The sequence below is a fragment of the Esox lucius genome, chromosome 25, assembly GCF_011004845.1.
Source record: "Esox lucius isolate fEsoLuc1 chromosome 25, fEsoLuc1.pri, whole genome shotgun sequence".
NCBI classification, from domain to species: domain Eukaryota; kingdom Metazoa; phylum Chordata; class Actinopteri; order Esociformes; family Esocidae; genus Esox; species Esox lucius.
This window is the reverse complement of record NC_047593.1, coordinates 22,237,289-22,359,001: the sequence shown is the minus strand read 5'-3', so window position 1 is coordinate 22,359,001 and position 121,713 is coordinate 22,237,289. Positions and strand designations below refer to the sequence as shown.

At 44.1% G+C, this 121,713-nt stretch overlaps 6 protein-coding genes and 1 long non-coding RNA gene across 15 annotated transcripts in view; 2 read left to right on the top strand and 5 right to left on the bottom strand.

Moving 5' to 3' along the window:
• Positions 1 to 210: 210 nt before the first annotated feature.
• Positions 211 to 9,249, bottom strand: tmem192 (transmembrane protein 192). Of its 3 annotated transcripts, none has more exons than XM_010868611.5 (7): positions 9,183 to 9,249; positions 9,057 to 9,107; positions 8,409 to 8,558; positions 7,235 to 7,493; positions 6,502 to 6,630; positions 1,350 to 1,443; positions 211 to 1,000 (listed from the first exon to the last, which is right to left on the bottom strand). In XM_010868611.5, exons 2-7 carry the CDS (start codon positions 9,084 to 9,086, stop codon positions 886 to 888), a joined length of 777 nt encoding a protein of 258 aa, XP_010866913.1. In that variant the 5' UTR covers positions 9,087 to 9,107; positions 9,183 to 9,249; the 3' UTR covers positions 211 to 885. The 3 variants fall into 3 exon arrangements, with proteins under 3 accessions (XP_010866913.1, XP_010866912.1, XP_034146927.1); XM_010868610.5 differs by having other exon boundaries at positions 9,189 to 9,248; XM_034291036.1 differs by lacking the exons at positions 211 to 1,000; positions 1,350 to 1,443; positions 7,235 to 7,493; ... (1 more) ...; positions 9,057 to 9,107; positions 9,183 to 9,249 and adding an exon at positions 2,788 to 5,618 and having other exon boundaries at positions 6,502 to 6,584.
• Positions 9,250 to 14,516: 5,267 nt separating this feature from the next.
• LOC105010416 lies at positions 14,517 to 53,191 on the bottom strand. The gene is made up of 30 exons (XR_004575502.1): positions 52,718 to 53,191; positions 48,497 to 48,567; positions 48,319 to 48,388; positions 40,903 to 41,003; positions 40,553 to 40,583; positions 39,596 to 39,706; positions 36,446 to 36,546; positions 35,750 to 35,841; positions 35,243 to 35,435; positions 34,187 to 34,438; positions 31,966 to 32,295; positions 30,733 to 30,996; positions 30,071 to 30,325; positions 27,393 to 27,899; positions 26,420 to 26,574; positions 26,233 to 26,377; positions 25,554 to 25,592; positions 23,941 to 24,073; positions 23,161 to 23,315; positions 21,837 to 23,068; positions 20,291 to 20,390; positions 20,176 to 20,201; positions 19,683 to 19,796; positions 19,507 to 19,599; positions 18,809 to 19,268; positions 18,004 to 18,091; positions 17,682 to 17,762; positions 16,816 to 16,924; positions 15,418 to 15,520; positions 14,517 to 15,271 (listed from the first exon to the last, which is right to left on the bottom strand). It is a non-coding gene; the product is annotated as an uncharacterized LOC105010416 (long non-coding RNA).
• Positions 53,192 to 57,474: 4,283 nt separating this feature from the next.
• uchl1 (ubiquitin carboxyl-terminal esterase L1 (ubiquitin thiolesterase)) lies at positions 57,475 to 63,083 on the bottom strand. Its single transcript, XM_010866876.3, has 9 exons — positions 62,939 to 63,083; positions 62,799 to 62,810; positions 61,866 to 61,994; positions 61,403 to 61,544; positions 61,206 to 61,291; positions 59,266 to 59,313; positions 59,083 to 59,152; positions 58,417 to 58,475; positions 57,475 to 57,967 (listed from the first exon to the last, which is right to left on the bottom strand). Exons 1-9 carry the CDS (start codon positions 62,969 to 62,971, stop codon positions 57,884 to 57,886), a joined length of 663 nt encoding a protein of 220 aa, XP_010865178.1. The 5' UTR covers positions 62,972 to 63,083; the 3' UTR covers positions 57,475 to 57,883.
• Positions 63,084 to 65,927: 2,844 nt separating this feature from the next.
• anxa5b (annexin A5b) lies at positions 65,928 to 75,527 on the top strand. Its single transcript, XM_029118244.2, has 13 exons — positions 65,928 to 66,053; positions 66,317 to 66,367; positions 69,489 to 69,573; positions 69,659 to 69,753; positions 69,873 to 69,986; positions 70,318 to 70,408; positions 70,987 to 71,066; positions 71,225 to 71,275; positions 71,730 to 71,823; positions 71,903 to 71,998; positions 72,109 to 72,167; positions 73,256 to 73,378; positions 74,954 to 75,527. Exons 2-13 carry the CDS (start codon positions 66,365 to 66,367, stop codon positions 75,014 to 75,016), a joined length of 954 nt encoding a protein of 317 aa, XP_028974077.1. The 5' UTR covers positions 65,928 to 66,053; positions 66,317 to 66,364; the 3' UTR covers positions 75,017 to 75,527.
• A 1,208-nt stretch (positions 75,528 to 76,735) lies between these two features.
• fgfbp2b (fibroblast growth factor binding protein 2b) lies at positions 76,736 to 79,968 on the bottom strand. Its single transcript, XM_010866879.2, has 3 exons — positions 79,587 to 79,968; positions 77,354 to 77,661; positions 76,736 to 77,093 (listed from the first exon to the last, which is right to left on the bottom strand). Exons 1-2 carry the CDS (start codon positions 79,934 to 79,936, stop codon positions 77,355 to 77,357), a joined length of 657 nt encoding a protein of 218 aa, XP_010865181.1. The 5' UTR covers positions 79,937 to 79,968; the 3' UTR covers positions 76,736 to 77,093; position 77,354.
• A 6,490-nt stretch (positions 79,969 to 86,458) lies between these two features.
• On the top strand, positions 86,459 to 95,502 carry LOC109615150 (stonustoxin subunit beta-like). Its single transcript, XM_034291109.1, has 3 exons — positions 86,459 to 86,653; positions 89,542 to 89,716; positions 94,961 to 95,502. Exons 1-3 carry the CDS (start codon positions 86,459 to 86,461, stop codon positions 95,500 to 95,502), a joined length of 912 nt encoding a protein of 303 aa, XP_034147000.1.
• Positions 95,503 to 106,838: 11,336 nt separating this feature from the next.
• Positions 106,839 to 121,713, bottom strand: part of prom1b (prominin 1 b) — a 35,804-nt gene continuing 20,929 nt past the window's right edge. For 4 of the 7 annotated variants that reach the window (XM_029118211.2, XM_029118212.2, XM_029118214.2 and 1 more), the window contains 9 exons: positions 119,646 to 119,717; positions 118,240 to 118,332; positions 113,741 to 113,758; positions 112,603 to 112,656; positions 110,969 to 111,049; positions 110,225 to 110,293; positions 109,258 to 109,347; positions 108,675 to 108,790; positions 106,839 to 107,976 (listed from right to left, as the gene is read on the bottom strand). In XM_029118211.2, coding sequence (XP_028974044.2) covers positions 107,958 to 107,976; positions 108,675 to 108,790; positions 109,258 to 109,347; positions 110,225 to 110,293; positions 110,969 to 111,049; positions 112,603 to 112,656; positions 113,741 to 113,758; positions 118,240 to 118,332; positions 119,646 to 119,717 — 612 coding nt within the window. In that variant the 3' untranslated portion in view covers positions 106,839 to 107,957. The remainder of the gene's footprint in view (positions 107,977 to 108,674; positions 108,791 to 109,257; positions 109,348 to 110,224; positions 110,294 to 110,968; positions 111,050 to 112,602; positions 112,657 to 113,740; positions 113,759 to 118,239; positions 118,333 to 119,645; positions 119,718 to 121,713) is intronic. The other 3 variants (XM_029118213.2, XM_029118215.2, XM_029118217.2) reach the window with 1 other exon arrangement.

Genomic DNA, 121,713 nt, shown 5'->3' with positions numbered 1-121,713 from the left:
CACTTTATTCACATTAGAAACACAATCTCACTGGACCCATCTAAAATCCATATGTACACACACACACACTTTTTTTTGGCATAACAGACAGGTCCTAGTAGCATTGTTTCCTCCCCACACTTCCCCCACTCCCTGTCCTGCACCCCCCCACCCCCACCCCAACCAACCCCCTCTCGCCCACCCCCACCAACCCCATACACCACTCCCCCCACCCCAAGTTAAATACATCAACAGGCTAATACTAGCTTTTAACACACAAACACACACCCACCCTACACAAACACGCACCCACCCTACACACACTCTGAGTCTGTACTATCACCTAGCCTGCTTTAAGACACAAGCACACACACACAGACACACACACACACCCGACCTAGAGGTCACTTGGGATCATCACACAGAAATAAAACTCCTCCCCTCTGCTCTGTGAACCATGTCATCTCCCCCCCCCCCCCCCCCCCCCCTCATCGGTCTAACTTCAATGTGCAGGCATCTCTACCTGAAATTCTTGTGTCTCTCTCCGCATCTGTCTCTCTCTGCGTCTCTCTGTGGTCAGTTGATAATTGTGCTATTTACATTTTGTTTTCAAAACTGGTGGGAACCAAAAACTCCCTGACAAAATAATAAAACAATGAAAACATGATCACATGGGGACATTTTGCTGGTCGCTCAGGGCTATGTTGTAACCCTAACCCTTCACCAGGAAGTGGAAGTATCTCAGGGCAGTGCAGTGATGTTGTTTGGAGTCTCCACCAGGAAGCAGATGAATATCTCAGGGCTGTGTAGTCATGTTGTTTGGAGTCTCCACCAGGAAGCAGAAGAATATCTCAGGGCTGTGTAGTCATGTTGTTTGGAGTCTCCACCAGGAAGCAGATAAATATTTCAGGGCTGTGCAGTCATATTCAGAAGCCTCTTGCTCAGTAAAGTGTTGTGTTGTTTTAGGTAGTCAATGAGGTCTGCTTGTTTCTCCACAACTTCCTCCAGACTGGACCCCTCCCTACAAAGGAAAAGGACAACAAGACAATCTTGTGTGTGTACCTGAAGCCAGTCTCTATAGTGCTGTAGGTGTGTGTGTGTGTGTGTGTGTACCTGAAGCCAGTCTCTGTAATGCTGTAGGTGTGTGTGTGTGTGTGTGTGTGTACCTGAAGCCAGTCTCTGTAGTGCTGTAGGTGTGTGTGTGTGTGTGTACCTGAAGCCAGTCTCTATAGTGCTGTAGGTGTGTGTGTGTGTGTGTACCTGAAGCCAGTCTCTATAGTGCGGTAGGTGTGTGTGTGTGTGTGTGTGTGTATACCTGAAGCCAGTCTCTATAGTGCGGTGTGTGTGTGTGTGTGTGTGTGTGTGTATACCTGAAGCCAGTCTCTATAGTGCTGTAGGTGTGAGATTGTTCCTCCTGGCTGATGTCTGGTGCTGCTCTTTCTCTGTTGAACTTCACCACCTTAACTGAAAACAAACACATTTCTATTGAGGTCACTGGAAACAGTCTCTGAAAGTGCTGATCTGATTTCCTGTGTAGAAATGAGTTCTACTGCATCAATTTCAATGCAAAGGCATAACTGGAAAACATGTTTACATTGTTACATGTTTACATTGCAAAAACATGGAAAATGTACAAAATATACATTAAATAAAATGACTGTCTCTCTGTCTCACTCCACAACATGACCAGAGTGACCGTGTGGTCAAAACATTAGGTTGTTTTGTGGGCTTTTCAACTGGCCTATATGTATGTATTTGTCTCAAGACCTGATTTATGTCTCCCTGATCCTTACTCTTCTACTACAGAAGACCAGAAAACATGTCTTATATTGACCCACTAAAATAAACGCTATGCAAAAAACCATAAACAATAATGTTTTTAAAGGAATGCAAGAGATGAATCAGACAGAAACATAAACAATACGTTTTAAAACAAAAACGATCATTGGTCTGTTATGGTATTTCACTGACATGTTATGTTATGATATGTCACATACATGTTATGTTATGATATGTCACATACATGTTATGTTATGATATGTCACTGACATGTTAAGGTATGGTATTTCACTGACATGTTATGTTATGTCACTGACATGTTATGAAATGGTATATGATATGCTATATATTGCCTTTAACTCGTCCAATCACAATCCAGGATTCAAACTGGCCAGTTTATAGTGGGTGTGTCTGACGGTTATTAGGAACGGCTGTATCCTGCCCTTCTACTGTCACACCCTTTACAGCTTCACACAACACACACACACACCTTCATACAACACACACATCTTTACACAACGCACACACCTTCACACAACGCACACACCTTCACACAACACACACACCTTCACACAACACACACACCTTCACACAACGCACACACCTTCACACAACGCACACACCTTCACACAACGCACACACCTTTACACAACGCACTCACCTTCACACAACGCACACACCTTTACACAACGCACACACCTTTACACAACGCACACACCTTCACACAACGCACACACACACCTTCACACAACGCACACACACACCTTCACACAACGCACACACACACCTTCACACAACGCACACACACCCCTTCAAACAAGGCACACACACCCCTTCAAACAACGCACACACACACCTTCACACAATGCACACACACACACTTTCACACAACGCACACACCTTCATACAACACACACACACAACTTCATACAACACACACACACACCTTCATACAACACACCTTCACCCTTAACACACACACCTTTACACAATGCACCTACCTTTACACAATGCAGACCTTCACACAACACACACACAGACCTTCACACAACGCACATACCTTTACACAACGCACACACACACCGTCACACAGGGGAAGGGATGGGGTTTGTGTGTGTGTGATTTACACTAGTTGAATGAGCAGTAGGGTTGGAGAGAGAGATTATATGAGTAAACTCCAGATACCAGTGTGTGTGTGTGTGTGTGTGTGTGTTGATAAGATCGTTTCTGCCATTAGGTAGAGGAAATTGACAGTAAGGTTCTAAAGACAGTGGTATCTTTACCCTAAACACACACACAACTAGGGGTCGTTATCCAGGAATGTGAAGTATTTCTCAAGCATTGCTGTGTGTGTGTGTGTGTGTGTGCGTGTATATGTGTGTATGTGTATATGTGTGTGTGTGTGTATATGTGTGTGTGTGTGTATATGTGTGTGTGTGTGCGCATACACTTATAGTTGTGGAATGTCTGTCTTTAATTAAAAAATACAATCCACAGTGACAGTAGTTTACCGCTCCTCTGTGTTCTGATAACCAGTGGTGTAAAGAAAACAGCCCAGCTACTTCAAGTGGCCCTGGGACCACCCCGAATACCACTGCACCATCCAGAGTACCCTGGGAACTGTTCCTTCATCACTTCATCACTGTCTGGGAACTGTTCCTGACCAGCTTCATCACTGTCTGGGAACTGTTCCTGACCAGCTTCATCACTGTCTGGGAACTGTTCCTGACCAGCTTCATCACTGTCTGGGAACTGTTCCTGACCAGCTTCATCACTGTCTGGGAACTGTTCCTGACCAGCTTCATCACTGTCTGGGAACTGTTCCTGACCAGCTTCATCACTGTCTGGGAACTGTTCCTGACCAGCTTCATCACTGTCTGGGAACTGTTCCTGACCAGCTTCATCACTGTCTGGGAACTGTTCCTGACCAGCTTCATCACTGTCTGGGAACTGTTCCTGACCAGCTTCATCACTGTCTGGGAACTGTTCCTGACCAGCTTCATCACTGTCTGGGAACTGTTCCTGACCAGCTTCATCACTGTCTGGGAACTGTTCCTGACCAGCTTCATCACTGTCTGGGAACTGTTCCTGACCAGCTTCATCACTGTCTGGGAACTGTTCCTGACCAGCTTCATCACTGTCTGGGAACTGTTCCTGACCAGCTTCATCACTGTCTGGGAACTGTTCCTGACCAGATTCACCACTGTCTGGGAACTGTTCCTGACCAGCTTCATCACTGTCTGGGAACTGTTCCTGACCAGATTCATCACTGTCTGGGAACTGTTCCTGACCAGATTCATCACCCCCTGGGAACTTTTTGGCACAGATATAATTAATTCCCAAATCTTCCATAACAAAGCCCACATATATGGTCTGAAGAGTAATACATCTTGAGAGCCAGCTGGTTTTGGCGTTCTGTTCACAAAACCTAAGAGACCCCACAGAGTCTTAGAAACGCAACACAGTCAGACCAAACCAAATATCAAGAAATAGCAATGCTAAAACATGCAGGTCAATGGACATTATGTTAGCCATGCTAATGCTAAAGGTGGTTTTACCTTGCAGGTCAATAGGCAAAATGCTAGCCATACCTATGGTAAAAATGGTGCAACAGTGCAGGTCAAATGGGAATACTGATTTTAAAGGTGGTGCAGGTGACCCATTAATGCCAGGCAGTTATCATCAGCTAGCATCAAGTCATCAGCTGGCATCAAGTCATCAGCTAGCATCAAGTCATCAGCTAGCATCAAGTCATCAGCTAGCATCAAGTCATCAGCTAGCATCAAGTCATCAGCTAGCATCAAGTCATCAGCTAGCATCAAGGAGTCAGTAGGTTTGATGCTAGGCATGCTAACGCTATCTGTCTTTAATAAGTCTATGATAAACCAAAGGTGTTAATGTCCCGCTAATAGCTGTCACACACACATTCAAAGCATTCAAAGTCCACATCTTTTCTAACACTGACTCCAGCCACACCTTTTCTAACACTGACTCTAGCCACATATTCTCTAACACTGACTCTAGCCACATCTTCTCTAACACTGACTCTAGCCACATCTTCTCTAACACTGACTCTAGCCACATCTTCTCTAACACTGACTCTAGCCACATCTTCTCTAACAGTGACTCTAGCCACATCTTCTCTAACACTGACTCTAGCCACATCTTCCAAATCTTTAGAGAGTAAAACAGACACACAGCCAACCTCAGCAGCAGATCCAATGCAAAGTGCTGCGATCCATGACATTGTGTGTGTGTGTGTGTGTGTGTGGCAGAGCCCTTTGATCTCTTAGAACTGGATTCACTTTATAATGAGAGAGAAACAAACACACACACACACAAGTATGTAATGCACTTCAAAGACTGCTAAACAGGCCTTCCTCATAGCTACAGGCATTGATCCACACACAAACAACACTAGTCACTAGAGAGTGTGTGTGTGTTTTGAGCTGTGAGGCGTCGCTCTCATTTGGTCACAGAACTAATCTGACATTTAATGCACTGCATGTGTGGCATGTAGCCTGTGTGTGTTGTGTGTGTGTTTTGTGTGTTGTTTGTGTGTGTGGTTTGTGTGTATGGTGTGTAGCCTGTGTGTGTGTATATGGTGGGGGGTGTGTAGCCTGTGTTTGTGTGTTGTGTAGCCTGTGGCCAGGATAAGGCCCATTTAATGTATCTCTTATCTCATCTACAGTAGCTGACACCCATCTCCTCCTCCTCTCTTCCTCCATCTCCTCCTGTCCATCCCTCTCCAACTATGTCCTCCTCCTTCCTCTCTTCCTCCATCTCCTCCTGTCCATCCCTCTCCAACTATGTCCTCCTTCTTCCTCTTCTATTAAATGTTTAGACATCCAGAAAATACACTAGACCCAGAAAACAAAAACATTGACATTATACCACGGTATTGGTTATAGCATCAGGTTTAGAGCTAGAGCATCTGGGTTAGGGCTAGAGCATCTGGGTTAGGGCTAGAGCATCTGGGTTAGGGCTAGAGCATCAGGGTTAGGGCATCTGGGTTAGGGATAGAGCATCAGGGTTAGGGCTAGAGCATCAGGGTTAGGGCTAGAGCATCAGGGTTAGGGCTAGAGCATCAGGGTTAGGGCTAGAGCATTAGGAGGTTCAGTCCAAAACACCAAGAGCAGGTGGGGGGCACTGCTTGCATATTGGCGGGCCTGAGAATGTAGTTTTAAAAGAAAAAGCTGCTTTAATTAGCTAATGTATGTCAACTGACTAGACATCCAAATACCTAAACTGTCTTCAGTGGGAATAAAGACTGTCCAGAAGATTGTCTTCAATGAGAATAAAGACTGTCCAGAAGATTGTCTTCAATGAGAATAAAGACTGTCCAGCGACATTGTAAACAAATGTGTCCATGCCAACAAAGTCATATCAATTGAAAACTGAATGAAATTGAATTTGAGAGATTGATTGGTTGAGGGTCACAAAAGGGGGGAGGAAGGCAGGGTACGAGGGGGAGGGAGGGGGAGGAATGGGGAGGGAGGGGGGTATGCGGTGGAGGGAGGGGGAGGGAGTGTTGAATAGTGATTGTCAATCTGCAGCATGTTTGAATAGAACAGGAGAAAGACCATTGTGATGCGAGTGGGGGTGGAGACAGGGTGTGTGGAGTTGTAAAGTGTGGTGTGGTAATGTGGTGGGGTGTTGTGGTGTGGTGTTGTGGTGTGGTGGGGTGTTGTGGTAATGTGGTGTAGTGTTGTGGTGGGGTAATGTGGTGGGGTGTTGTGGTACCTGTGTAGATGAGTAGACAAGGCATAGAGACGAGAAGCTCTAGTCCCAGAACGCCGAGCAGCAGGTAAACAGGAAGATTCTCTGCCTCCGACAGATCAGCTGATATCACAATCAACATTGCTGCATTCCCTACACAAACACAGACACATGCACTGACAGTATAGATATAGATAGTATAGATATACTCTGTGTGTGTGTACTGTGTGTGTATAGATATACTGTGTGTGTATAGATATACTGTGTGTGTATAGATATACTCTGTGTGTGTATAGATATACTGTGTGTGTGTATAGATATACTGTGTGTGTATAGATGTACTGTGTGTGTGTACTATGTGTGTGTACTGTGTGTGTGTATATATACTGTGTGTGTATAGATATACTGTGTGTGTATAGATATACTGTGTGTGTATAGATATACTGTGAGTGTATAGATATACTGTGTGTGTGTATAGATATACTGTGTGTGTGTATAGATATACTGTGTGTGTGTACTGTGTGTGTATAGATATACTGTGTGTGTGTATAGATATACTGTGTGTGTATAGATATACTGTGTGTGTATAGATATACTGTGTGTGTATAGATATACTGTGTGTGTGTACTGTGTGTGTATAGATATACTGTGTGTGTGTATATATACTGTGTGTGTATAGATATACTGTGTGTGTATAGATATACTGTGTGTGTATAGATATACTGTGTGTGTATAGATGTACTCTGTGTGTGCATACCTGTGGAATGGATGGTCAATGGGAGGTGTTTCAGTGTCCGTGTGTCTCTGTAGAATTGTAGATATCCTCGACTGCGCAGGCGGCTGTGGTGATGCTGGACACACACGGTGAACAGCAGGACACACACCCACACACACACCTTTGACATCACCACCACACTCAGGCCCCTCATACCACCCAACACACTCACACACTCCTGGTGCCCCACCTTCAACTCACACACCACAGCCACAAACACACTGAGCGACACGAACACCACCTGGAGACAGGAAGATAGAACAGACTGAACTATGATCTCACTTCGGTTTGCTCGGTCTGCCACTTCATTTTGAATGTGATCATTGATTTGGGCAGTCAGGCAGTTCCGCATGCCAAAGGAGGCTGTTGTCACACACCCTAGTGGGGAGAACGGGTGAGTCAGAGATACTCATACACTGTCACACACACCACTTGACTCATACACTGTCACACACACCACTTGACTCATACACTGTCACACACACCACTTGACTCATACACTGTCACACACACCACTTGACTCATACACTGATACACACGCCACTTGACTCATACACTGATACACACGCCACTTGACTCATACACTGATACACACACCACTTGACTCATACACTGTCACACACACCACTTGACTCATACACTGTCACACACACCACTTGACTCATACACTGATACACACGCCACTTGACTCATACACTGATACACACGCCACTTGACTCATACACTGATACACACGCCACTTGACTCATACACTGATACACACGCCACTTGACTCATAAGCTGATACACACGCCACTTGACTCATACGCTGATACACACGCAAATATAAGATATTATTTGTTTTTGAAGGTCGCACAGCAAACAAATAAAAATATTACTTGAAAAGCCATGAGAAAGATCACATTCTGGAGAGCCGTATGACCTGTCTCTACCTGGAGAGCCGTATGACCTGTCTCTACCTGGAGAGCCGTATGACCTGTCTCTACCTGGAGAGCCATATGACCTGTCTCTACCTGGAGAGCCGTATGACCTAACAGCAGCAGCATCAGGGCATAGCAGTGTGTGTGTGTGTATGTGTGTGTGTGTGTGTACCTCTAACAGCAGCAGCATCAGGGCATAGCAGTGTGTGTGTGTGTGTGTATGTGTGTGTGTGTACCTCTAACAGCAGCAGCATCAGGGCATAGCAGTGTGTGTGTGTTGTTGTAACCTCTCTTCGGATGACAGACTGCAGGAGACCAGGGGGGATCAGTGGTCCGTCCACTAAAGGTTCCTCCTCAACACTCTGAGACACATCTAATGAACTGACCTGACAAAAACAGACAAACCAGTTTTAAATAGTGTAGTAGCGGATAAATTGACAGCTTTTACAACAGAAACTTAGCATGTATTTACGTACATTATATTTATCAAAAATGACATGTCCTCAGTGAGAATTCAGTCAGTTCATTGTGTGTATCTTTCTCAATTTTTAATAGTGGGTTAGGGTTAGTGTGTAAACACTAGTAAACACTAGACCTAAGATAATAACGCCACCTGTTGGCGACAAGGTGCCACTACATGATTGGGCACCAACAAGAACTAGCCGACCTACAGTAACTACGTAATAGCTTACTAACCCCATCTACCCTCGGCCATACCCTACTGGATCACATACTGCGTGACAGTTCAACATATTCGAATGGTTTACGGCTGATGTCCGCTAAAAACAAATGAAATATGCACAGAACTAGTTAGCTGGATAATTGGCTATCGAGCTTGTGGCTGACAACAATACGGAAGAATGCAGTTTGCCAAATTCACTTACTGCATTTTGCGACATCCCTTTCGACTCCATGGACTCTGTTAGCTGCACCGGCTATTTAGAGGTGTGAAATGTTTATAAGACAAATAAAAATGTACATTTACATGAATGAATTAAAATTAAATTTACATTTACATGAAGAGTTCTATTTCAACGACTTTTCCTTGTCTTTTTACAAGCGACAGCTGCGTTTCACTGTTATTGGTCCGTCTGAGATGCACTGCTTACAAATGGTTCCAACATGTTGTTTTATTTTTATTCAATTTTAGATACGTGTTTTTATAAAAACACCACATCAACTTCTACTGTAAACTCATTTGTTTTGTAGACATACATTTTTAACAAATTAATTTACTGTCACTACAATCGCAAAATGTTGCTAAATGCTACCTTATGCTTTTAGAATGTATACTATACACTCACCTAAAGGATTATTAGGAACACCACACTAATACTGTGTTTGACCCCCTTTCGCCTTCAGAACTGCCTTAATTCTACATGGCATTGATTCAACAAGGTGCTGAAAGCATTGTTTAGAAATGATGGCCCATATTGATAGGATAGCATCTTGCAGTTGATGGAGATTTGTGGGATTCACATCCAGGGCACGAAGCTCCCGTTCCACCACATCCCAAAGATGCTCTATTGGGTTGAGATCTGTTGACTGTGGGGGCCATTTCAGTACAGTGAACTCATTGTCATGTTCAAGAAACCAATTTGAAATGATTCGAGCTTTGTGACATGGTGCATTATCCTGCTGGAAGTAGCCATCAGAGGATGGGTACATGGTGGTCATAAAGGGATGGACATGGTCAGAAACAATGCTCAGGTAGGCTGTGGCATTTAAACCATGCCCAATTGGCTCTAAGGGGCCTAAAGTGTGCCAAGAAAAAATCCCCCACACCATTACACCACCACCACCAGCCTGCACAGTGGTAACAAGGCATGATGGATCCATGTTCTCATTCTGTTTACGCCAAATTCTGACTCTACCATCTGAATGTCCCAACAGAAATCGAGATTCATCAGACCAGGCAACATTCTTCCAGTCTTCAACTGTCCAATTTTGGTTGAGCTCGTGCAAATTGTGGCCTCTTTTCCTATTTGTAGTGGAGATCAGTGGTTTCCCTGGTGGGGTCTTCTGCTGTTGTAGCCCATCCGCCTCAAGGTTGTGTGTGTTGTGGCTTCACAAATGCTTTGCTGCATACCTCGATTGTAACGAGTGGTTATTTCAGTCAAAGTTGCTCTTCTATCAGCTTGAATCAGTCGGCCCATTCTCCTCTGACCTCTAGCATCAACAAGGCATTTTCGCCCACAGGACTGCCGCATACCGGATGTTTTTCCCATTTCACACCATTCTTTGTAAACCCTAGAAATGGTTGTGCGTGAAAATTCCAGTAACTGAGCAGATTGTGAAATACTCAGTCCGGCCCGTCTGGCACCAACAACCATGCCACGCTCAAAATTGCTTAAATCACCTTTCTTTGCCATTCTGACATTCAGTTTGGAGTTCAGGAGATTGTCTTGACCAGGACTACACCCCTAAATGCATTGAATCAACTGCCATTTGACTCAGGTGTTGAACAGGTGTTCCTAATAATCCTTTAGGTGAGTGTATTTGTTCAGAGAAAATCCACTGAGATTTACAGCTAAGCCTCATTTCACCACAATAAAACAAACTGAAATATAAAAATACACACATTAACAAACAATCACATTTAACAATAACAAGTTAATTTGTCAGACAACCAATATTCTTTCAAGTCAATAAAACAAACTTAAGGTAATTCTGAATGGCATTCCATCTCCTTTTTCCTCCTCTTCTGGTTTTATATGCCAGTTTACCAAACTCAACAGGGCTGACATTTAAGGCTCGTTACTCTCCTATATGCTTATTCTATATACTTTTATGTCATCATAGTATTATTTAATGTTAATTACCTACACACATCTTATCAACATCTCTGGTCTAACTAACAATGACCTTTCTCAGAAGTCTGGGAGGAGGCAACATTTTCATTCATTATTCTCTGCTGTTCATTCTGGAATACTCCAAACAAATTCAGTCATTGGTGAAAATGCTACAATTCACTTGATGGACAAGGTAGATGGAAAAATATTTTAAAGATTAATAATACATCATTAACTGCAGATGTCTTCTAGTCATTAATGTGTGTTTGCAGAGTAAAAATCTTACGTATTTCAGATTGTTAGCAGACTAAATCACTTTCTGAAATATTATTTCCTATATATTATGAGGCAACAGACTGAGGTCACAGAATACCAGGAAATATTAGACTTTTATTATACAATGCAAGTTTTATTTATCAGCACACGCTGTTCTGAAATCCGTCAAGCTGAAACAGTTTAAATCAGTTTATATTTTACATTAGCAGCCACTATTAACTCAAGTGGACACTATCATTTCTCTCCTTCCATTCCTATTTTGCACTCTCTCTCCTCTCCTCTAAAAATCGATAAATCTAAATAGAAATTGACTAAGAAGCAGGGTATCAACAAGGAAGCAGCATATCTCATTCAATGGTTCTTTCCAGGTGCAGTGGATCAATCGTGTGTGAGAGAGAGGGCAGGTCAATGGACATACAGTGGGGAGAACAAGTATTTGATACACTGCCAATTTTGCAGGTTTTCCCACTTACAAAGCATGTAGAAGTCTGTAATTATTATCATAGGTACTCTTCAACTGTGAGTGACGGAATCTAAAACAAAAATCCAGAAAATCACATTGTATGATTTTTAAGTAATTCATTTGCATTTTATTGCATGACATAAGTATTTGATACATCAGAAAAGCAGAACTTAATATTTGGTACATAAACCGTTGTTTGCAATTACAGAGATCATATGTTTCCTGTAGTTCTTGGCCCACTCCTCCATACAGACCTTCTCCAGATCCTTCAGGTCTTGGGGCTGTCGCTGGGCAATATGGACTTTCAGCTCCCTCCAAAGATTTTCTATTGGGTTCAGGTCTGGAGACTGGCTAGATCCCTCCAGGACCTTGAGATGCTTCTTACGGAGCCACTCCTTAGTTGCCCTGGCTGTGTGTTTCGGGTCGTTGTCATGCTGAAAGACCCAGCCACGACCCATCTTCAATGCTCTTACTGAGGGAAGGAGGTTGTTGGCCAAGATCTCGCGATACATGGCCCCATCCATCCTCCCCTCAATACGGTGCAGTCATCCAGTCCCCTTTGCTGAAAAGTTTCCACCTCCATGCTTCACGTTGGGATGGTGTTCTTGGGGTTGCACTCATCTTTCTTCTTCCTCCAAACACGGCGAGTGGAGTTTAGACCAAAAAGCTCTATGTTTGTCTCATCAGATCATATGACCTTCTCCCATTCCTCCTCTGGATCATCCAGATGTTCATTGGCAAACTTCAGACGGGCCTTGACATGCGCTGGCTTGAGCAGGGGGACCTTGTGTGCGCTGCAGGATTTTAATCCATGGCTGCATAGTGTGTTACTAATGGTTTTCTTTGAGACTGTGGTCCCAGCTTTCTTCAGGTCATTGACCAGGTCCTGCCGTGTAGTTCTGGGCTGATCCCTCACCTTCCTCATGATCATTGATGCCCCACGAGGTGAGATCTTGCATGGAGCCCCAGACTGAGGGAGATTGATCATCATCTTGAATATCTTCCATTTTCTAAAAATTGTGCCAACAGTTGTTGCCTTCTCACCAAGCTGCTTGCCTATTGTCCTGTAGCCCATCCCAGTCTTGTGCAGGTCTACAATTTTATCCCTGATGTCCTTACACAGCTCTCTGGTCTTGGCCATTGTGGAGAGTTTGGAGTCAGTTTGATTGAGTGTGTGGAGAGGTGTCTTTTATACAGGTAACGAGTTCAAACAGGTGCAGTTAATACAGGTAATGAGTGGAGAACAGGAAGGATTCTTAAAGAAAACCTAACAGGTCTGTGAGAGACGGAATTTTTACTGGTTGGTAGGTGATCAAATACTTTTGTCATGCAATAAAATGCAAATTAATTATTTTAAAATGTGATTTTCTGGATTTCTGTTTTAGATTCCGTCCCTCACAGTTGAAGAGTACCTATGATAAAAATGACAGACTTCTACATGCCTTGTAAGTAGGAAAACCTGCAAAATCGGCAGTGTATCAAATACTTGTTCTCCCCACAGTATAGTGACATTTGCTGTAATTGTCCTTTAAGTTGAACTAAAACAACTCAAAAACATACACGCAATGTGATAAATGTTTTTCAATCTTTCTTTAAGGCACAGAGTTGGATGAAAATCTCTAAAACACAATATCAGAACATCCAACATGTTTTAATGTTTTAAATGTGTTAATCAGTAAAAATACCATTCACTAGAAACTAAAGCTATCACACGTAGTGTTAGGAAATAAATAAATGCTGCTCATAAATGAATGACAACCAGCAGTGAAGATTTAAAGGTTTCATCACCACAAAACAACATGGAGGAGAGCATAACTACAACTATTTGTGGTTGACAAGACTGTCGCTAGGCAGCAGTCATTTATACAATAATCATTCATGCATATGTCCAAACCAAGCAAAAAATATACAGAGTTTTAATGTATGGTTAAGGCCTTATGATGGTGAGTTACAAGCATAGGAATAAAGCATAGATAAGAATTATTGTTCTGTCTGATGTCCCAATAGGTCTGCCATCTTACCTGGGACCAGTTCTGTAAACCCACTTAAAACTAGCCATGGACGCGTTTTGTGCGGCAGTTTGCTCCTCAGAAATGACCAAAGATATGAGTGAGGTTGGGATCAATGAACAAGAAACTAGCAGGGTACAATTACTACGGTACAATAATGTACAACATTTTGTTGGTTACAGTAGCAAGCTCTGTTTAATGTACTGTAACTAAAACAGTAATTTGTACAATTAAATGAAATTATAATATCTGTATGAATATACAATACATACAGTATCTCACAAAAGGGAGTACACCCCTCACATTTTTATAAATATTTGATTATCTTTTCATGTGACAACACTGAAGAAATGACACTTTGCTACCATGTAAAGTAGTTTCAGGGTCTTGGTAATCTTCTTATAGCCTAGGCCATCTTTATGTAGAGCAACAATTCTTTTTTTCAGATCCTCAGAGAGTTCTTTGCCATGGGGTGACACATAGAACCTTCAGTGACCATTATGAGGGAGTGTGAGAGCGATGACACCCAATTTAACACACCTGCTCCCCATTCACACCTGAGACCTTGTAACACTTATGAGTCAGATGACACCAGGGAGGGAAAATGGCTAATTGGGCCCAATTTGGACGTTTTCACTTAGGGGTGTACTCACTTTTGTTGCCAGCGGTTTAGACATTAATGGCTGTGTGTTGTGTTATTTTGAGGGACAGCAAATGTACACTGTTATACAAGCTGTACACTCAATACTTTACATTGTAGCAAAGAGTAATTTCTTCAGTGTTGTCACATGAAAAGATATAATCAAATATTTACAAAAAAGTGTACTAAATCTTGTGAGATACTGTACATATATTATAATGTAAAATCGCAGTTTCTTAGTTATCATAGCAAATAAAGAAATTCACATTTGCACTATATTTAAAGTACTATTCTGTGTCTATATTCCTATGTAATTAGATACCAGATACACATTTAGTACTCTTAAATGAATTATTAGTTGAAAACTCTTTTAAATTGATTTGTTTAACAAATCATTGGAGCTGGTTTTGAACAGGTCTAAGGTAAGATGGCTGCTAAATCGGTCCATTCTGATCCATAGGGGCTCTATGACATCAACCTATCAAGTGTTCCATTATCCATTATTATGGTGAAGAGTAGCAGTTACGATGTAGTTGAGTAACACAGTAAAGTAGATAGATGCTGCTGGTGTTTGGATCTAGCATGTGGGCGCTGTCATAGATACATGGCTGTACGCCGTACATGGTTGTGCTTCAGGTACTCTGTCACTCTTAGATACTCTGTTTAGTTAGCTACAATGCAACAATTAAGCTTAGCTTCTGTTAGAAGTTAACCAACTCAAGCAGTTACAATCATTAGGAAAAGTTTGTGATTACAGTAAAAGTTTAATTTTTGCAGAGTTCCAGAATGAAGAATTTCAGATTCCAGATTTTTCTAATCACCATGGAGATGGTCCAGACTTGTACAATGAAGATGGTCGATGGTGTTGCTAAGGCAACTCAGGTTGTAGCCAATCATAGTGTAGTCGGCTAGCCAACTGCTGCAATCAGGAATTGACGTTAGAGGTGACATAATGATTCAAGAACAGTTTTTAAAACTGCATATTAATGGTGGATGTGGTTCCTAAAGTCCTAAAAGTCAGCTATCCTGCTATTTGGAAAATGCATGTTCATGTGTGTGTCTCACCGTGGGATGCCAGGTAACAATCACGACAGCTCAGAAGTCCATTACGAATCCTGACGTCTGTCCCTGAACTGCTGTCACCTAGCTGTCCTTTACAGACTCCACACTGGAAAACAGAGTGAGATAGAATGAGGGAGGAAAAGGAAGGAGGGGTGAAAGGAGAAAGTTAGGAGAGAATGTAATTAATTTATTGACAGAATTAATAGTTTAAAACATTTTTAAGTACATAGAATCCCAGAGCCTAAAAAAAGCATTAAAACCTTAAAACAACTGTAGAGCACATTCCCCTATACCTTAAAACAACTGTAGACCACATTCCCCTATACCTTAAAAACAACTGAAGACCACATTCCCCTATACCTTAAAAACAACTGAAGACCACATTCCCCTATACCTTAAAAACAACTGAAGACCACATTCCCCTAAACCTTAAAACAACTGTAGACCACATTCCCCTATACCTTAAAAACAACTGAAGACCACATTCCCCTATACCTTAAAAACAACTGAAGACCACATTCCCCTATACCTTAAAACAACTGTAGACCACATTCCCCTATACCTTAAAAACAACTGAAGACCACATTCCCCTATACCTTAAAAACAACTGAAGACCACATTCCCCTAAACCTTAAAACAACTGTAGACCACATTCCTCTATACCTTAAAAACAACTGAAGACCACATTCCCCTATACCTTAAAAACAACTGAAGACCACATTCCCCTATACCTTAAAAACAACTGAAGACCACATTCCCCTATACCTTAAAACAACTGTAGAGCATATTCCCCTATACCTTAAAACAACTGTAGAGCATATTCCCCTATACCTTAAAACAACTGTAGAGCATATTCCCCTATACCTTAAAACAACTGTAGAGCATATTCCCCTATACCTTAAAACAACTGTAGAGCATATTCCCCTATACCTTAAAACAACTGTAGAGCATATTCCCCTATACCTTAAAACAACTGTAGAGCATATTCCCCTATACCTTAAAACAACTGTAGAGAATCTTGTAGGTTACATGATGCACTCATTTCATTATTATAATATGAGATATTATGTATTATTCTGTAACTGAATGATGGAAGCTCTTAAGCCAGTGATATGTGATCAGTTATTATTCCAGATTTACAGTATTATTTTAATATTATATTACACAGATGGTGATGTGATCTCTGTGTGTGTGTGTGTGTGTGTGTGTGTGTGTATACCTCAAAGCAGGCTAGGTGATAGTACAGGCCCAGTGTGTGTTTGTGTGTGTGTACCTTAAAGCAGGCTAGGTGGTAGTACAGGCCCAGTGTGTGTTTGTGTGTGTGTGTGTGTGTGTGTGTGTGTATATCTTAAAGCAGGCTAGGTGATAGTACAGGCCCAGTGTGTGTGTGTGTGTGTGTACCTTAAAGCAGGCTAGGTGGTAGTACAGGCCCAGTGTGTCAATGCTCATCGCTGCTCCTTTCTCCAACAGCTGACCACAGCCAGAACACAGACGTTTTCCACTCACACACCTACACACACACACACACACACGCACGCACACACACACACACACAGGGTTGGGATGAGGGAGGGTTGGGATGAGGGAGAGGGTTGGGATGAGGGAGACGGTTTGGATGAAGGAGGGTTGGGATGAGGGAGAGGAGGTGTGTGTCAGTGTGGTGAAGAAGAGAGTTGGGATGAGGGAGGGTTGGGATGAGGGAGCGTTGGGATGAAGGAGGGTTGGCATGAGGAAGAGGGATGTGTCAGGGAGGTGAAGGAGAGGTTTGGGATGAGGGAGAGAAGGTGTGTGTCAGTGTGGTGAAGGAGAGAGTTGGGATGAGGGAGGGTTGGGATGAGGGAGCGTTGGGATGAAGGAGGGTTGTAATGAGTGAGGGTTGGGGTGAGGGAGGGTTGGGATGAGGGAAAGGAGGTGTGTGTCAGTGTGGTGAAAGGGAGGGTTGAGTTAAGGGAGGGTTGGGATGAAGGAGGGTTGGGATGAGGGAGGGTTGTGATGAGTGAGGGTTGGGATGAAGGAGAGTTGGGGTTAGGGAGGGTTGTGATGAGTGAGGGTTGGGGTGAGGGATGGTTGGGATAAGGGAGGGTTGGGATAAAGGAGGGTTGGGATGAGGGAGAGGAGGTATGTGTCAGTGTGGTGAAGGGGAGGGTTGGGATGAGGGAGGGTTGGGATGAGGGAGTGTTGTGATGAGGGATAGTTGGGATAAAGGAGGGTTGGGATGAGGGAGGGTTGGGATGAGGGAGAGGAGGTGTGTGTCAATGTGTCTTTACCTGCTGGGTAAGAATGGTTGAGGTGATGATGATGATATTGACGATGACAAAGGTGAATGTGGGCAGTCATATGATCCTGACCTGGGGACCAAAACACACACACACAGTAAGGACAACTGTAAAGAACACACAGAAACACATCCAGACAAACAAACACACTTACAGACATACAAATAAAACATGGCTTCTACACAACTAAAGGGGAACAACAGTGTGTTTTATGTATTTTTGGTTGCGTCGAGTGTGGATCTCGGATTTTCACTTCTTCACTACAGTGTAGTTGGGTGATTGTTGGGGTGAATCATTACAAACACACCCACACCTCTTTTCAGAGCTGGGCAGGTCTTGCTGGGAGGTGCGGTCCAGAGATGTCATCTGTCCCATAGAGGACTCACTTTCCCATGATGCATCTGTCACAACACAACACTAGTTACCATGGTTGCAATAATAACTTCAACTGCCCATCTTGTATGTGTGTATGTGATTACAATTTCCAGCTTATGGGTTTAGCAAAAAACAAACAATTGGGCCTTAGAATTGGGCATTGGAATAGGTTTAGGGTTAGGTGTTAAAGCTAGGTTAGGTTTAGGGTTAGGTGTTAAAGCTAGGTTAGGTTTAGGGTTAGGTGTTAAAGCTAGGTTAGGTTTAGGGTTAGGTGTTAAAGCTAGGTTAGGTTTAGGGTTAGGTGTTAAAGCTAGGTTAGGTTTAGGGTTAGGTGTTAAAGCTAGGTTAGGTTTAGGGTTAGGTGTTAAAGCTAGGTTAGGTTTAGGGTTAGGTGTTAAAGCTAGGTTAGGTTTAGGGTTAGGTGTTAAAGCTAGGTTAGGTTTAGGGTTAGGTGTTAAAGCTAGGTTAGGTTTAGGGTTAGGTGTTAAAGCTAGGTTAGGTTTAGGGTTAGGTGTTAAAGCTAGGTTAGGTTTAGGGTTAGGTGTTAAAGCTAGGTTAGGTTTAGGGTTAGGTGTTAAAGCTAGGTTAGGTTTAGGGTTAGGCATAGAGGTTAGGTTACTGAGGTAAGGGTTAGGGAATGGGGCTAAGGGATAGTGAACATGGAATTCTGGGTTCTAGATCCCCATAGGAGTGTATTTATATATATTGTATGTGAGTGTGTGTTTTATGTGTAAGTAACTCACCCGGTGTAAATGGTACCGGGGTCATGGCATGCTGATCCTGGCTATTTTCATAAGCACTTGCTTCTGACTTATAAATCTGAGGTGCTGGAGCGATTGGTTCAGTCTTATAGATCTGCAGTGCTGGAGCGATTGGTTCAGTCTTGTAGATCTGAGGTGCTGGAGCGATTGGTTCAGTCTTATAGATCTGCGGTGCTGGAGCGATTGGTTCAGTCTTATAGATCTGAGGTGCTGGAGCTATTGGTTCAGTCTTATAGATCTGCGGTGCTGGAGCGATTGGTTCAGTCTTATAGATCTGAGGTGCTGGAGCGATTGGTTCAGTCTTATAGATCTGCGGTGCTGGAGCGATTGGTTCAGTCTTATAGATCTGAGGTGCTGGAGCTATTGGTTCTATCTGAATAGAGATCTGTATGGGTGGGGCTTGAAAAAGATGTGTCGCTGTCTCCTCCAGGATCTTCCTCTCCTTGGAAAACAAAGTAAACATAACTTTACCTAATGCTTAAGCCTTATGTATCTGTGCAAAAACTAAAAACAATGTAATAGAGCAAACTCTGAAGGTTAATGTATTTGTGCTAAAACTAAAAACAATGAATTAGAGCAAACTCTGAAGGTTAATGTATCTGTGCTAAAACTAAAAACAATGTATTAGAGCTAGCCCTGAAGGTTTATGTATCAGTGGTAAAGACTAATGTGTATTTTACCTCTTCGTTGTGTCTCCTCTCCTCCTCCTCCACCTCTGTCTGCGCTCTCTCCCACTCCACCTTCAGCTTCTCCTGCTCCCTCAGGTACTCCTCCTGCCCACACACAGACACATGTATGTCTCACACATGAAATTAGATTTCAAACATACATGTAATCTCCACACACCCACCCAGACCTGTAGGAGTCGTTCCTGCTCCTGCTGCCACTTCTCCTGGCGGCTCCTCTCCTCCTCTGGATTCCAGACCCAGTGATTAACGCGCTTAGCCAGGTTTAACATGGGGCTTTCAATCTAATACACACCCACACACAGAAATGGAAAAAAGGTATTATGACAGGACAGGTGTTGTTCTGCTACTGTAGAATCAGGATCAGGGTTCTAGTATGATGATCAGGTTCTAGAAGTGATGGTTGGGTTCAATAATTAAGGTTTGGTTCTAGAATAAAAATCAGGCTCTAGAATAAAGGTCAGGTTCTAGAATAAACATCATATTCTAGCAATAAGATCAGGTACTAGATTAAATATTAGGATCTATTTAAAAGATATGGCTCTACAATAAAGGTCCAGTTCTAGAATAAACATAATATTCTAGGTTAGCGACAGTAAAGATTAGGTTCTAGAGTAAAGGTCAGGTTCTACAATGATAATAATAAACTATAATGGTACTTACAGTCACACTGCTCCCCTGATGTCCTTCTGTGAAAGGAAAAGAAATCACACACCCAAAAAAGTTAGCTACAGCAACAGTAAGCTAACTGGAACTCTGGGTAACTCTGGAGCTGTACCTGTCACAGATGATGAGTAGGTGTTCTGGTTGCTAAGCCATGTAGAATCAGACCCCAACTCTTCCCCTGATCTTCTTGACAACCCCACAGAGCTGTTTACCTGAAATAACATTAATAAGAACATCAGAACCAATCAGTCAGCCAGCAAACCAATCAGATACAATCAGTCAGCCATCAAACCAATCAGATGCAATCAGTCAGCCATCAAACCAATCAGATGCAATCAGTCAGCCAACAAATCAATCAGATGCAATCAGTCAGCCATCAAACCAATCAGAACCAATCAGTCAGCCAGCAAACCAATCAGAACCAATCAGTCAGCCAGCAAACCAATCAGATACAATCAGTCAGCCATCAAACCAATCAGATACAATCAGTCAGCCATCAAACCAATCAGATACAATCAGTCAGCCATCAAACCAATCAGATACAATCAGTCAGCCAGCAAACCAATCAGATGCAATCAGTCAGCCAGCAAATCAATGGAAATGGCTCCCCCCTGTGTGTTGCTAGGTGTGTCTGAGGGGCGTGGCTGCAGTTATGTCTAGGCAAGTTTAGTTGTGATGGTCGTGGTGACAACACACTTTCTCCCATTAGTCAGGGCACTGATGGTGGACACATCTTCATTCTTATTGGCTGGGCATTGTTTAGAGGGAAAAGAGGAGGGGGAGGGGAGGGAAAAGGAGGGGGCAGTCTCTACCTGTAGAATCATGAAAATAAAAACTATGTAAACAACTCACTGCTTTTTTTAATATATTCTTGACGCCATTTATCAACATATCATATGCCTAAGAACATATACATACTGCTGTACATTCAATCTCCTGCAGCCTTGTTAGCCAGCTTGCAGTCTGTTTGATATGTTATACATTAGCTCTGGCTTTTTAACAGAACATTGCCAACCAGTACATTTTGAAAATACATAAATGTGACGATACGGACAATATGTTGTCTCATAAATGTGACGATACGGACAATATGTTGTCTCTCATAAATGTGACGATACGGACAATATGTTGTCTCTCATAAATGTGACGATACGGACAATATGTTGTTTCTCATAAATGTGACGATACGGACAATATGTTGTCTCATAAATGTGACGATACGGACAATATGTTGTCTCTCATAAATGTGACGATACGGACAATATGTTGTTTCTCATAAATGTGACGATACGGACAATATGTTGTCTCTCATAAATGTGACGATACGGACAATATGTTGTTTCTCATAAATGTGACGATACGGACAATATGTTGTTTCTCATAAATGTGACGATACGGACAATATGTTGTTTCTCATAAATGTGACGATACGGACAATATGTTGTTTCTCATAAATGTGACGATACGGACAATATGTTGTCTCTCATAAATGTGACGATACGGACAATATGTTGTCTCATAAATGTGATGATACGGACAATATGTTGTCTCATAAATGTGACGATACGGACAATATGTTGTCTCATAAATGTGTTGATGCAAATATGCCACTATTAGACCACCAAACTCGCCAACCACTTGCTCATATATGTATATACCTTGACAGGCTGGTGTCCGGTTTGTGGGTCCTTGACAGGCTGGTGTCCAGTTTGTGGGTCCTTGACAGGCTGGTGTCCGGTCTGTGGGTCCTTGACAGGCTGGTGTCCGGTCTGTGGGTCCTTGACAGGCTGGTGTCCGGTCTGTGGGTCCTTGACAGGCTGATGTCCGGTCTGTGGGTCCTTGACAGGCTGGTGTCCGGTCTGTGGGTCCTTGACAGGCTGATGTCCGGTCTGTGGGTCCTTGACAGGCTGGTGTCCGGTCTGTGGGTCCTTGACAGGCTGGTGTCCAGTTTGTGGGTCCTTGACAGGCTGGTGTCCGGTTTGTGGGTCCTTGACAGGCTGGTGTCCGGTTTGTGGGTCCTTGACAGGCTGGAGTCCAGTTTGTGGGTCCTTGACAGGCTGGTGTCCGGTCTGTGGGTCCTTGACAGGCTGGTGTCCGGTCTGTGGGTCCTTGACAGGCTGGTGTCCGGTCTGTGGGTCCTTGACAGGCTGGTGTCCGGTATGTGGGTCCATAACGGGCTGGTGTCCAGTCTGTGGGTCCTTGTGGAACTGGTGTCCGGTCTGTGAGTCCATAATGGGCTGATGTCCAGTCTGTGGGTCCTTGACAGGCTGGTGTCCGGTCTGTGGGTTCTTGACAGGCTGGTGTCTGGTCTGTGGGTCCCTGAGAGGCTGTTGTCCGGTCTGTGGGTTCTTGACAGGCTGGTGTCTGATCTGTGGGTCTTTGAAAAGCTGGTGTCCGGTCTGTGGGATCTTGACAGGCTGAAGACTGAGCCGGCTGTAGGGCTTGGCTGTAAGGAGAGGGAGGGGGCGGGGGGGGGGGTGATATAGGAGGGGGGACTGTGTGTTGTGTCTGTGGTTCTGTGTGGTTCTGCGGTTTGTGTTGTGTCACTGGTTCTGTGTGGTTCTGCTGTGTTAGTGGTGTTGCTTTAGTGTATTGATTGTGGTCTTGCTGTGTGTCAGTCGGTCTGGACTCCTGGTCAGTCTTAGTTTTGCTGGATTCACCATCTGTTCTGGTTCCACCTGGTACCAGGTTCTGGTCGGTACCGGTGGTTTTAGACACAGGGTTCTGTTTAATATGGTTCTGGGTACTAGTAGTTCTAGGGAGCTGCAGACTTTCTAGCGTGGCATCGCTGATGGTGAAGCGGAGCGCATAACGGTGAAGAACCATTGCTGCTTCCTCTTTAGACCCTGCTCTCTTGTATGCAGCACATAGCTCCGCCTCCCTGCGCTCTCTGTGGAAAGAGAGGGGAGGAGTTAGAAGCTTGTGAGATAAGTACTGACAATTACTCAAATCTCCTCTTGCTCTCTATGCTCTCCTTCGTACTTCTCCTCTACAATCTCTCTGTAGGTTTTGATATTCTTTTTCTGGGCATGGCCTTCCTCCTCCTTCATCCTTCTCTCCATCATCTTCCTCTCCTCCTCCTTCCGGATGAGATCCTGAGACACACCACGGCGCCGACTCTTCCACCGAGCCAGATCCTAGACAGAAGAAAGGAGAGCACATCAGTCTGTCTGCACATCTGTCTGTCTGTCTGCACATCAGTCTGTCTGCACATCTGTCTGTCTGTCTGTACATCAGTCTGTCTGACTCTTCCACCGAGCCAGATCCTCGACAGAAGAAAGGATCAGTCTGTCTGCACATCTGTCTGTCTGTCTGTACATCAGTCTGTCTGCACATCTGTCTGTCTGTCTGTCTGTACATCAGTCTGTCTGTCTGTACACCAGTCTGTCTGTACATCAGTCTGTCTGTCTGTACATCAGTCTGTCTGCACATCTGTCTGTCTGTACATCTGTCTGTCTGACTCTTCCACAGAGCCAGATCCTAGACAGAAGAAAGGAGAGCACATCAGTCTGTCTGTCTGTTTGCCAGTACATCTGTCTGTCTGTCTGCACATCAGTCTGTCTGTACATCTGTCTGTCTGTCTGTACATCAGTCTGTCTGTCTGTACATCAGTCTGTCTGTACATCTGTCTGTCTGTCTGTTTGATTGTTTGTTTGCCTGTACATCGGTCTTTCTGTGTTTCTGTCTGTCTGCTTGATTGTCTGTCTGTTTGATTGTCTGTTTGTCTGTACGTCTGTCTGTACGTCTGTCTGTCTGTCTTACATTTCTCCACTCCTCTTCCTCCTCCTGACAATAAGTGTATTGATCCTGCATGCGCTTGTATCGTGATTGGCCCAGATGCTCCATTAGACCTGCCCCCTCCAGTTCATAGGGCATGTCAATCATGCTCATGCTCCTGCAAAGGAAGCACAAAACAGGAAGTCATGATGTCAACAAACATATCTAAGACTATCGGAGCATTTATCAGAAAATGGATGTTAATTCCCTTTCAGTCAGTATGATATATTGGGTATGTGCTCTCAAGGAGTCAAACACACCTTTCAAGGCCAATGAGGGTTTGAGCCGGACTGGAAGCTGCTTCATATTTAAGTACAGCAGCACTTTTGTCATTGTCTGTTTACTGCAACCTGGGTGCTGATCTACTTTCCAGGATTCACCCCTCGGTAGTCTCCCAGACTGTGGGAGCTGTTTGGTGCATTACTTTATGCATTGCAAGATAACATGCATTGTTTTCTCTAAATTGTCGATCATATCATTGACCCTTCCTATACACGTTTCCCCAGAGGGACCTGATCCTTTCCCTCCTGTACATATTTACCCAGAGGGACCTGAACCATTCCCTCCTGTACATATTTACCCAGAGGGACCTGATCCATTCCCTCCTGTACATATTTACCCAGAGGGACCTGATCCATTCCCTCCTGTACATGTTTACCCAGAGGGACCTGATCCATTCCCTCCTGTACATGTTTACCCAGAGGGATCTGATTCAGACCTTCCTGTACATGTTTCCCCAGAGGGACTTGATTCAGACCCTCATATACACGTTTCCCCAGAGGGACCTGATTCAGACCCTCTTGTACACGTTTCCCCAGAGGGACCTGGTTCAGACCCTCTTGTACACGTTTCCCCAGGGGGACCTGATTCAGACGCTCCTGTACACGTTTCCCCAGAGGGACCTGATTCAGACCCTCATGTACACGTTTCCCCAGAGGGACCTGATTCAGACCCTCCTATACATGTTTTTCCAGAGGGAAATGATTCAGACCCTCCTGTATATGTTTTTCCAGAGGGACCTGATTCAGACCCTCTTGTACATGTTTCCCCAGAGGGACCTGATTCAGACCTTCCTGTACATGTTTCCCCAGAGGGACCTGATTCAGACCCTCCTGTATATGTTTTTCCAGAGGGACCTGATTCAGACCCTCCTGTACATGTTTCCCCAGAGGGACCTGATTCAGACCCTCCTGTACATGTTTCCCCAGAGGGACCTGATTCAGACGCTCCTGTACATGTTTTTCCAGAGGGACCTGATTCAGACCCTCCTGTACATGTTTCCCCAGAGGGACCTGATTCAGACCCTCCTGTACATGTTTCCCCAGAGGGACCTGATTCAGACCCTCCTGTACATGTTTCCCCAGAGGGACCTGATTCAGATCCTGCAAGAGTGGTTCATGTTCTATAAAAGTAAACACTTTATTCCTTCTTCAGAAAATGTTGATTATTGTCATGACCTCATTAACATACACACTGAAAACATTCCAAAATCATTGTGTAGCAGTGTGTTATTGTGATTGTGTGTGTGTGTGTGGGGGGGGGGGGGGGGTTGTGTGTGACCTTGCTGGAGTATCCAGGTGTCAGTCTGAGAGACTTACTCTGACTCCTCCGACGTACTGCACACTCTCCTGCTCAACCTGCAAGGGAAGGGAGTAAGGTTAATATTCTGACAGACAGTGGAGACATATCCGCTGTGTGTGTATGGTGTGTAGGAGACTGCTTGTGGTGTGTGTGTGTGGTGTGTGCGAGGTGTGTGCCTGTGTGTGTGGTGTGGGTGTGAGGTGTGTGTGGTGTGTGTGTGTGTTTGGTGTGTAGAAGACTGTGTGGTGTGTGTGGTGTGGGTGTGAGGTGAGTGTGAGTGTGATGCGTGTAGAAGATTGTGTGTGATGTGGGTGTGAGGTGTGTGTGAGTGTGTGTATGGTGTGTAGGAGACTGTGTGTGTGTGGTGTGTGTGTTTGTGAGTGTGTATGGTGTGTAGGAGACTGTGTGTGTGGTGTGTGAGTGTTTGTGAGTGTGTGTATGGTGTGTAGGAGACTGTGTGTGTGGTGTGGGTGTGAGGTGAGTGTGTGTATGGTGTGTAGGAGACTGTGTGTGGGGTGTGTGAGTGTTTGTGAGTGTGTGTATGGTGTGTAGGAGACTGTATGCGTGTGTTGTGTGCGAGGTGTGTGCCTGGATGTGTGGTGTGTGTGAGTGTGTATGGTGTGTAGGAGATTGTGGTGTGAGTGTGTGTGTGTGGTTTGTGTGAGAGTGTGGTGTGTGTGTTATATAGTATCTCACATCATTGTAGGCAGATCATCGTCTTCCAGCCAGAACGTTCTTCTGTGAGACTCTCCACCCACCTTTCTGCTCTCCTCTTTATTCCCAAGCTCTCTTTCTATCCCTCCCTCTATTCCTTCCTCAATCCCTCCCTCCATCTCTTTCTCCTTTTCTCTTTCCTTCCCCCCCTCATCTCCTCTCCCCTCACTTATCTGGTCGAGAGGTGGGGGGGTGGTGGGAGGGTTGGAGGAAGGAGGAGGAGTGGGGGAGAGAGATAGGTTGTCCTCCCTCACTAAAAGACACTTCCTGGTTGTGGTTTTGGAGGGCATGGCTACAGGTCCTGCTGCTGGGGAAACGCAGCTGCTGAAAGACGGGCCAATGACATCATTAACAGGGGACGGAGTTTAACACAAATCAGACCAAACCAGAGATGGAAGACAAAGATTATCCAGTTAACCCCTCTGGTCGACATATCGTCCCCCCGAGCAACACCTCTCATCTGGATGGGTTAGGATGTTCTATTATGGACGAAACCATTAACATGGGAAACATATGCTCACTAGACGAGGACACGCCCACTTACAAATACTGGAAACAAAAACAAATTAAATAATGTGGTATTGAGCCTTATCCAATGTCTTTGACCAAGTCTAGTGATCACAGACACATTTGAGACTAAACCAAGCGATCACAAACACAGAAAAAACCAAACCAAATGGTCACAGAGACATAGTAGACCAAACCAAATGATCACAGAGACATAGTAGAGCAAACCAAATGATCACAGAGACATAGTAGACCAAACCAAATAATCATCAACACACAGTAGACCAAACTAAGCCATTAGAGACACATATTAGGCCAAACCAATTAACAAACCAAGTGAAACGAGAGCACCAGAAAAATACTGGTCAAACCACTCCAATAGACACGAACTGTGAGCTATCAATACACACACACACACAAACATACTGTATCAGCAAACAGACTGCCATTATCAGCAGACAGACAGGTAGTATCAGTAGACAGACAGGTTAGTATCAGTAGACAGACAGGTAATATCAACAGACAGAGAGGTAGTATCAACAGACAGGTAGTATCAGTAGACCGAGAGGTAGTGTCAGCAGACAGACAGGTAATATCAGCAGCGGGTCATCAGTTAGTTCAGTCATTAAATCTACCTGTCTGGCTGCTGTCTCTGTTTGCTGAGAGGTTTCGCTCCACCTCTCAAATGTTGGGCTGCACCAGGTACGGGCAGGAAGAGGTTAAACGAGTGGCTGTGTCCTCCCATGCTACGCTGGTATTCCCTGGTCCTGCGAGCCAACATATCGTCCTTCTCTAGGTCAGGTACAGTGCTCTCTTCTTCATCATCACCATCATCATCATAGCTATCATTTCGGGGGACGGGTGACCTGACAACCGTTGCCATGTCGGTGTGCTGTTGAGGCGTTTCTGCGAAACACCAGGGTTGTTGTCGCTTCCTGTCTGTGACTACTTCTTGTACGGGGCGTTTGGAACCCGGCAGAGGCAGGATGGGGTTCATGTTATCCCTCTGGAGGTCCAGAACCTTCCCATCATCCTCCTCTTCCTCTCTCTCTCCCCTCTCGCTCTCTAACAGAGGAGGGGTCACGGTGGGGGGGTCGTACTTCAGAGGCTGGTTCTGTGAGACATTGACTCCGCCCATGTGGCTGTGAGGTCATCAAAAGGGGGAGGAGGATTAGATGCTGTGACCATGGTAAACATAAGAACCTGAAATAACAAACACCACCTTTTCATACAGACACAAAAACATTTACACACGTGCGCAAACCCACAGACACACATACATACATAAACACACACACTCGTATTACGCATGACACACATACATAAACACACACACACACTCATATTACGCATGACACACATACATACATAAACACACACACTCGTATTACGCATGACACACATACATACCAACCCTTACTAACCCTAACCTTTACTAGCCCTAACCCTACAGCAGCTAACATAAAACAGGTATCTATTAGCCAACCTAGTGACTCATTATATATGATCAATTATATAGTTAATATATCAGTTAGATACATGATGTCATCACCCACAGACCTAGTGACTCATGGTCAATTATACAGTAACTATAGGCATTAAATACATGATGTCATTAACAGACCTAGTGACTCATGGTCAATTATACAGTAACTATAGGCATTAGATACATGATGTCATTAACAGACCTAGTGACTCATGGTCAATTATACAGTAACTATAGGCATTAGATACATGATGTCATTAACAGACCTAGTGACTCATGGTCAATTATACAGTAACTATAGGCATTAGATACATGATGTCATTAACAGACCTAGTGACTCATGGTCAATTATACAGTAACTATAGGCATTAGATACATGATGTCATTAACAGACCTAGTGACTCATGGTCAATTATACAGTAACTATAGGCATTAGATACATGATGTCATTAACAGACCTATTGATTCATGGTCAGTTTTATAGGCACAATAGCTATTTGATAGACCATCAACAAACAGGAGCTGAGCAGAAAACTAAATAATAAAGACTAAAAGGAACAGCCAGAGCAGAGTCCAGTCCAACACTATAATAGACCAACACTATAACAACCAGAGCAGAGTCCAGTCCAACACTATAATAGACCAACACTATAACAGCCAGAGCAGAGTCCACTCCAACACAATAACAGCCAGAGCAGAGTCCAGTCCAACACTATAACAGACCAACACTATAACAGACCAACACTATAACAACCAGAGCAGAGTCCAGTCCAACACAATAACAGCCAGAGCAGAGTCCAGTCCAACACTATAACAGACCAACACTATAACAGACCAACACTATAACAACCAGAGCAGAGTCCAGTCCAACACTATAATAGACCAACACTATAACAGCCAGAGCAGAGTCCAGTCCAACACAATAACAGCCAGAGCAGAGTCCAGTCCAACACAATAACAGCCAGAGCAGAGTCCAGTCCAACACTATAATAGACCAACACTATAACAGCCAGAGCAGAGTCCAGTCCAACACAATAACAGCCAGAGCAGAGTACAGTCCAACACAATAACAGCCAGAGCAGAGTCCAGTCCAACACTATTATAGACCAACACTATAACAGACCAACACTATAACAACCAGAGCAGAGTCCAGTCCAACACTATAATAGACCAACACTATAACAGCCAGAGCAGAGTCCAGTCCAACACAATAACAGCCAGAGCAGAGTCCAGTCCAACACAATAACAGCCAGAGCAGAGTCCAGTCCAACACTATAATAGACCAACACTATAACAGCCAGAGCAGAGTCCAGTCCAACACAATAACAGCCAGAGCAGAGTACAGTCCAACACAATAACAGCCAGAGCAGAGTCCAGTCCAACACTATTATAGACCAACACTATAACAGTCTAACACTATAACAGACCAACACTACAACAGACCAACACTATAACAGATCAACACTATAACAGCCAGAGCAGAGTCCTGTTTCATCCTGACCCTGTTTGGCCCAGTATGAGCCTGTCCCGTTTGGCCCTGTTTGGCCCCATATGAGCCTGTCCCATTTGGCCCAGTATGAGCCTGTCCCCATTCTGGTCTATGTCGACCACGCAAAATCAGGAAGGACTTCTTCTAAAACTCCCATAACTATATGTAAGAAGTGACACATTCTTACCGTTTATAACTTTCCAGGAGAGGTTATTACAAGCATAACTGAGCCTGGTCCATAACAGAATCATACCACACCAGTTCAGACCAGTTTAGACTCGTTCAGACCAGTTTACACCAGTTTGGACCTGTTCATATAGTCCTCATCCAGGTCGTACCTGTCCGTCTGCACAGGGAGCTGGGAGCGCAGCCCCATGATCGGCATGGTAATGGTTGTCTTGAACTGCAGTTTCCGTAACAACTCAGACTCCCCTTGCTTTGGAGACTTGATTGGCTGTTCATTCAGCTCTGTCACACCCCCAAAGGTCACAAACTTAGAATGACATCGGAATGACCCTGTCGCCGGGGTGAGGATGTCAGGGGTCCCAGGTTTCTTCAGGCATGCCCAAAACACAGGGGAGGGGCTAGACTCACTACACACACACCCACACAAACACACACCCACACAAACACACACCCAAACTATAGGACACTGTTGTCTGACCGCAAAATGTTTCCTAGTTATCCATGCTAATGAAAACTTTACAGATCCCATAGAATGACATCACAACTGGCACAAATAAATCTTATTGAGGCTCTCCCACACACACACACACACAAACCCACACACACCCCACCATACACACACACACACACACACACTACTGCCAAACACAAAATCCTGTGCCAATACTATGCTATGACTAAATAGTGAGTGTTTGTACTAGTGAATGTGTGTATCTGTGTGTATGATTGTGTATGAGTTGAATGTATGTATGTGTGCTTATTTCTTTTTTTGTACCTGTGTGTGGGTGCGTGTAGATGTGTGTGTGTTAGACACCTGGGTTCAGCCATCTTGAGTCTTTCCCATCTATCCAGATCTGAACGGGTGATTGAAGCAGGGACGAAGCTCATTGGTCCATCTCTATGTGATGGGAGTTGCCTACTTTGGGCCTTCCTCCTAGCGAGGTCATCTTTTGTCTTATTGGGCAATCGGACCTTAACTCCTCTCCCTGTGCCCTCTTCTTCCTCCTCCTCATCTTGCTGAGAGGAGGGGTTTAAGAAGGGGTTGTTCCTGCGAATGATGATGTCACACTCTGCCTCACTAACCAATCACAGAGTAACCCACAGCAGTCACACACACAGACACACACACACAGTCACACACACAGACACACACAGACACACACACAGACACACACAGACACACACACACAGTCACACACACAGACACACACAGACACACACACAGACACACACAGACACACACACAGACACACACAGTCACACACACAGACACACACAGACACACACACAGACACACAAGAGGCAGCAGACGGACAACAACCCACAGACAAACATTTGTTCCACAGAAAATAAATAAGAGAAACCCACATGACCATGACAACATCCAATTGGGAAAGAGAAAGAGAACAGGGATGAGTGTGATGTCATAAACAGGAAGTCAAAGCAAGAAAGGAGATAAAAGGAATTGCTCACATGCAGACACCTCCACCCCCAACATCCCTCTAACCTGGTCCTCTCCACCTCCACCCCCAACATCCCTTTAACCTGGTTCTCTCCACCTGAACCCCCAACATCCCTCTAACCTGGTCCTCTCCACCTCCACCCCCAACATCCCTTTAACCTGGTTCTCTCCACCTCCACCCCCAACATCCCTTTAACCTGGTCCTCTCCACCTGAACCCCCCCATCCCTCTAACCTGGTCCTCTCCACCTCCACCCCCAACATCCCTTTAACCTGGTTCTCTCCACCTCCACCCGCCCAACATCCTCCTAACCTGGTTCTCTCCACCTCCACCCGCCCAACATCCTCCTAACCTGGTCATCTCCACCTCCACCTGCCCAACATCCTCCTAACCTGGTCATCTCCACCTCCACCCGCCCAACATCCCTCTAACCTGGTCATCTCCACCTGAACCCCCAACATCCCTCTAACCTGGTCCTCTCCACCTGAACCCCCCATCCCTTTAACCTGGTTCTCTCCACCTCCACCCCCAACATCCCTCTAACCTTGTCCTTCTCTCCACCTCCACCCCCAACATCCCTCTAACCTTGTCCTTCTCTCCACCTCCATCCTCTCCATCAAGGCCCGATGTGAGGCCTGCCTGATGTTCTCCCACACCTGTCTGTCTCTCTGGCTGCAGGCTGGGGCAGGTATATACTGGTGTGTCCTGGGAGCAGCATGAGGTCGTGGGTTGCGTCGGGAGGCAAGGTCGTCTCTACGGATGTCAGGAACTGTCCTGACCCCTCCACTCTCTGCCTCCCCCTCTGAATCAGAGTCCCATGTAGCCTTCTGGTTGGTCAGGAAGTCATTGTGACAACGAAGGATGATGTCAGGGGACGGTGATCTCACTTCTTGTTGCTCAAAAGGGGGGGTTGGTCTGGAGATGGGGTTGGTAATGCATCATTAGGACCATGATGCCATGCTTTGAGATGTCCATGCTGCCAGTGTTCATCACACACACACACACACATATACATACTCATACACACACACATGTACAGATATACTGTAATACACAAACACACACACATATACACACACACACACAAAAATACTTTAATACACAAACACACACACACACACACATATATACTGTAATACACCAACACACATACACACACATACAGATATACTGTAATACACAAACACACACATACACACACACACACACATACAGATATACTGTAATACACAAACACACACACATACAGATATACTGTAATACACAAACACACACACACACATACAGATATACTGTAATACACCAACACACACACACACACATACTGTAGTACACAAACACACACACACACACACACATACAGATATAGTATAATACACACACACACACACATACAGATACACTATAATACACACACACACACACACACATACAGATATACTGTAATACACAAACACACATATACAGATATACTGTAATACACCACACACACACATATACAGATATACTATAATACACACACACACACACACACACACATACAGATATACTATAATACACACACACACATACACACATATACAGATATACTGTAATACACCACACACACATACAGATATACTATAATACACACACACACATACACACATACAGATATACTGTAATACACACACATACACACACACGTATAGATATACTGTAATACACCACACACACATACAGATATAGTATAATACACACACACACACACACACACATACAGATATACTATAATACACACACACACATACACACATACAGATATACTATAATACACACACACATATACAGATATACTATAATACACCACACACATATACAGATATACTGTAATACACCACACACATATACAGATATACTGTAATACACACACACACATATACAGATATACTGTAATACACCACACACATATACAGATATACTGTAATACACACACACATATACACAGATATACTATAATACACACACACACACATACAGATATACTGTAATACACACACACACACACATATACAGATATACTGTAATACACCACACACATATACACCTACACACACACACTTGACACACTGGTGTTTGAAGGATGACAGGCCTAAGATATTAGGTTAAAATAATCTCACTCATCCACTCACCAGCCTCATCCATTAATCTGTCATCCTCCAGCTTAACTATTCATCGGTCATCCCACAGAGTCATCCATTAATCAATAATTCTCCACCCTCATCCCTTCCTTGATCATCCAGCTTCATCCAGTACTCAGTCACACTCCTGCCATCATCTGCAGTGTTATCCATTAATCTATCATTCTCCAGCCTCATACATTCACCATCCTTCAGCTTCATCTAAAAATCTATTATCATCTAGCCTCATCCATTCTTCCATCATCCTGCAGCCTTGTCCCTGCCTCATCCATTCAGCCATCATCCTCCAGCCTCATCAATTAATTTATCATCATCCAGCCACGTCCATTAATATGTGATTATACAGCTTCATCCATTAATCATCTATCATGAGGTCACCTGTGATGGCCCAGCTAAAACAACATGCCATAAACAGACCTTTGCAATGTCACAGGTTAGACCACACATCTTATGCTGATTTCAACAGGTTAGACCACACATCTTAGGCTGATTTCAACAGGTTAGACCACACACCATAGGCTGATTTCAACAGGTTAGACCTAGCCATAGGCTGAATTCTGTAACGTGTCATGTTAGACTTTCAGTCAAACATAGTGATGTCATGCAACATGCCCTGCCCTGCTAACCTTCCGTAGCGAATCACAGCAGGCAGAACCTTAATTCCAGCCTTCTGAAGCCTCTTTAGCCGCTGCTGCTCTTCCTCTTCCTGTTTTAAAACCTCTTCCTGCCTAAGTCCTTCCTCTTCCTCCTTAAGCCCCCCCCCTTCTGGGGCCCATGTGACTGTCTTGGGGTTTCTGGAGCGTGGACCTAAGGGTTTCTTAAAGGTTCCTCCCCCCTCCTTACTCCCCTTTCTCTCCTCTTGGATAGGCAGAGGGACACTGGGGGGGAGGGAAATGAATAGATAACATAATCTATGGATGATGATGGGGTGTGTGTGTGTGTGTGTTTCACTATCCTGATGGGGCATTCTATACAGCAAAACATGAGAAAAGGAACATTAGACCTTCTGGAAACATTTCACCCGATGAGGGAGTTAGGCCATGTTCCAACTAGGGTTAGGTCAAATGGTTAGCATTAGGATTAGAGTTACAATTAGGGTTAGGTCAAACGGTTAGCATTAGAATTAGAGTTACAATTAGGGTTAGGTCAAACGGTTAGCATTAGGATTAGAGTTACAACTAGGGTTAGGGATTAAGGTTAGCATTAGGATTAGAGTTACAACTAGGGTTAGGGATTAAGGTTAGCATTAGGATTAGAGTTACAACTAGGGTTAGGGATTAAGGTTAGCATAAGGATTAGAGTTACAACTAGGGTTAGGGATTAAGGTTAGCATAAGGATTAGAGTTACAACTAGGGTTAGGGATTAAGGTTAGCATAAGGATTAGAGTTACAACTTGGGTTAGGGATTAAGGTTAGCATTAGGATTAGAGTTAAAACTAGGGTTAGGTCAAATGGTTAGCATTAGGATTAGAGTTACAACTAGGGTTAGGGATCAAGGTTAGCATTAGGATTAGAGTTACAACTAGGGTTAGGGATTAAGGTTAGCATTAGGATTAGGGACTGTGGGTTAGGTTAAGGGTTAGATTAGGGCAAGGGTTATGTTAAATAGGATTGTGAATTAGAATGTTTAGGGTCCCCACAAAGACAGTCAAGTGTGTGTGTGTGTGTGTGTGTGTGTGCACCTGCATTGCTCAACATCCTCTGGGCGTGGCCTGCGTCGGGAGGTGGGGACATAAGCAGTGGCATTGCTACGATTGGGTAAAAACTGATTAAAAGGAACAGAGCTTCGTGATTCGCCAACCGCCGTACGTCGAGCTAACATGTCATCCCGATGGACATCTGGCTTCCTGTTGGCCGCTTCACTCTCTGAGTCCCCTGAATAGACAGGAAGGATTACTAAAATACACAGAATAACGGACAGGGAGGAAACTTAGCATTACTAAGATACACAGAATAACTGACAGGGAGGAAACTTAGCATTACTAAGATACACAGAATAACTGACAGGGAGAAACTTAGCATTACTAAGATACACAGAATAACTGACAGGGAGGAAACTTAGCATTACTAAGATACACAGAATAACGGACAGGGAGAAACTTAGCATTACTAAGATACACAGAAAAACGGAAAGGGGGAAACTTAGCATTACTAAAATACAGAATAATATATAGTTCACAGAATAAAACCTGTCATGATAGAACCCTTCCCGTCACTGTTACCATGAGTGATGCCTTCCAGGGAGGGACTTGTTTGGGACTGGGAGCCATAAGAATCCAGGCTGTAAATCAAATCAAACTTTAATTCAAAAATATTCTCAGATGCATTTGAAATATGTATGTGTGCATGTGTTTGTGTGTGCATGTGTTTTTTTGTGTGCATGTGTTTGTATGTGTTTGTGCGTGTCTGTTTGTATGTGTCTGTTTGTGTGTGTTTGTATGTGTTTGTGTGTGTATATGTGTGTTTGTGTGTGTCTGTTTGTGTGTGTTTGTTTGTGTGTCTGTTTGTGTGGGTGTGTTTGTGTGTGTTTCTGTTTGTGTGTGTTTGTGTGTTAGTGTGTGTTTGTGTGTGTTTGTGTATGTATGTGTGTTTGTGTGTGTCTGTTTGTGTGTGTTTGTGTGTTAGTGTGTGTTTGTGTGTGTGTTTGTGTGTTAGTGTGTGTTTGTGTGTGTCGGTGTGTTTGTGTGTGTTTGTGTGTGTATGTGTGTTTGTGTGTGTCTGTGTGTGTATGTGTGTTTGTGTGTGTCTGTGTGTGTGTGTTTGTGTGTAAGTGTGTGTTTGTGTGTGTGTAAGTGTTTGTGTTTGTGTGTGTGTGTGTTTGTGTGTGTCTGTTTGTGTGTGTTTGTGTGTGTATGTGTGTTTGTGTGTGTCTGTGTGAGTGTTACCTGTCTAGAGAGTCATCCCGTGTGTGTTGAGGGGGAGAAAGAGACTCTGAGTCCCAACAGTCGTAACCACTGTCCCTTACACCTGACCCCAACTTGTCCTCCTAAACACACACACACACACACACACACACACATCGTTAGAAGGTTGATGTATATAAGAGACATATTTTACACTGGAACCCAACCTGTCCTCACTCTCCTAAATACACACACACACACACACACACACACACACACACACATCGTTAGAAGGTTGATGTATATAAGAGACATATTTTACACCGGAACCCAACCTGTCCTCACTCTCCTAAACACACACACACACACACACATCGTTAGAAGGTTGATGTATATAAGAGACATATTTTACACCTGACCCCAACCTGTCCTCACTCTCCTAAACACACACACACACACACACACACATCGTTAGAAGGTTGATGTATATAAGAGACATATTTTACACCTGACCCCAACCTGTCCTCACTCTCCTAAACACACACACACACACACACACATCGTTAGAAGGTTGATGTATATAAGAGACACATATTACAGTATAATATACAGATTAATTACACTGAACAAAATTATAAACGCAACACTTGTTTTTGCCCCCATTTATCATGAGCTGAACTGAGATCTAAGACTTTCTCTATGGACACAAAAGGCCTATTTCTCTCAAATATTGTTCACAAAACTGTCTAAATCTGAAAACCAGACAGTATCTGGTGTGACCACATTTTGCCTCACACAGTGCAACACATCTCCTTCGCATAGAGTTGATCAGGTTGATGATTGTGGCCTGTGGAATGTTGGTCCACTCCTCTTCAATGGCTGTGCGAAGTTGCTGGATATTGGAAGGACCTGGAAGACGCTGTCATATACGCCGATCCAGAGCATCCCAAACATGCTCAATGGGTGTCATGTCCGGTGAGTATGCTGGCCATGCAAGAACTGGGATGTTTTCAGCTTCTAGGAATTGTGTACAGATCCTTGCAACATGGGGCCATGCTTTTATCATGCTGCAACATGAGGTGATGGTTGTGGATGAATAACACAACAATGGGCCTCAGGATCTCGTCATGGTATCTTTGTGCATTCAAAATGCCATCAATAAAATGCACCTGTGTTTGTTGTCCATAACACACGCCTGCTCATACCATAACTCCACCACCACCATGATCCACAACGTTGACGTCAGCAAACCGCTCACCCACACGACGCCATACACGCTGTCTGCCATCTGCCCTGTACAGTGAAAACCGGGATTCATCTGTGAAGAGAACTCCTCTTCAAAGTGCCAGACGCCATCGAATGTCAGCATATGCCCACTCAAGTTGGGCCGACGACAAACTGCAGTCAGGTTGAGACCCCGATGAGGACGACGAGCATGCAGATAAGCTTCCCTGAGATGGTTTCTGACAGTTTGTGCAGAAATCCTTTGGTTATGCAAACCGATTGTTGCAGCTCCTGTCTGTATGGCTGGTCTCAGACGATCTTGGAGGTTAAGATGCAGGATGTGGAGGTCCTGGGCTGGTGTGGTTACACACTGTGGTTGTGAGGCTGGTTGGATGTACTGTGAAATTCTCTGAAACGCCTTTGGAGACGGCTTATGGTAGAGAAATGAACATTCAATTCACGGGCAACAGCTCTGGTGGACATTCCTGCAGTCAGTATGCCAGTTGCATGCTCCTTAAAAACTTGCGACATCTGTGGCATTGTGCTGTGTGATGGAACTGCAAATTTTAGAGTGGTCTTTTATTGTGGCCAGTCTAAGGCACACCTGTGCAATAATCATGCTGTCTAATCAGCATCTTGATATGCCACACCTGTAAGGTGGATGGATTATCTCGGCAAAGGAGAAGTGCTCACTAACACAGATTTAGACAGATTTGTGAAAAAGATTTGAGAAAAATAGGCTTTTGTGTAGATAGAGAAAGTCTTACATCTTTGAGTTCAGCTCATGATAAATGGGAGCAAAAACAAAAGTGTTGCGTTTATAATTTTGTTCAGATCAGATTTATTTAAGAACAGAACTGAACAGCTGAAGCGCCTTGTTAGCTCAGGGATTCAAGTCTGAAGGTTGAAGAGGGTTGAGGAGGGTTGAAGGGGGTTTAGGAGGGTTTAAGAGGGTTTAGGAGGGTTTAGGATGGTGTAGGAGGGTTGAAGAGGGTTTAGGAGGGTTTATGAGAGTTTAGGAGGGTTGAAGGGGGTTTAGGAGGGTTTAAGAGGGTTTTTGAGGGTTTAGTAGGGTTTAGGAGGGTTGAAGAGGGTTTAGCAAGCAAGCAAGTTTATTTATATAGCACAATTCATACATCCAAGCAATTCAATGTGCTTTACAAAGAAAAATATATGAAAGTACAATAACATAAAAACAAATAATCAAATGAAAACATCAAAGCAAATGAATACATCATAATAATAAAAAATACAATAATAAAACGTATAAAGATAAAAAATTGGATAAAAACATAGGAAGCTAAACAGTGTGGTTAAGTTTAAGTGCTCAGTCATAGGCACGTGAAAACAGCTCTTTACTAATACATGTTCTTTTATTTTTGTTGCCAAACACATCTCAGTTTTATCTTGGTTAATTGTAGACAATTTTGGTTCATACAGGTATTTATGTGCTCTACACAGTGACACAGTGAGTCTATTTAGCTGTTTTCATATGGTTTGAGAGCCATACATATTTGAGTATCATCGGCATAGCTATGGTAGTTAATGTTGTTGTTCTGTAGAATTTGGCCCAGAGGTAGCATTTAGAGATTGAACAGAAGCGGTCCGAGAACTGATCCCTGGGGAACTCTGCATGTCATAGCCACCCTACCAGATTCATGATTACCGATGGAGACAAAGTAACTCCGGCCATCTAGATAAGATCTGAACCAATCAAGGACTGTCCCGGAGAGTCCTACCCAAGTTTCCAGCCTATCTATAAGTGTTCTATAATCTACAGTGTCAAATGCTGCACTGAGATTAGGAGGGTTTAGGGTGGGTGAAGAGGGTCTAGTAGGGTTTAAGAGGGTTTAGGAGGTTTATCGAGGGTTTAGGAGGTTTGAAGAGGGTTTTGAGGGTTTAGGAGGGTGTATACAGTATGCAACTGTGTGTGTGTTTGTGTGTGTGTGTGTGTGTGTGTAGTTTTACCGTTCTCATGTGTGACAGCAGTTCCTCAAACTCTTTAAGGTTCAGGACAGGACCATTGTACGAGGGACACACACTAACTGCCTTCCCCAACCAAAACACTGTTACTAACACCTGGATAGAGAGACCAGAAAACTGTTATTCACCCCTGGAGAGACCAGAACACTGTTATTCACACCTGGAGACACCAAAACACTGTTACTAACACCTGGAGAGACCAGAACACTGTTATTAACACCTGGAGAGACCAGAACACTGTTATTAACACCTGGAGAGACAAGAACACTGTTACTAACACCTTGATAGAGAGACCAGAACACTGTTATTAACACCTGGAGAGACCAGAACACTGTTATTAACACTTGGAGAGAAAAGAACACTGTTATTTACATCAGGAGAGACCAGAACACTGTTGCCAACATCTGGACAGAGAGACCAGAACACGTTTATTCACCCCTGGAGAGACCAGAACACTGCTATTAACACCTGGAGACACCAAAACACTGTTACTAACACCTGGATAGAGACACCAAAACACTGTTACTAACACCTAGAGACAACAAAACACTGTTACTAACACCTGGAGATACCAAAACACTTTTACTAATATCTGGAAAGACCAAAATACTGTTACTAACACCTGGAGAGACCAGAACACTGTTACTAACACCTAGAGAGAACAGAAGACTGTCACTAACACCTGGAGAGACCAGAGCACTCTCACCAACACCTGGAGGGAGCCCATCAGTATTTATTACTATGGTAAAGAATATTACTGATGTATCGATGTTGCAACTATGGTAATGAATACTATTAATGTAAAATAGAGAGAGAAATGGTGGTAGATAGAGCAAAAGTCAGAAAGTGTAAAAACGAGAGGTTCTTGTAGAGAGCGAGGGAGAGTGGTAAAAGGTGAGGAAGAAACAGCGAGAAAGGGTGAAATGATAGAAAACTACTTACATTCTTCAGTTTCCTACTACAGCCTGAGTCCCTGAAGAGAAAAGAAGAGAGTTGTATCACAAATACAAACAATATCAAAAACACCCAGACACACACAAACAGCACTCTGTTTATATCACAAACACCCAGACACACACAAACAGCACCCTGTTTATATCATAAACACCAATATAAACACAAACAGCACTCTGTTTATATCACAAACACCCAGACACACACAAACAGCACTCTGTTTATATCATAAACACCAATATAAACACAAACAGCACCCTGTTTATATCACAAACACCAATATAAACACAAACAGCACACTGTTTATATCACAAACACTGTGTAAGTGAGAGTATTGCCTGGAGTCAGCTGAGGTGGCCTGCAGATCTCCTGGGTCGAAGAGCTGAGATCCTGTTAGACCCATCTCCTTGCAGCCTCTAAGGAACACTGACAGGTTGTCCTGGGGGAGGATGGGGGAATTATAAATATATAGTTCATTCTGACTTGACAGGCTTATATTATATAATATACAATACTTACCAGACCAGGTAATAATACGAACCGTATACAGTCCTTACCAGACTAATTTATAATATACACTATTGAGCAGACTGGTTGAAAGTAGAAAATATATAATCCTTACCAGACCAGTTGATAATACATAATATATCATCCTTGCCAAACCATTTCATAATACATAATATATAATCCTTACCAGACTAGTTGATAATACATAATATATCATCCTTGCCAAACCATTTCATAATACATAATATATAATCCTTACCAGACTAGTTGATAATACATAATATATAATACCACACAGACCAGTTCATAATACATAATATCTAATACACAGACCAGTTCTTAATGCATAATACAGTTGTGCTCATAAGTTAGCATACCCTGGCAGAAATTGTAAAATGTTGGCATTGATTTAGAAAATATGACTGATCATGCAAAAATACTGTCTTTTATTTTTTGGATAGTGATCATATGAAGCCATTTATTATCGCATGGTTGTTTGGCTCCTTTTTTAATCATAATGAATAACAGAAATCACCCAAATGGCCCTGATCAAAAGTTTACATACCCTTGAATGTTTGGCCTTGTTACAGACACACAGGGTGACACACACAGGTGAAATGGCAATTAAAGGTGAATGTCCCACACCTGTGCCTTTTTTAATTGCAATTAGTGTGTGTATAAACAGTCAATGACTTTGTTAGCTCTCCCTTGGATGCACTGAGCTGGTTAGATACTGAGCCATGTGGAGCAGAAAAGAACTGTCAAAAGACCTGCATAATCAATCAATCAAATGTATTTATAAACCCTTTTTACAACAGCAGTTGTCACAAAGTGCTTTACAGAGACACCCGGCCTTAAACCCCAAGGAGCAAACAACAGTGGTGTTGAATTTCATTGGCTAGGAAAAACTCCCTAAGAAGGCCGAATTTTAGGAAGACACCTAGAGAGGACCCAGGCTCAGAGGGGTGACCAGTCCTCTTCTGGCTGTGCCGGGTGAGATATTAAGAGACCAATTGGAATAATACATTTCTCTGGGCTAAATCCAGTCTATTTGATTTTAGACTAGGTCAGAAGTATGACCAGGTGGACAAGGACAGGGACAGCAACGCCCCCCCCAAACCAGGTACTCCGCAGGTGTGGACCAGGACCTCATCCATCCATCTTCTACCGCTTATCCGGGGCCGGGTCGCGGGGGCAGCAGTCTAAGCAGGGATGCCCAGACTTCCCTCTCCCCAGACACTTCCTCTAGCTCTTCCGGGGGGACACCGAGGCGTTCCCAGGCCAGCCGGGAGACATAGTCCCTCCAGCGTGTCCTAGGTCTTCCCCGGGGTCTCCTCCCGGTGGGATGGGACCGGAACACCTTCCCAGGAAGGCGTTCCGGAGGCATCCGAAAAAGATGCCCAAGCCACCTCAGCTGACCCCTCTCGATGTGGAGGAGCAACGGCTCTACTCTGAGCTCCTCCCGGGTGACCGAGCTTCTCACCCTATCTCTAAGGGATCGCCCAGCCACCCTGCGGAGAAAACTCATTTCGGCCGCCTGTATCCGGGATCTTGTCCTTTCGGTCATGACCCAAAGCTCATGACCATAGGTGAGAGTAGGAACGTAGATTGACTGGTAAATCGAGAGCTTCGCCTTGCGGCTCAGCTCTTTCTTCACCACGACAGACCGATACATCGACTGCATTACTGCAGAAGCTGCACCGATCCGTCTGTCAATCTCCCGTTCCATCCTTCCCTCACTCGTGAACAAGACCCCTAGATACTTAAACTCCTCCACTTGAGGCAGGCACTCTCCACCAACCTGAAGTGGGCAAGCCACCCTTTTCCGACTGAGGACCATGGCCTCGGATTTGGAGGTACTGATTTTCATCCCCACCGCTTCACACTCGGCTGCAAACCGTCCCAGTGCATGCTGAAGGTCCTGGTTAGAAGGGGCCAACACGACAACATCATCTGCAAAGAGCAGAGACGAAATCGTGTGGTCCCCAAACCTGACACCCTCCGGCCCCTGGCTGCGCCTAGAAATTCTGTCCATAAAAATTACAAACAGAACCGGTGACAAAGGGCAGCCCTGCCGGAGTCCAACATGCACTGGGAACAAGTCTGACTTACTGCCGGCAATGCGGACCAAGCTCCTGCTTCGGTTGTATAGGGACCTGACAGCCCTTAGCAAAGGACCCAGGACCCCATATTCCCCAAGCACCCTCCACAAGATGCCGCGAGGGACACAGTCGAATGCCTTCTCCAAATCCACAAAACACATGTGGATTGGTTGGGCAAACTCCCATGAACCCTCCAACACCCCGTAGAGGGTATAGAGCTGGTCCAGTGTTCCACGGCCCGGACGAAAACCACACTGTTCCTCCTGAATCCGAGGTTCTACTATCGGCCGTATTCTCCTCTCCAGAACCCTGGCATAGACTTTCCCGGGGAGGCTGAGAAGTGTGATCCCCCTATAGTTGGAACACACCCTCCGGTCCCCCTTCTTAAAAAGAGGGACCACCACCCCGGTCTGCCATCCCAGAGGCACTGTCCCCGACCGCCACGCGATGTTGCACAGGCGTGTCAACCAAGACAGCCCCACAACATCCAGAGACTTGAGGTACTCAGGGCGGATCTCATCCACCCCCGGTGCCTTGCCACCGAGGAGTTTCTTGACCACCTCTGTGACTTCAGCCCGGGTGATGGACGAGTCCACCACTGAGCCCTCATCCTCTGCTTCCTCAATGGAAGACATGTCAGCGGGATTGAGGAGATCCTCGAAGTACTCCTTCCACCGCCCGACGACATCCTCAGTTGAGGTCAACAGCTGCCCACCTCTACTGTAAACAGCGTTGGTAGGGCACTGTTTCCCTCTCCTGAGGCGCCGGATGGTTTGCCAGAATCTCTTCGAGGCCAGCCGATAGTCCTTCTCCATGGCCTCACCGAACTCCTCCCAGGCCCGAGTTTTTGCCTCCACAACCACCCGGGCTGCAGCCCGCTTGGCCTGTCGGTACCCGTCAGCTGCCTCAGGAGTCCCACAAGCCAACCAGGCCTGATAGGACTCCTTCTTCAGCTTGACGGCATCCCTTACTTCCGGTGTCCACCACCGGGTTCGGGGATTGCCGCCTCGACAGGCACCGGAGACCTTACGGCCACAGCTCCGAGCGGCCGCTTCGACAATGGCGGTGGAGAACATGGTCCACTCGGACTCAATATCTCCAACCTCCCTCGGGATCCAGTCGAAGCTCTGCCGGAGGTGGGAGTTAAAGATCTCTCTGACAGGAGACTCGGCCAGACGTTCCCAGCAGACCCTTACAGTACGCTTGGGCCTGCCGAGTCTGTCCAGCTTCCTCCCCCACCATCGGATCCAACTCACCACCAGGTGGTGATCAGTTGACAGCTCCGCCCCTCTCTTCACCCGAGTGTCCAAGACATACGGCCGCAGGTCAGATGAGACGACAACAAAGTCGATCATCGACCTGCGGCCTAGGGTGTCCTGGTGCCACGTGCACTGATGGACACCCTTATGCTTGAACATGGTGTTCGTTATGGACAAACTGTGACTAGCACAGAAGTCCAATAACTGAACACCACTCGGGTTCAGATCAGGGGGGCCGTTCCTCCCAATCACGCCCCTCCAGGTGTCACTGTCGTTGCCCACGTGGGCGTTGAAGTCCCCCAGTAGAACAATAGAGTCCCCAGTCGGAGCACTTTCCAGCACCCCTCCCAGAGACTCCAAGAAGGTCGGGTACTCTGCACTGCGGTTCGGCCCGTAGGCACAAACAACAGTGAGAGACCTATCCCCGACCCGTAGGCGCAGGGAAACGACCCTCTCGTTCACCGGGGTAAACTCCAACACATGGCGGCAGAGCTGGGGAGCTATGAGCAAACCCACACCAGCCCGCCGCCTCTCACCATGGGCAACTCCAGAGTGGTGAAGAGTCCATCCTCTCTCAAGGAGTGTGGTTCCAGAGCCCAAGCCGTGCGTAGAGGTGATCCCGACTACCTCTAATCGGAACCTCTCAACCTCACGCACTAACTCAGGCACTAACTCCAGGACCTCATGTCCTCCTAAAGTTTAAAACTGGAGGAGACTGAGTAAAGTTAGAAAGTGCATTCCTCATATCCCCCAGCACAATAGTATAGCAGCGTAACACCTTGGTACTGAGACGGGGGGGTCCGGCGACACTGAGACCCCGGACAGGGCCCAACAGGCAGGAAATCAATCCACCCACATTGCCAGGCACCACATTGCATAACAAGGTAATGGAACTTTATAAAGATGGAAAAGGATATAAAAAGATATCCAAAGCCTTGCAAAAGCCAATCAGTACTGTTCAATCACTTATTAAGAAGTGGAAAATTCTGGAATCTCTTGATTCTTTTGATTCAGGAAAGTAAGAAAGATTTCAGCCAAAACTGCCAGAAGAATTGTTCGGGTACAAAGAAAAACCCACAGTTAACCTCAGGAGAAACACAGGCTGCTCTGGAAAAAGACAGTGTGGTTGTTTCAAGGAGTACAATACGACGATACAATAGAAATTAGCTGCATGGCTGAGTTGCCAGAAATAAGTATTTACTGCGCCAATGCCACTGAAAAGCCCAGTTACAATATGCCCAACAACACCTTGACATGCCTCACAGCTTCTGGCACACTGTAATTTGGAGTGACAAGACCAAAATAGAGCTTTATGGTCACAACCATAAGCGCTACAGTATCTCTTGGACTTTCCAGCATGACAATGACCCTAGCACATGGCCAAGGAGAACCTCCAGTGGTTATAGCAGAAAAAAGTGAAGGTTCTGGAGTGGCCATCACAGTCTCCTGACCTTATGTCATTGAGCCACTCTGGGGGAGATCTCAAACGTGCGGTCCATTCAAGACAACCAAAGACTTTGCATGACCTGGAGGCATTTTGCCAAGAAGAATGGGCAGCTATACAACCTGCAAAAATTCAGGGCATCATAGACAACTATTACAAAATACTCCACGCTGTCATTGATACTAAAGGGGTAATACACTATTAAGAACTAAGGGTATGCAGACTTTTCAACAGGGGTCAGTTCATAAGAAATAAAAGAAGTGTGTTTTGCCTGCGCACTTATGTTTTCTTTAAAAATGGTACATACACTCACCTAAAGGATTATTAGGAACACCAAGCTAATACTGTGTTTGACCCCCTTTCGCCTTCAGAACTGCCTTAATTCTACGTGGCATTGATTCAAAGAGGTGCTGAAAGCATTCTTTAGAAATGTTGGCCCATATTGATAGGATAGCATCTTGCAGTTGATGGAGATTTGTGGGATGCACAAGCTCCCGTTCCACCACATCCCAAAGATGCTCTATTGGGTTGAGATCTGGTGACTGTGGGGGCCATTTCAGTACAGTGAACTCATTGTCATGTTCAAGAAACCAATTTGAAATGATTCGAGCTTTGTGACATGGTGCATTATCCTGCTGGAAGTAGCCATCAGAGGATGGGTACATGGTGGTCATAAAGGGATGGACATGGTCAGAAACAATGCTCAGGTAGGCCGTGGCATTTAAACGATGCCCAATTGGCACTAAGGGGCCTAAAGTGTGCCAAGAAAACAGCCCCCACACCATTACACCACCACCACCAGCCTGTACAGTGGTAACAAGGCATGATGGATCCATGTTCTCATTCTGTTTACGCCAAAGTCTGACTCTACCATCTGAATGTTTCAACAGAAGTCGAGACTCGTCAGACCAGGCAACATTCTTCCAGTCTTCAACTGTCCAATTTTGGTGAGCTCATGCAAATTGAAGCCTTTTTCCTATTTGTAGTGGAGATGAGTGGTACCCGTTTGGGTCTTCTGCTGTTGTAGCCCATCCACCTCAATGTTGTGCGTGCTGTGGCTTCACAAATGCTTTGCTGCATACCTCGGTTGTAACGAGTGGTTATTTCAGTCAAAGTTGCTCTTCTATCAGCTTGAGTCAGTCGGCCCATTCTCCTCTGACCTCTAGCATCAACAAGGCATTTTCGTCTACAGGACTGCCGCATACTGGATGTTTTTCCCTTTTCACACCATTCTTTGTAAACCCTAGAAATGGTTATGTGTGAAAATTCCAGTAACTGAGCAGATTGTGAAATACTCAGACCGGCCCGTCTGGCACCAACAACCATGCCACGCTCAAAATTGCTTAAATCACCTTTCTTTCCCATTCTGACATTCAGTTTGGAGTTCAGGAGATTGTCTTGACCAGGACCACACCCCTAAATGAATTGAAGCAACTGCCATGTGATTGGTTGATTAGATAATTGCATTAATGCCTCAGTCGGAAAAGGGTGGCTTGCCCACTTCAGGTTGGTGGAGAGTGCCTGCCTCAAGTGGAGGAGTTTAAGTATCTAGGGGTCTTGTTCACGAGTGAGGGAAGGATGGAACGGGAGATTGACAGACGGATCGGTGCAGCTTCTGCAGTAATGCAGTCGATGTATCGGTCTGTCGTGGTGAAGAAAGAGCTGAGCCGCAAGGCGAAGCTCTCGATTTACCAGTCAATCTACGTTCCTACTCTCACCTATGGTCATGAGCTTTGGGTCATGACCGAAAGGACAAGATCCCGGATACAGGCGGCCGAAATGAGCTTTCTCCGCAGGGTGGCCGGGCGATCCCTTAGAGATAGGGTGAGAAGCTCGGTCACCCGGGAGGAGCTCAGAGTAGAGCCGCTGCTCCTCCACATCGAGAGGGGTCAGCTGAGGTGGCTTGGGCATCTTTTTCGGATGCCTACGGAACGCCTTCCTGGGAGGAGACCCCGGGGAAGACCTAGGACACGCTGGAGGGACTATGTCTCCCGGCTGGCCTGGGAACGCCTCGTTGTCCCCCCGGAAGAGCTAGAGGAAGTGTCTGGGGAGAGGGAAGTCTGGGCATCCCTGCTTATAATATATAGAACTAACCAGTCCAGTATATAATATATAGAACTAACCAGTCCAGTATATAATATATAGAACTAACCAGTCCAGTTTATAATATATAGAACTAACCAGTCCAGTATATAATATATAGAACTAACCAGTCCAGTATATAATATATAGAACTAACCAGTCCAGTATATAATATATAGAACTAACCAGTCCAGTTTATAATATATAGAACTAACCAGTCCAGTTTATAATATATAGAACTAACCAGTCCAGTTTATAATATATAGAACTAACCAGTCCAGTTTATAATATATAGAACTAACCAGTCCAGTTTATAATATATAGAACTAACCAGTCCAGTTTATAATATATAGAACTAACCAGTCCAGCGATGGGTGTCGGCAGCCTGTTGATCTTCTTCACCAGACCAGGTCTGATGGAACACAGCAATCTGGAGGAAACAAATTCACCAATCAACTCCCAGTGTGTGTTGGTGTGTGTGGACAGGAAGTGACATGGGGAAGTGACGTTTTCTGAGAAAATGACATCACAGACTCACTCGCAGAGAAGGATTCCATTCTCAAGGCCACTCCTGAAGTCCTTCTCCCCGAAACTCTTACCTGTCACCTCCTGAGGAGAACACACATCACCATGGTTCTAACAAGGCTCTGTAGGTGGTTCCCATGGTCAGATCATTATACAGTGTTTCACAATGATTGTGGGGAGATCAGGTCCCTCACACACACACATAGACATGGATCACACACACACACACACACATAGACATGGATCACACACACACACACACACACATAGACATGGATCACACACACACACACACACATAGACCTGAATCACACACACACACATAGACATGGATCACACACACACACACACACACATAGACATGGATCACACACACACACACACACACAGACCTGAATCACACACACACACATAGACCTGAATCACACACACACACATAGACCTGAATCACACACACATAAACATGATTCACACACACACACACACACACACACACACATAGACCTGAATCACACACAGACACACATAGACCTGAATCACACACACACACACACACATAGACCTGAAACACACACACACACATAGACCTGAAACACACACACACACATAGACCTGAATCACACACACACACACAGACATGAATCTCACACACACACACACACACACACACACATAGACATGAATCTCACACACACACACACACACACACACATAGACCTGAATCACACACACAGACCTGAATCACACACACACACACACACACCTGAATCACATGCACACACACACACATAGACCTGAATCACACACACACATACACACATATATGTATACACACAGAGGCAACTGGTAGTGTGAGACTTAGACCTTCTAAAACATTTACATCCCAGACATAATTAATGAAGTGAAGGGTGAAGGGGGAGACACAAAGATAGAGAGATTGAGAGATGGAGAGACAAAGAGACAGAGAGAGAAGGAGAAAAGAGAGAGAAAGAGAGAGGAGAGACTGAGAGACAGAGAGAGAAGGAGAGAGAGAAGGAGAGAGGACAGGGATGGAGGAGAGAGAGAAGGAGAGAGGAGAAAGAAGGAGAGAGGAGAGAGGTTTTATATAGGGCTAAATGAAATATACCAATACAATGTTAATTACCATCAAAAGAAATGTCCATAATAATGTATCCAATAAACGTTTGTATATTTATTGTCTCTATAAATGGACTGTCTCTATCTATCCAGAATTAAACAAACACACAGACATATTCATATTACACAGCTGATATCTGAAGCTGGTCCAGTTAATCTCTGCAAGGACAGATGTGACATCTGGTGAGTAAAACACACACATGTTACATAACATCCCATTTATGATGTTTCACATCTAGTACTTTTCAACCCAGACTAAACCAAACTAACCTAGACCACAGACAACAACCCAGACTAAACCAGCCCAAACTAGACCACAGACCACAACCCAGACCAACCCAATCCACAACCCAGACTAAACCAGATCAACCTAGACCACAGACCACAACCCAAACCAACCCAATCCACAAACCAGACTAAATCAGATCAACCTAGACCACAGACCACAACCCTGACCAACCCAGACAACAACCCAGACCACAGATCACAACCCAGACCAAACCAGACCAACATAGACCACAACCCAGACCACAGATCACAACCCAGACCAACCCAGACCACAACCCAGACCAAACCAGATCAGAACCCAGACCAAATGTATTTCCCCTTTGATATTTAGCAGATTCCAGGGAGGTTTACAGCTAATGCATTCATATTAGGATAGCTTGCAATAGTACCAGTTAGTATTATTAATATTAAACCAGTAATAGTAAGTAAATGTTACACAATAAAGTAGCTATCAGAAAAGGATACAATAAAGAAGAAATAATCCAGCATCAGTTCACTAAAAGCAAAGCATTAGATCACAAAGGCACATTTTGGGAAAATGGGCAAGAATTCTGCTGTCTTAGCTTCAAGAGAAAGCTGGTTGCACCATTGGGGTTAATGGACAGAGAACAGATCTGACCGAGCTGAATGGAAGCTGCTCTCCTGTGTGAGTGGGACTGCCAAGGGAACAGAGGAGATCTGACTGGGCTGAATGGAAGCTGCTCTCCTGTGTGAGTGGGACTGCCAAGGGAACAGAGGAGATCTGACTGGGCTGAATGGAAGCTGCTCACCTGTGTGAGTGGGACTGCCAAGGGAACAGAGGAGATCTGACTGGGCTGAATGGAAGCTGCTCACCTGTGTGGGTGGGACTGCCAAGGGAACAGAGGAGATCTGACTGGGCTGAATGGAAGCTGCTCTCCTGTGTGAGTGGGACTGCCAAGGGAACAGAGGAGATCTGACTGGGCTGAATGGAAGCTGCTCTCCTGTGTGAGTGGGACTGCCAAGGGAACAGAGGAGATCTGACTGGGCTGAATGGAAGCTGCTCTCCTGTGTGAGTGGGACTGCCAAGGGAACAGAGGAGATCTGACTGGGCTGAATGGAAGCTTCTCTCCTGTGTGAGTGGGACTGCCAAGGGAACAGAGGAGATCTGACTGGGCTGAATGGAAGCTGCTCTCCTGTGTGAGTGGGACTGCCAAGGGAACAGAGGAGATCTGACTGGGCTGAATGGAAGCTGCTCTCCTGTGTGAGTGGGACTGCCAAGGGAACAGAGGAGATCTGACTGGGCTGAATGGAAGCTGCTCTCCTGTGTGAGTGGGACTGCCAAGGGAACAGAGGAGATCTGACTGGGCTGAATGGAAGCTGCTCTCCTGTGTGAGTGGGACTGCCAAGGGAACAGAGGAGATCTGACTGGGCTGAATGGAAGCTGCTCTCCTGTGTGAGTGGGACTGCCAAGGGAACAGAGGAGATCTGACTGGGCTGAATGGAAGCTGCTCTCCTGTGTGAGTGGGACTGCCAAGGGAACAGAGGAGATCTGACTGGGCTGAATGGAAGCTGCTCTCCTGTGTGAGTGGGACTGCCAAGGGAACAGAGGAGATCTGACTGGGCTGAATGGAAGCTTCTCTCCTGTGTGAGTGGGACTGCCAAGGGAACAGAGGAGATCTGACTGGGCTGAATGGAAGCTGCTCCCCTGTGTGAGTGGGACTGCCAAGGGAACAGATGTGACAGAATGAAGAGCTTGGGTAGGGATTAAAGGTTTGCCTGGTTGATGTACATCCACCAAGTACCATGGTCTTGTAGTGGATGTACACGCCAACTTTGAGTCAATGGACTGAGAGGAGGAGCAGGTGACATTCTCAACTTGTGAAGGTTGAAGACCAGGTGGCTGCAGCATTGTAGATACATTGCAGGTGTTTGATGGCAGAAGCAGGAAGTCCAACCAGCAAGTAATTACAGTGACCCAGAGTGAGATGACAAGTCCCTGGATTAGTATCTGCACCACGTCCTGTGAGGTGAGGTCGTTGTTTAGGAATGGTATAGAGCATGAAGCTGCCAGACTGCTTTAATTACTCAGGGATCTTTGGTCTACAATTCTGTTCCACTTCAATATTTTATTTTATGTCTCTTGCTTTGGAAATGTATATTTTCCCATGCCAATAAAAACATTAAATTCCACTGAAAAAAGTTAGGGTTAGGGTTAGGGTTAGGGTTAGGGTGATTCAACCACAGTCATCATCACTAATCAACCAGCCAATCAATGACCAGCAAGTAATGGTACAATATAGGTTATCCAGTAGAGACCCGGACAACCACAGACGCTCAACACACTCATCACTCGATCGGTGACTGATTGTAAACAGTCATCAAAAGAGATGCTCGCGCGTGAATACTATGGCAACCATCCGGAATCCCTGCAAATGCATAAGGGTTTGTTTCTTAACCGTGCACCCAGGGTAACGGGATTTGTCCGGTGCCTTCAGAGAAAACAAATAATCCGCGACCAGCGAGAGGAAACCGAGAGACTATTCTAGTACATCTCCATCTAACATAGATTAACACACGCGCGCACACATGCACACAGCCTACATTCCACAACGCAGCGAAACTATCCCACATTGTGCGGTTTAGTACAGCCATGTAACCGGATCCCAAGCGAGACAACAGCTGACAGGTCGGGTAATAGAACATGTAGGCTATAACCCTATTCAATTAGTATAACGTCAAACCCATTTCCCGGTTCCGGTAGGCTGTAGTATTATATTATAACATAACCTATTTAACGATGGTTCTATTCTATACCAAGAAACAGTGCTAAAACACACAAAAAAGTCACCTCTATCCACTTCTGCGCCTCTCTGAAAGCAGGCTCAGAATGACTCGGTTCGTCTGGGGGACGAAGAGGTTCCTCTTGCTCGGCTGCGGCACTGGCCATCACTAATAACTGCTTCAGTTAAGGCGTGCTTTTCAGGGTTTTTTAAATGTCCTGTTTGACAAGGTCGGTTAATGTTTCCTTCGGCGGATAAAGACTTCAAAATTTGACTGGGCTAACGTCTACTCGGCTAACTTCTACTGGGCTAACTTCTACTGGGTTAGTTATTTATCACGCAGGTAGAGCTTCACCGGAGGGCCTGTACCGGTATCCGTTATTTTACAAGCTTTCTTTAACTCGGCGCGACATCTCCCGATTGGATTTAAGATGAGAGAGCAAGATATTCTTACTCCCATACTGCAACACGAACCATTCGGCCACTAAAAATAACCTCCGACCCGCCTGACACAAGACAGAAACCAGCAGCCGCTCCTGCTGCCTGCAGGACGGGGAGTTGAGAAGAATGTTGGAGGGGGTAGGAGCGGTGTATGTGTGTTACAAAAGGTGGCGCTATAATTCCGGTCTGCTGGCAACGTGACGCTGCGGGCATCGTTTGGCAGAGACGCAGAAAGGTCACTGATTCACCGCGTCTGTAACCTGGGAGACGCGCTGCCGAATTCTAGCCTCTGACAGCGGGAGATTTTTCTCTGCCTCTCTCATGGTCCTTAATCCCCAACTATATGTCTTTCACTCTGAATGTCAAATCTCTCACTTTCTTTTTCTCTACGTTTTTTAATGATATTGTGGGACTACAGTTCAGGAGTGCTAAACACACAAAATCACATCAATACACGTTACGTCCTACTTGTTGTCATGATGAAACATTTATGACGTCACTGAGGACGTAACATGTTTTGAAGAGATGCTTGTTCAAAGTCAGATATTCCCCGTCGTCTTCGGTTGTATCACCAATAATAATAGGCCTTATAATAACTTTATTTGTATAGCACATTTCAGTTACAAGTCCTTTACACACAATACAAATAGAAATACATTAAAATAAAAATGTATATAATAAAAAAAAGAATAAACAAAATGTTTAATTTAATGTGAGTATCCCCTACTTTTAATGTGAGTATCCCCTACTTTTAATGTGAGTATCCCTTCTGTTTGGGGACCACTACTCTACCTACATTGCCTGTAGAAAGTCTATACCCTCTTGAACATTTTTACATTTTCCTTCAATAGGTCCTGGGATCCAGGTTTGATGGCAATCACGGACTGTGTTGAGTCCCAGGAGAGTTTAGTCGGCTCGTGTCTAAGATAACATTTAGTAGATGTTGGATCTTCCAGCAAGACAATGATCTAATGCATTCATCCAGATTCACACAGAAATGTCAAACCTTTGTAATGCCCATCCCTGTCCCTATTGACCTGTGAGGTGAGCCAAAGAACAGAGTCCACAAGCAAGGACCAATTCGTTCCTCTGAAGGAACTGGGGAGATTCTGCATGGATGATTAATCTCATGTCCCTGTGTATTCTATCAAACAAAAAGTACAACATGAATGCACAGCCATGTCTATGAGCAGTTTTGTTAGCTATGGTGTGCTTGGTTACAGGACATGTCCATAGTGTGCTTGGTTTTAGGACATGTCCATAGTGTGCTTGGTTACAGGACATGTCCATGGTGTGCTTGGTTACAGGACATGTCCATAGTGTGCTTGGTTATAGGACATGTCCATAATGTGCTTGGTTACAGGACTTGTCCATGGTATGCTTGGTTACAGGACATGTCCATGGTGTGCTTGGTTACAGGACATTTCTTTGGTGTGCTTGGTTACAGGACATGTCCATAGTGTGCTTGGTTAAAGGACATGTCCATGGTGTGCTTGGTTACAGGACATGTCCTTGGTATGCTTGGTTACAGGACATGTCCATGGTGTGCTTGGTTACAGGACATGTCCATGGTGTGCTTGGTTACAGGACATGTCCATAGTGTGCTTGGTTACAGGACATGTCCATAGTGTGCTTGGTTACAGGACATGTCCATGGTGTGCTTGGTTACAGGACATGTCCATAGTGTGCTTGGTTACAGGACATGTCCATGGTGTGCTTGGTTACAGGACATGTCCATGGTGTGCTTGGTTACAGGACATGTCCTTGGTATGCTTGGTTTTGGTGTTTTGAGCAATATCCCACAAACCCCTGAAATGTCTTACTAATATTACAAACTGGTTACAAATGCAAACAACACAGTAAGAAATATTAATATTAAATATATTATTAATATATAAATATTATTAGTATTGGATTTTGGTACTAAATACTACTTTGCTCTTCTCACTAGTCAGCAGCACTTTTTACAAGGGATAGTAGAGAGTGCAGTAAAGTCAAACTCCTTAATTAACATTTCCATCTTAAACAAAACTACACAATTAAATCACACAATTAAATCACACAATCGGGTCTTGATGAACAAAATATATTTAAGAACAAAATCTTTACATTACATTGTGTAATTCGTTGAGAACAAAATGACGCAACGGTCAATGGAAACTAAAATCACTATCCGATTGATAATCACAGTGTTCCAACTTGTGTGAATTTCATCACGGCAGCTCATAATGTGACTCAGTAGTGTGTATGGGCCACGTGTCACGGCAGCTCATAATGTGACTCAGTAGTGTGTATGGCCCCACGTGTCACGGCAGCTCATAATGTGACTCAGTAGTGTGTATGGCCCCACGTGTCACGGCAGCTCATAATGTGACTCAGTAGTGTGTATGGCCCCACGTGTCACGGCAGCTCATAATGTGACTCAGTAGTGTGTATAGCCCACGTGTCACGGCAGCTCATAGTGTGACTCAGTAGTGTGTATGGCCCACGTGTCACGGCAGCTCATAATGTGACTCAGTAGTGTGTATGGCCCACGTGTCACGGCAGCTCATAGTGTGACTCAGTAGTGTGTATGGCCCACGTGTCACGGCAGCTCATAATGTGACTCAGTAGTGTGTATGGCCCCACGTGTCACGGCAGCTCATAATGTGACTCAGTAGTGTGTATGGCCCCACGTGTCACGGCAGCTCATAATGTGACTCAGTAGTGTGTATGGCCCCACGTGTCACGGCAGCTCATAATGTGACTCAGTAGTGTGTATGGCCCCACGTGTCACGGCAGCTCATAATGTGACTCAGTAGTGTGTATGGCCCACGTGTCACGGCAGCTCATAGTGTGACTCAGTAGTGTGTATGGCCCACGTGTCACGGCAGCTCATAGTGTGACTCAGTAGTGTGTATGGCCCACGTGTCACGGCAGCTCATAGTGTGACTCAGTAGTGTGTATGGCCCACGTGACACGGCAGCTCATAGTGTGACTCAGTAGTTTGTATGGCCCACGTGTCACGGCAGCTCATAGTGTGACTCAGTAGTGTGTATGGCCCACGTGTCACGGCAGCTCATAATGTGACTCAGTAGTGTGTACGGGCCACGTGTCACGGCAGCTCATAGTGTGACTCAGTAGTGTGTATGGCCCACGTGCCTGTATGCACTCCCGACTCGCTGGACATTGTCCCACGATGGGTCTGAAGATTTCATCCTGGTACCTAACAGCAGTCAGGGTACTGTTGGCTAGCACGGGGAGGTCTGTGTGACCCTCCAGTGGCAGACCTGCCAATTCTGGTGTTCTCTGGCAAATGCCAATGGAGCTGCACAGTGACGGCTGTGAGCACAGGACCCACTAATCTAACCCCTAACCCTCATGGAGTCTGGTTCTGACAGTTTGGTCAGAAACATGCACAGCAGTAGCCCGCTGGAGGTCATGTTGTTGGGCTTGGACAGTGCTCCTCCTGTTCCTCGTTGCACAAAGGAGCAGATACCGGTCATGCTGCTGGGTTGATGCCCTTCTATGACCCTGTCCAGCTCTCCTTGTGTAACAGCCCATCTCCTGGTATCTCCTCCATGCTCTTGAGATTGTACTGGGAAACACAGCAAACCTTCTTTTGACAGCTTGTATGGATGTGCCATCCTGGAGGAGCTGGACAACCTGTGCAACCTGAATGGGCTGCAAGTACCGCCATCATGCTATCAGTAGCGACAAAGACACTAGCAAAATGCAAAACTAGAAGAATCAGTCAGGAACGATGAGAGAGTAATTGTCTGTGGCCACCACCTGCAAAACCATTCCCTTTTTGGGGGTTGTCTTGCTGTTGCTTCTCCAGTGCACCTGTTGCATCAATACAGGTGATATTGAGTTACAATCGCTTATGCTAAATGGACAGATTGATATCCCTGTAGATTAACTGACTTGGTGTTATACTGTGATGATTACGTGTTCCCTTATTGGAGTGTATTACCATAATTATATCATAAATCACTGGTCTCACTAGGCATACTTTCCCCCTTTACTGATGGGTTCCTAGTTCAGGCTTTTCATCAAGTAAATACATTTTACCATAATTCACCTGGAAGTACAAATGAATTATCTAGGCTCCTAGGTTCTACTGACCAGTGAACCTTTTTTGGTTGACGAGTCACTGTCAACCAAACACTACAGGAAGGGACATTGGACAGCTAACAGAGGACACACTTTCTCTGGTGTAAATATCAGAGCTTAATGGCCCAGGGCTGAGAAGGGGATATTGCCCAGATATGAGTTTAGATTATCTTTTTGATGGAAGAGTAATTTCACACATTGTAGTAGTAGGGAGTTGTCCTCAATAGAGTTCATAGCCTGAAAGTAAACAAGCTTCAGTTATATGAATGAAAGACAACTGCATCCAGACTCAGTGTGGTTTGGTTGTTTATTGGCAGACAGCAGAGTCACTAGGACAGGAGGAGGCAGAAAGGCACACCCAACATTACTACAACACTGTTAGTGTCTTCCAGACATCCTAACAGCCATGTCAGAGTCAAAGCTGAAGAACAGGAATCCCTAAACAGCCCGATCTTTGACCCCTAACGGTCCCATGTTGAGCCCTGACCAGCAGCAGTTTGACAATTTAAACTGTTCCAATAAACCCTGGCCCTCATCCCCTCCTGCTTCATTAAGACAGTGTAGCGCAGAGGCAGTAAACAGTATACAGGAAACAGCAGTAGTGAGACCACAAAACACCAGACTTGTGCAAGCTTGTATCTACATGTGTTGTGGGTAAAGTATGTGTGCGTCAGTGTGTCCGTCCACCCGTCCAGGGTCTAGGTGTGACAGAGGGCAACGGCGGAGAAGCGGACTTCCCCCTCCTCCCTCTCCACGAAGCCTCGGCACACCTTGGCTGCATCCTGGAGACAGAGCTGTATTACTACCACACTTTCAACCTCTCCTGCAGGTAGTGATGGATGTTCGAGGCTTATCGGTCTTATAGCAGCAGGATATTATGCTAGCAAAAACTCATTTAAATATATAAGGTAATATAAATAACAATCTGGTCTGTACATTTAGTTTTTTGGCTGTTCCAATGTTATCCTTGTCTGTTCTTTTTCACAGACTAGATTGTTACTTATATTACCTTATACATTTCAATGATGGCTTTTGTGATAAAGAAAATCTGAGTGCTGCCAGCATAATATCCTGCTGCTAAAATAACGCTAATTAAGCCTCGAATGGCCACCACTACCTGCAGGTCAACAGAATCAGAACCACTACCATTATAAAGCCAATGCAGCTCACAGGCACAGCTATACACCAACATTGTACCCTGGTCTCAGGAGCAACAGGAGACAAAACATACCTGTGTGAAGGAGCCGTCTGTGGTAGTTCCATGATTCACAGCACCATCCAGCCGGCCATCTAAACAGTAACATGAAAGGACATTATGAGAAGCCTGGGCCATACAGGAACCAGTCACCAGGCAAGACATTTCCCAGCCTCCCCCAACATCCGGCTTTTTCAGCCCAACAGCATTCAACACTAAACCAACAGCATATTGTTTGTAGATTGTTGCTGTACAGACTCACTCCGATCCCATCTGACTAACATGGAGAGCTTCAGGTGCCGCAGAAATTTCCATTAAAATGCATAATTCACTAAGTCTAACTGATGGGCCAGGCATAATCTAATGAACTGAATCACCAAACAAAAATGCAAGATTTAACAGTCAGTATCAGCCCCCAGTATCAGCTATTCTTAAACCTACACACAAAAGGTGATGCCGGTTCCTGAACAGAGGGTGGTTTGTCTGGAACGTGGAATGGGTTTCCACAGCTACCAGATTGACCCATCTTCTAAACATGAAGTGACAAAGCAAACTTTAGGGAGTTAGTGCCAGGTCCCACTGACAGGTCTCTCCTCAACCACCAGATAACAGACGGAGCCGGCGACTGCCTCTGATGAGATGGAGGCTTTGGACACCCACCATCTCAGCCTACGTCAAGGACCAAAACAGAGAGACACTCACCCAGCTCATAAAGCTGTCCCTTCACATTGACAAAGGTGATGAAATGAAAGTTCACTTTATCTGCCTCCACCTGAGAGAGCGAGAGAGAGAGCGAGAGAGAGATTACTTTTGACATTAAGTGACAGGTAGACGTGTTGTCTGCCATTAAATGACAGGTAGACATGGTGTCTGTGGGTATCTCACCCTGCACTGGCCCTGTGACGCCACCTCATCATGGGCCTCCCTGATGGCCTGCAGATTAGACAAAGATATTAACAATGTAAATTTAATCTACAACCCCCTTCCCAAAAAGTCAGGAGGGTGCATAAAATGTAAACTAACAATATATGCCAAATTTTATGCCAGCAACACGTTTCGATGTTGGGAAAGAGGCAAGAGTCCAGAATGACTAGAAAAGTTGTGTAATGCTTAAAAACTAAACCTGGTGGAACATCAACTAATTAGTAACATGATGATACAAACAATCATTCCAGAGAGGATGGGCCTATCAGAAGTAAAGATGGGGACGGTTCACCACTGACTACCCAGGCAAATGGTACAATAAGAAAATTTCTCAACATAAAACTGCAAAGTGTTTGAGGATCTCATCTACGGCATATTAAAAGTTACAGAGAACCCAAAGAAATCTCTGGATTTCTTTGGGTGAAGTGAATGAGTGCAGATGGCTTGGGTAATTTGCCAATCTGTGAAGGCCCCATTAATGCTGAATAAAATGTTTTTGAGCAACATATGCCACCATCCAGACGACATCTTTTTCAGGGAAGGCTTTGCTTATTTTAGCAAGACAATGCCAAACCACATTCTGTACGTGAGCGTCTGGGCGCTAAACGGGCCTGCCTGCAGTCCAGACCTGTCACCCATTAAAAACATTTGGTGCATTAGGAAACTAAAAATAAGACAAAGAAGACCTCGAACAGTTGAGCAGCTGAAATCCTCTATCAAGAAAGAATGGGAAAACATTTCAATTACAAAACTACAGCAGTTGGTCTCAGTTCACAAACGCTTAGAGAATTGTTAAGAGAGGTGATCCAACAGTGGTAAACAGGCCCTGTACCTACTTCTGAAATGTTGCTGGCATCAAATTCAAAATGGGCATGCATTTCCCCCCAAAACAATAAAACTTCTGTTTCAACATTTGATGTGTTCTTTGTACTATTTTCAATTAAATATAGGGATAAGGGATTTGTGTATCATTGCGTTCTGTTTTTATTTGCATTTTACACAACGTCCCAACTTTTCTGGAAGCAATCTACCAAAACCAAATGTTGAAACTGAGAAATGTTGTTTTTGGAAAAACCCATGCACATTTGAATTTTACAGATTCATAATATTACATAAATGCATTTATCTACAGAAAACTAAGCATTGAGATAAATGCGACCAATAGTTTAATTTGACCCAAAATTCTAGTTTGCATCCATTATTGTCATAGACCAGTTAGAAAGTGTCAATGCTAGCTCCATTGTTGGAGGCAGTGGATCTCAAATACAGACACCACTGGAAATAAACAATCCCACTTTACACACAGTATTTAGTGCAGTACTTTTCAGAGGGTTTTCCCTTACCAGTTGCTAGGACCATTTGGTTTTATAAAAGACATTTAGATTGGGATTGTAACCAGTGTATTTGTGGGGCGCTCTTCAAGAACTTTAAATGTAATACATATTTCCAAACATAACATTTGACACATGCATAAATGCAGAAACACATTGTTGATGAGAACAGCACTGCTGCCCTCTACTGGCAAACATGGAAACTGCAGAGTCTAACCACACATCAAGGAGAGATGAAACTGGTTTAACATGTTTCTTAAAATATTTTATGCTTTATTGAAAGCACCTAAGAGTCCAGTCAAAATATTAAAAGGTGCTACATGTAGGATTTTGCTACATGTAAGATTTAACTGTGTTCACCATTTTTATCTGTATGGTGAACACAGTTAAGCAGGCATGTGCACTCAATGCCTGTGGGGTATTTATTCTGCCAAACAACGTTTAGGTGGAAACCCATTGTCAAATAGAAGAAACCAGAAGATGAAAGGAAGGACTTGATGACATGTCCGTCCCCACCTTGATCTGTTTGCCAAAATGTTGAGCTGCACCCCAGGTAGAGGTTGACATTACCTGGTTGTTCTCCAGGTGGGTGGCCCGCTGGGCGGGGGTCATTTTGGCCGTCTCATCTAGAAACTTCTTCAAGGCGGAGTCGCCATCTGGCACAGAGACAGCCCGGATACACACACTACAATCAATATTTGGATTCCACTAAATCTCTATTCACCACCCCACCATTTTGGGTCATACAAGACCAGTTTTTAACTCACCATACTCTATGCGGGTGGGGTTGTTCGCGACTGCATGAAGCAGAGCCACTGTGCCACAGGAGTTGACCACAGTCTGCTTCAGGAAGTAGACGTCCTGATCATCTGACACCTTCCCGGTCTGCTGTTTCCGGAACGACTCATGCTGCCAGAGATAGAGTATCAATCTGCAGTATCACAGCTACAGCACGGGCCGAGCCACAGCCACAGCACGGGCCGAGCCACAGCCACAGCACGGGCCGAGCCACAGCCACAGCACGGGCCGAGCCACAGCCACAGCACGGGCCGAGCCACAGCCACAGCACGGGCCGAGCCACAGCCACAGCACGGGCCGAGCCACAGCCACAGCACGGGCCGAGCCACAGCCACAGCACGGGCCGAGCCACAGCCACAGCACGGGCCGAGCCACAGCCACAGCACGGGCCGAGCCACAGCTACAGCACGGGCCGAGCCACACTGCAGTTACCTGAGGCGTCAGGGGGAACAACAGCAGGATGGAACAGCAGGGCGAAGGGACTGAGGACACGCCCTCCTCTTCCAACCCCAACACATCCACGAAGCGCCAGCTCGCACAGACACCCAGAGAACTGAGCACCTACAACACACAAACACAGAAGACATCGGCAGAACATCGTTTCCCATGAGTCCCTAGAGAACACCAGGAGAGCTCAACACTGACCAAACTATCGGTCCCAAAGATATGTATTTACAGTCACACCTAATATTGATAATGATTGAGGGGCTTAACATTCATAGTTATAAATGAACACCTCATCTAATTCCAATGCAAACGTTCTGATGTCAGTATCCTGAATGCCCACAGTCAATGACATCACCAATGTAAAACATGACTAGCTAAATGTCCTCAGAATCTGTGACGTCGTACAGAACATCTCCATAGTGAAGGAGACTGAGGAGTCAGCAGCACGGGCCTCACAAATACATCACTACCACGAAGATTTCTACAGCAGCAACACAACACATACCATTAACGCGTTACCGCCTGTCCTTCATGGACAGCAATTAAAAAATGCGTCGAGTGATAATGGATAATAGACTTTTGATTTCAATCCATCCATCCGCCAGACCACGCCCTGCATCCCAGACACCGGGAGGGGCGCATGGCGTTGCAGAGATGCTACCGGGAGACCGACCAACCAGTAGGTTTCCATGCTACAATCTGAAGACACCACGTTATCGTGTGTATATGTCGCGCACTGCTTTTGGGCGGATATTATAGGATGATCCGATCCTAACAAGTACGGTCAAGTAGAACTCCTAGCTGGACCGGGTCCAGAACGAACCTGTTGGTTAACATACTGTTGTCGGCTTATATCATACCCAACTGAACATCACGGTATGACTCAGCTATACAGACCAAGCAGTGTAGGCTACACACCTTATTCAGCATCTGAAAGACAGACAAACAGACAAGAAAAGGACGTTAAAACAGAGCATCAGCTGTTCTCATCAACACCGTTCAGTCCCACTGCTAAGTGCAAAATAACCACAAAAACGTGTACTATTCTGGGTTTCTACCTCCGGGTTGATTTCCATCGGTTGCCACTCCATCTTGCTTGGTTAGGTTCGGTCGCGTTGGTAAATGTGGTTAGTCTGTAGATATCCTATCCAGGTTTCTTACAGCCAGCGGTGAACTGGTGTGGGTATTACAAACTGCGAGCGCACAAGTCTCATATGCTGTGGGTCATATTCCATTGTGCGGATCTGGGGGGGGTGTGCGAGGAGGGGAGAAAATCCATTGCAAATTCCGTAGCCCACCAACATGCGTAAACAACACATCGTTGCAATGAATTATTGTGTGTGTATATATTTTTGTGTGTGCGTGAAATAAGAAAGGAGTGTAACCAATACAGTGTAATCAGTTACTTTTCAGGTGCAGTTTTGGAAGTGGACTGATCCAACACCGACACTCGAGCAGTGGAAGGTTCTAGTAGTCATGCGCGTCAGGCAACAAATTCCATGTCTTATGTTTTTGTTTGTGTATTGTTGCTGTTGTACGGCAATAAAGGGTCCATTGTTGGTAGTTATCGAATAGGGGCATGTAAAGACTACCGATCGCATATACTTCGGATATTTGATGTAAATATTCATCGTGTGCAAAACCGCGCTCGATTCACATGTGGTTCTTCGTTATTTCGTTCGATCTGTATTATTTATCAAAGATAAAAACATAACTTAGCACTATAGACACTAAACACTTCATAACTGAATAAATCACTTTCTGGTCACCTGTTTACCCTGGAAGCTTCTGAATATAAAACCAACTTTACCTCCGTCTGTTTACCCTAGAAGCATAGATCACTGAACAAGGGTTACCAACCTATAGGTCACGCCCTCAAGTTGGGGCACAAACATTGTGGGGATTATTGAATGTTGTGTCATGGGTAAATGGTGACTGTCTGATCAACAAATAATAATGAACAGTTGTTTATGCATGCTGTCTGTTTGATCCTCTCAAACTGATGTCTCAAACTGACTGATGGTTCACTAGGTTGATTTTGCACGAGGTCACCCAAACTTGTATTTTGTTGGGAGAGTTGTTTGAAGAGAACAACTCTCCTCTGTTTCTGAACGTGCAAGAAAAGCTAGCATTGTTCAAATTATGATCAAATTCATTTTATGAATACATTTTCATTAGCAGTTGTTACAAAGTGCTTTTACAGATACGCAGCTTGATCCCCCAAATAGCAAGCATCAACCTGCAACTCCCTAGTAGGGTAGAAACTAAGCCTAAAGAGGAACAAGACTCTGAGGGGAGGGGAGGCCAGTCCTCGTCTGGCTGAGCCGGGTAAAGATTGTAATAGTATATTCCGTAAATGTTTTTGCATGTTTAGATAATGAGCAGTTCAATAAATGTATTTAAATACAATTAAAAAACAAGTCAGATGGTATTTCCGACTAATGCCTTTCATGCATAACCACAATTAAGAAGCAAACAGAAAGTGATTGTTCCTAGTGACCACAGGAACTGCTTCAGAGCTTAGTATCCTAATGCTGAGAGTTACTGATACTAGCAGTAGAGACTTACTGATTCAGATACTAGTAGTAGAGACTTACTGATTCAGATACTAGCAGTAGAGAGTTACTGATTCAGATACTAGCAGTAGAGACTTACTGATTCAGATACTATTAGTACTGCTGAGAGGCATTGATTCAGATAAGTAGAGAGTTACTGATTCAGATAGTAGCGGTAGAGACTTAGTGATTCATATACTAGCAGTAGAGACTTACTGATTCAGATACTATTAGTACTGCTGAGAGGCATTGATTCAGATAAGTAGAGAGGTACTGATTCAGATACTAGCGGTAGAGAGTTACTGATTCAGATACTAGCAGTAGAGACTTACTGATTCAGATACTATTAGTACTGCTGAGAGGCATTGATTCAGATAAGTAGAGAGTTACTGATTCAGATACTAGCAGTAAAGAGTTACTGATTCAGATACTATTAGTACTGCTGAGAGGCACTGATTAAGATACTAGCAGTAGAGTTACTGATTCAGATACTAGCAGTAAAGAGTTGCTGATCTAGATACTAGCAGTACTGCTGAGAGTTACTGATTCAGCAAGTCTCCTCAGGAACATGTTAGCTCAATGCTACCAAAACCACATTGCAGTGATTATTTTCCTCCCCAAACCAAGGGCATTTCCTAAAATACATCAAGTTGTCCAGTAGAGGGCTACACAAAAAACACACCACCGTCGTTGGCTGAGCTGAATTGAAGTAAAAAAAATAAAAATAAAATGGTTTGTGGAGAAAAATTTCTTCTTTTTGAAAGTTACATTTTTTTCCCTGATGGAACCAAGCCTGTTTCACAGCCACAGAGTTAATATACATGTGATTAAATGTCAACATTTTGCTTACTTGTAATTGAGGAGGAGAGGTGGAGAATGAAAGACAGTAGAAAAGGCTATGATATAATGGTTATGGAAAGATGAGGAGAGAAGAAAGGAATGAGGAAAGAAGAGGGATGAAATAGGAATATGGAGAGGGGAGGACTGTAGATTCGAGAGACCAATGAGAAGAGAGGGATGAGATGAGCTAGAGGAGAGCATCATTAATAATCCCAATAATGACATGTAGATAAATATGTGTTTCTGTTCCTGGTACATCTATGGGTTTAGTGTGTGTTTGATAAATCTGGTTTAGTGTAGGCCTGGTTTAGTCTGAGTCTGTTTGTGATAGTAATTAATAGCAGTACATTTCTACTTATTCTTCTTTTTAGTCCTCTTGTCACACAGCCCTCCACCTGTTCAGGTGTGTCTACGCTGTTTCCATGGACACGGAATGCATGCGTCACCAGCATCTGTTCTGGTTAGCATTATCTGTTTCTCAATTGTAGTTTCTTCGATTAGCGAAGGTTGTTTGATAAAGTCCGTAAATCTCAAAAATTCACCAAACCTTCTACAAATGTTTTTCTTCACAAAGTTCAGAACGCGGAAATAGTTTGTGATTAAAACGTCATCGTCCAGCATGTCTGGCTAATGGTAGTGCGCTAGCCGCTGGTGTAGTCACACTAGGGTGTGGTCCCACCTCACTGTCTGTTAACTAGTTTTTCCGCTCTTCCTCAGTCTCTCGTTTTCTCTGGCTCGCTACGCTTCACTGAGCTCCAGACGCAGACTACAAACTCCGGTATGTTTCCACTCTGCTCGTGTTAATGTGATTTTAAAGTGTAAAACCAGCCAAGTGATGTGTGCACTGTAAAAAACAACAACATGATTATATAGATAATGGGCGAAACGTCTAAGTTAATGGAAATAACAGAATATTATCTCTAATGAATTTCTATTAATAAATCAACAGGTATTTTTATGGGGCTGCATTAAAAGTGGGAAAATCTCAGCTGTTTAAGTGATTTGGGTAAGTTAGTGATATAGAATGTTTTTTTTTTCCAGACGGAACTTCCTTCTTTGCATTAAACCCGCTTTCTACCGACTATCAGAATGGTGAGTTAACATCCCTAATCCTTTTCTGTCGGTGAAAAGAACTGTAAGGTTCCGTTTAATGTTAATGTTTAACTTTCCAGTTCGATTAATCAGCCTATTGTGAAGCTGCTATAGCAGGGTTATCCTTGAGACGGTTAATATAAATTCCATTCTAATAAAAAAAATACTTATATTGTGTGTCATTTAAACATTAACTCGACACATCAGTGTGTATTGACCCAGGTTAAGCGCGAATATAGACTATGCGGGAGTGACGGAATGGTCATAACATATTAGGTCAATACACGTTATTTTAGCCTCTATACTATGCGAGACCTGTACAGCATAGAATTTAAATCTTGTCACTGAAGGTTTCAACTTTCATCCCTTAGAAAACAGCCTTGTCGACTTCAGAGAGATTTCCGAATAAAAATCCAAAACCCGAAATTCCGTATGAGTTTGGTCGGGGTACACATTATAGTTACAGTTAAAAATATGTCCGCCTGGTCCACGCTACCTCCGTTACACATTTGTGCTGCTGCCTGGTTTCGAATCCAGCCCAATGAATTTTTAGCAAAGACGACCTGCTGTTTATCCTGTTACCTGTGCTAATAAAGCATATATGACCTGAAAATAGGTTTTTAAAAATACAATAATTAGGCCTAACAGTTCCCCAAGCTCGCCCATGTACTTAGTATTTTGCATTCAAGTAGTAATCCTAAATAGCAGCGAGCAAATTTGAAGTTATTGTGTTCATATAGTAAATTCTGGAAAAACTGGATGAGCATGTTTTTTGTGTGTTTGTGTAGCCTGGACAGTCAGGTACAGCAGTTCAGATTCTAGATTTTAGTTACCAGAAAGTTTATTGGAAATGGCCAAACAGGAGGCTGAATTTTTCAGAGATATAGGATCTAACCTCAATAACCGAAGAACAATGCAGTGCTACTGATCTGTCTGAGCATAGAGGCACGGAAAAGGATCTGGTTATTCCATTCCATTTTCAGTGAAACTGGTAATAACTACAGTTAAACTAAACTAGTAAGGGATGACTTTAAATGAAGCCTGTTAGCTCAGAGCTGTGCATCAGAGGGGCTGTGTTTGGAGAAGCCTGTATGAGTCATGAGTGTGGGCTGTTCTGTGGCCTGGGTGGGTCTCTTCTGTCTCTACTTCTCTATTGAGCTATACCCCCCCCTTCTTTCTTCCTTCCTCCATTCCATGTTGTCCAAGTTGGATGGTGTTTTTCGGACTGTTTATAAAATGTAGTCAGATTTTCTCGCTTTACACAGCACACCACACACACACATATATACACATACACACAAAGCCAGGGTGGAGTTGTTAACTCTGAAATGTGTGCATATGTGTGTAACCAGTACTTTGTGTGTTTACTTTTGTAATTAATCAGATGATCTCTTACAGAATCCTCCAGTAAGATTCCTGTTGGCACCAGTATTACTAAAGACTGGGACTTTATCCTGTCCACAGTTTACTGTGCTCTCTGCTGCTAGAGACTGTCAGAGAGGTCAGCCTGGGACTTTATCCTGTCCACAGTTTACTGTGCTCACTGCTGCTAGAGACTGTAGAGAGGTCAGCCTGGGACTTTATCCTGTCCACAGTTTACTGTGCTCTCTGCTGCTAGAGACTGTCAGAGAGGTCAGCCTGGGACTTTATCCTGTCCACAGTTTACTGTGCTCACTGCTGCTAGAGACTGTAGAGAGGTCAGCCTGGGACTTTATCCTGTCCACAGTTTACTGTGCTCTTTGCTGCTAGAGACTGTCAGAGAGGTCAGCCTGGGACTTTATCCTGTCCACAGTTTACTGTGCTCACTGCTGCTAGAGACTGTCAGAGAGGTTAGCCTGGGACTTTATCCTGTCCACAGTTTACTGTGCTCACTGCTGCTAGAGACTGTAGAGAGGTCAGCCTGGGACTTTATCCTGTCCACAGTTTACTGTGCTCTCTGCTGCTAGAGACTGTCAGAGAGGTTAGCCTGGGACTTTATCCTGTCCACAGTTTACTGTGCTCTCTGCTGCTAGAGACTGTCAGAGAGGTCAGCCTGGGAATTAATCCTGTCTGCTATTAGAGGGTATGTCTTCTGCTCTAGGAGTCCGGTTCTGGGACTGTGCTCTGGTCTCCGTAGTGACTAGGAAGGTGGGTGTGGCCCGGGTGCTAAAGCCTGAACTTCCTGGTTACTATGGAACATAGAAATATACAGCCTAGATGGAACTTGCCTTTCTATGGCTCCTTTCTCTATTTGTCTCTCTGGTTGACTCACTCAGCTACTCTGGAGAGTGCAGAAGGTTAGAGACCTGTGTCTCTTGTGTTGGAGGTTGTTTTCTCTATTGGGTTTTAAACAATATGAACTGTGTCGGAGGCTGATGTTCGTTTATTCCTCTGGGTGTGTCAGGGTAACCTTTCAATACAATTCACTTAGCTGTTTAACCTCTTCATTACATTAATTTAGCAGTTTAACCTCTTCATTACATTAATTTAGCTGTTTAACCTCTTCATTACATTAATTTAGCAGTTTAACCTCTTCATTACATTAATTTAGCAGTTTAACCTCTCAATGACATTTATTTGGCAGGCATGTATGTGACAGGGGGTGGGGGAAGAGTGGCTAACTTGTTGGACTGAGGGGTGACAGTAACCAGTTGTTGTGGTGATTTGAGTGTTTTTAGATTGTTGATACCTAGAAACATTACCCGGTTTTCCTCTCTTAACAACAACATTCCCAAAACCACAAAGATGACTTTACAGCACTGGCCTTAGACTGCTGTTGTAAACACACACACACCCACACTCTCTGTCATCCATGGATCAGTATTGATCATAGACTTTCATGAATATATCTGTCAATCTCCTCCTAAGTCAGAATAGACCAGGTGTAGTTCTGTCAATGTCAGTGTTATATTGGTAGTTGTATAATGGAAAATTAACTGTCAGTAGCAGTAAATCATTAATAATAGCCAGAGGTAGTTAATAATTGCTTAAAACCAAAACACTGTTGTCTTTTAGATATTGCATTATAAATGGCATAATTCTTGGCCAAATGTTTTGAATTGTCCTGGGGACTGCAAAAGATCTATGCAGAACCATACCTTTAACTATGTTAACCAGTCTGCTCTTGTCTGCTCTCTGATAGGCTGGTCGAGGCACTGTGAGGGCCAGTGTAAACTTCAATGCCAACCAGGATGCGGAGACGCTCTACAAGGCCATGAAAGGACTGGGTCAGTGTGTGTGTGGGTGTAACACAACTGTTGAAGTATGGGAGTAAGCATGGCACAGATGATTTGACTATGGTTGTTTCCATAGGAACGGATGAGGATTCCATCATGAACCTGTTGACGTCTCGTAGTAACGATCAGAGACAGAAGATCAAAGCTGCATACAAGACCCTGCATGGCAAGGTCAGAACATAACCAGAGTGCAACCAGATCACAGACATAAGAGAACTGCAACCACAATGCAACCTAAATACATCTCCAACCCTAACTCCTTTAAATAATCTCTCCTTTCCCTTCTCCAGGACCTTGTATCTGATCTGAAAGGTGAACTGGGGGGGAAGTTTGAGTCTCTGATCGTGGGTCTGATGGCCCCTCCCATCCTCTATGATGTGACCTCACTTCGGCATGCCATAAAGGTGTTTGACCCACTAGGCTTCCAATTCAAATTAGCCTGTATTGTTAAAAACAACCAGGTTTACGTTAGAAACCAGAAATTAGGAAGATGCATTGTAGGAGTTCAAAAGTGACTGTGTGAGGATGTCATAGTAATGATGTCATAGTGACTGTGTGAGGATGTCATAGTAATGATGTCATAGTGACTGTGTGAGGATGTCATAGTAATGATGTCATAGTGACTGTGTGAGGATGTCATAGTAATGATGTCATAGTGACTGTGTGAGGATGTCATAGTAATGATGTCATAGTGACTGTGTGATGTAAGTGACATTACGGTGATGTCTTGTGTAGGGGGCAGGCACTGATGAGAAGGTCCTAGTTGAGATCCTATCATCCAGAACCCCTCAGCAGATTAAGGACATCATCGCTGCCTATCGACAGGGTAACACACACCCACACTTACAGATTACTCAAAACATCATCGCTGCCTATCGACAGGGTAACACACATCCACACTTACAGATTACTCAAAACATCATCGCTGCCTATCGACAGGGTAACACACACCCTCACTTACAGATTACTCAAAACATCATCGCTGCCTATCGACAGGGTAACACACACCCTCACTTACAGATTACTCAAAACATCATCGCTGCCTATCGACAGGGTAACACACACCCTCACTTACAGATTACTCAAAACATCATCGCTGCCTATCGACAGGGTAACACACACCCTCACTTACAGATTACTCAAAACATCATCGCTGCCTATCGAAAGGGTAACACACATCCACACTTACAGATTACTCAAAACATCATCGCTGCCTATCGACAGGGTAACACACACCCTCACTTACAGATTACTCAAAACATCATCGCTGCCTATCGACAGGGTAACACACCCACACTTACAGATTACTCAAAAGGGGATACTTTGCTAATGTGGCTGATGTGAACTGGGTTGTCAGTTGTGTGGTTGGAGCAACAATGTTAAACAAGTGTGTGCGTGTTCCAGAGTATGATGCTGACCTGGAGAAGGACATAACTGGAGACACATCTGGTCACTTCGAAAGACTGCTGGTTATCCTGCTACAGGTTAGGGGTCAGATTTTAGAGGTCAAGGGTTATACAGTAAGGAAAATAGTGTGTTAGTGTCCACACAAGATCACACAATTTCAGGGACAGATATAGAAATTATAGATATGAAAGTTTAACATAGATATGTGCAAAATAGATGTGCTATCTCTACCCAGGCCAGCAGACAGCAGGGGGTGCAGGAGGGAAACATAGAGGCTGATGCACAGGTAAGTGCGTGTGTGCGCGTGTGCGCTTGTATTTGTGTGTGTGCCTCAGAGAATGTCCTTCTCTATTCATAATGACGTCTTTGTGTTCTGCTCAGGGGTGTGTGAGAGAGTGTGTGACGGTCATGTGTTTGTAAAATAACTCCTTACACAGGCTGTATGTGTATTCCAGTGTGTTCTGTATTCTTATTACCACGACTCACTGAGCCTAATTCTATGTCCAGATGTGCTGGTGCTTGTAGTGATTCTGAGGCAGATTGTGTTAGTAGGTGAGATGAATACCTGCCATCTAGTGGTCATGTTGGGTCACTACCGATATAATCAACACAATCTCCCCTGTCTGATGTCTGTTCATTGTACTAAATATGAAATTCGGTTACTGTTTTTACACGTACACCTTTAACACCAATTGACTAACCAAATTGGTGCACGTGCATGCGTGTGCATGTGTGCGTAGGCTCTGTTCAATGCAGGAGAGAAGAAGTTTGGGACAGATGAGGAACAGTTTATCACCATCCTCGGGAACAGGAGTGCTGCACATCTGAGAAAAGGTATGCATGCGTGTGCGTGCTGTTAATGTTTTCAACATAGATGCACACTGACATCAGCTTGTTTGCATGCGTGTTGCAGTGTTTGACGCATACATGAAGCTGGCGGGATACGAGATGGAGGAGAGCATTCAGAGAGAAACCTCTGGGAGCCTCAGAGACCTGCTGCTGGCTGTGGGTGAGACTGACACATTGGTCTCCAGAGCATTTCAGCAGGACAGTTAAAATAGATGTTGGAGTTTGTTACTGTATTATAATGGTGATAAAATCAGTCTCTCTCCCTTCCAGTTAAATGTGCTCGAAGTGTTCCTGCCTACTTTGCTGAAACCCTGTTCAATTCTTTGAAGGTAAGACACCTCAGGGTTCCAGACTTCCATACTTCTGATTTCACACCTGGATTTGCTCATCAAGGGCTTAATATTGACAGGTTGGAGGAGGAGCTCTGTTATAGAACACTTGGGACAGGTTGGAGGAGGGACTCTGTTATAGAACACTTGGGACAGGTTGGAGGAGGGGCTCTGTTATAGAACACTTGGGACAGGTTGGAGGAGGGGCTCTGTTATAGAACACTTGGGACAGGTTGGAGGAGGGGCTCTGTTATAGATCACTTGGGACAGGTTGGAGGAGGGGCTCTGTTATAGAACACTTGGGACAGGTTGGAGGAGGGGCTCTGTTATAGAACACTTGGGACAGGTTGGAGGAGGGGCTCTGTTATAGAACACTTGGGACAGGTTGGAGGAGGGGCTCTGTTATAGAACACTTGGGACAGGTTGGAGGAGGGGCTCTGTTATAGAACACTTGGGACAGGTTGGAGGAGGGGCTCTGTTATAGAACACTTGGGACAGGTTGGAGGAGGGGCTCTGTTATAGAACACTTGGGACAGGTTGGAGGAGGGGCTCTGTTATAGAACACTTGGGACAGGTTGGAGGAGGGGCTCTGTTATAGAACACTTGGGACAGGTTGGAGGAGGGGCTCTGTTATAGAACACTTGGGACAGGTTGGAGGAGGGGCTCTGTTATAGAACACTTGGGACAGGTTGGAGGAGGGGCTCTGTTATAGAACACTTGGGACAGGTTGGAGGAGGGGCTCTGTTATAGAACACTTGGGACAGGTTGGAGGAGGGGCTCTGTTATAGAACACTTGGGACAGGTTGGAGGAGGGGCTCTGTTATAGAACACTTGGGACAGGTTGGAGGAGGGGCTCTGTTATAGAACACTTGGGACAGGTTGGAGGAGGGGCTCTGTTATAGAACACTTGGGACAGGTTGGAGGAGGGGCTCTGTTATAGAACACTGCTGGAGGCCCCAAGATGGCAGTTTGAGGACCTTTCTACACTAGACATGTTTCCAGAATAAGGACCATTCTACACTAGACATGTTTCCAGAATAAGGATTATTCTACACTACACTAATGCGTGCGTGCGTGCGTGCGTGCAGGGTGCAGGTACTGATGATCAGACGTTGATCAGGGTGATGGTGAGTCGCAGTGAGGTGGACATGCTGGACATCAGAGCAAACTACAGACGTCTGTTTGCCTGTTCACTCTACTCATCCATTAAGGTGTGTCTGTCTCTGTCTCTGTGTCTCTGTCTGTTTGTGTCAGTGGTCAGTATTAAGAGTTTTTTGGCAAGGTAACCATTTGTAAAAATGTTGTCAAAATAAAGGAAAATAAGAGAAAATTAAGTAAAATATAACAAAAGGAGTGCTCTGAGTATACATTACTAACAGCAGTTTTTAAATAGAATAAAGTTATTTCAAATGCCCTAATTACCCCCAGGTCAATATTAAACGTGTTTTCTCAGTCAACTTACCTGGTAAAATATGGGATGAAAAGATTGGGACGGTATTATAGACTGCTTCACAGATGAGGTAGGGCAAAGATCTGTCCTCTTGCAATCACTCTGGAACATGGTCATCTTTGTCTCATCATATTTTGTCCAGGATTCTGCAGGCCGGTTTAGGGACGTTTAGCCAGTCGGCCCTCCCCGTTAGAGGCCAGTTTAGGGACGTTTAGACAGTCGGCCCTCCCCGTTAGAGGCCGGTTTAGGGACGTTTAGACAGTCGGCCCTCCCCGTTAGAGGCCGGTTTAGGGACGTTTAGCCAGTCGGCCCTCCCCGTTAGAGGCCGGTTTTGGGGCGTTTAGCCAGTCGGCCCTCCCCGTTAAAGGCCGGTTTAGGGACGTTTAGACAGTCGGCCCTCCCCGTTAAAGGCCGGTTTAGGGACGTTTAGCCAGTCGGCCCTCCCCGTTAGAGGCCGGTTTAGGGACGTTTAGACAGTTGGCCCTCCCCGTTAGAGGCCGGTTTAGGGATGTTTAGACACCACCTTCACAAATTCAGAGTTCCTGTTCTCTTAGACATAAACATTTTTCATATGGCGGGAATGTTAATCATCCACTACAGAGGTCTTACTGGGCCAGTCAGGCTGTTTGACATTGCTGAGCTCAGCTATATGTTAACAAATACTGTTGTTTTTGTTAAGCCTTATTTTTTCAGTTTTTGTTACCCCCATAATGGCTTCCTTCACTTTTTGGTTGTCATGTTGAAAAACCCCAATACCAAACTTGAAAGGGTTTTGTTTAGTAAAAAGCCTTGAATCTAGATCAGACATTGAATACTATCTTTTTCTCCCCCTCACATATGTGACTAAACAGAAACCAGAAACCTGACCTAAAATATATTATATATTATGGTTTGATTTAAAACCTTTAGAATATAGAGCTAAAACAAAAAATGCTTCACTGTCCCTGTAATTACACAAGGCAGCGAGTGTCTCTGATGTGGCCATACACCAGTCAGGAGGTTAAAGGTCTGCTCTATTTCCATCTCATTGTGTGGGAAGTGAGCACATATCCTGTCTTCTCTTGACAGCCAGATCTGTGATAGTCAAGGTTTGTCTTTGTTATGGATCACTCATTCTCTGTTAGGGCAAGGTAGCATTACAATTAGCTATTTTTATCTGTCCTCTTTCAAGTCTCCTTTTGCTTTCTCAATAAAATTCAAATGTTTTTTGGCATGACAATGTACATATACCCAAAGTGTTTTGGAAGTAAATCTCTGTTCCTTTCAACGACTTAATGTGTTTGTTCCAGGGTGATCCCTGTGGGTTATGGTTGGTAATTCTCTCTGTTTGTTCCAGGGTGATACCTCTGGGGACTACCGTAAGGCCCTCCTCCTGCTCTGTGGTGGAGATGATGCATAACCATGGCGATGACCACTGAGGAGGTGCTAACTACGCTGTGATTGCCCCCCCCCAGCTGTCAATCATTCATGAGTTGTGTTAATCAGTACAACATCTCAGCTGGTCCCTTTAATTCAGTCTGGGTCGTTAAATTTTTTTCATATCTCGTTCACTAAAGTCATTTTCTATAAATATAATTTACTAGTCATGTATTTACTTTACCAAGGTAACATTATGTATGTCCATTACTATACAAAACTCATATTTCAGATTACGTTTTTTAATACCTGAAATATAACAACCAAAGTGTTTTGAATACTTTTGGTAAGACTAAACCAAAGACTGGTTAATTATTAGGTAATTATGCATGGTGCATTAATAACAGGCTGTAGTAATGTCTCTTGAACAGTAGAGGGCAGAATCCATATATAGTTATTATCAGCAGGCCGAAGCAATGGAATACTTGTTCTTGCATGTAATCCCATTTTGTATGTAGAGCAACTGAATTAAATACTAATCTTTTATGAGAGAATTAGTTTTTCTTGTTGTTGCTGTTGTCTTACAGAACTGCCTTATCTGATAATCGTGTACTTGGCTGTGTGTGTGTGTGTGTGTGTGTGTGTGTGTGTGTGTGTGTGTGTGTGTGTGTGTGTGTGTGTGTGTGTGTGTGTGTGTGTGTGTGTGTGTGTTAGACGTCGTGTACTTGGCTGTGTGTGTGTGTGTGTTAGACGTCGTGTACTTGGCTGTGTGTGTGTGTGTGTGTGTGTGTGTGTGTGTGTGTGTGTGTGTTAGACGTCGTGTACTTGGCTGTGTGTGTGTGTGTGTGTGTGTGTGTGTGTGTGTGTGTGTGTGTTAGACGTCGTGTACTTGGCTGTGTGTGTGTGTGTGTGTGTGTGTGTGTGTGTTAGACGTCGTGTACTTGGCTGTGTGTGTGTGTGTGTGTGTGTGTGTGTGTGTTAGACGTCGTGTACTTGGCTGTGTGTGTGTGTGTGTGTGTGTGTTAGACGTCGTGTACTTGGCTGTGTGTGTGTGTGTGTGTGTGTTAGACGTCGTGTACTTGGCTGTGTGTGTGTGTGTGTGTGTGTGTGTGTGTGTGTTAGACGTCGTGTACTTGGCTGTGTGTGTGTGTGTGTGTGTGTGTGTGTGTGTGTGTGTTAGACGTCGTGTACTTGGCTGTGTGTGTGTGTGTGTGTGTGTGTGTGTGTGTGTGTGTGTGTGTAAGATGTTCTGGAATCAGAACTGAAGGTGTTTATTGAATAAGAATGAGTAGTGTAGCCATATATTAAGGTATTTGTGGGTATCATTCGAACCATCAATCTAATTTATAAAGCCCTTTTTATATTACCAGTTGTCACAAAGTGCTCATACAGATACACAAAAAGAGCAAGAAACAGCAAGTGCACAGATGCACAGTGGCCAGGAAAGGTTTTACCTAATAAGCTATAACCTAGGAAGAACCTAGAGAGGAACCAGACTCAGAGAAGTGGCCAGTCATCTTCTGGCTGTGCAACATGAGGAGGAGGATGGGACCTTTTTGGGCCACATCAGTTAGTTGGGGTCCAAGTGAGTTAGAAGTTGTGACGGTAAACATAAGATGGACTGATATTCCATTATTATAATAAGATGGACTGATATTCCATTATTATAATAAGATGGACTGATATTCCATGATTATAATAAGATGGACTGATATTCCATGATATTGGGGGAAAACTGTTAGTTCCACAATATCTCCACAATAACAGGAGCGCGTAGGACACGTTTATTTTTTCACATTTCTTTTATAAAGCCCTTTTTCAGCAGTTGTCACAAGGGGTTTTACAGGTTTTCCTGTTTATGACCGAAACAGGCTTTCTTGTTGTAATATTGCTATGGTGAACACCACCTTGTTTTACTTTTCTAAACCTAGAACGAGTCACAGTCTCAATGGAACCATTTCAAACCAAATAGAACAACAAGGAACCCATGCATCAAAACAGGACAGAGGAATGTCAGAGGAGGCTCAGAAGAATGTCAAAAGAATATAGCACAATCTATCTGTTCTGGGCGGATTTGGAGGAGGGGCTGGCCTGGACTGCATTGGCTGGGCTGGCATTCTCTGTAAAATAAAAGTTAATAAATAATTAGAAATTGGGAGGTTTTGAGTTCTTTTCAGAAATTAAATAACATGAGAAATTATTTTTAGTTCCGTAAATAATTGTTTAAATGTGTAATTCCCTGTTGATTGGTCAAAAATCCAACTAAAGAATAACATGTGAAACAGCATGTACTTCAGAAGTGTTACACGAGCTACTCATTAAGTAGCTCACATTCAACCTGTTGGAGAGACTGGATCTCCTCCATCTCCTCACTCCCTACCTCAGTTATGAAAGAAGCTGATCAAGAAGGTACAGATCTCCTGGAAGCTTCTCCAACAGAACTCATGTGCCAAGCGTGCCGCCTTGGTCTCCACCTGATCTGTTGGTCTTGGTGTGGTCTTGGTGGTGGGCTTCCCTGGCAGGGGCCTGGCTTGGCATGGTATGCTGGGAGTTTTGGGCTGGGCAGGGGCCTGTGCTGGTTTTTGCATGTCCTGACCAGTCTTCGGTGGTTTAGGAGTGGTGGTTTTGGGCCAGGAGGACAGGAAGGTCATCTGGACCTCATCAGAACCCTTCTTACACATTGGAGGTCTGGGGGATCATCAGTTAGTTTGTTATTATGACTAATATGTTATTCTGAAATGCCTGTCCTCTCCAAGACCTGTCCATCAACTCCATGCTCCCCCCTTCCAGAGTGGTTACCACAGGGACTGCAGTAACTAATCACAGTACTCACCTTGTCATGTCCAGACCACTGCAACACACTGGCAGGGCTTGCTGCTTCAATATTCATACCCCTTCACTTTCTCTACATTTTACTGTGTTAAACACTGAATATATAATTGATCAAAGGAAATCTACAAACCAACCTGATGATTTGTATTCTGAAAGCTGATTGGCTGTTTGATATGGTATATTTAAATAATAAGGTATGGTGGGATATGGCCAATATATCCCAGCTAGGCGCTATTCTCTCAAGTTCAGTCAGGTTGGATGGGGAACGTCGCTGCATAACCATTTTCAGGTCTCTCCGGAGATGTTTGATCGGTTCAAGTCTGGGCTCTAGCCGGGCCACTCAAATGACATTCACAGTCCCAAAGCCACTTCAGGAACCTACACCACACTCTACGATACTGAATGCATTAGAGCAGGTTTTCATCAAGGAGCTGTATGTACTTTGCTCTGTTCATCATCCCTTTGATCCTGACTAGTCTCAGTCTCTGCCACTGAAAAACATCCCCACAGCACTATGCTGCCACCACCATGCTTAACCGTAGGTATGGTATTGGACAGGTGATGAGCGATGCATGGATTCTTCCAGATGTGACGCTTGGCATTCAGGCCAAAATGTTCATTCTTGGTTTCATCAGAACAGAGAATCTTGTTTCTCATGGCCTGAGAGTCTTTTAGGATCCTTTTGGCAAAATGTACATTATACTAAGGCGTGGAGTCAGTCTAGCCACTCTACCATAAAGTCCTCATTGTTGAATTGCTGCATAAATAATTGAGGTCTGTCACAGTGATCATTCTTGATCACCTCCCTGACCTCCCGTCTCATCATGTCTCAGTTTGGCCGGGCGGCTAGCTCTAGGAAGAGTGTTGCTGGTTCCAACTTCCATTTAAGAATGATGGAGGCCAACACAATTCTGTGTCTGAGCTGTACGGCAATTCCTTTGACGTCATGGCTTGGTTTTTGTCAACTTATACAGACAGGGGCGTGCCTTTCCAAATCATGTCCAATCAACAGAATCTCACACAGGTGAATCTCAATCAAGTTGTAGAAACTTCTCAAGAATGATCAATGGAAACAGGACGCATCTTAGCTCAGTTCAGAGTGTCACAGCAATGGGTCTGTCCATGACAGATCAGTTTTGTGTTTTAAATAAGTTGGTTAAATAAAAAAAAAAACATGATTTTGCATTCTCGTTATGGGATATGGGTTTGTAGATCAATGCCATTTAATAAAATCCAGTATCACACAACAAAATGTGATTTTTTTTTAAATGTCTGAATATTTTCCAAAGCCACTGAATAATGAATCAATAATGCACCAGGGAGTGTGGTATGTGGTCAATAATGCACGAGGGGGTGTGGTATATGATCAATAAGGCACGAGGGGGTGTGGTATATGATCAATAAGGCACGAGGGGGTGTGGTATATGATCAATAAGGCACGAGGGGGTGTGGTATATGGTCAATAAGGCATGAGGGGGTGTGGTATATGGTCAATAAGGCACAAGGGGGTGTGGTATATGGTCAATAAGGCACGAGGGGGTGTGGTATATGGTCAATATAGCACGGGTAAGAGCCTTTTTTTAGGTGCAACATGCCATGATATATTGGCCAATTAACCCAAACATTTCCAGATGCCTAATTGCTATTATAAACCATTTACATACACAAATAGAGCAGTAAAAAGTGATGGGATGTCATCCCTGTGGTAAATGATGTAATATACCACCGCTAACAGCCAATCAACATTCAGGATTTTAAACATCCAGTTTGTAATATATTACCTGTATATGTGGGCTCCCTGGCAAGCATGGCTCAGTTTCCTCAATTCCCACATGATCTGGGTGAAGTAATGTCTGGGGTTGGAGTTGTAGGCTCGACACCTGTTCGGCTTCCCCTGGAAGTCACAGTAGTAGTAGCGAGGCTGGGGTGAAGGCTGTCCCTTACAAGACACCCTGAGCCGGGTGTAATCCCCAGCTCCAGATACCACCATGGTGCAGGAGTCACCACTCTTGGTACTGAAGTGGATTGGTTTGTCCCAGGTGCTCTGGACCGGTCGGTTGTGGTTGTTTTGGGTGTGGGACACGCCTACCGCCAGCATCAGTAGCAACATGCTCCTCAATCCAGATGTCATTATGACGGTGACCGTAGAAACAGCAATGTGTATGCGTGCAGAGGTGTGCTGGGAGCACCTGGTGTCCTGAACGAGCTTATAAAGACTTGTACCACAAAGACCGCTTTCAGATAGCACTAACCCCTCCCCAGACAAACACTAACCCCTCCCCAGACAAACACTAACCCTGCCATATGTCGGCGGCCAACCAGGTCACTCTGATGGATGAATAGAGGAGAGTGAGAGACCAGACTGAAATCCAACACTACTGTTGTTTGCTCCTTGGGGTTTCAGGTCGGGTGTTTTTGTAAAAGCACTTTGTGACAACTGCTGTTGTAAAAAGGGCTTTATGAATACATTTGATTGATTGATTGACCAGCAGACCAGAGGAAGAAACCAGCAGAGAAGAGGGAGAGAACAGCATAGGAGAGGAAGAAACCAGCAGAGAAGAGGGAGAGAACAGCATAGGAGAGGAAGAGACCAGGAGAGGGAGGAGAGGGATGGGTAATGTGGGAGAGGTACGGAAAAAATGTGAGACTGAAGGGAAGGAGAGACAGGAGAGATGAAAAGTGAGAGAGGGGAGAGCAGGAGAAACCGGGGAGACATGAGGAGGAGACATGAGGAGAAGACATGAGGAGACCAATTGCAGTAGTTTTAAAAGTGAAATGTATTCAAATTCTTGCTTGATGCAGGATTTCAGCTGCATAACAGTTCGGGGCCTCCTTTGTCATATTCTGTATTTCATTATGCACCCAATGATTGGGTATTAAAAGATCATTACAGGGAGGATTGGTGAGAGAGATACAGAGAGAGATACAGAGGGGGAGATGGAGGGGGAGATGAAAGAGAGACAGATGAGGAGACAGGGGGAGAGACAAAGAGAGAGAGACAGAGGGGGAGATGAAAGAGAGACAGAGGGGGAGAGGGTGAGACTAGAAAAGGTGAATTGTGTGATTGACGTATGAAGCTCAGCTTAAAGGAATTATATAAAGCAACATAAAAGAGGCTTTGACTATTGATAAAGGTGACCTGAAAACACAGACCACGATTCATACCCACAAACACACACCCACAAACACACACACACCCACAAACACACACACACTCTCCCCCACAAACACACACACACACCCACAAACACACACACACTCTCCCCCACAAACACACTCTCCCCCACAAACACACACTCACCCACAAACACACGCTCACCCAAAACACACACACACATATCGGACAAGGGCCGAGCAGACATGACCTTAACAGAGTAGAGCAGACCTTAAAGGAGTAGAGCAGACTTTAACACAGTAGAGCAGATCTTAATAGAGTAGAGCAGACCTTAACAGAGTAGAGCAGACTTTAACACAGTAGAGCAGATCTTAATGGAGTAGAGCAGACTTTAACAGAGTAGATCAGATCTTAACAGAGTAGAGCAGACTTTAACAGAGTAGATGAGATCTTAACACAGTAGAGCCGACCTTAACACAGTAGAGCAGATCTTAGTGGATTAGAGCAGACCTTAACACAGTAGAGCAGATCTTAGTGGTTTGGAGCAGACCTTAACAGAGTAAAACAGATCACAGGTAAATTCATGTAAGTGTAATTTTGCCTACCAGGTAAATTCACATGTGTAAGTTGTTAGTTTTGCCTACCAGGTAAATTCACAGGTGTGAGTACTTAATTTTGCCTACCAGGTAAATTCACAGGTGTGAGTAGTTAGTTGTTTAAGCGAAAGTACCATCCACGTGTGTTGAGGTTGGAACGTAATGGCTCTATTTTATTGGATCCTGCTTATTTGCAAAAATGTTTGTGTGTATTTTGGATGCCTTCCAGTGCCCAGTGTAAATAGACAGATGTGTCTACAAATGACCTCTCAATCAGGTACTCAACAGATTGCACTAAAGAGACACATCTAAAGAGTTTTAATTGACTTAATTGTATTGGAATTCACATTTTCAGGTGTTTTTTACATTGACATGGTATTTAAGTTAGTTATTTTAGATGTTTTTTACATTGACATGCTATTTAAGTTAGTTATTTTAGACGTGTTTAACATTGACACGCTATTTCAGTCAGTCATTTTAGATGTGTTTCACATTTACATGCTGTTTCAGTCAGTCATTTTAGATGTGTTTCACATTTACATGCTGTTTCAGTCAGTCATTTCAGACGTGTTTGACAGGTGATTGTCAAAGGCTTTTTGCCCCAGTTACTAGTAGATGTATGTCCACCTCTCCTCCATACTACTCAGCCAATCAGGTGCCACTACAGGTCTAGAAGGGAAATAAAGACTCTCCTTGTGAGACACACTTGGGGCTTTAAGGTAAACACTGGATACAAAGAAAGTGTGTGTGTGTGTACAGTGTGTGCAGGAATGTATGTTCAGAATGTGTTTGTGTGATTACAGTTTGCACAAGAAATTATTAAATTATATATTTTAGCCACCTGGAGAAAGGGAATACACTCTTCCTCTCTTTCTTCTCCTGCCCGTCTCTCTTTCTATCCCTCCCCCCTCTACCCTCCCCCTCTTCTCTCTCTCCCCCCCTTCCCTCCCCCCTCTTCCCTCCCCCCTCTTCCCTCCCCTCTCTCCCCTCTTCCCTCCCCCTCTCTCCCCTCTTCCCTCCCCCCTCTTCTCTCCCCCCTCTTCTCTCCCCCCTCTTCCCTCCCCCCTCTTCCCTCCCCCTCTTCTCTCCCCCCTCTTCTCTCTCCCCTCTTCTCTCTCCCCTCCCCCCTCTTCCCTCCCCCCTCTTCTCTCCCCCTCTCCCCCCCCCCTCTTCTCTCCCCCTCTCCCCCCCCCCTCTTCTCTCCCCCTCTTCTCTCCCCCTCTTCTATCTTCTCCCTCACTAGGGTTAGTGGCTTTATTGTCATGGGTAATATTTGTTTACATTCACAATTCTAGAGTAAAATTTGCTAAATAAAGTAATAACTAAACATAAATATATACAGTATGAAAAACTTTGAAACGTTTGGGGTCACTTAGAAATCTCCTTGTTTTTGAATGAATTAAAGTAAGATACATTTGATCAGAAATTTTGTAGACTTGGAAGGAGAATTAGAGAAAGACAAGCAGAAGAGAAGGGAATGAGGAGAGGTTGATTATGAGGACGTTTTGTCCTAGTCTCCACCATTAAATGATAATGATTATGAGGACGTTTTGTCCTAGTCTCCACCATTAAATGATAATGAGGACGTTTTGTCCTAGTCTCCACCATTAAATGATAATGATTATGAGGACGTTTTGTCCTAGTCTCCACCATTAAATGATAATGATTATGAGGACGTTTTGTCCTAGTCTCCACCATTAAATGATAATGATTATGTGTCAGACTGTCATGGGGATTGAGGGATTATATCCCATATCTCTCTTCCACTCTCCTTCTCCCTCTTTCTTTTCTTTCTTTTACCTTTCTCTCCACACACCAGTCCCTAATTTTAAAACCACTATATCATTATTTTGATTAACCCCCATTCTAGACGACCCTTTCATACTCAGCCCCATTTTTGATGACCCTCTCATACTCAGTCTCTGTTCTAGATAACCCTCTCATACTCAGCACCCATTCTAGATAACCCTCTCATACTCAGCCTCTGTTCTAGATAACCCTCTCATACTCAGCCCCCATTCTAGATAACCCTCTCATACTCAGCCCCCGTTCTAGATAACCCTCTCATACTCAGCCCCCATTCTAGATAACCCTCTCATACTCAGCCTCTGTTGTAGATAACCCTCTCATACTCAGCCCCTGTTCTAGATAGATATGCCAGGACATCTGTGAAGGTTTACGACTTTCGGAATAACCTCAGTTCCTAAGAAGAACAAAAATGCAGTCTATTAGGTTTTGTTTCTGGGGAAATTTGCCATGCAGGCTAGCAGGTTCTGTTTCTGGGGAAATCTCTTTCCTCATAAAACTGAAACTTTATTTTCTCCTAACTCTCAGAACAAGGAACCATTTTAATTGCCTAAAATCTAATTCAAATCAACCATAATTTAAAACATTTCATGTACAGATTAGATCTTGGCATTATGTTCTGTCCTTCATGATGGCTCGAATTCCAAAGAGTATTGGTGAAAAAAGCCATTTGGAGCTCTAAAAAACAAAACAACAATCATAATTAGATCATGTGTTTTAATTCAAATTAAACTAAAGTACGCTAAGAAGGGGCATAGGACGATTTTAGGAATCCAAGCAGAAAGAACTAAAAAGCAACCAAGGCTCATTGATGCACGTGGGGAGCAAAGGCTGGCCCGTGTGGTCCGATCCAACAGACGAGCTACTGTAGCTCAAATTGCTGAAGTTAATGTTGGTATTGATAGAAAGGTGTCAGAACACACAGTGCATCAAAATTTGTTGCATATGTGGCTGCGTAGCCACAGACCAGTCAGGGTGCCCATGCTGACCCCTGTCCACTGCCAAAAGTGCCTACAATGAGCACGTGAGCTTCAGAACTGGATCACGGAGCAATGGAAGAAGGTGGCCTGGTCTGATGAATCATGTTTCCTTTTACATCATGTGGTTGGCCCTGTGAATGCCCGTCGCTTACCTGGAGAACACATGGCACCAGGATGCATTATGGGAAGAAGGCAAGCCAGCAGAGGCAGTGTGATGCTTTGGGCAATATTCTGCTGGGAAACCTTGGGTCCTGCCATTCATGTGGATGTTACTTTGACAGTTATCACTCCATCTCTCCACCTCTCCACAATGAATCCATCCCAATACATGTGGTTCCCTGAAATAAGGGGACACTATATGAAGACTGCTGTAATTTTTTATTTGTAAACCCTCAAAGAAAAGTTAAGGATCTACACTTTAAACTATTTTTAATAATATTTATAATATAATACAAAAATTAATATAATAATACATTTGTAATATGCAGCTATTACAGAGACCCCCAAAAATATAATTATTCCAATATTTATGGAGGCACATAGCTAGCAAGAGAAGATATTGCTAGATGCAAAGTTCTATTATCAATTTAGATGCTGGAAAATAAGCAGTGATATAGGACAGCTTTTGATTGCACAGTTTGCAGTTTGGAGGTGGCTCGATATGTTGAGCGTGGTCTCTAAGTCTCCCTGGGACAGATGTTGGTAAGAGCCACAGCACAGCAAACGTTTGGCTTCATGAAGGGAAGGAGGAAGTTGTTAGTATCAAGTATGGAGAAGTGGAGAGACCTCAGTGGTTTGTTAATGACACTGGCATCCTGAACACCCGGCTCTGCTATCTGTGCTACACAGGACCCATTATATTGTTACGCTACCCAGCATTCCTGTCAGATTTCATCTTAATGTCACGCTACCCAGCATTCCTGTCAGATACATTAATACTTTCATACAATCAAGGTTCCTTTCATACACATTCAGAAGAACAGGTTGGAACACGCAGAAGGGGAATCAGTCAAACTCAAATTTTCAGGTTAGTTTGTGAATATTCATATTTTATACTGAAAAGCTGAATTAATAGTTTTTTGGTTTATGGATATAAATGCACCATATTGATCTTCTGAATTAGACAATATAAGTTATTTCTTGGTATAGTCATGGGTCATGTTGATTTGCAGAATTTACTGCTTCATGATATTTATCACAATATGTTTTATTTATATAGATGTGTCATTGATTTACTTAATTAGTCAAGTACATTTATTTGTTGATATAGTTTAGGGATATACCCCAAACCACTTACAATGGCTCTCAAAAGTGTTCAGACAAATTTTCCAAATATTGTTGAGTTACAACATGAAATCAAAATGTATTCAACAAGGATGTTTTTTACCAAAAAAGTTACAATGTCAAAGTGAAAATAATCTACAAATTACCCATTAGTTACAAATACAAAACAGAACATAATTGATTGCATATGTACTCACCCACTATAATCAATAGTTGGTCAGGACAACAATTGCAGCCGTGTCACCCTACAGACCAAATGTAAGGTGGGCACAGGGCCATAGCCTCTTTGATTAGTTTTCTACTTGCTTGGTCCTTAATAAAATTGCAAAGTAGACTTACCTGGCAGAGGTACATCATCATATCATCACTGTATCTATTATTTTTAATGTTTCTTTAATAACAGCTACATCAACTACACAGATAAATCAAGACTGACACAATTTCCCTACTGAAGGGATTAACATATAAAACATTTTGTTTGTTAACCTCCAGACCTTAAAAAGCATTTTTTCTCTATAAAGAATGTAAAATAGGATAAATACAACTAAGAATATAAAAAACATGATCAATAAAATTGAGAGGGTTAGGGTTAGGGGTTACCATGGGAATAACTTCCTTTTTGCATTCATCTGATGTCCAAGTTCAGAATAAATCCCTTAGCAGAAAGAGAGGATAACAAGCAGAAATGCTTTGGACACCAGGAGTTGAGGTTAATAGCTTTGACCTAGGGAAAAATTGGAGGTGTGAGGAGAAATATTTGAAGTATTAAATATTAACAGATATTAAATGAAACAAACATATAAGTAGGTTGCACAACTTCTCTTTGTAAAAGGTGTCCTCTCACCCAAAAAGGTTGGAGACCACTATTAGTGATGGATCCTGTTTCTGTGTCTCTGCTGGAAATTCTGAACGAACTGGTGGAAGAAGATGTGAAGAGGTTCAAATGGCACCTGAACCAAGACCAGTTTGGTCCTGAGTTTCCTCCCATCCCAAAAGGTCAGCTGGAGAAAGCAGACAGATCAGACACTGTGGATTACATGGTGAAGAACTACAGGGAATCTGGAGCTGTGACCATCTCATGGAAGATACTGACAAAGATGAAACAGAACCAACTGGTTGACCAATTATTGAACATACATGTTCAGACTACGAAAATAAAGAAACCATCAGGTTAGAAAGTTATTAAACATTTATAATGACAGTTACACAAACAAATAAAAGGACACTGATACATAGCAACACACATAGTTTAAGATGACAATCTTAATATATAGTTAAGATGTTAAGATGTATAGTTAATATGTATTTCAATTTCAACACAAAGATTTCTTCAACCAAGTTTATTCAGACATGACTGAGTGTTCTCGAGGAGGTAAGCTTCAACCTTTACAATAATTAGAAAACAGCAAAACAAACAGATTTTACAATTCAATACACCAACTACCTCAGTTTCCCAGTATCCCCACTTAACCTCTCTCTTTTGGCTCAGATTGTAAATTCTCCACTCTCCCTTTCAGATGATCCTTTAGTTTATTTAGTTGAGAGTCTCTGGGCATTCACTGTTCCACAAATAAACATAAACAATTTTCAAAAACCTTTATTACTGTAATAGCTACAATATGACAATTATGACTGTAATAATCATTCCCTGAAGGAGGCACCAGCCCATTGGAACCTCCCAATTTAGTCTCAGACCTCATTCTTTAATTCTTTAATGTTTTAGACATGACAGGTACTCTGGCCCTCTAATGTATTAGACATGAGAGGTGCTCTGGCCCTCTAACGTATATGACATGAGAGGTGCTCTGGCCCTCTAATGTATTAGACATGAGAGGTACTCTGGCCCTCTAACGTATATGACATGAGAGGTGCTCTGGCCCTCTAACGTATATGACATGAGAGGTGCTCTGGCCCTCTAACGTATTAGACATGAGAGGTGCTCTGGCCCTCTAACGTATATGACATGAGAGGTGCTCTGGCCCTCTAACGTATAAGACATGAGAGGTGCTCTGGCCCTCTAACGTATTAGACATGAGAGGTGCTCTGGCCCTCTAACGTATATGACATGAGAGGTGCTCTGGCCCTCTAACGTATATGACATGAGAGGTGCTCTGGCCCTCTAACGTATTAGACATGAGAGGTGCTCTGGCCCTCTAACGTATATGACATGAGAGGTGCTCTGGCCCTCTAACGTATAAGACATGAGAGGTGCTCTGGCCCTCTAACGTATTAGACATGAGAGGTGCTCTGGCCCTCTAACGTATATGACATGAGAGGTGCTCTGGCCCTCTAACGTATATGACATGAGAGGTGTTCTGGCCCTCTAATGTATTAGACATGACAGGTACTCTGGCCCTCTAACGTATTAGACATGAGCGGTGCTCTGGCCCTCTAACGTATTAGACATGAGAAGTGCTCTGGCCCTCTAATGTATATGACATGAGAAGTGCTCTGGCCCTCTAACGTATATGACATGAAAGGTGCTCTGGCCCTCTAACGTATTAGACATGAGAAGTGCTCTGGCCCTCTAATGTATATGACATGAGAAGTGCTCTGGCCCTCTAACGTATATGACATGAGAAGTGCTCTGGCCCTCTAATGTATTAGACATGCGAAGTGCTCTGGCCCTCTAATGTATGTGACATGAGAAGTGCTCTGGCCCTCTAACGTATATGACATGAGAAGTGCTCTGGCCCTCTAACGTATTAGACATGAGAGGTGCTCTGGCCCTCTAACGTATTAGACATGAGAGGTGCTCTGGCCCTCTAATGTATATGACATGAGAGGTGCTCTGGCCCTCTAACATATTAGACATGAGGTGCTCTGGCCCTCTAACGTATATGACATGAGAGGTGCTCTGGCCCTCTAACGTATTAGACATGAGAGGTGCTCTGGCCCTCTAACGTATATGACATGAGAGGCGCTCTGGCCCTCTGTGTGTCTGTGATGTTAACACAGACACACATATAGTTATTATGTCAGTAATGATCACACAGTCATGGCAGTAACTTTGTTTTTCCTTGCAGTTAAAGAGGCTCTAAAATGCTATCTTAAGGAGAAGTATGGCGGTGTTTATGAGGGGACATCAATGGAAGGGGATTTTATCAATCTAAACATGATCTACACTGAACTCAATTGGATTGAGGGGGCCTCTGGTGGGGTCAAACATGAGCACGAGGTCATAAAAGACACAAAAACACAAGCCATTGAAAAAACCATCAAGCATAGTGACTTATTCCAAAAACAGACAGGTCAAAATAAGCCAATCAGAACAGTGCTGACTCAGGGCATTGCTGGCATAGGAAAGACTGTCTCTATTCACAAGTTGATTCACGACTGGGCAGAAGGAAAAGCGAACAAAGACATTGATTTCATCTTTCCACTTCCTTTTCGCAAGCTCAATCCTAATATAGGGGGGAATGACTGCAGTCTGATTGAGCTAATTCATCAGTTCTTCCCTGACATAAAGCCAATCCACACTCTGATGAACAATTTTAAAGTTTTGTTTATCTTTGATGGTCTGGACGAGAGTCAACTCCCTTTGGACTTTCAAAATAATAAGGTTCTGACAGATGATACAAAGTCAGCCTCGTTGGACACAATGATCACAAACCTGATCACAGGAGAACTCCTCCCCTCTGCTCTCATCTGGATAACCACCCGTCCTGCAGCAGCCAATCAGATACCTCGTCAATACATTCATCAGTGGACAGAGGTACAAGGCTTCAGTAACCAGCAGAGGGAGGAGTACTTTAAAAAGAAAATTTGTGATAAGAACCTGGCCAGAAGAATCTTCAACCATGTCAAATCATCAAGGAGCCTCTACATCATGTGTCACATACCAGTGTTCTGCTGGATTTTAGCCACTGTTCTAGAGAATCTGTTGGTTGAAATGAAGAGAAAAGAGTTACCCAAGTCCCTGACTGAGACATACTTACGCTTCCTGATCTCACAGATAGTCAACATGAGAGCAAAACTGAGTTCCACAGCCACAGGAAGTGACAACAAAGTCCTTAAACTTGGAGAGTTGGCATTCCGACAGCTGAAGAAAGGGCATCTGATCTTCTATGAGGAAGACATGAAGGAGTGTGGCATTGATGTGACCGAGCCATCTGTGTACCCGGGACTTTGTACCAAGGTGTCACAAGGGGAGGGGAAGACCAGTCCTAACAAAGATTTTGAAGTTATCATCATCTACAGTGCATAATATCATCCAAAGATTCAGAGAATCTGGAACAATCTCTGAGTGTAAGGGTCAAGGCCGGAAAACCATACTGGATGCCTGTGATCTTCGGGCCCTCTGACGGCACTGCATCACATACAGGAATGATACTGTAATGGAAATCACAACATGGGCTCAGGAATACATCCAGAAAACATTGTCGGTGAACACAATCCACTGTGCCATTCGCCGTTGCCGGCTAAAACTCTATAGGTCAAATAAGAAGCCGTATCTAAACAGGATCCAGAAGTGCAGGCATTTTCTCTGGGCCAAGGATAATTTAAAATGGACTATGGCAAAGTGGAAAAGGGTCAGACAAATCAAAATTTGAAGTTCATTTTGGAAAACTGGGACGCCATGTCATCCGGACTAAAGAGGACAAGGACAACCCAAGTTGTTATCAGTGCTCAGTTCAGAAGCCTGCATCACTGATGGTATGGGGTTGCATGAGTGCGTGTGGCATGGGCAGCCTACACATCTGGAAAGGCACCATCAATGCTGACAGTTATATCCAAGTTCTAGAACAACATATGCTCCCATCCAGACGTTGTCTCTTTCAGGGAAGACCTTGCATTTTCCAAGATGACAATGCCAGACCACATACTGCCTCAGTTACAATGTCATGGCTGCATAGAAGAAGGATCCGGGTACTGAAATGGCCAGCCTGCAGTCCAGATCTTTCACCCATAGAAAACAGTTGGTGCATCATAAAGAGGAAGGTGCGACAAAGTAGTCCTAAGACAGTTGAGCAACTAGAAGCCTGTATTAGACAAGAATGGGACAACATTCCTATTCATAAACTTGAGCAACTTGTCTCCTCAGTCCCCAGATGTTTGTTATAAAAAGAAAGAGGGGATGCCACACAGTGGTAAACATGGCCTTGTCCCAACTTTTTTTTGAGATGTGTTGATGCCATGAAATTTTAAATCAACTTATTTTTCCCTTAAAGTGATATATTTTCTCAGTTTAAACATTTGATATGTCATCTATGTTGTATTCTGAGTAAAATATAGAAATTTGAAACTTCCACATCATTGCATTCTGTTTTTATTCACAATTGTACAGTGTCCCAACTTTTTTGGAATCGGGTTTGTACAGTGGGTGGTCTGCTCAGGTCTAACTAGTGTTTTTAGACAGTTTTCCTACGGGTTGTATATGCCCAAGGGCGACTTGCTATAAAACCCCTTTTCACAGGGACAAACAAAATACACAGGTTGAATAAGGACTAAACAGCAAACACTTGACAACACCAAACAAAACATCACAGCAATACATACTCACATGAAACAGGACAAAGTGAGATGTATTTGCTAAACTAAGTGTCTGTCTATCAACAAGGGTATGTATCTCAAGAGTGTCTATGTCCATGTGGGGGAAAGCAAAATATTCTCTCTGGGAGAACCAACTGACTGGGTTTTTAAACCAGGGATGTGTGATGCGATTGGGTGATGGAAAAAGGAACAGGTGGTGCAATTAGGGGGAGTGTCCACAGATTGGTCCACCTCAGCAGTCAGGCGATGCACTCATGACTGCCAGGTGGGTAACACCAACGAGCCCAATCAGGAACATAAAAGGCACCTGGGGAAACAGCAGGAGGGCACCTGCATGCATAACACTCCCACCCTTTAAAGAGCAAACCCACTATGGTTTGCGACACAAGACATAAAAAGTATACAGAACACTATTCAATGTGTAAAGGAATCCACACAGGATAAGATGTATTATACATCTCTAAACACAAGACAATGAGACAACGCATCTGCCAGAACATTATCAGACCCCTTTTTGTGGCGGATCTCCAAATTATAATTTTGCACAAGTGCCCAACACAAAAGGTGTTGGTTCTGGTTGTACATACGGTGGAGAAACCCTAAGGGGTTATGGTCTGTATACACCATCACTGGCAGTGCACTGGAACCAACAAAGTACTGCAGAGCAACAACAAAGCAAGAGCTTCTTGTTCAATGGTTGAATAGTTAGTCTGACACTTTAAAATTTTCCGACAAAATAGCAGACAGGATGGTCTACTCCACTTTGCCTTCAGCAGAACAGCACCAGCACCTCTGGCACTAGCATCTACCTCTAATTCAAAAGGTTGCTCGAAATCCGGAGCAGCAAGTACAGGGGTACTACACAGGAGTGTTTTGGCAGTGTTGAAAGCAGCTTGACAATCTGTAGACCATACAAATGTTCTGGCCGGACAGAGCAAATCTGTGAGCGGAGAGATTACTGTAGAGAAGTTCTTACAGAAACTACAGTAGTAGCCAGCCACTCCTAAAAAATGGCGTAGCTCTCATCTGGTAGTAGGTGCAGGGAAGGTAGTAATAGCTGAGACCTTGGTATCAACAGGGCCCACCTGACCCTGGCCAACCTTTTTGCCAAGATTAGTAGCAGTGGCTTTCCCAAACTCACACTCTGCCAAGTTCAGGTTAAGAGAAGCAGCTGCTAGACGTTCACACACTCTCCTTAGGGTACGGACATGATCTGTCCACTCTGTTGAACAGACCACCAGGTCATCAATGATCTGTCCACTCTGTTGAACAGATAACCAGGTCATCAATGATCTGTCCACTCTGTTGAACAGATAACCAGGTCATCAATGATCTGTCCACTCTGTTGAACAGACTACCAGGTCATCAATGTAGGCACTACAGTTAGGGACTCCAGCTAACACTGAGTTGACCAGCCGTGACAAAGTATTGCAGGAAGTTTGGGGTCACAAAGGCTGAGATGTCTGAGGCACGTGGGGTTAACAGCATCTGCCAGTAAACTTTTAGGAGATCTATCTTGGTTACACGAGTAGCAGCACCAACAGTGTCAATACAGTCGTCCAGTCTGGGCAACGGGTACGAGTCAGGCACTCTATCAAGCATGTTGCCCCTATCAAGCATGTTGCCCCTATCAAGCATGTTGCCCCTATCAAGCATGTTGCCCCTATCAAGCATGTTGCCCCAATCAAGCATGTTGCCCCTATCAAGCATGTTGCCCCTATCAAGCATGTTGCCCCAATCAAGCATGTTGCCCCTATCAAGCATGTTGCCCCAATCAAGCATGTTGCCCCTATCAAGCATGTTGCCCCTATCAAGCATGTTGCCCCAATCAAGCATGTTGCCCCTATCAAGCATGTTGCCCCTATCAAGCATGTTGCCCCAATCAAGCATGTTGCCCCTATCAAGCATGTTGCCCCTATCAAGCATGTTGCCCCAATCAAGCATGTTGCCCCTATCAAGCATGTTGCCCCTATCAAGCATGTTGCCCCTATCAAGCATGTTGCCCCTATCAGGGGCAGCGTTTCCAACATTAAGGTAATGCTCTAACATGTTTGTGCGTGTAGGAACATCACCAAAAAGACAAGGAAATCTGTATAACAGCCTCTCACTGTCATTTAAATGATCCTGACTAGACAGAAGAGACAGCACTGCTGCTGAGTATTACACAACTCCAAACCCTTCCCCCGAGCCCTTGGGCTTTATCTTTACAGAACAGAGAAAAAATAACAAACATATTAACAGAGCCCTCTGACCCAGCCCTCTGTCCTTCTGACCCAGCCCTCTGACCCAGCCCTCTGTCCTTCTGACCCAGCCCTCTGACCCAGCCCTCTGACACAGCCCTCTGTCCTTCTGACCCAGCCCTCTGACCCAGCCCTCTGACACAGCCCTCTGACCCAGCCCTCTGTCCTTCTGACCCAGCCCTCTGACCCAGCCCTCTGTCCTTCTGACCCAGCCCTCTGACCCAGCCCTCTGTCCTTCTGACCCAGCCCTCTGACCCAGCCCTCTGTCCTTCTGACCCAGCCCTCTGACCCAGCCCTCTGACCCAGCCCTCTGACAAAGAAGAGTGGGAGGAATAACCTGGTTTGATTTTCCAGTTACCTGGCAGGTGTGGCATGTCTGACAGTACTGAGCCACATCCTCTTTTAAACCGGGCCAAAAGAAATGTTGCAGCACCCGATCATAAGTCTTGGTGACTCCCAAATGACCGGCCCCATGGTGATCATGAGCAAGGGATAAAACAGTTTGTTGAAAGGCAGTAGGAACCACTATTTTGTAAATGGCATTCCAACCTCCACCGGCGTCGCCATGGAATGTCCATTGGCGCATGAGATAACCCTAACTCTCTACACCTGCATGCGTAACATGCAAAGTTACAATGTAACATTGTCAAATTGTTAGTTAGTCATGAGAAACTCAACTGGCACTGACTCAACCATCTCATCTCATCTCAACCAATAACAGTTAAATGACATTGAATGTAGTCCGTTGTTCCCCACCTCACATCACTCCGTAATGTAAAGAAGGAGAGCTTCTTTACATTACGAAACAGAAAATAAATACTTATTTTAGTTTGCATACTCATTTCCATGTCATTTGAATGTACACCCCATGTTTAAGACATACCACGCAGGGTTGTGGCCATCAATGGAGGGAAAATGGAGCGATGTGCTATATATGAGAGGTGGCAACTCAGGCTATCGATATCTGCAGGTTTTCACAAACAAATAATCTAGCAGCTTGAGTTTTCTTTGATATTCTAGGAAAAAGCTTATTTAAGCTTATGTTCACCTAATTTTGGCCTGCTACTCTGCTTTTCCAACAGTTTGGACCATGGTGGAGAAATCAGAATAATATTAGGGAAAAGAAAATGTGAGTATTTTTGTATTACGTAAGCACAAAGATTGTGGGTCTTTGTGTATTTATATAACATACAACCATACATGAATTAATCTTTTGTGTTGAGATACTGTTCACATGCAATTAATCACGATTTATCAGTTAATTATAAATGATAGAGAGATGGATGCAGGAATGGAGGGGGGAGGGGGAGGGAGGGGGAGAGGGAGGGGGGGAGGGGGAGAGGGAGGGAGAGGGATTGGGGGAATAAGAGAGGAAATTCAGAATATTCAGTTTAAATTAAGTTTAAAAGGTTAGAAATGTTGTGACCTACTTGAAATAGAGAAGGGTGAAAGAGAGAGAACAGAGAAGGAGATGGAGAGAGAGAACAGAGAAGGAGATGGAGAGAGTGGAAACAGAGAATGACATACTGAGAGAGAGAGGTGATACAAAGATGGAAAGAGAGCAGGAAACAGAAAGAGAAGAGCGAGTGAGGGAGGGATGTTTTATCATTTCTAAAACTGTATCCTGGTTTCCCCCTTTAGATGCCTGTGATCTCACACTGGACCCAAACACAACACACAGAACCCTCTCTCTGTCTGAGGGGAACAGGAAGGTGACAAGAGGAGAGATGCGATCATATCCTGATCACCCAGACAGATTTGAGGACTGGTGGCAAGTGTTGTGTAGAGAGGGTCTGTCTGGACGCTGTTACTGGGAGGTGGAGTGGACTGGGAGAGGTGCTGATATAACAGTAGCATATAAAGGAATCAACAGGAGAGGAGGGGGCCATGACAGTCTGTTTGGATACGACGACAAGTCCTGGAGTCTGTACTGCTCTGAGAACCATTACACTGCCAGACATGTTAATATGGGTAATTCCGTAGCTGACCCCTCCCCCTCATCCTGGTCCAATAGGGTAGGAGTATATCTGGACTGGCCCGCCGGCACTCTGTCCTTCTACAGCGTCTCCTCTGACAAACTGACCCACTTACACACATTCAACTCTGAATTCACTAAGCCCCTTTACCCAGGGTTTAGGGTTGGTTGGCCAGGCTCCTCAGTGTCTCTGTGTCAGTTAAAATAGCTTTCTGTTTCCTGAAGGAACACCTGACTCCTAATTGGATTTTTTTGTTTGTTTATATATTGTGTTATCGTTTTCATGTTACGTTATGTTATATATTGTCATGATATGGTATGTTATATATTGTCATGTCTATTATCATGATATGGTATGTTATATATTGTCATGTCTATTGTCATGTTACGGTATGTTATATATTGTCATGTCTATTGTCATGTTACGGTATGTTATATATTGTCATGTCTATTGTCATGTTACGGTATGTTATATATTGTCATGTCTATTGTCATGATATGGTATGTTATATATTGTCATGTCTATTGTGATGGAAATTCCAATGTATCGACACTCGGAGTAAGGGACACAGAGACAAAATTATCTTTGTACATTATAACCGTTTTATTAACTATTATGCACAGAGACTATTATGAGAGACACGTCAACCGCTTACACACACATAATCGTCTGAGGTGTCTCTAACTCCATACATGAACAATCCATATTTATTACATAGAAAAAGGGGTGTGGTAAGTAGTTGCCCATCGGTCTCATGTCAATCAAACACATGCCCTTTGTTCTATCACATGTCCTGGGCTTGACACAAGGGACATGGTGTCTTCCCTCATGTGGTTAACTTTCTCAACCCTTAAGGGAAACTTAAAGCATCTAGACAACCTCCAGGTCGGCAGATGATTAACCCCACAACCCATTGTGACCAATCAAGAATGACCCCTAAGACATATACCAGATCCCTCTCTCCTACGTTCCTAAAGAAATAATCCTCTGATATTATACAGACATGTGTGTCACAATCAAAGTAAAGATTTACATACCAGTCAATAGAAAGACAGACATTTCTCACATGCACCTTAATTCCAAATTTCCATAACACTATTGTCATGTTACGGTATGTTATATATTGTCATGATATTGTCATGATATGGTATGTTATATATTGTCATGTCTATTGTCATGATATGGTATGTAATATATTGTCATGTCTATTGTCATGTTACGGTATGTTATATATTGTCATGTCTATTGTCATGTTACGTTATGTTATATATTGTCATGATATGGTATGTTATATATTGTCATGTCTATTGTCATGATATGGTATGTTATATATTGTCTTGTCTATTGTCATGATATGGTATGTTATATATTGTCATGATATTGTCATGATATGGTATGTTATATATTGTCATGTCTATTGTCATGATATGGTATGTTATATATTGTCTTGTCTATTGTCATGATATGGTATGTTATATATTGTCATGATATTGTCATGATATGGTATTGGTACTTCTCGCGGACTATCCATTCCAATTGACCACCCACCCCCTCCCACGCTTCCCACTTCCCACAGATCAAGTTTCAAGCCGTGTATAACATAATAGAAGCCCTTGATTTGGACATTTTCACTTAGGGGTGTGCTCACTTTTGTTGCCAGCGATTTAGACATTAATGGCTGTGTGTGAGTTATTTTGAGGGGACAGAAAATGTACACTGTTATACAAGCTGTACACTCAAGTGTCATTTCTTCAGTGTTGTCACATGAAAATATATAATCAAATCTTTGCAAAAATGTGAGGGGTGTACTCACTTTTGTGAGATACTGTACATACACACACACCATCATCATCCATTCACACACTCATATATAAACAGTTGTGCCCAAACGTTTGCATCCCCTTGGAGAATTGGTAATATACAGTATCTCACAAAATTGCTATAGTGTAAAGTAGTGAGTGTACAGCTTTTATAACAGTATAGATTTGCAGTCCCCTCAAAATAACACAACACACAGCTATTAATGTCTAAACCGAAAATGTTCAAATTGGGCCCAAAGTGTGGCCACCATCATTTCTTGGGCATGGAGTTCACCAGAGCTTCACAGGTTGCCACTGGAGTCCTCTTCCACTCCTCCATGATGACATCACAGAGCTGGTGGATGTTAGAGACCTTGTGCTCCTCCACCTTCTGTTTGAGGATGCCCCACAGATGCTCAATGGGATTTATGCTTTGCCAGTCCATCACCTTTACCCTCAGCTTCTTTAGCAAGGCAGTGGTCGTCTTGGAGGTGTGTTCGGGGTCGTTATCACGTTGGAATACTGCCCCGCGGCCCAGTCTCAGAAAGGGAGGGGACCATGCTCTGCTTCATTATGTCAAAGTACATGTTGGCATTCATGGTTCCCTCAATGAACTGTAGCTCCCCAGTGCCGGCAGCACTCATGCAGCCCCAGACCATGACACTCCCACCACCATTGCTTGACTGTAGGCAAGACACACTTGTCTTTGTACTCCTCACCTGGTTGCCGCCACACACGCTTGACACCATCTGAACCAAATATGTTTATCTTGGTCTCTTCAGACCACAGGATATGGTTCCAGTAATCCATGTCCTTAGTCTGCTTGTCATCAACAAACTGTTTGCAGGCTTTCTTGTGCATCATCTTTAGAAGACGCTTCCTTCTGAGACGACAGCCATGCAGACCAATTTGATGCAGTGTGCGGTGTATGGTATGAGCACTAACAGGTTGACCCCCAACCCTTCAACGTCTGCAGCAATGCTGGCAGCACTCATATGACTATTTCCCAAAGAGAACCTCTGGATATGACGCTGAGCACGTGCACTCAACATCTTTGGTCGACCTTGTGAGGCCTATTCTGAGTGGAACCTGTCCTGTTGAACCGCTGTATGGTCTTGGCCACTGTGCTGCAGCTCAGTTTCAGGGTCTTGGTAATCTTCTTATAGCCTAGGCCATCTTCATGTAGAGCAACAATTCTTTTTTTCAGATCCTCAGTTCTTTGCCATGAGGTGTCATGTTGAACTTCCAGTGACCAGTATGACGGAGTGTGAGAACAATGACACCAAAGTTAACACACCTGCTCCCCATTCACACCTGAGACCTTGTAACACTAACAAGTCACATGACACCGGAGAAGGAAAATGGCTAATTGGGACCCAAAGTGGGACAAGCAGTGAAATGGCAACTGGGTCATGGGCGGCCAAGGCTCATTGATGCACGTGGGGAGTGAAAAATGTAATGCTGGTACTGATCGAAAGGCATCAGAACACACAGTGCACAGTTTGTTGCGTATGGGGCTGTGTAGCTGCAGACCAGTCAGGGTGACCATACTGACCCCTGTCCACTGCTGAAAGCGCCTACAATGGGCATGTGAGCATCAGAACTGGATAACGGAGCAATGGAATAAGATCGCCTGGTCTAATGAATCACTTTTTCTTTTTCCCCAGGTGCGTGTGTCTCACTTACCTGGAGAACACATGGCACCAGGATGCACTATGGGAAGAAGGCAAGCCGGCGGAGGCAGTGTGATACTTTGGGCAATGTTCTGCTGGGAAACCTTGGGTCCTGCCATTCATGTTGATGTTACTTTGACACGTACCACCTACCTGAGCATTGTTGCAGACCATCTGGACCCTTTCATGGCAACAGTATTCCTTGATGGCATTGGGCTCATTCAGCAGGATAATGCACCCTGCCACAAAGCAAAAATGGTTCAGGAATGGTTTGAGGAACACAACGAGTTCAAGGTGATGACTTGGCCTCCTAATTCCCCAGATCTCCAATCGAGGATCTGTGGGATGTGCTGGACAAACAGGTCCAATCCATGGAGGTCCCATCTCTCAACTTACAGGACTTAAAGGATCTGCTGCTAACGTCTTGGTGCCAGATACCACAGCACACCTTCAGAGGTCTAATGGAGTCCATGACTCGACTATTCAGGGCTGTTTTGGCAGTACACAATATTAGGCAGGTGGTCATAATGTTATGGCGGATCAGTGTACATATAATGCATTTTTATTAATTATTATTATTATAGAAGGATACATTCTGATAAAATCACCTAAATTGAAAATGGCAAATCTAAGCGGTGTACTCTTGGCAAGGAATGTCAGTGACCAAAATATAAGTGGTTTGGAGACAAAATTATTACACCCTGAACTATGTTCTATTGGCTGACAACATTACTACACCCTGAACTATGTTCTATTGGCTGACAACATTACTACACCATGCACTGCCCTCTGTTGGCTGACAAGTGTAATATTCCCCTTCACTGCACTCTGGTGGACAACATTACTACACCATGTACTATGCTCAATTGGCTGACAACATTATTAAATCCTGAAGTATGCTATATTGCCTGACAACATAATTACACACTGTACTATGCTCAATTGGCAGACAACATAACTACGCATTGCACTGCCCTCTGTTGGCTAACAACATTACTACACCCTGCACTGCCCTCTGTTGTCTGACAACATTACTACACCCTGCACTGCCCTCTGTTGTCTGACAACATTACTACACCCTGCACTGCCCTCTGTTGGCTGACAACATTACTACACCCTGCACTGTCCTCTGTTGGCTGAATAGGATAATACACCCTGTACTTTGCTGTACATGCCACATCCTACCCCATCCTGCCCCTCCCACTCCCTTCAGTCCTCCATCTCTATTCAGCATCCTGTCTTCCTGCCACATCCTACCCCATCCTGTCCTCCTACCCCATCCTGCCCCTCCCACTCCCTTCAGTCCTCCATCTCTATTCAGCATCCTGTCTTCCTGCCACATCCTACCCCATCCTGTCCTCCTACCCCATCCTGCCCCTCCCACTCCCTTCAGTCCTCCTTCTCTATTCAGCATCCTGTCTTCCTGCCACATCCTACCCCATCCTGTCCTCCTACCCCATCCTGCCCCTCCCACTCCCTTCAGTCCTCCTTCTCTATTCTGCATCCTCGCAGAAGACTGGTCATTCTGTGACAAGGTGTGACAATGATTTCAGTTGGGGAACCAGTTGGAGAACCAGTTGAGGAACCAGTTGCCGCAGAGGTGCCTGCTGGGCTAGTTTATCGGACATTCCTTTGGGAACACTTGGACAGCCATCTGGTGTCTAAGTATTTCATACAGCTCTCCCAAGGTTTTGTCTGGCAGTGTTGTCTTCTTCTTTCTTTTTAGCTTGTAATGGTTTATCCTCAATTCACCCTGAAAAAAACCTTTCTATTGGTTCATTTGGTACTCAGTTATTTACCTACCTGATTACCTATTTCATGTTACCAAAGCAACTTGGGGGTTCACTTATTGTTGCACCTACATTAATACATTTTGTTTTACTATTACAGACAATTTGCACTAAAACCAATGTATGGAACTGGTAACCATAAACATACCATACCATACCATACCATCTTCTTCCGCTTATCCGGGGCCGGGTCGCGGGGGCAGCAGTCTAAGCAGGGATGCCCAGACTTCCCTCTCCCCAGACACTTCCTCCAGCTCTTCCGGGGGGACACCAAGGCGTTCCCAGGCCAGCCGGGAGACATAGTCCCTCCAGCGTGTCCTAGGTCTTCCCCGGGGTCTCCTCCCGGTGGGACGGACCGGAACACCTTCCCAGGAAGGCGTTCCGGAGGCATCCGAAAAAGATGCCCAAGCCACCTCAGCTGACCCCTCTCGATGTGGAATGTGATGATTTTCATCCCCACCGCTTCACACTCGGCTGCAAACCGTCCCAGCGCATGCTGAAGGTCCTGGTTAGAAGGGGCCAACACGACAACATCATCTGCAAAAAGCAGAGACGAAATTGTGTGGTCCCCAAACCTGACACCCTCCGGCCCCTGGCTGCGCCTAGAAATTCTGTCCATAAAAATTACGAACAGAACCGGTGACAAAGGGCAGCCCTGCCGGAGTCCAACATGCACTGGGAACAAGTCTGACTTACTGCCGGCAATGCGGACCAAGCTCCTGCTTCGGTTGTACAGGGACCTGACAGCCCTTAGCAAAGGACCCAGGACCCCATATTCCCCAAGCACCCTCCACAAGATGCCGCGAGGGACACAGTCGAATGCCTTCTCCAAATCCACAAAACACATGTGGATTGGTTGGGCAAACTCCCATGAACCCTCCAACACCCCGTAGAGGGTATAGAGCTGGTCCAGTGTTCCACGGCCCTGACGAAAACCACACTGTTCCTCCTGAATCCGAGGTTCTACTATCGGCCGTATTCTCCTCTCCAGAACCCTGGCATAGACTTTCCCGGGGAGGCTGAGAAGTGTGATCCCCCTATAGTTGGAACACACCCTCCGGTCCCCCTTCTTAAAAAGAGGGACCACCACCCCGGTCTGCCATCCCAGAGGCACTGTCCCCGACCGCTACGCGATGTTGCACAGGCGTGTCAACCAAGACAGCCCCACAACATCCAGAGACTTGAGGTACTCAGGGTGGATCTCATCCACCCCCGGTGCCTTGCCACCGAGGAGTTTCTTGACCACCTCAGTGACTTCAGCCCGGGTGACGGACGAGTCCACCTCTGAGCCCTCATCCTCTGCTTCCTCAATGTAAGAAGTGACAGCGGGATTGAGGAGATCCTCGAAGTATTCCTTCCACCGCCCGACGACATCCTCAGTTGAGGTCAACAGCTGCCCACCTCTACTGTAAACAGCGTTGGTAGGGCACTGTTTCCCTCTCCTGAGGCGCCGGATGGTTTGCCAGAATCTCTTCGAGGCCAGCCGATAGTCCTTCTCCATGGCCTCACCGAACTCCTCCCAGGCCCGAGTTTTTGCCTCCACAACCACCCGGGCTGCAGCCCGCTTGGCCTGTCGGTACCCGTCAGCTGCCTCAGGAGTCCCACAAGCCAACCAGGCCTGATAGGACTCCTTCTTCAGCTTGACGGCATCCCTTACTTCCGGTGTCCACCACCGGGTTCGGGGATTGCCGCCTCGACAGGCACCGGAGACCTTACGGCCACAGCTCCGAGCGGCCGCTTCGACAATGGCGGTGGAGAACATGGTCCACTCGGACTCAATATCTCCAGCCTCCCTCGGGATCCAGTCGAAGCTCTGCCGGAGGTGGGAGTTAAAGATCTCTCTGACAGGAGACTCGGCCAGACGTTCCCAGCAGACCCTTACAGTACACTTGGGCCTGCCGAGTCTGTCCAGCTTTCTACCCCGCCATCGGATCCAACTCACCACCAGGTGGTGATCAGTTGACAGCTCCGCCCCTCTCTTCACCCGAGTGTCCAAGACATACGACCGCAGGTCAGATGAGACGACAACAAAGTCGATCATCGACCTGCGGCCTAGGGTGTCCTGGTGCCACGTGCACTGATGGACACCCTTATGCTTGAACATGGTGTTCGTTATGGACAAACTGTGACTAGCACAGAAGTCCAATAACTGAACACCACTCGGGTTCAGATCAGGGGGGCCGTTCCTCGCAATCACGCCCCTCCAGGTGTCACTGTCGTTGCCCACGTGGGCGTTGAAGTCCCCCAGTAGAACAATAGAGTCCCCAGTCGGAGCACTTTCCAGCACCCCTCCCAGAGACTCCAAGAAGGTCGGGTACTCTGCACTGCCGTTCGGCCCGTAGGCACAAACAACAGTGAGAGACCTATCCCCGACCCGTAGGCGCAGGGAAACGACCCTCTCGTTCACCGGGGTAAACTCCAACACATGGCGGCAGAGCTGGGGAGCTATAAGCAAACCATGGGCAACTCCAGAGTGGTGAAGAGTCCATCCTCTCTCAAGGAGTGTGGTTCCAGAGCCCAAGCCGTGCGTAGAGGTGATCCCGACTACCTCTAATCGGAACCTCTCAACCTCAAGCACTAACTCAGGCTCCTTCCCCGCCAGCGAGGTGACATTCCACGTCCCTAGAGCTAGTTTCCGTGTCCAGAGATCGGGTTGTCTAGGCCCCTGCCTTCGACTGCCGCCCGATCCTCTTCGCACCGGCCCCTTATGGTCCCTCCTGTGGGTGGTGAGCCCACGGGAGGGCGGCCCCACGTCGCCCGTTCGGGCTGAGCCCGGCTGGGCCCCATGTGGGAAGGCCCGGCCACCAGGCGCTCGCATACGAGCCCCAACCCCGGGTTGTTTTATATCAAATTCTGATTAAATAAAGATTTCATGGGGAACATATAATTGCACAAGGGGTTCACATACTTTCAAGCAGCACTTTATGTCTTCAATCAAACTGTGTGCAGTAGAACAGGTATTACTAGAGAACATTGGTTATGTTATTATTAGCTCTGAAAGTTTATTGATTGGTTAGGCCTCCTAGACCAATACCATTTCAACAAAGTATTTAGATTTCCCTTTCCTCATCTTTCTCTCTTACCCTTCTCCCCTCCCTCTCCTCTATCATCCCCTGTCCTTGTTTCTCCCTCCCTCTCCTCTATCATCCCCTGTCCTTGTTTCTCCCATCCCTCTCCTCTATCATCCCCTGTCCCAGTTTCTCCCCTCCCTCTCCTCTATCATCCCCTGTCCTTGTTTCTCCCTCCCTCTCCTCTATCATCCCCTGTCCTTGTTTCTCCCTCCCTCTCCTCTATCATCCCCTGTCCTTGTTTCTCCCTCCCTCTCCTCTATCATCCCCTGTCCTTGTTTCTCCCATCCCTCTCCTCTATCATCCCCTGTCCTTGTTTCTCCCTCTCCTCTATCATCCCCCGTCCCTGTTTCTCCCTCTCCTCTATCATCCCCTGTCCTTGTTTCTCCCTCTCTCCCACTTTACTTTCTCCTTCCCTCCTCCCTCGTCCTCCATCCTGTCCTACTCTCATACCCCCAGCAGATGTCAGCCATGATTCATTTTCAAGCTTTATCTGTGACAGAATGACAGACTACTGATTACTTTGTTTATTTGGTTTGTAGGATGATTGATTGGTTGGCTACTTGAAATAGCATAGCATTGAAATAGTCCAATCTTAAAGTAACAAAAGCATGGATTAAAGTGTTATAACACACAGACAACTACTATTTCTGCACTCCAGACAGACATTCTGAACTCCAGGGAAACAGACCTTCCAAACAATCCCATTGAAACGTCTTTAGTTTAGGTGAACCTTGACGTCCCAAAATGAAAGGTCCTGTTGCCATGGTGAATGTTCTGTGTAAATGATGCCATACAGGAGCTGGTCATATTATTAGAATATCATCAAAAAGTTGATTAATTTCAGTAAAGTGAAACTTGTATATTATATTCATTCATTACACACAGACTGATATATTTCAAATGTTTATTTCTTTTAATTGTGATGATTATAACTGACTAATGAAATATAACTAATGAAAATCCCAAATTCAGTATCTCAGAAAATTAGAATATTACTTAAGACCAATACAAAAAAAAAAAAATTTTTTAGAAATGTTGGCCAACTGAAAATATGAACATGAAAAGTATGAGCATGTACAGCACTCAATACTTAGTTGGGGCTCCTTTTGCCTGAATTACTGCAGCAATGCGGCGTGGCATGGAGTTGATCAGTCTGTGGCACTGCTCAGGTGTTATGAGAGCCCAGGTTGCTCTGATAGTGGCCATGAGCTCTTCTGCATTGTTGGGTCTGGCGTATCGCATTTTCTATAGGGTTAAGGTCAGGTGAGTTTGCTGGCCAATTAAGAACAGGGATACCATGGTCCCTAAACCAGGTACTGGTAGCTTTGGCACTGTGTGCAGGTGCCAAGTCCTGTTGGAAAATGAAATCTGCATCTCCATAAAGTTGGTCAGCAGCAGGAAGCATGAAGTGCTCTAAAACATCCTGGTAGACGGCTGCGTTGATCTTGGACCTCAGAAAATAGAGTAGACCAACACCAGCAGATGACATGGCACCCCAAACCATCACTGACTGTGGAATCTTTACACTGGACTTCAAGCAACGTAGATTCTGTGCCTTTCCTCTCTTCCTCCAGACTCTGGGACCTTGATTTCCAAAAGAAATGCAAAATGTACTTTAATCAGAGAACATAACTCAGCAGCAGTCCAGTCCTTTTTGTCTTTAGCCCAGGCGAGACGCTTGTGACGCTGTGTCTTGTTCAAGAGTGGCTTGACACAAGGAATGCGACAGCTGAAACCCATGTCTTGCATAAGTCTGTGCGTGGTGGTTCTTGAAGCACTGACTCCAGCTGCAGTCCACTCTTTGTGAATCTCCCCCACATTTTTGAATGGGTTTTGTTTCACAATCCTCTCCAGGGTGCGGTTATCCCTATTGCTTGTACACTTTTTTCTACCACATCTTTTCCTTCCCTTCACCTCTCTATTAATGTGCTTGGATACAGAGCTCTGTGAACAGCCAGCCTCTTTAGCTATGACCTTTTGTGTCTTGCCCTCCTTGTGCAAGGTGTCAATGGTCATCTTTTGGACAGCTGTCAAGTCAGCAGTCTTCCCCATGATTGTGTTGCCTACAGAACTAGACTGAGAGACCATTTAAAGGCCTTTGCAGGTGTTTTGGGTTAAATAGCTGAGTGTGGCACCAGGTGTCTTCAATATTGAACCTTTTCACAATATTCAAATTTTCTGAGATACTGAATTTGGGTTTTTCATTAGTTGTCAGTTATAATCATCAGATTTTAAAGAAATAAACACTTGAAATATATCAGACTGTGTGGAATGAATGTATACATTATACAAGTTTCACTTTTTGAATGGAATTACTGAAATAAATCAACTTTTTGATGATATTCAAATTTCATGACCAGCACCTGTACATACTGTATAGATACACACACACAGCATCATCCACATATACACACATATACATACTGTATAGATACACACACACACAGCATCATCCACATATACACACATATACATACTGTATAGATACACACACACACACAGCATCATCCACATATACACACATATACATACTTTATAGATACACACACACACACAGCATCATCCACATATACACACATATACATACTGTATAGATACACACACACACAGCATCATCCACATATACACACATATACATACTGTATAGATACACACACACACAGCATCATCCACATATACACACATATACTTACTGTATAGTCTGCCAGGGCATGCAAACCTATGAGCACAACTGTATATACACACACACCACCATCCATATACACACACACACACACACACACATATAGATATAGTTAGTGTGTGATTGGCTGCCTGTTCAGCTTCAGTTAGTGTCTGATTGGTTGCCTTTTCAGCTTCAGTTAGTGTGTGATTGGCTGCCTGTTCAGCTTCAGTTAGTGTCTGATTGACTGCCTGTTCAGCTTCAGTTAGTCTGATTGGCTGCCTTGGTCGTCATCCTGCTAATGCTACTTGTGTAACCTGTTCTCTGTACAGTCAGAGCAAAATGCTGTAATCCCAGTGTGATGTTTTAATTACTTTGCATGTGCATTTATTTAGGTCCAGTTTTTCACTTTATGCAAGGAGTAAACATGGATAAGGAACAGAATATGGATAAATAAGAGTATATGGATAAAGACAGATAAAGAAAGATGAAAGCTCCTCTTCCCTGATAATGTAACTACACAGAAAATTACACAACAGGACAGAAAGTGACTCAAATAAAAATTGTATCTTTATTCACAGATTCACAGCCTGCCATGATATCACAGATGTGATACAAAGCTGTGACATCACTGAAATAATGTGACAATTCTGATGTCACAGCTGTGTCATCGGCTGGTCGCAGCTGTCAAACAACAAGCAGCTAGTGTGTGCTAGTTAACAGGCTAATATTGTTAATGGTTTGGTAGCTAGAGTCTGATGACTAATATGGTAACATGGTTTGGAAATTAGTGTCTGCAAACATGTTTTGATAGCTAGCATCTGCTAAAGTGGTTTGACAGCTAACTTGCTAACAAGGTTTTGGTGAAAAATGGCTACAATACAATCTTGAATATTAGAGGCATAAACTACAAAACAGTAACATATTTTTTTGTAAAGAAAAGTCAGTGTTTCCTAACTGACTCAACCACCAAAAACAAATATCTGAGTTTGATAGTTAATTCAGATGGTGTATTTTGTTTTTTGTTTTCATTCTTTTATTACAAAAGTTAGCTGGCTGTTTTGTAGTACACCTCTTTTGTTAGCATAGTCAAACCTCTTCTGTAACAACAGACTGCATGCATATTTATGTGTGTATTTATTTGTGTGTGTACCTTCTTTTTGTTTGTGCATATATGTGTTTGTGTCTGTATTTGTGTGTGTATGTTCTTTCTGTTGGTGCATAAATGTGTGCATGTCTGTATTTGTGTATATATGTTCTTTCTGTGTGTGGTCAAACCAGCAACCTCCAGCTAATACAATGTGGTTATAAAACAATTATTAATAAGCAACAATATTGTTAATATTATAATAAAAAATATATAAAACTTCCAAACGTCTTGAAAGCGTATAAAACATACATGTCATCAAGGTGAGTGCATAGAAACACTGTCTAAAATAACATAAAATAAACTATCACAACTCTTTACATAGAAACACAGATGGAATGGTCAGACAAAATGGTGGTCAGACAGAATGGGTGCAATTTTAATTGGGCCATGGATTGTATAAGGAATACCTTGGGTTACTGTGAAAATCAGATGAGAGTTGTGTGTGGTGTGCACTCCTTCTCAACACTCATGTTGTATTTTCTTTGTTTTTTATTTTCTATTTTTCTCTTAGATTATTTTACCAGTTTTCTTGGCCGCTGAGGAAAAGAACAGAAGATTATTATTAACAACAGCCAGATTTTACATGTAAGTACCTTGTAGTAATCTCCAAGATAGTTCAATATATTTCTTAGTTGCTTTGAAAAGTTGACTAGTAATGTGCATTAAAGTCAGCCAGCGCTTGCTAAAGAATTTTGATAAAATTTGTGATGTTTATTGACGGTTGCCATTAGCATTTATTTGTGACATTGCAATGTTATGCATATTAATGAGGATAAAGTCCACCCTCATGGCATCGCCTGAACTGTCTGAAGAGATGACAAAGATAAAATATGATCTGTTTTCCTATATTTATTGGCCATCATTGTGTTAATATCATGGGGGGGTATTGGGATGATTCTTAACATGAGAATTAATGTTGAGTTTACAGGCCCTTCAACAAGGATACTGGGATTAAGGAGAAAATAATTAATGCATTTTGGGGTTAGGGTTCGGGAAAATAATATGGTTAGGTGAAGTGTTAGGTTAAGAGGTTAGTATTTAGTTAAAAGGGAACAGGTTAGGGTTTTAATGGTGGGTTAGGGTTATGTTTAGGGTTTTAATGGTGTTTTATGGTTAGGGTTATGGTTATGTTTAGGGTTTTAATGGTGGGTTAGGGTTATGTTTAGGGTTTTAATGGTGTTTTATAGTTAGGGTTATGGTTATGTTTAGGGTTTTAATGGTGGGTGTAACCTACTCATCAAAGACGTCCTCAGTGTCCATGCGTCTGTAATACTTGGCCAGTTTTACTGAAATAATGATGCTGAGGACCAGGAAGACACAAGACCCGCCGAGACCAAACCAGAATGTGTTCTAAACAAATACAGAAAGACAGAGATGGTGTATCTTACATTAGGGGCTAGGTGTGTTTCTTAACCATTGCTTTTTAATTAAATACAAAAAATAACTACTTTATTATCCTTTCTTATCCTCAATTATATGTGTCACTTTTTCCACATTTTATTTCAGAGCCTTGTTCTAGAATGGATAAAAAAAAATCCTCATCAATCTAAAATCTCATAATCACCAGATTTTTTGATTTCTTTGCAAATTTGCAAACAGAAATATCACATAAGTATTCAACCCCTTAGTTATTCATCCAAGCGCCTTTGGCAAAGATAACAGCCTCTCGCCATTTTCAGTTCTCTTCAGTGATGTTGATACTGCATTAAAGAATGTAACCGTATGAGACAACCCCTGTGAGACAACCCCTGTGAGACAACCCCTGTGAGACAACCCCTGTGAGACAACCCCTGTGAGACAACCCCTTTGTAACTCACCAGTGAATCGAATATGAAGCTGCAGGCCACAAGCTCCATGGTGTCGATGATGTTGCTAATGGGCTTGCACTGAGCCACCTCCCCTTCCAGCTGGTTACACACACACACACACACACACACACACACACACACACACACACACACACACACAGTGGAAGCAATGACAGTATCACCCACCACTGAAACATTTAATAAGTTGACTGTCTAGGACGGCTTAATAGTGCTGCATTAATACAAAAATATAACATAACATTACAATATAATATAATAATAATGATGTTTAATAAGTTGACTGTCTAGGACGGCTTAATAGTGCTGCATTAATACAAAAATATAACATAACATTACAATATAATATAATAATAATGATGTTTAATAAGTTGACTGTCTAGGAAAGTTTAATAGTATGGTATAGTACTGTATTAATACAAAAATATTACAACACTATAATATAAAAATACTGTTGTTTAGTAAGTGGACTATCTAGAAAGGTTTAATATTACTGTGTATATACAATAATATAACTGAATATTATAGTTATATTAAATAAGTGGACTTTCTGGAAAGGTTTAATATTACTGCATTAATTAAATAATATAACAGAATTATAAAATAAATAAATTATAAAGTTTAATAAGTGGACTTTCTGGAAAGGTTTAATATTACTGTGTTCATACAATAATATAACAGAATATTATAATAATGTTTAGTAAGTGAACTTTCTGGAAAGGTTTAATATTACTGCGTTAATACAATAACATAACAGAATAATATATTAAAAAGCCACCTAAGAGTAACCACAGAAAGACGGCTTTACCATTAACAATAATCATTTTCTTAAACAATATTGAAGACCAAAACAAAAAAAATGAAATTTAAAACTAATACAATTAAATATAACATGGTATAAAATATGAACTACAAATAAATACTTTAAAAACGAAATAAGTATAGGTTGATAACTTACAGAATCTTTGACCCATTTTGTGTACTGTCTGAAATATCCAATCATGTTGTTCATATATGCATCTGTCTCCTGCAATACAATTAAAGGCAGCTTAGAGAGAGAACATGTGTGTGTGTGTGTATGTGTGTGTTTTATGGGGGTGTGTGTATGTGTGTGTTTTATGGGGGTAGTGAGCCTGGTTTTACAATAAATGTGGTGACCAGAAGTCTGACAAATATTGGAAAACCTGTTCCCACAAAGATAATAAAATCTGTTAATTCTGTTCCCACAAAGATAATAAAACCTGTTATTTCTGTTCCCACAAAGATAAAAAAAACTGTCAATTCTATTACCACAAAGTTAATAAGATCTGTTAATTCTGTTCCCACAAAGATAACAAAACCTGTTAATTCTGTCCCCACAAAGATAATAAAACCTGTCAATTCTATTCCCACAAAGATAATAAAAACTGATAATTCTGTTCCCACAAAGATATCAAAACATGTTAATTCTGTTCCCCTAAAGATAATAAAACCTGTTAATTCTGCCCCCACTAGGCTTTTTCTGTCCTCACAAGAAAAAATCCTATCTGCAGAGTAAAGTGTACAATTGGGGATACTGTTAGAAATTGGGTTAGTTTTAGGCATAAAGATTACATTTCGGTTTAGGTAAGAGTTTGGATAAGGATTATGGAATGAGGTTAAACCAGACATAATGTTGATGATCCCCACAAGGACAGAAGAACAAACACCTGTGTGTGTTTACCTGTTTGACCACATGGGAAGCATTGTGTGTGATGAGGTACTCTGCTGCATCAATGGCACTCAGAATGTTAGTCACCTTCACCTGCAGGGAAGAGGAATTTGTGTTTATTCACCACAAGAGATCAACTAGAGATTTATTTTACACAAGAGACCCCTTGAGACTACTGCCATACTTGCCATATATAAATGTTCAATAATACTACCCAGTTTACAATACTCTTTTTAAACTGCTGCTAGTGTACAGTGTTATGTATATTATTGCTTTATTTTATTATTATTTTCTGTCTAGATATATTTTTCACTACAAGGGATTTATTAGAGTATGAATGTCAATTTTATAAATTAACTGTTATAATTAAAACATTTCTGGTGTTGTTTAATGAACGAAATAGTAAAATGTTTAAAAATGGGGTTGAACTCAAGCCCTGGTGGAAAAATCTGAAATTGCTCTGTGTGTGTTTATGGGTGTGCCTGTACTGTGTGTGCGCACGTTTGTGCGAATGTACGTGTCTGTGCGTGTCTGTCTCTGTGTGTGTCTGTCTCTGTGTGTGTCTGTCTCTGTGTGTGTCTGTCTCTGTCTCTGTGTGTGTCTGTCTCTGTGTCTCTGTGTCTCTGTGTCTCTGTGTCTCTGTGTCCCTGTGTGTCTGTGTGTCTGTGTGTTTTTGTGTTTTTTGTGTTTGTCTGTGTGTGTCTGTGTGGGTCTGTGTGTGTGTGTGGGTCTGTGTGTGTGTGTGTGGGTCTGTGTGTGTGTATGGGTCTGTGTGTGTGTGTGGGCCTGTGTGTGTGTGTGGGTCTGTGTTTGTAGGTCTGTGTGTGTGTGTGTGTGTGTGTGGGCCTGTGTGTGTGTGTGTGGGCCTGTGTGTGTGTGTGGGTCTGTGTTTGTAGGTCTGTGTGTGTGTGTGTGTGTGTGGGCCTGTGTGTGTGTGTGTGGGTCTGTGTGTGTGTGTGTGGGTCTGTGTGTGTGTGTGGGCCTGTGTGTGTGTGGGTCTGTGTTTGTAGGTCTGTGTGTGTGTGTGGGTCTGTGTTTGTAGGTCTGTGTGTGTGTGTGTGGGTCTGTGTTTGTAGGTCTGTGTGTGTGTGTGGGTCTGTGTTTGTAGGTCTGTGTGTGTGTGTGTGTGCGTCTGTGTGTGTGTGTGTGTGTGTGGGCCTGTGTGTGTGTGTGGGTCTGTGTTTGTAGGTCTGTGTGTGTGTGTGGGTCTGTGTGTGTTTGTAGGTCTGTGTGTGTGTGTGGGTCTGTGTTTGTAGGTCTGTGTGTGTGTGTGGGTCTGTGTTTGTAGGTCTGTGTGTGTGTGTGGGTCTGTGTGTGTGTGTGTGTGGGCCTGTGTGTGTGTGTGTGGGTCTGTGTTTGTAGGTCTGTGTGTGTGTGTGGGTCTGTGTGTGTGTGTGGGTCTGTGTGTGTTTGTAGGTCTGTGTGTGTGTGTGGGTCTGTGTTTGTAGGTCTGTGTGTGTGTGTAGGTCTGTGTGTGTGTGTGTGTGTGTTTGTAGGTCTGTGTGTGTGTGTGTGTGGGTCTGTGTTTGTAGGTCTGTGTGTGTGTGTGTGTTTGTAGGTCTGTGTGTGTGTGTGTGTGTGTGTGTGTGTTTGTAGGTCTGTGTGTGTGTGTGTGTGTGTGTGTTTGTAGGTCTGTGTGTCCTCACTGGTAATTCTTTGGCTGTTCTCTGCAGTAGTCGGATGCTCTGGCTGAGGGTGCTCTGTAACAAAACACACAACAGATACAACAGACGGATACAAGACACAGCACACACAACACATACACACACACACACACACAACATACAGACACAACATATGACACACACACACAGACACACACACAAAACACAAGAGATACAACAGACACACACAACACAGACACACACACAACACACAGACAACACACACACATACACATCACAAACATATCACACAGACAATACACAACATACAGACACAACATACAGACCATTACATTTTTCCCACACACAAGTATACAAATTGTCTTCAGAATGTATGTCTACAACACATACAACAACTAATTTCTAACAATATTACAACCACATTACAATATTACAACCACATTACAAACACATTACACCATCTAAGGCTCTCTGAAACATTAACTGAAACATTAACTTTAGATGTCCACTGGTCATTTATGCTTGTATTTACGCTAGTAGTACAGTAAAACTCTTACATATGGCCCCTTTAACACACACATCTATATGACAGAATGCATTGAAATCAACTCGTTAGCCCCACTAGAACCTCCGGGAGAGATTCGCAAAGACGCCGATTTCATAGCCTATTCACATGTAGAAACAGATCCCAAAAATCCTCTTGGTCATGGACAAACGATGCATGTACTTAAACAACGAGTCTGGACCTAAACACCAGCGTTTAAATTAAGGCCTTTCTTAGCCTGTTCACTAGGCGAAAATGTTTTGTATTTTTCCAAAAACTCCTCTGGGTGTTAGGCCTTGTGGATCTTTTATTTATCAGTTCATCTGGTTGCCTTTTAACTATCCATTAAGTGTGATTGTTCTTTTTGTATGTTTTTATTTGTACAGTTATGGTTACAGACTCTCTCCCCCTCCATATAATTCATTTGCCAAAAAAGAGAAAAAAACGCATTAAACACAGTTGAAGATAAATTTGACTGATAGCATTTTTTTACTTAAAATGTTCGATAGTAAATGGATAATATTAATACCATAAATTATTTTGGCCACGATAATCATGTAGTGAAAATCTGATATGGTGACAGCCCTAAAAACAACAACTAAACACCTAACTTACCCGTGCTCTGACAAATTTCTGGAACATTTTAAATGAGAAAAGTTGTGAGAGAACGAGAGAGAAAAACAGAGAGAGGAAGTGGGAGGGAGGAAGAGAGACCAGCAGGGGAGGGAGAGAGAGACGAGCAGGGGAGGGAGACGAGTGGGAGAGAGAGAGACGAGCGAGGGAGGGAGACGAGCGAGGGAGGGAGACGAACGAGGGAGGGAGTCGAGCGGGGAGGGAGAGAGACGAGCGGGGGAGAGAGGGAGATGAGCGGGGGAGGGAGAGACAAGCAGGGGAGGGAGACGAGTGGGAGAGAGAGAGACGAGCAGGGGAGGGAGGGAGACGAGCGGGGAGGGAGAGAGAACGGAGAACAAAAATCAGCTGACTGTTTCAGGGTATGTGTTGTGTGTGTGTGTGTATGTGTAGGGTATGTGGTGTGGGTATGTTGTGTGTGTGTGTGTATGTGTAGGGTATGTGGTGTGGGTATGTTGTGTGTGTGTGTGTATGTGTAGGGTATGTGGTGTGGGTGTGTTGTGTGTGTGTGTGTATGTGTAGGGTATGTGGTGTGGGTGTGTTGTGTGTGTGTGTGTATGTGTAGGGTATGTGGTGTGGGTATGTTGTGTGTGTGTGTGTATGTGGTGTGGGTATGTTGTGTGTGTGTGTATGTGTAGGGTATGTGGTGTGGGTATGTTGTGTGTGTGTGTGTATGTGTAGGGTATGTGGTGTGGGTATGTTGTGTGTGTGTGTGTGTATGTGTAGGGTATGTGGTGTGGGTATGTTGTGTGTGTATGTGTATGTGTAGGGTATGTGGTGTGGGTATGTTGTGTGTGTGTGTATGTGTAGGGTATGTGGTGTGGGTATGTTGTGTGTGTGTGTGTATGTGTAGGGTATGTGGTGTGGGTGTGTTGTGTGTGTGTGTGTATGTGTAGGGTATGTGGTGTGGGTGTGTTGTGTGTGTGTGTGTGTGTATGTGTGGTGTGGGTGTGTTGTGTGTGTTTGTGTATGTGTAGGGTATGTGGTGTGGGTATGTTGTGTGTGTGTGTGTATGTGTAGGGTATGTGGTGTGGGTGTGTTGTGTGTGTGTGTGTGTGTATGTGTAGGGTATGTGGTGTGGGTGTGTTGTGTGTGTGTGTATGTGTAGGGTATGTGGTGTGGGTGTGTTGTGTGTGTGTATGTGTAGGGTATGTGGTGTGGGTGTGTTGTGTGTGTGTGTGTGTGGATGTGTAGGGTATGTGGTGTGGGTGTGTTGTGTGTGTGTGTGTATGTGGTGTGGGTGTGTTGTGTGTGTGTGTATGTGTAGGGTATGTGGTGTGGGTATGTTGTGTGTGTGTGTATGTGTAGGGTATGTGGTGTGGGTGTGTTGTGTGTGTGTGTGTATGTGTAGGGTATGTGGTGTGGGTATGTTGTGTGTTGTGTGTGTATGTGTAGGGTATGTGGTGTGGGTGTGTTGTGTGTGTGTGTATGTGTAGGGTATGTGGTGTGTGTGTGTGTGTGTGTGTGTATGTGTGTGTATGTGTAGGGTATGTGGTGTGGGTATGTTGTGTGTGTGTGTGTATGTGTAGGGTATGTGGTGTGGGTATGTTGTGTGTGTTTGTGTATGTGTAGGGTATGTGGTGTGGGTGTGTTGTGTGTGTGTGTATGTGTAGGGTATGTGGTGTGGGTATGTTGTGTGTGTGTGTGTATGTGTATGTGTAGGGTATGTGGTGTGGGTGTGTTGTGTGTGTGTATGTGTAGGGTATGTGGTGTGGGTGTGTTGTGTGTGTGTGTGTGTATGTGTAGGGTATGTTGTGTGTGTGTGTGTATGTGTAGGGTATGTGGTGTGGGTGTGTTGTGTGTGTGTATGTGTAGGGTATGTGGTGTGGGTGTGTTGTGTGTGTGTGTGTGTATGTGTAGGGTATGTTGTGTGTGTGTGTATGTGTAGGGTATGTGGTGTGGGTATGTTGTGTGTGTGTGTGTATGTGTAGGGTATGTGGTGTGGGTGTGTTGTGTGTGTGTGTGTATGTGTAGGGTATGTGGTGTGGGTGTGTTGTGTGTGTGTGTGTGTATGTGTAGGGTATGTTGTGTGTGTGTGTGTATGTGTAGGGTATGTGGTGTGGGTGTGTTGTGTGTGTGTGTATGTGTAGGGTATGTGGTGTGGGTGTGTTGTGTGTGTGTGTGTGTATGTGTAGGGTATGTGGTGTGGGTGTGTTGTGTGTGTGTGTGTGTGTATGTGTAGGGTATGTGGTGTGGGTGTGTTGTGTGTGTGTGTGTATGTGTAGGGTATGTGGTGTGGGTGTGTTGTGTGTGTGTGTGTGTAGGGTATGTGGTGTGGGTATGTTGTGTGTGTGTGTGTATGTGTAGGGTATGTTGTGTGTGTGTATGTGTAGGGTATGTGGTGTGGGTGTGTTGTGTGTGTGTGTGTATGTGGTGTGGCTGTGTTGTGTGTGTGTGTATGTGTAGGGTATGTGGTGTGGGTATGTTGTGTGTGTGTGTGTATGTGTAGGGTATGTGGTGTGGGTATGTTGTGTGTGTGTGTGTATGTGTAGGGTATGTGGTGTGGGTGTGTTGTGTGTGTGTGTATGTGTAGGGTATGTGGTGTGGGTATGTTGTGTGTGTGTGTGTGTATGTGTAGGGTATGTGGTGTGGGTGTGTTGTGTGTGTGTGTGTGTGTATGTGTAGGGTATGTGGTGTGGGTGTGTTGTGTGTGTGTGTATGTGTGGTGTGGGTATGTTGTGTGTGTGTGTATGTGTAGGGTATGTGGTGTGGGTATGTTGTGTATGTGTGTGTATGTGTAGGGTATGTGGTGTGGGTGTGTGTATGTGTAGGGTATGTGGTGTGGGTGTGTGTATGTGTAGGGTATGTGGTGTGGGTGTGTTGTGTGTGTGTGTATGTGGTGTGGGTGTGTTGTGTGTGTGTGTATGTGTAGGGTATGTGGTGTGGGTGTGTTGTGTGTGTGTGTGTATGTGTAGGGTATGTGGTGTGGGTGTGTTGTGTGTGTGTATGTGTAGGGTATGTGGTGTGGGTATGTTGTGTGTGTGTGTGTATGTGTAGGGTATGTGGTGTGGGTGTGTTGTGTGGGTGTGTGTGTATGTGTAGGGTATGTGGTGTGGGTGTGTTGTGTGGGTGTGTGTGTGTATGTGTAGGGTATGTGGTGTGGGTGTGTTGTGTGTGTGTGTATGTGTAGGGTATGTGGTGTGGGTATGTTGTGTGTGTGTGTGTATGTGTAGGGTATGTGGTGTGGGTGTGTTGTGTGGGTGTGTGTGTATGTGTAGGGTATGTAGTGTGGGTGTGTTGTGTGTGTGTGTGTATGTGGTGTGGGTGTGTTGTGTGTGTGTGTATGTGTAGGGTATGTGGTGTGGGTGTGTTGTGTGTGTGTGTATGTGGTGTGGGTGTGTTGTGTGTGTGTGTATGTGTAGGGTATGTGGTGTGGGTGTGTTGTGTGTGTGTGTGTATGTGTAGGGTATGTGGTGTGGGTGTGTTGTGTGTGTGTATGTGTAGGGTATGTGGTGTGGGTATGTTGTGTGTGTGTGTGTATGTGTAGGGTATGTGGTGTGGGTGTGTTGTGTGGGTGTGTGTGTATGTGTAGGGTATGTGGTGTGGGTGTGTTGTGTGGGTGTGTGTGTGTATGTGTAGGGTATGTGGTGTGGGTGTGTTGTGTGTGTGTGTATGTGTAGGGTATGTGGTGTGGGTATGTTGTGTGTGTGTGTGTATGTGTAGGGTATGTGGTGTGGGTGTGTTGTGTGGGTGTGTGTGTATGTGTAGGGTATGTAGTGTGGGTGTGTTGTGTGTGTGTGTGTATGTGGTGTGGGTGTGTTGTGTGTGTGTGTATGTGTAGGGTATGTGGTGTGGGTATGTTGTGTGTGTGTGTGTGTATGTGTAGGGTATGTGGTGTGGGTGTGTTGTGTGTGTGTGTGTATGTGTAGGGTATGTGGTGTGGGTATGTTGTGTGTGTGTGTGTGTGTATGTGTAGGGTATGTGGTGTGGGTGTGTTGTGTGTGTGTGTATGTGTAGGGTATGTGGTGTGGGTGTGTTGTGTGTGTGTGTGTATGTGTAGGGTATGTGGTGTGGGTGTGTTGTGTGTGTGTGTATGTGTAGGGTATGTGGTGTGGGTGTGTTGTGTGTGTGTGTATGTGTAGGGTATGTGGTGTGGGTGTGTTGTGTGTGTGTGTGTGTATGTGTAGGGTATGTTGTGTGTGTGTGTGTATGTGTAGGGTATGTGGTGTGGGTGTGTTGTGTGTGTGTGTGTGTGTATGTGTAGGGTATGTGGTGTGGGTGTGTTGTGTGTGTGTGTGTGTATGTGTAGGGTATGTGGTGTGGGTGTGTTGTGTGTGTGTGTGTGTGTAGGGTATGTGGTGTGGGTGTGTTGTGTATATATGGTGTGTGGTGTGTATGTATGTGTGTGTGTGTGTACATCTATGGTGTGTGGTGTGTCTGCATGTATGTGTGTGTGTGTGTGTACATCTATGGTGTGTGGTGTGTCTGCATGTATGTGTGTGTGTGTACATCTAAGGTGTGTGGTGTGTCTGTACGTGTGTTACCATGGCCTGCTCCACTGGGATGACCTGCTCTCTGTGGATCTGTCTGATGCTACTGGCGTGACCCTTTAGAGCATTCTCCAACGCTCCTCGTGGCTACATACACACATACATACACACACATATACATACATACACACACACACACACACACACATGCAAACAAACACACACACATACACACACACACACATATATACACACACACATACACACAAATAAACACATAGAAGAAAAAAGAATTAGATATGAGCATTAGCCTGCTAGCAATAACATGGTTGTTAGGGTGTAGGGGTTGGTGTTTAGTTGTTAGGGTGTAGGGGTTGGTGTTTAGTGGCTAGGGTGTAGGGGTTGGTGTTTAATTGTTAGTGTGTAGGGGTTGGTGTTTAGTGGCTAGGGTGTAGGGGTTGGTGTTTAATTGTTAGGGTGTAGGGGTTGGTATTTAGTTGTTGGTGTTTAGTGGCTAGGGTGTAGGGGTTGGTATTTTGTTGTTAGGGTGTAGGGGTTGGTATTAAATTGTTAGGGTGTAGGGGTTGGTGTTTAGTGGCTAGGGTGTAGGGGTTGGTGTTTAGTTGTTAGGGTGTAGGGGTTGGTGTTTAGTGGTTAGGGTGTAGGGGTTGGTGTTTAATTGTTAGTGTGTAGGGGTTGGTGTTTAGTGGCTAGGGTGTAGGGGTTGGTGTTTAATTGTTAGGGTGTAGGGGTTGGTATTAAATTGTTAGGGTGTAGGGGTTGGTGTTTAGTGGCTAGGGTGTAGGGGTTGGTATTTTGTTGTTAGGGTGTAGGGGTTGGTGTTTAATTGTTAGGGTGTAGGGGTTGGTGTTTAGTGGCTAGGGTGTAGGGGTTGGTGTTTAGTGGTTAGGGTGAAGGGGCTTTTGTGTGGAGGTTTGTGGTTAGTGGCTAGGGTGTAGGGTTTGGTATTTAATTGTTAGGGTGTAGGGATTAGTGTTTAAGGGTTAGGGGGTAGTGGATGTTGTTTATTGGTTAGGTTGTAGGGGTTAGTGTTCAAGGGTTAGGGGGTAGTGGTTGTTGTTTATTGGTTAGGTTGTAGGGTTTAGTGTTTAAGGGTTAGGGGGTAGTGGTTGTTTATTGGTTAGGTTGTAGGGTTTAGTTTTTAAGGGTTAGGGGGTAGTGGTTGTTTATTGGTTAGATTGTCGGGTTTAGTGTTTAAGGGTTAGGGGGTAGTGGTTGTTGTTTATTGGTTAGGTTGTAGGGTTTAGTGTTTAAGGGTTAGGGGTTAGTGGTTGTTGTTTATTGGTTAGGTTGTAGGGTTTAGTGTTTAAGGGTTAGGGGTTAGTGGTTGTTAATTGGTTAGGTTGTAGGGTTTAGTGTTTAATGGTTAGGGGGTAGTGGTTGTTTATTGGTTAGATTGTCGGGTTTAGTGTTTAAGGGTTAGGGTTTTAGGGACTCACAAGAAGGTCTGCTTGTGCCTCCAGCTCGTTGGCGAAGGCCAGCAGATCCACCAGAGTAACTCCTTTATTCACCTACATACACACACACACACACACACACACACACACACACACACACACACACACACACACACACACACACACACACACACACACACACACAGAGAGAACAGGTTCCATCTGCTGTGTTACTTCCTGCCCCTTGGGTTACTTCCTGCCCCAATCGCTATGCCACTATTCCTTTAAGTTCTAGAATGCACCAGAATGCGAGCCTCCGATATTCCAACGTCAATAGAAGGAAACAGCACGATTAGTCATAAAACCCCATGGAAATAAAGGTTGATTTGGAGCCACTGAGAGACACATGTACAATGGAATTACATACAACTCTGTTTCCAAAAAAGTTTGGGACGCTGCGTTAAAAGCAAATAAAAACAGAATGCAATGAGGTGCAAATCATTTATTGTAGTATTTGATTGAAAATACTACAAAGACAACATATCAGATGTTAAAACAGATATTTTATTGTTTAAAAAATAAAAAGGGGCATGTTTACCACTGTGTTGCATCACCTCTTCTTTTAAGACCAATTGCTGTAGTTTTGGAAGTGAAATGTTTTCCCATTCTTGCTTGATGTAGGATTTCAGCTGCTCAACCGTTGTCATATTTTTTGTTTCATAAAGCGACTGGTTTTGAACTGTGTGCTGATAAAAAGACAGATTGTCTCTTTCCTCTTTAGCCCAGTGGACATGGCATCCATGATTCCCGAAAATAATCTAAAATTTTAATTCCTCAGACCACAGACAGTATGCCACTTCGCCTCAGTCCATCTTGAATGAGCTTGGGCACAGAGAAGGTGGCAGCGTTTCTGGATATTGTTTATATTTGGTTTCTTCTTTGCATGGCCGAGTTTTAACATTTGTGGATGCAGTGACATACCGTGTTCACAGACAGTGGTTTTCAGAAGTGTTCCTGAGCCCATGCAGTGATTTCCACTACAGAATCGTGTCTGTTTTTAATGCAGTGATTTCCACTACAGAATCATGCCTGTTTTTATTGCAGTGATTTCCACTGTAGAATCGTGTCTGTTTTTAATGCAGTGATTTCCACTACAGAATTGTGTCTGTTTTTAATGCAGTGATTTCCACTACAGAATCGTGTCTGTTTTTAATGCAGTGATTTCCACTACAGAATTGTGTCTGTTTTTAATGCAGTGATTTCCACTACAGAATCGTGTCTGTTTTAATGCAGTGATTTCCACTACAGAATCATGTCTGTTTTAATGCAGTGATTTCCACTACAGAATCATGTCTGTTTTTAATGCAGTGATTTCCACTACAGAATCGTGTCAGTTTTTAATGCAGTGATTTCCACTACAGAATCATGTCTGTTTTTAATGCAGTGATTTCCACTACAGAATCGTGTCAGTTTTTAATGCAGTGATTTCCACTACAGAATCGTGTCAGTTTTTAATGCAGTGATTTCCACTACAGAATCGTGTCAGTTTTTAATGCAGTGATTTCCACTACAGAATCATGTCTGTTTTTAATGCAGTGATTTCCACTACAGAATCGTGTCAGTTTTTAATGCAGTGATTTCCACTACAGAATCGTGTCTGTTTTTAATGCAGTGCCGCCTGAGGGCCCAAAGATCACGGCCATCCAATACTAGTTTTCAGGCTTGTCCCTTGTGTACAGAGAACACTGCAGATTAGTTGATTGATATTCCACCAGGTTTTGTGTTTTAGCAGTACACAACTTTTCCAGTCTTTTGGTGCCTCTGTATCAACATTTTTGAAACATGTTGCTGGCATCAAATTCAAATTGGGCATTTATTTTCCAAGAAAAAATAACATTTCTCAGTTTCAACGTTTGATATGTTGACTACTATCTTCTACTTAATATTGGATTTAAATTTGCACATCATTGCATTCTGTTTCCTTTACATTTTACAACCTTTTGGGAAACAGGGGGGTAGAAGTAAACAGACAATACATTTCTCATTTTGTGTTTTCTTAAAAAGTTACTGTCTCCAGTCCCAGAGTGGAAGAATGTTAGCTGATTAGGGT

Bases quoted from the DNA above. Each gene is read 5' to 3' on its own strand.
- fgfbp2b (XM_010866879.2), bottom strand. From the start codon at position 79,936: ATGACATCTGGATTGAGGAGCATGTTGCTACTGATGCTGGCGGTAGGC. The intron at 77,662-79,586 runs GTAATATATTAC...ATGATCCCCCAG, and splicing joins CAGGGAGCCCACATATACAG to ACCTCCAATGTGTAAGAAGG.
- tmem192 (XM_034291036.1), bottom strand. From the start codon at position 4,110: ATGGAAGATTTGGGAATTAATTATATCTGTGCCAAAAAGTTCCCAGGG.
- LOC109615150 (XM_034291109.1), top strand. From the start codon at position 86,459: ATGGATCCTGTTTCTGTGTCTCTGCTGGAAATTCTGAACGAACTGGTG. The intron at 86,654-89,541 runs GTGACCATCTCA...CTGATCTCACAG, and splicing joins ACTACAGGGAATCTGGAGCT to ATAGTCAACATGAGAGCAAA. The intron at 89,717-94,960 runs GTACCAAGGTGT...TTCCCCCTTTAG, and splicing joins ATCTGTGTACCCGGGACTTT to ATGCCTGTGATCTCACACTG.
- uchl1 (XM_010866876.3), bottom strand. From the start codon at position 62,971: ATGGAGTGGCAACCGATGGAAATCAACCCGGAG. The intron at 59,153-59,265 runs GTGAGATACCCA...TCGCTCTCTCAG, and splicing joins CGTCACAGGGCCAGTGCAGG to GTGGAGGCAGATAAAGTGAA. The intron at 57,968-58,416 runs GTATGTTTTGTC...CTCTGTCTCCAG, and splicing joins CAGACGGCTCCTTCACACAG to GATGCAGCCAAGGTGTGCCG.
- anxa5b (XM_029118244.2), top strand. The intron at 71,276-71,729 runs GTAAGTGCGTGT...ATGTGTGCGTAG, and splicing joins ACATAGAGGCTGATGCACAG to GCTCTGTTCAATGCAGGAGA. The intron at 72,168-73,255 runs GTAAGACACCTC...GCGTGCGTGCAG, and splicing joins CCCTGTTCAATTCTTTGAAG to GGTGCAGGTACTGATGATCA.